This window comes from Pseudonaja textilis, chromosome 1 (genome assembly GCF_049901715.1).
Source record: "Pseudonaja textilis isolate UNSWEBS1 chromosome 1, rPseTex1.2, whole genome shotgun sequence".
Classification (NCBI taxonomy): domain Eukaryota; kingdom Metazoa; phylum Chordata; class Lepidosauria; order Squamata; family Elapidae; genus Pseudonaja; species Pseudonaja textilis.
In genome coordinates this window covers 159,885,849-160,007,744 of record NC_141990.1, presented here as the reverse complement: position 1 = coordinate 160,007,744, position 121,896 = coordinate 159,885,849, and the positions used below count along the sequence as shown (strand labels likewise).

The 121,896-nt window shown below is 38.5% G+C and overlaps 2 protein-coding genes and 1 long non-coding RNA gene across 12 annotated transcripts; 2 read left to right on the top strand and 1 right to left on the bottom strand.

Annotated features, from left to right (window-relative positions):
- The first annotated feature begins 15,901 nt into the window (after positions 1-15,901).
- On the top strand, positions 15,902-87,841 carry MLPH (melanophilin). 10 transcript variants are annotated; one of them, XM_087919537.1, is made up of 18 exons: positions 15,902-15,931; positions 16,033-16,206; positions 24,764-24,897; positions 37,125-37,346; positions 39,982-40,118; positions 43,620-43,658; positions 45,528-45,616; positions 46,174-46,290; positions 46,973-47,174; positions 50,109-50,147; positions 52,223-52,374; positions 58,434-58,517; positions 59,181-59,384; positions 72,940-73,083; positions 74,045-74,137; positions 80,952-81,009; positions 84,194-84,291; positions 86,027-87,841. In XM_087919537.1, the coding sequence occupies exons 3-18, from the start codon at positions 24,788-24,790 to the stop codon at positions 86,051-86,053; spliced, it is 1,815 nt and encodes a 604-aa protein (XP_087775663.1). In that variant the 5' UTR covers positions 15,902-15,931; positions 16,033-16,206; positions 24,764-24,787; the 3' UTR covers positions 86,054-87,841. The 10 variants fall into 10 exon arrangements, with proteins under 10 accessions (XP_087775663.1, XP_087775668.1, XP_087775667.1 ...); XM_087919542.1 differs by lacking the exon at positions 46,174-46,290; XM_087919541.1 differs by lacking the exon at positions 58,434-58,517 and having other exon boundaries at positions 59,181-59,372.
- Positions 87,842-88,418: 577 nt separating this feature from the next.
- Positions 88,419-98,984, top strand: PRLH (prolactin releasing hormone). Its single transcript, XM_026707711.2, has 3 exons — positions 88,419-92,594; positions 95,425-95,556; positions 98,616-98,984. Exons 2-3 carry the CDS (start codon positions 95,469-95,471, stop codon positions 98,777-98,779), a joined length of 252 nt encoding a protein of 83 aa, XP_026563496.1. The 5' UTR covers positions 88,419-92,594; positions 95,425-95,468; the 3' UTR covers positions 98,780-98,984.
- A 12,112-nt stretch (positions 98,985-111,096) lies between these two features.
- LOC148127892 (uncharacterized) lies at positions 111,097-115,204 on the bottom strand. The gene is made up of 2 exons (XR_015741187.1): positions 115,040-115,204; positions 111,097-113,416 (listed from the first exon to the last, which is right to left on the bottom strand). It is a non-coding gene; the product is annotated as an uncharacterized LOC148127892 (long non-coding RNA).
- Between the last annotated feature and the right edge of the window lie 6,692 nt (positions 115,205-121,896).

The window sequence follows — 121,896 nt, the reverse complement described above, 5'->3', positions numbered from 1 at the left end:
CTTCTTTTAATACTTTCTCTTCCTGGGGTACAATTCAATTACACAATTCCAAGGTAATTTTTGGAAGTTTTATTGCAATTTAATCTCTGATCTTATAAGCTCCAAGCAGTCTCCTTCAACAAATCTTGGTATAAATCATTTACCTCTCTTCCTTCCCACTTATAGCAAAAGATTTTAATTTTTAAATGCCAGTGTTTAGAAATCTAATGTCCCCTTGGCTTTAATTTTCAAAATTAGTACCTTCTACTGCCAAAGCGGGTATTTCCGATTTCCATCTGCTGTCTCCGTAGGGAAGGAAAGTGAGGAGAAAAAAAAAGCTTTCACTTTCACTTTCAACCGCAGCTTTGCAATCCTCTTGGGAACAATGTATCACTTAAAGAGCCAAAGTTCCAGGGTATTCAGATGCTGCTTGTCGTCCCGGTTCAGCCAAAAGCTTTCACTTTCTCAACTTCCTCCTGCACAAAACTTGTCCAGTTGAGAGGTTCTTTGTGGTAGCCATTGCTGACCGCCGCTCCACCACCTTTGGAAAAGGGAGTTAAGCCAGCTGGGGAAGGGGGTTGCGATGCCCCCAGACCCCTGCCCAGATCTCCCCTCTCTTCAGTTATCCCTACAGTATAACTATAGCCTCCCAATCCAACTGGATCGAAGGCACTCTGGCAGCGAGCGTGGCAGGGATCGCGCACAAGCATGAATTCCTGCGCCTCCGAAGCCTGACAAACCGGAACTCCCAATGAGGCACATTTTATTTTAAGTATTCAGGTGCTAAATATTCACTAGGGCATATTTAGATTTGGGGTAGTGGTAGGGATGGCATTGCTTTCAGTGGCAATAACATTTTTCCCCACATGCAGTCATCTTAACAGACCCACAATACTATCTTGATGACCATTTTGATAAATCTTCTATACTGATGCTGAAGAAAGCAGGTCAGATGTGACTTCAGGAAGAGTGAGCGTGAGAGCCTCAACAACAACATAGTTTTTGAAAGCTGTTAGACCAGCCTTCCATAAACCGTTGTTTCCTAGATGCCATTTACTGTCTCTCCCAGCATCTTTGACCTTAGATCACGCTGCCCAAAGCTGATGTAAATTGTATATATATACAATATGTGGGTTTCGTGCAGTAGTGGGATTCAAATTTTTTTACTACCGGTTCTGTGGGTGTGGTTTGGTGGGTGTGGCATTACTGCAAAATCCCTATTCCCACCCCACCTCACTAACCTGCTTTCCAGCTCCGTTCTCCTGTGCAGGGCAATGAAAGAAGACCCAGCCGATTAGCTGGGACTCGGGAGGCAGAAAATAGATGGGGGCAGGTTACCAAAAATGGGGAAAATTTAAATAAATTCTGTAGCACTCTTCATTATTCCATAGTTCTGAGAGGTGTGATTAGGAAATCAATCTTCAGGGCATATCACTTACAGAGGAAAAACAAAGGGAAAAAAAGAAATAGTAATACATATACTAATAACAATAGCAATGATGCAACAGAATAATTTTAACAAAATTTATCTTTATGTTAGCTTATTTGTAATTTGCCCTGACAATACACTGTATTCAAAATATTTATGAATAAAAATTAAAAAAAGGAAATCTACTTTCTATATTTTGGGAAATATAATAATTCCATAAGAGATTAAATAAAAGCCAATGTATTTTTTAAAGTCAATTAAGGATTTGAAAAATTCCTTTTGGGATGTAAGTATTTATAAGCAAGCACATATCTTCCAGCAAAGAAGATAAAACCTATAGGGTTTTTTTCATACCATGGGTTATCATTTAAAAGGACCTCTCCTACAAAAGAAAAAGAAAAACTTTAAAAAAAAACCATATACCTGCCTGTTACTAATATAGAAATTCTGTTGTAAAAACATTACCAGTTGCATAAAACATACAGTTACTTAGATTCTACACAGAACATAAATAGCAGAGGTAAATATTAAGAGTTTAAACACAAGTAGTCAAAATAAAAATAAATCTAAAAAAACATTATTTTGTCTTCACTTTCAAATACAGCTGTTTTCTTGAAAATATTTTCCTTTGCCTCAATTTTGGACTTCCTCTCCAGATCCCTAATGATTCCAACTAGTTAATTCTGGCAGTGCTGGGGAGATGGAGTAGATCTTGTTTCTCTTCTCAACTTTGGTTCTCAATTGTCAGCCCCATTAAATAGACAATTAAAAAAAACCATTTTTCTCCTGAGCAGTATTTTAAATCTCAGAGTACATGGTGATGTATACTCTATCTCAGTCAAAAGAGCATACACTGAAAGGCAAATACAGATAGACCTCAAATTATGACAAATGAGCCGAAACTTTCTGTTACTAAGCAAGGCAGTTGTTAAGGGAATTTTGCCCCATTTTACCATCTTTCTTGCCACAATTGTTAAGTGAATCACTGTAGGTGTTAGTAGCACAGTAGCAAGAGAATCTCGATTCCCCATTGATTTTACTTGTCAAAAGGTCACAAAAGGTGATCATATCATAATCTCGGGACAATGCAGCTGTCATAAATATAAGCCAATTGCCAAGTGTCTGCTTTTTGATCACATGACCAAGGGGATGCTACAACAGTTGCAACTTTTAAAAAATGGTCATAGTCACTTTTTTCAGTGCCACTGTAACTTGGAATAGTCTCTAAATGAATGGTTTTAAGTGGAGATCTTGTATTACTTATTTATGTTTATTTAGTTATTTTGTCAAAAGCTTTCAATAGAAATAAGAATAAACATAATTTTAAATATAAGAAATAGGAACTAATAATTGGGGACAATAGGACAGGGATGGTAGGCATGATTGTACACTTATGCACGTCCCTTACAGACCTCTTAGGAATGGGGTGCGGTCAATAGAGGGTTTGAGGGTAAAGGAGTGGGGGTTTGAGCAAGTAACAACAGAATCGGGTAGTGAGTTCCAGATATTGACCACTCTGTTGCTGAAATCGTACTTCCTGCAATCAAGTTTTGAGTGGTTTACATTAAGTTTATATCTGTTGTGTGCTCTTGTGTTGTTGTGGCTAAAGCTGAAATATTCATTAACTTGTAAGACGTAACATATGATTTTATGTACTATGCTTAAGTCCAATCTTAACCGGCATAGTTCAAGCCTAGAATCTCAAGTCTGGTGGTGTAGGGTATTCTGTTGTGAACAGAGGAACTCTTCTGGTAAAATACTTCTGGACTCGCTCAACTGTATTTATGTTAGTGCGGATTCCAGACAGCAGAGCTGAATTCAAGTATTGGTCTAGCAAAAGTTTTGAATGCCCTAGTTTGCAAATCAGTATTACCAGAGGAGAAGCTTCGTAAAATTAAATTTACAACTCTTAAAGCCTTTTTGGCAATACTTTTGCAGTGAACTTTGGCGCTTAGGTCATTCAATATGAGAACTCCAAGGTCCTTGACAGAGTGAGGGTCATCAACAAGATCATATCTGCCATGTATTGCTGTCTGTAAGTAAATATGAGGGGATGGCTTGGCTGCCCACTTATACCATACATTTTCATAATCTTAGAAGACTTTTATATGTTATATTTTCTTCCTTTTTTTAAAAAAAAAGAGCTTTATTTTTATTTATCTTTTAGGGGATTGGTCTAACTCCCAAAGAAGGGCTGAATCTCTTCTAGCCACACATCTGTACACTATGTAGGCAGGAAACGGTATTATTAAAATTACATTTTGTATTTCTGTATTTCACTTTTGGCATGTTCTACTTTTAATACAAACAGTAGAATGATACAGATGAAAAAAATGACAGAAATAATTTCATCATCATCATCATCATCATCATCATCTTAGCCATTGTCTATCCACTACAGGATGAAGGCCTTTTCTGCATGTTTCCAACCAATATAGTCCTGAGCTTTCTAGTTACTTACACTTTAATGAAAGGAATGATGCCAATGATGTGAGTTCGGAGATTAAAATGGTTAATCCTGAATCTTTCCTTTTGGCAAACATCATCTGTTACATAATTCCATACCAGCAGTAGTTAATCATCAAATCCAGGCTGGAAAAAATGAGGCATTACCTAATGCAATCAGAAAGTATTGAATTTGGAGTAGGATACAGTTTTCAATAACAGATTTGTATTGAGAAGTTGTTTTATCTAGTAATTCATGAACCTTTCAGTTTTGGTCATTCCCCATTTCCACCTCAAATCTTGTTTTTTCTACTTCCTTTACACGAAAATATTAGAAATGTGGAAAATACTTTTTAATGAACTTTTTACTCACCTCCCCTAGCCAAATTCAATAAGTAGGCTTACTCTCTCAAGTCTGGATAAGAGAATGAGTACTTCCTAGAAAGAGAGAGAGAGCTTGTCAGTGAATAGAGATGCCAATCCTAACTCTGTAGCATGTTATGACAAAACAGACTGAATTTTAAACTTTGAATTTAGTCAGAACCCTTTCTTTTGATACGTATGCCTCCGGTCTTTTTCCATAGTCATATTGTTTTTATCACAAAGTTTTAAAAAAATCTGAGTATCCCTTAAACAAATAAAACACTTAAATGTATTGATTTAACCATAATTTTTAACTCCCCCAATGTAAATACCATGGGATAAAATGAGGCAATGTCAAACAACCAGACACATATGTGAAGAATTCAAATTAGCTACTTTATATTACTCAATGCCTATTTCAGAAGAATCTTTCCAGACAGGCAGTTTGCACCTGGGCTAGATTAGATAAGGTTCAACAGCATTTGCAAGGACGGGGGGGAGAGGAGGGTCAGACCTTGCTCTCTTCTATATAAAGATTCTACACTAACTCCCTCCTTGACTCCTCCCCCTCCCCCCAGCTCTGCCTATTTCTCTCACAGAGAGAGCATTTTAAAACAGATTTTGAGCTAAAAAACAGTTCTCGTTCCCCCGGCAGTGATGGCTAACCTTTTGGTCATCACGTGCCAAAAGTGCGCACACACGCATACATGCCTGCACCCATAATGCAACGCACATGTGCCATAGGTTCGCCATCACAGTCCAAGGGAGAAGGGGCTAAGAATCATTGGGTTAAATCAGGCTGCCTTTGGATTTAGGAATGGTCAGTCAATGAAAATGAATGCTCGACTAGAACAATTGCTTATTCAACTCAACAATATACATTGAGATATCATTGGATTATGTGAAACACAACAAAAAAATAAAAATTTAGTTAAACTTGGTTGGACTAGGCATCTACTATACACTAGAGGTACCAAAGATGGACTATGTGGCAGAGTTGGGTTTTTTCATCAATTAAAAGCTGAAAGACTCTGTAGTAAAATTTGAAAGTATATCAGACAGAGTAGCCCAATGCATCATACAACTGAACAAACAATACATGCTTCAAATCATCCAAGGTTATGTACCAACAACAAGTTATAGTGATGAGGAGGTTGAAGAGTTTTACAATGGTGTGGACCATCTTCAAGACAAAGAAAAATGCCGATACAAAATACTAATGGGTGACTTTAATGCAAGAATAGGAAGAAAAATACCTGAAAAAAGTGACTGACCCATATGGAAGTGGTGAATGAAAGATAGAAACTTTATATCATGAACTATTTTACAAGGAATAAAACTAGTAGAAAATAGACATTGAATAATCCATCTGAGTACACAAGTGAAATTGACTATATCATGTCAAGTGATAAAACTATGTTCTGCAATTGTACAGTCATCAATCGTTTGAAAGTAATCATAGAATGGTATGAGCTGTTGAAAAGAGCATATAAAAATGATAAAGACCTAATAAAAAATAAAAATAGTGATAAGCTGTTAGAATTTTGAGTTAGGCCTAAAATGAATAAATAATATCCTTGAATCTGCTACATCTATAGCACTGCTGGAAAAACACTTTGTACAGTCAAAAATATCTGATGAAACTATTGCTCTAATGAAAAAATGATGGACAATGAAAAATGGTGGAGTTTCACTAATAATGTGGAATACATTGAACTTTGAAACACCATAAGAAAACATTATCTAAGAAGAAATACATCAGTTTAACATGAAGCTTGTAAAAAAGGCAATTGAAGAAAATAAAGGGATTAATAGAGCAAAATAGAAGCTTATTAAATGCAAAAAAGATTTCTGCATTAAAGCATGAAGATAGTTCTGTGGGTAGAACGAGATAGGAAATGTTTAACCTAATTGAAAAATTCTATTCAGAGCTACACATAGATCAAGATCACTCAAAAGTAACAACACCCAGGAAAGAGGAAATGCCACATATCTTAGTGGAGGAAGTATCAAGTACCATAAAATCAATGAAAAATAATAAAGCTTCAGGAAATGACCATGTTATGGGTGAAATGCTGAAATCTGGCAGTCATAGTTTATACAAGATATTAGCAAAACTATACTTGAGATAGCTCAGAAAAAAATCCTGATGCATGAAAAAAATGCTGAAGAGATTCTTATACATAAGAAAGGGGCCCAAGATGATTTAAAGAACTATCGCCCAATAAGCCCGTTTTCAGTCATCTACAAGTTTTTCACCAAGATAATAGCTAAAAGAATATTGAGAACATTAGATGATGTACAGCCAAAGGAGCAGGCAGGGTTCAGAAATGGCTTCAATACAATGGATCACATCCAGGTTGTTCAGTAAGTCATTGAAAGGCACAATGAGTACACCAATGTCTTTCATTTACAAAAATGTGTTTGACTCAGTATTCTAGCAAGCAATAATGTATTGCTCAACCAAGGCATAGACACTGCTTACACAAACTTATTACAATCAATAGATGAAAAAACAATGGCACAATTTGCTTTAATGATCTTAAAGTGGAAATCAACTAAATGAGGTTTACAACAAGGTGATACAATATTATCTATCCTTTTCTCAGCCTGCCTTGAAGAAGCATTTGGCAAACTATGCTAGGGAAAAAATGGAATAAAAATCAATTGTGCCTTTTTAAATCATTTACGTTTGCAAATTATGTTCTCCTCTCACAAGACCCTGAAGAACTACAAAGACACATAACAAGAACTGCCTTAAAATAAACCTGAAAAGGAGCCCAATACTATAAATCTAAGCAAGATTTGTTTTAATGTTCTTGTCTTAAGTAACAAGAACTCTTAAGGAGGTTTTTATTAATTGGATTAAATTTTGCATGAAAAGGAAAATTGAAGTCACAGATTGTTTCCTGCAGATGTATTGATAGAATTTTACATTTGTATTGGTTTTGTTAAATTGGTTGTTGTTGGGGAAGGTTGTTGTTTTTCTCATGCTCTGTTTTGTCTCATTTTTGCCACTTTTTTGTTGTTGTTAAGATAAATACATTTTATATTTACAAAGACATGCTCAGAGAGCAGAAATTAGCATGACCAGTCTCCTCCTTTTTTCAGAAGAGAGTTGATTTTGTTTTGAGTGTCTGAAAACAGTCCAAAACATAACTGACCTTCCTGCCCCTCCTGTCTTAGAATGTCCCAAACCAAGGGAACTCTCACCACCACCTCTGATTCCTGCAGAACCAGCAGAGCAACTCTGCATTCCACACGGACCTACCTATCTTTGACCTCCAGAACTCTAGAGATTTATTGCTATTTACTGCACCAAATAACTTAACCCTATGAATTATTAAGTCTACATCTCTTAAAGTCGTCAAGGTTGAGAAACACTGATATATATTAGATACTTATTATTATATCTAAATAAATATCTGAATTTATCAGATCCTGCAGTAAAGGGAAGAACTAGTGAAAAATATCTTTCTTTACTACTTTATTGTATTTGTTAGATTTATACCTTATTGCTAAGTAACCTTGCTCATCTTCAGCCAGTAGCATAGCAGTTCCAGCAAACTGAGCAACGGAAAAGCTGTAGTAGCCAAAAAAACAGCTTGTTTCCAGACACAGGCCAGATAAATGGAAACTTAATGGGCAGATCAATGATCAACTACCCACACATTTGGAAACAGAAATTGGATTCTCCTTATGTGACTTTGCTAGGAGCACTTGCATTATTGCATAATATATATTTCCCTACTAATTATTTTACATTTATGTTATAATATTTTATTGGGAATTCACAATGGCTGGTAAAACAGATTTAAACAACAAACCACCAGAGCAAAAAAAACAAATGCAAATACCAGTTTACTGGCAGGAGGATAAATAACCCTTGGTTCAGTCTTTTTTGAAGATTTCTTCAAAGTCCTGGGTAAAATAAAATGTAGGTATGCCTTAAGGAAGGTATTCCAGAGGGTTGATGCCATAAGTAAAAAGGATCTGTTCTCCTCTTATTTATCAAACCTCTTCCTGGAGTAATAGCTGTCAGGCCTGCCCCAGTTTGCTCTCTTAGGACTCATGACTCCATTTAGCTGAAGCAATGAAACTTTTAGTGAAAGAAACTGGTTGCAGCACAATCTGACGGGAATCTGATGTTCCCACACAAAACACAAAGCTATTCTTTCCAATTCCCAATACCTCCCCCCATGACCAGTCCCCTAGCCAGCCAATGTGATGCTGAGTCGACGTTTTGAGAAACTCTGAAGCGTGAAACTGGTAACATTCTATTCTCAGGGCAAATAATCTTGAAGATCCTAGTAGAAGCCAGTTTAGTGATGTGATCTTCTTCCATTTTTCTTCCTAAATGTAAAACTTTTATCCATATTTTCTCCCCAATTTACTTTAAAAGTTGACAATAAAAAAAATAATAGAAGAAAGGAGTATCAACAACCCCTAGTGTTAGTGGCTGAAGATTATTTCCACATTTAAAGCCAATTGCACCTTAAATGCTAGTAGGTACAAAGTAAATTGGGTGGTCGTTTTAAGAGTTCGGAACATCCAGTATTTTTAAGTATAGTCTAAAGCAGTGGTGTTAAATTAGCAGCCCATGGGCTGGATGCACTGGCCACGCCCACCCCCGATTTAGTGGAGGGCAAAAAGTCATGATATGTAATGTAACAATAATGTGATGATGCGAGTTTAACACTCCTGGTCTGAAGTTTAGAATAGAATAGAATAGAATAGAATAGAATAGAATAGAATAGAATAGAATAGAAAACTTTATTGGCCAAGTGTGATTGGACACACAAGGAATTTGTCTTGGTGTAAATACTCTCAATATACATAAAGAAAAGGTACATTCATTAAGAATCAAGAATCATAACGTACAACACTTAATGATAGTCATAGGGTACAATCAACAATCAAATCATACTAGGAAACAGTCAATATAAATCGTAAGGATACAAGCAACAAAGTTATAGTCCTACAATCACAAGTGGGAGGGGATGGGTGATAAGGAGTGGTGAGAAGATTAACAGTAATAGTAGTGTATACTTTGTAAATAGTTGAACAGTGTTGAGGGAATTATTTGTTTAGCAGAGTGATGGCTTTCGGAAAAAAACTGTTCTTGTGTCTAGTTGTTCTGGTGTGCAGTGCTCTAAAATTTGAAACAAACCAGGTGTTCCACATTGTCTTGAATGTTCCAGACTTCTATGCTGGGTTATTTCATTTTAAAATTCCTTCAAACCATAACAATTTGAGAAGCATTCCAATGATCAGCCTTTCTCACTCTTATGAACCCTATCGTCAACTTCAGAATGAACCTGGTCGCAGCCATCTTTCTTTTTCTCAGTTGCCACACAGATGGGAAGGAGAGAAGGAGGTTGGAATGCATTACTAGACACAACAAAGCGCTTTCTCATGAGAACCAGCAGGTCATCTCTACTGGCAACAGATAAGGTTGCAGAAGGAGTGCCTGAAGAGCCCACCAATTGGCCAATGGGACCTGTGACACTTGGGGATGGGGTTATTTCCTAGTTTAATTTAGATTTGGTTTTCCACTGAAACTGTGCTGATATGATGTACTCATTAAAAAAGACCTTTGAGAAAGAATCAAGTCTCAAGAGTTCTGGTTTGCTTGGGTTCATTAGTCAGAGCCTTGGCACCTATTTAATATGCAGATTGAGATTTATCTGGTCCATTCTTACTATTTTCAGATCAATTAAGACAATGTTTTTCAGACTTGTCAAATTTAAGATTGTGGACTTCAACTCCCAGCACGTTAAAAATTGTCAAGGTTGATAACATTGAATTTAGACTTCAGGATATGTTTATATGTTTTGAGTCTACAAAGAACCATCAATTAGTTGGCACCTGATTTTTCTGGTTAAAAAGCAGATAGTTATCAGAATGCCCTTGTCAGCCAGTAACTGAATACCTCACAGATATTTATGCCTAAACAACTATCATTGTCTAGGACAGTATATGTATATATACATATACCATACCTAGCATTTCCCAAAGTTTGCCACAGTAGAATCCCTATTGTGAAAATGCTCTAAAGCTGGGGGAGAAAAGAAAAAAAACAGAAATGTTTGGCATTCAGATAATAGATCTCTCGTGTCTTGTCTAATTTGGTTTTAGATCATGGGACTCTTTGCTAACTCAAATCATAACGGATTTGATTCAGTTTATGACTAACGATAAATTATTAAATACAAAGAGGATCTTGTTCAAATCACATGAACATCTAAATGCTTCCTATTCTATTAACTGAAGAGCACATATTTATCTTCTAAGTTACATGTATTTGTGAGCTGGCAAAAACAAGAAATGCCAGATTGTAAGAGCCAAAAAGAATTTTGGTTATCTTTTTTGCAGTTACTTTTCATTCTCCCAAAATGTTCTGCAACAGTTATTTAAAACACAAACAGGAAACTCCCTTCATTACATTAAACATTAAATTCTGGTGGGTGTATACTATATTTTATAGGTTGCTTAGATCCTATAATCTTCTCCAGATGTGTGAAACCTATCAGATATATCAATCAGACTACAACTCAACTAATACACACATTGTGGATATTTTAGAACTTAAAATGGCTCACTTACTTACTTAACTTACTTTCCACAATAAGAACATAGAAAAACAGAATACTTTCATAATCATACAGTACACAATGCAATTTTTTGTCTCTGTCAATGGTAAACATGTCAATGTTCTATACTGAGAAAAAAACCCAAAATGAATGCAAACTGAAGCAAGCTAAGAAAAGAACACATACAATACGCCATTAAAATAGTAAACCTGTGCCATCCCATTATCATCAAAAAGATTCTTATCCACAGAGAAGATGTGAATCTGAAAACAGTGTGTCAGAACAAATGTAGAAATACCAGTGTCCTTGTGGGAACAGTCAAAAAGTTAAGCATTATTGAAGCCACACCATTTTGATTTGTACATTAAAGAGCTTCTCTCTGATTGCCCTCTTGACATCCTCCCCACATAAACACAAAGTAGAACAACCAATTAATAAGCTTAGATAGTGAAGAAGATGCATTGAAACCAATATATCAGGAAGGCCTACTCAATGTTGGAGAGACCAAACTGACTACAGAAAAGACCAAATAAAAAACAGAAAAGAGACGTGGGAAGACAAAGTATTATTACATAGCCAGTACATTAAAAAAAAATAGCAGGCAAAGCAAATAACAACAAGATTTTGCAATGGCTAAGAGCAAGAAAATTGAAGAAAGAGGCAAAGGGGCTAATAGTGGGTGTACAAGGCCAAATCTTAAGAATAAATGAATACAACGCCAGAACTGAGAAGACAGCAACAAACAGCAAGTACTATCTCTGCAAAGAAGCTGAAGAAACAGTGGATCACTTGGTTAGCAGCTGCAAGATCACACAGACTGACTACAAACAATGGGGGTGATGAAGTAGCAAGAATAGCGCATTGGAAAATATGCAACAAATACCATTTTCCTACAAGCAAAAATTGTGCAACCATAAAATAGAAAGTCATAGCAAATGAAAACGCTAAAGTGCTGTGGAACTTTAAAATTCAAACAGACAGACACTTGCCACATAAACCCCAGACATAATAATTGTTGATAAAATTGATACATTGATAAAAATGCCAAATGCAGTCCAAACATCTGACTGACTATGCAACTGACCATAACAATAGAAATAGCACTTAAACTTATACACTGCTCCATAGTGCTTTATACCACTCTCTGGGCAGTTTATAATGTCACCAGATTTTCCCCAACATTCTGGCTCCTCATTTTACTGACCTTGCAGGGATGGAAGTCTGAGTCAACCTTGAGCCCTGTCAGGTTTGAACTTCAGACTGTGAATAGCTGTTTGCCTGCAATACTATATTCTAATCACTGTGGCACCAATTATTATTATTATTATTATTGTTGTTGTTATTTTCAAAATACATATCCAAGTAGTGATAATAAATCCTAAATTAAAGTAATCTGAATACTTCTTTCTTATCTCAGTGAAATATTATGTGCTTTCAGGAAAGCATTTTATAAGTTTGTAAAGTAGTAAAATTTAGGTCTGATAGATACTGAGTGATTTCTGTTTCCTAAGAGTGAAAAAATGGAATAGAAGTCAAATCTGCAAATGATTAAAAAAGAAAGTTATAGCGTAAATCTCAAATTATTGGAATATAATTGAATAGTAATGAAACCAGCCAAATCGAATTCCACACAACTAAATGCAGGAGCCTGGATTTAAAAATCCCATCCCACTTCATCTTCACACAATATAAAACACAGGAACAAGCAGCAGCCAGCACTAAATATGGAGAGAATTCTGAGATTGAAAATCTGTGCATCACCAATCTAACTGTAATCTGAATCAACAAGCCAATCTCTTTCCACACCTACAAAGTAACAAGCTTCTTCTTCATTTTTGTTAAGAAACCTACTTTCTCGCATGCCTTGTGTACAAGCCCTGCCTTTGATACTAGATATTGCCCTTTAAGGGACCAGACAGAGAGTCTCCACATGTCGAACTGTATGCCGTTACTTTACCAAGTCTTTATCAACGTATCTGCTGCTATGATTGGTACTTGGGTAGGATTACACAAGCACAAAGTATCAGAAGGCATAGGCCCATTCTGATTTCTATAGGCAGAAACCCCTCTTTTTGATCATATGAATAAGGCTACAACCACATTACTCTACACTACCTCGTAGAGATCTATGTTCAGTTCTAGGCACTGCATTTTCAGAAGTGGGGAGTTGAACTGGACAGTTTCAGAAGAAGGCAACGAATAGGAATATGGAAAAGAAAGGCTACAAGGAATATAAGAGTATTTTATATAATATAGTATTAGAATATTTTATTTCAGTAGTTTTATAAAGATTCAGATACCATGTCTCATTTTGTTTTCTTTGGGATTTCAATCAACCAGAATAGAGCTGCAAGGGACCTTGGAAGCCTTGTAGTCCAACCCCTGCTCAAGCAGGAGACCCTATGCCAGTGGTGTCTAACCTTTTTGGGCTCCTGTGCCAAAACTTGTGCGTGCGCTTGCACGCTTGCACTTGCATGCCAGCACCCAGAAGGCAGTGCACGCCCCCCACGCCTCCTATGCATGCATGCGTAATCCCCATCCCCGCCGCCCCTTACCAGCACTACACCTCACAGCTGATTTTCAGTGGGTTTGAGGCCTTTTTTGGCCTCCCAAAGGCTTGAGGAAGGCTTCTGTAGGCTTTGTAGGCTGAAAACTATCCCCGTTTCATCATTTCCAATATTTTTGGAAAAACAGGAAGTGGTGAAACGGGACTAGTTTTCAGCCTGCAAAGCCTGCAGAAGCCCTCCTCAAGTCTTTGGGAGGCCAAAAAAGGCCTCAAACCTGCCAAAAATCAGCTGTGAGGCACGCGCATGCCTAGTGAGGTAAGTTTGCCTGCAGCTTGCGTGCCAACACAAATGGCTCTGTGTGCCACCTGTAGCACGCGTGCCATAGGTTCGCCATCATGGCCCTATACTAATTGAGACAAGTGGCTGTCCAGTCTTTTCTTAAAAACCTCCAGTGGTGAAGCACTCACAAATTCTGAAGACAAGCCATTTGCACTGTTAGGAAGTTTTCCCCCAGTTCTCGGTTGTTCCCCTCTTCTCGATTAGTTTCCATCCATTGTTTCTTGTCCTGCCCCTCTGGTGCTTTGGAGAATAAGTTGTCCCCCTCTTCTTTGTGAACCTTCTCATGCTTCATTGTTCACAGATAGTTAAAATAGTTTACCCAGAAAACTGAGATGAGGTGTACATTCTAAGGACAGTTCTTCTTTTAGATAAGATTTAGAGGCCCTGGCAAGGAAGAAAGAAAGTTCCTTGTATGGAATGATGTGAGAAGGGAAACGAGTGACTGTTTAGTGGGCATTCAATAGCAGTGGCTGATCGTAATGTACTTAACCTCTGCTGAATGGAGGGAGTCCTCAGGGCTGCTCACCTAGTACCTTGCTACCATCTCTCTTAGGTGAAAATAAAGGCTTAATTTAAAAATAAGTACATGAAAATATTCTACTACTATATTATATAAAACACTGTTAAGAGGAAAGGGTGAAGGTACAGAGTAAGTTTAGCGTGGGGGAGAAAAGATTAAAATTCCAGCACTCTTTATATTTTCTGAAGAAGTACTACAGGGATGTATTCCCATTTGCCTTCTGTACCTAGAAGGCAAAAAACAAGGCTTACAGGCTCAGGTTATAGGCAGTTTAATTTTGCTGAACATTACAGAAAGCCTCTTGATACTGAGCCATTTGGCCAAACAAATGATGTTAAAACTGCTAAGCTCTTTCAATGGAGAGTTTCCAGCCAAAACTGGTCTCCGTAGGTGCTCATCTCTTAGATTTCTGTACTGGGCAGGGGATTAACTCAGTTGCCCCAAGGGGCCTCCTCCATGATATATTTATGTAGGCTGGCTAGGTGTTATTGTTTGGGACTGAAAAATTAAACTAAAAACCAACTGTGTTACAACACTCCATATGTTGCATATGTCTGGATTAATATGTTCCAAACAAGCTTTGCACAACAATGAATATGAGAGTGACACCAAAGAAATTCAGTGTACTACCTACACAGAACTTCCTCTTCTGAAGCCAAGTGCTACTAGCACGAAGGCATTCCAACAATGAAATCATTTTGTATATTTTTTATTTGTTCAAGGACGGAAATAGTTTGATGAATAAAGAAGAAACGCTATTGTCAAGGAAGCCCAGAGCATACAGACTCGGAATTCCACATTCTTTTGCTTACTATAACAAAAGTTAGTTCTTCTGTTGCCCAACCCCAAGCACATCTTTAAAGGAAAAAAAAAACTAATTTAAAGCTCCTCTGCTTCTCTTTCTTAACTCTTCAAAAAAATCTAAGGAATAGTCAGTTCAAAGTATTGTGAAATTCCTGTTCCCTCCCTCCCTCTTTAGAATGAAATCAGATCCTGCGCTTCAAATCAGACATATTTGAAGCGCAGGGTTTGATTTCATTCTAAAGATAAATCAATGCAATGTCTGTGTTAATGATCCTGATTACTTATTCAAAAGAAAGTTGCAGAATAATATTGGGGAAGGTAATTTCCCATACCTTTACATCCAAAGAAACCTGAGCAGTGTGTCACTTGTATGGGAACAATCTGGCAACTGGTTTTAGTTGCCTTGCTGTATGTATATTTTAAGGACAGAAGTTGGTGCAAAAAAAAGTCCAAGATTCATCTCACCCAGCATCCTGTTTTCAATGTGGGGCAACTGGATACTTCCAAAAACTGAAGCAAGGCATGAAGGACTGGTCTCCTCTGTTGCTTTGTTCCACCAATTTATATTCAGAACTGCAACGTCTCTGAATACAAGGTTTTAGTAACCATCATGACCCATGGCCTTTGGCAGGCTCAATCGTATTGCTTTTTCGAGTTGTAAAACAAGAAAATGCTCCTTGTTTCTTTTGCAAGGCACTAATTAAAAGTCCCATTTGGATCAGACATACAACCTCTGCAACGTTCACAATCGTTTTGTGCAAAACGACTTGCCACCTAGCTATGCCCACCGGCATTTGGGGGAGGGGGGGAGAAACGTACAATATCGGGCAGCTGATTAACCGCAGAGCCGGGCCCTCCTGCCGCCGTCTCTGCAAGAAAGAGGCAGCTCTGCAGGAAGTTCGCCCGGAGTCAAGTGCTAATCGGACCATGTGATCGCTGTGCCCGATTAGAGGTTAGTTCTGGGGAGCTCCAGGCTAGAAGAGAACATCGGAGAAATCTAGTGTGGAAAGCATGTGACAGAGACTTTTTGTGTGCGTGTGTGTGTTTTAACAGGCTTTGCAGCAGAAAAGAGGCAGAGGTCTGGGCAATACCTAGCCAACAGAGCTATCACCAGGCAAGAAAGAGAATCAGCCCATGCGAAGTTCAGGTGCTGTTTGTTAAAGACGTTTGCCCAGCAGAACTGACCGTCGAGCGGGCAAGAACCTAGACGCGGGGGATCGAACGAAGGTAAGGCTCTGTGACTGAAAATAGGTGACAGGCAAGGAACCTTTGTAGTAGAGGCCCTGCCTGCACCTTTCGGGTCTTTTTTCCTCGGGAACCGAGGCTAACTCTGAAATCCTCGCACCAATTGCAATTTGGCAACTAGCATTTTAGGATCAAAGAAAAAAGGATTACCCCCTTTTTGCATAGTAGATTTCAGCTAAAGAGAAGGGGGGGCGGAATTACAAAGGATATCCAGGAAATGAAAAGTGGCAGGTGAAAGAACACTAAGCCTTTCTGCTCTTTTTCTTTTCCAGAAATAAATAATAATAATAAATTAACTATTACTTTAAATGTTAATTGTATCAGCCATTTCTAATATCTCCTGATTAATCAGTGCAAAGGATGAAAACAAGTCATTCTCAAGTGCTTTGGAAAACTGGCCAGAGTGCTTGGAAAGGCCATGCCTATTTACGAATTAAACAAGAAAACTGGTCTTGCAAATACATTAGCCTGCCAGAAATACTTAATGGCAAACAGAAAACTGAGAGCTAATAAGTGTTTGCAAATCTGTCCAAATCCAATAAGTCTGAGCAAATGGCCTGCAGATCCAGTACTTTTTTACTCTCATAATAACACTGATTAAAAGTAAATTTTATTAGAATTCAATAACATTTTGTTTTGATTATGTGCTGCAAGTGGAACTCAGCTCTAGAGACACATACAAGTAGATTTCTTGGCAACAAGGTGGAAATGGTTTGTCTTTGCCTTCCTGTGTGTTGTGGATTTTGTTTTTCTTCATTGACTTGACTTGCGTGACTGAACTGCTAGATTTTCTCTTGGTCTCCCATCCTAGTACAACCAGGAACAGGCTACGTGTTACTACCTAACTGGGCAGAGGGAATCTTAAGCATTTTGGGTTGAAGTGTCAGTCGCATGAACTCATTTCTTCTATTCGCTTTTGACCAGCAGAGAAATCAACTAAGATAAAGGGTTTCTAAGACTCCGGCCTAGTTGGCACAGTCTCAATATGTGCCTGCTTTACTAAACATTGCAAACATTGTCCTGAACATGGTTTATGTGAGTGTAGAAACTGCCTCTGTATATAGCTTAGGACAAAAGAGATGCTCACTGCAAATAAAAGAAAGTTAAGTGGTTAAATGTACTTCACTTACACTACTGACTAGACTAAATAGAAGTGAATAACTACATCTTTTCGGCTGTAGTTATAGGGTGACTTGGCAATCCCTGGCAAGGGACAGTTTGCATGTTTCATTGCATTGAATTATGCACTTGAGCAAAGACGACTATGTTGCATCCATTTATAAATGGATATCTAAGCCATCTTTCTGTATGCAGATCCATTGAAAATAGACATTGAAGTTGAATATAAAGCTAAGCTAATCCTAAAACCAATTAGGTGTGTAAATTAACTTTGCATTGATCTTTTCCTTAAAAAGAATGGATAAAATGTCAGTTGATGGTCATGTCAATGTTTTTATTGGATATAAAATGATCTGTTAAAGCTCTAAAATGCCATTCTTGGGAATACTATGTGTTTATATTACAAGAATGGTATAGTACCCACATTTTAATATGCTGAATACTGCATGACAGATGTACAAACAAAAATCATATTTAATACATTTTGTGTGATTTGGACCCATGACCTAACTTCTCTTATCCATTATTAACTAATTTCTTAGGTTCTGTGATGGGAAGGCCCTACAGCACTGGTATCAAACACGATTTCATCAGGTGGTGTATTGCGATGTTTTATGCTTTTGTGGAGCTGGGGCAGGGGTGGGATGCTACCGGTTCTGCCCGGTTCTATAGAACCGGTAGCTCTGAAGAGCAGCAGACACTGAACCAGTTCTGTGTCTGCTGCTGTTTGGCCCACCTACCCGCCCCGGCTCTTACCTGTCCTTTATTTCCTGCTTTTCAACCTCAGCTGCTTTGCGCGGCACAGCTGAGGTTGAAAAAAGCAAGAAAAAAGAAGCTTTCCAAATGCCGTGTACCCACACACAGCATTTTTCAGCTATCCGGATGGCACAGCTTATTTTTTTTTTACACGTGCGCGCAGCACATGCGCCCGCAAAACATTACACCAAACTGGTAGTAACACCGGTTGAATCCCACCCCTGATCTGGGGTGCATGGCTTGCATGTGACGCATCTGGCCCGTGGGTCACCAGTTTTTGCCTGCCCTAGGGGACAAGGGTTTAGACACTGTACTGCTTTGTTGTCAGGGAGATTCCTAGTTTTTGCTAAAAATTCCTTCTAACTCTCCCCCCACCTCCACATACACTTCAAACAAGATCAAAATGTTAAATCTTCTGGCAAGTAGAATATCATTGTGGGACATTTGGAATTTGACAGGTGTTAAAAGATGCAAAGGGAAATCTGTAATGTATAAAATGAGGTTTCCTGCTTTGGGGAAAGTTCTGTTCTATGGCAAATAATTGCTATTTAGTTACTCCACACTAGGGGACCCTCCACACTGTTAGGGTCCAGAAATGCTCATCAAATTAGGAGCAAACTCCTGATATATTTATTTTATTTTATTTATTTATTTTGATTTGTCAATCGCTTACAAGATAATAGGTATAAGTATATACATAGTTATGAATACATGAAATGGGTACATATAAGAAAAATAAAAGAAACAACAGGACAGGGACAGTAGGCACGTTGGTGTGCTTATGCATGCCCCCTACAGACCTCTTAGGAAAGGGGTGAGGTCAATAGACAGTCTAAGATTAAAAGTTTTTGGGGTTTGGGGAAGAAACCACAGAGTCAGGTAGAGTATTCCAGACATTGACCACTCTGTTGCTGAAGTTGTATTTCCTGTAATCAAGTTTGGTGCGGTTAACCTTGAGTTTGTATCTATTGTATTGTTATGGTTGAAGCTGAAGTATTCATTGACAAGTAGTACATTACAATGTATGATTTTATATACTATACTTAGATCAGACCAAAGACGGTCTGTATATATAGTATATTGTCTGAGGACAATGGTATTACAAGTCATTATGGTTATTTGTTTGTTTGTTTGTATCCTTCCTTACTACTTTTACACATAATTCAAGGTGGTGAACATACCCAACACAACTTCCTTTTCCTGTTTTCCTTCCAACAACAACCCTGTGAGGTGGGTTGGGCTGAGAGAATGACTGGCCCCAAGTTATCCAGCTAGTTTTCATACCTAAGGGGGGAGGGACTTGAACTCATAATCTCTAGTGGTGTCTTAACCACTAGACCAAACTGCTTCACCTTTGCTGTGAGAATGTATTGATGTAATGCTGGCTGAGAAACTGACTGAGAGCTTTGGAGTTTGCCTGATTCACTTTGGACTGATCATTTTGATCTTCAGCATTGAGCAATGGCAAATGGCTGCATTTTCTATTTGGTTTTATTCAGAAAAAATGGCATTAACTTTGTACAGATAGTGCTCAAGTTGCAACAGTACTGGAGTCTACCAATCACTGCTATCACATGACTAACCTAATTTTAGGACCTTTTTGTAGCAGTTGTTAAGCTATGGACTAGTTTTCCTGAAAAACAGAAATGCCAGTTTTTTGCAAAACCATCATAAACTGCAGCAGTTAACTATGTATGATGGTAGAAACAGACATAAGTGCAGGTTGGTTGCTGAATGTCCAAAGTGCGGTCATGTGACTGTGGTGGGGTAACCATTGGAATTGTAAATTTGGGTTTTTAATACCCTCTGGATATATGTGTTGCAACTTCAAATGATAGCTAAGTGTCTGGAAAGATCCATTAATTGGGGGGGAGGTGTTTCTTCTGTGCTCTCACCTCAAAACTTTTTATTAATGTATCTTAATTCAGTTACTTTAGGAGAGAATTCAATAAAATGTGCAGTCATAGTATGATGTTTATTTAGCCCAAAGGTCTTCAGCTTTGGCAAATTTGAGCTAACATGACTGGAGGAGGAATTCTGGGAGTTGAAGTCCACAAGTCTTACAGCTGTCAGGTTTGAAGACCCCTGATTTAGCCATTTTTTGTTTGAAGACTCTTTGTGACAGGAGCCCCTTTTTGTGGGGAATACCCTTGCTATTGTTTTAGATATATTATGAAGACTTTGGCAAAAGAAATTACAGTTCATTTAGTGACTGTTTGAAGGTACAATGCAGTGATAGAATTCAATTTTTTTTACTACCGGTTCTTGGGCGTGGCAGGGGAAGGATACTGCAAAATCTCCAGTCAGAGGTGGTATTTGCCGGTTCTCCAAACACCCCAAAATTTCTGCTAGTCCCGGGGTCATGTGATCACCTTTTGTGACCTTCTGACAAGCATAGTCAATGGGGAAGCCAGATTCACTGAACAACCATATTACTAACTTAACAATTGATTCACTTAACAACTATGGCAAGGAAAATCATAAAACGAGGCAAAACTCACTTAACAAATGTCTCACTTAGCAAGAGAAAATTTGTACTAAACTGGAATGATACCTTATCCTGGTTGTAATAAGTTGTGTATGTACAGGACACACCATAAAAAGAATATTTGCACTATCCAAAATCTGGATCACCAATGAATACACATAGCACAACAGAACATTAAAAATGAAAATATAATGGAAACACACAAACTTTAATGATTTAAAGGGCCTGCATAGATGAGAAGCATTTGCTGGAGGCTAGTAAAATCATTGAGATAAACTTTTTGGTCAGTGGCCATCTTTCTCCTTCATTTCTGGGACTTTTATGGTTCCATTATTTAATATAATCTGACCTAAAACAATAAGGTTTTTAAAACATCATTGCTTTATTGGGCCTGGTTAAGCAGAGAGCGTACTTAATAAATGGCAGAAATTGAAGAAGCATAAAAGATTGGTTTGATATATTTCTCTCTTCATATCTAAATATGGCTGTTTGGGAGTTGAGATGCAAACATTCAATTTTAAGTTACTCGCCAGCCATTTCTCATCAGAAGATCCATTATGCTCTTTATTATATGCTATCTAATGAGCAAAAACATAACGCGTGGAACTGCCAGCAATATCTGGCTTCCTGTTGATCAATTAAGCAAATAGCTGTGTTCCTAATCATATCCAAGTAAACCGGTAAATTGATCCGCAAATCTAAAAATCAAATTTCATGTGGCAATATTTGCTCATTCAAGCAGAATGTCACATTTGTGTAGGGGCAGCTCCGTATTAATATGGGAGGAATACATGAGTGGCAACAATTATTTCATAGATATGGTCTCCAAATCAAATATAAATATAGATACAATTGTTTAGACAGACTTTTCTCCTAGTACAGTTGGTCCTCAAGTTACAACAACTCACTTAGCGATGGTTTAAAGTTATGACATCCCCAGAAGTACTTACGACATAGTCCCAAAGTTACAAATGTTCCAGCACCATGGCAGTCATTCACCCTTATGACCAACTGCAGAGACACTGCAACATTCTCCCTGCCTATGATAAAGTAGACCATAACCTGCTACTTGATAAGATAGAAAATGTGGTATAGACAGCATCACTACCAGATGGATTTTTAACTGGTTAACCAACCACACTCAACATGTAGTCCTCAATGGAACTGCATCTACACGGAGGGAAGTATGGAGTGGGTTTCCACGAGGCTCTGTTTTAGGCCCAGTGCTCTTCAACATTTTCATCAATGATTTGGACAAGATAGATAGGGAACTCATCAAATCTGCCAGTGACACCAAGCTGGCAGGAATAGCCAACACTCCAGAAGTTAGGCTTAAGATACAGAAGAAATAGCCAGCACTCCAGAAGATGGGCTTAAGGTACAGAAGAAATAGCCAACACTCCAGAAAATGGGCTTAAGATACAAAAGGATCTTGACAGACTTGAACATTGGGAGCTATCTAACAAAATGAAATGCAATGATGAAAAAGTAAGGTTGTACATTTAGGCAGGAAAAAAAATGCACAGGTACAGTATATGTGGTACCTCGCTCAATAGTAGTAACTGTGAGAAGGATTTCGAAGTCCTAGTGGACAATCATTTAAATATGAGCCAACAGTGTGCTGCAGCTGCCAAAAAAAGCCAACACAATTCTAGGCTGCATAAACACAGGGATAGAATCAAGATCACGTGAAGTGTTAATACTTGGTAAGGCCACACTTGGAATACTGCATCCAGTTTTGGTCACCACAATGTAACAAAGATGTTTGAGACACTAGAACAGGGTTGTCAAACTCACGGCGTCACAGCAGCATCACGTGACGTATCATGACTTTTTCCCCCTTCATTAAACTGGGCGTGTGCATGGCCAGCGCATGATGCCTCAAGTTTGACAGTCCTTCTCTAGAAAGAATGCAACATATAAAGAACAGTTGCTGGAATTGGGTGTGTCTAGTTTAATGAAAAGAAGGACTAGGGGTGACATGATAGCAGTGTTCCAATATCTCAAGGGTTACCACAAAGAAGAGGGAGTCAAGCTATTCTTCAAAGCATCTGAGGGTAGGACAAGAAGCAATGGGTAGAAATTAATCAAGGAGAGAAGCAATCTAGAACTAGGGAGAAATTTCCTGACAGAACAATTAATCAGTGGAACAACTTGCCTCCAGAGGTTGTGAATGTTCCAACACTGGAAGTTTTTTAGAAGAGTTTGGATAACCATTTGTCTGAGGTGGTGTAGGATTTCCTGCCTAAGCAGGGGGTTGGACTAGAAGACCTCCAAGGTCCCTTCCAACTCTGTTATTCTGTTACTGACCATCAAAATTTTTGTCACCCCAACTCTGGAATGTAACACCAACTCATCTTATTTCACATTCAGTAGGGCTCTAGTTATTCCCCTTGTTTCTTCTTTAAATAAAAGCTTTCCTTGAGTTCCAGTTGGTAAACCTTCTTCTGAATCTGTTTCTCATTCTTATTTATTGAGACCATACGTCTGTTTTGCTCTTTTTTGTCACCTCATACACAGGTAGTTCTTGACTTACGACCACAATTGAGCCCAAAATTTCTATTGCTAGCTAAGACATTTGTTAATTTACGACCTTTCTTAACAGTCATTAAGTGAATCACTGCAGTCGTTAGTAACATGATTGTTAAGTGAATCTGGCTTCCGCATTGACTTTGTTTATCAGAAGATCACAAAAGGTGACCACATAAACCTGGGATACTGCAAACGTCATAAATATGAGCCATTTGCCAAGTATCTGAATTTTGGTCGCATGGTCACGGGTTGCTGCAACGGTCGTAAATGTGGAAAATAGTCGTAATTTACTTTTTTTAGTGCTGTTGTAACTTGGAATTGTCACTAAATGAATTGTTATAAGCCGAGGACTATTTGTATCACAATCTTAAAGGCTTCTATCCTCATTTATAGCTCAGGTATATTTACTGTATTCATTTTTTTGAATACTATAATGTGTTTATATTTACTGAATATGCATTCTTTATTCTTTCAAGATAAGAAGAAAAATGTTCCATAGGTTTTGTACCTCATATCTGCACAGTGTCCTCCAGTTATTTTCTCTTCTGTCTTTTGTGCTGTTACCTTAAATGGAAATTTCTTAGATATCTCATACTTGAGTTTCCATGCTGAATTTTATTGTCAAAACCCTGTTAGCTCTCCATTTGCTGAGTGAATTTGTTCCCTAGAAATTGGCTTCCTTATATTTCTTCCATAGTGTCTGCTTGCTCTGCTAGAAGTAGCCACTCAGAGCAGGCAAATGGCAGCTCTTATTATATATACACCTTAAAAAAATAGCTATTCAGGAGATTACCTTCTCCATCCAAAGTTCCCTGGAATATACATCTTTTTTGTTCATTCCCTTTGCTTTACCTTTGTAGTCCTGCCAGTTATTTCTGATTAACTGAATTATATTACAGACAAAATTACGGCAAAGCTTATTTAAATGCCCAGTGACAACTAAAATTTATTTTTGGAAAATGTCACCAACTTCTTTTTGGAAGGACAGATTCTATATATTGCTGGAACTAAACATTTTCAATCTTTTTCCATTTGTCCATCCATTTTTACTACAAGTGATTATTCATACATAGATTTTGGCAGCTCTAAAAGAAGATAGTTCTCTCTTTAATTCATCCTAAATAGAAACTAGTTTCTACATTATTCAGAGAAAGCACTATATTTACCTTTATAGAATGAACGCTTCCTGTAAATCTAAACAGTTTTAAACAAAAACTAAATGTCAGACCTGCCCCAATCTGATCCCTTAGGAAAGAAAGACCCTTGGCTCCATTCGATTAAAGCAAAGGGTTCTTTTACTGAAGGTGTTGGTTGCATGTTTTGAGAATGCTGAGGCGTTTGGGGGTAATCCACATATTTTCTCAAGGTACCTGGCCTTGGGATGCTGGTACAAACTGGATCTGGATGCTTTGGTCTTTATCACCTGTCATTCCCCCTTCCCAATTTCCCATCATATACACACACAACTTTATTGCTCTTCCATCCTCCTCCCTCCCTTCTAGCCTTAGATGGTAGGATGCCTGTGAGGCGCCAAGCTGAACCAAGCAGAGCTGACATTAAATGTGCCTTGGAAAAAACCCAAATATCTCAAAATAAATTGTAGGCATGTCCAATTTGATTACATTTATCTTACTTTTATTTCAGTTTTAGGGGTTTTACTTTCTAAAAATGGGAAAGAAGCTTGACCTTTCCAGGTTAACAGATGAAGAGGCCAAACATGTTTGGGAAGTAGTTCAGCGGGACTTGGATCTTCGCAAAAAAGAAGAAGAGCGTTTAGTGTGAGTATTTAAAACCATAGAAATGCTTGGTGACTTGTCAAATGAAAATGCAAACTGCATTTTAATATGCGTTTCAAGCTGTTTTTTATTTATATTGAACCATATAAAAATATTATGGAATATAATCCAAATTATACCATCACAAATTATTTATTCATATTTATAATGTTGCTCATTTAATAAGCCCCCCCCCTCCCTCTCTCTCTCTCTCTCTTTATATATATATATATATATATATATATATATATATATGTGTGTGTATGTATGTATGTATGTATATATATTTGTTGGAAATTGGAAATATTTCCCATTGAAAAGTTGATAAGAACTTTTAGCGAAATATGATACTCAACACATTTGAATGCTGGAAAAATCTATAGCAGCCATTGCTTTGTTTCTGTACCCATGAGGGAGAGTGGAGAAAAATTTGAATGACTTATAGTAAGGTTTGATGTGTAAAAGCTTTGTTAGGTTTGATAGAGGCTTTGACTAGACTGGACACATTGCCATACAACAAAATATATGCTTTTCAGTGCTGGGTTTTCTCTTGAAAAGCTAACATCAGTATGGGAAATAAGAGGGGCGAATATTAAGAAAACAGGAAAGCCCCATTCAGCCTTGTTAAAGGTTTTATTTATTTTGTGGGAAGAGTCTGTAAGTGATTCATCAAAATGGGAGGCTCCTTAAAGTATACATTTATATTAATAACTCTATCCATAATCAGAAAAAATAAATATTTTCCTATGTCCATGGTGAGCAGACTGTACTCTTGAGTGGTTCAGGAAGAGGAACATTTTGGCCAAAATAAATGAGGGAATCATTATCGTCTAATCATTCTAAATCTCCCCAGAGGCAATTTGGACTTTGTATGTTCATATGGCAGAATAATTCAGAATGGATTCTTGTAACTGGCCCTCATAGGCCTTTCTCAAAAAACAGATGGATTATTCTTGCTATCTAGGCCTCTTTGGGCCTCTGGAAAGCTTCCCCTTTGGCTTCTACTGCCCACTGACTTCCACCTTTAAGATGGGCTTATGCTCTTCCTCACCCCCCCGCCTTTTTTTTTTTTTGAGAAAAGCAGCAACCTGAATTATAGACCCTAGGTGCTATATAGAATGCAGCTTGCTTATTTATTTATTTATTTATTTTTGTTTCACGTACCAGAGCCATCAAAATAGCTCACTGTATAGAATAAACATATGCAATAAAATCATAACCACAATAATGTCATAGTTTAGTATTAAAGATCCAAGAGTTAATGCCAGTGCAACATGTAGAGTACAAAATTAAAAAAAGTCAAGTCTGCTGAAATAAGAATCCTTTTATCTGTTGGCCAAATGTCTTGGCATGGCTCCTGCACACAGGGTCTGCCTTGCTACTAAAAACAAACTCTGGTAATGATGACTTTTTTGAGAGAAGATATTGTTTTCAACAGTCTCACCGAAATGATTAGGTTTTAGGACAGGGGTCCCCAATTTATAGGCCATGGCCCACCGCCAGGCCATGGCCTATTCACAACTGGGCTGTGTGAGTAGCAGCTGGCGCACATGCAGCCCCAATCACATGAGTGATGGGTGCCAGCACTCGCAGCCCTACTCGCAGTCCCGCCCGCACAAGCGTTGACGCGGCCCCACTTGTGCAAGCGGCATCCCAAAGGCTTCTCTTTTGTGTGAGTAGAGGTGTGCGTGTGTGCCAGCCTGCCGCTTTCGCAGGCTGGTTCCCCTCCACCCCAGCTGGGCCGCCAAGTCGCCTGCTCCCGATGCTTCAAAAGCGGAGTAGTGAGAGCAGAGGCTGGGTGTGACGAGCATATCCTGCTCAGCTTTGCTGACTCACTGAGGCTGCCTACGCAGGACACCCAATTTGCTTTTGGAATGTCAGGCAGCCTTGGTGAGTCTGAAGGAGCACGAAGCCACAGCCCCAAAGACTTCTCCTCATCAAAAACTGTTGCAAACAGACGAAAGGCTTTGGGGGAATGGTCTCTCACTGCTTCAGGCCTTCCGTCTTTTGCAAAAACTTTTGCCAGGAAGAAACCTGGAGCAATTGAGACTGCACTCCAAAGGCTTCTCTTCTATCTTGTGTGAATGGAGCTGTGTGCATATGCGCCAGCCTGCTGCTCATACAGCCCAGTTTTCCTCTCCTCCCCAGCCAGGCCGCCAAGTCACAAAGGTTGGGACCCGCTGTTTTAGGAAATAAGTATCACTTCAGCTGTGTCAAAAAATAGACTAGATTTCAGGAACCTTGGAAGTCTTTTAGTCCAACCTCTGCTCAAGATAGGAGATCTTATACCATCCCAGACAAATGGTTGTACAATCTTTTCTTGAAAACTTCCAGCAATGGAGCGCGTACAACGCTGGGAGACAAGGGGGCCTGCATAAGCGCACCGACGTGCCTACCATCCCTGTCCTATTTTTTTCTTTTTCTTATATGTATCCATTTCATGTATTCATAACTATGTTTATACTTATACCTGTTATCTTATAATGGCTTGACAAAATAAAATAAAATAATAAAATAAAATAATACATAAAATAATAAAATAAAATAAAATAAATAAAATAATAAAATAAAATAAAGTTGGCTAATTCCTGTCAGGAAATGTCTTCTTATATCCAGGTTTGAATTCCCTCTGATGAGCTTCTACCCTTTGCTTCTCTTCTGCCCTCAGTGCTTTGGAGAATAAGTCAACCCCGTCATCTCTGTGACAGACCCTCATGTACTTGAAGATAGTTAATCATGTCATCTCTTCATTAGACAAGATGTACTTAGTTGCCTTAACCTTAATTTAACTTAATCTGAATTTGAGAACAGTTCTCAATTGTGCTGAAATATCAAGAGACTATTGAGTAATAATAATTTATTAAACTTGTATGACATCTCGCAACAATCAAACAAAAAATTACAGTAAAAGCAATAAAAGATTAAAAGATGGCTAATGGGTTGAAGCTAGGGGTCTGTCTCCCTTATCCTTGCCAAAGGCAGCGAAGTGAGGAGCTATCCAAATCTCAGGGGGAAATCTCTCACAGGGTAAGTGCTGTTTACAGAGAAGGTGTGCTTTCAGGGCCCCAATAGATGACATAGGATGCCAAGTTTGCAGGATCAAATTGGCTGGTTAGATTGTTATCTACAGGCGGTCCTTCAGTTGACCACATCCTAGGCCATGTACTTTTTCCATCCTAATTGTAGCTATAAGCTTGATAAAATGAGGCCGAAATAGTGATGAAATGTAAGGTGTGAAGTGCCAGATTCCCCTACATAGAAGCAAGATTTTCTTGCAGCTTTTAAGCCAGACCCCTCCATTCATGCCCTGATCTACCAGAATTGGGTAGATGTAATGAATAAACAAATGTAGTGGTTCCCATCACATTTACTTAAGATGCAGAAGGTCTTTTCCATCTAATTATGGAGCCACTTAAATCAGTAGGATGAAATGAACTGGGTTTCATGAGTAGATAGATAATAGGAGCTTTCTTGAGTTACTCAAATAAATTATTTTCTATACTATAATAAAACTGAATAACCTCTTCATAGCAGAGCCTCCTTTTTTCATTAGGTTCTTTTATGCTGTAAAAAGTAGGTGCAAATGATTTGATAGATGTTATCTTACTACACAGAAAACCTACATTTTAAAAACAAACTGGTAATCAAATTGAAATTCAGCATTTATGAAATTATTCACATGTAACTCTTGCATACTTACTCTCCAAGGCTGCTCATTATGTAAACAAATGTTCTGTACAAACCTAGAATTACTTTATTGTGCTGATATCCATGGTCAAAACAGAGTTTCAAAATGCCACTTATTTAGGCATTGATACTTTTCATATGTATAAATGCTTAACTTCTATAGTTGCCTTGTTGAGCCCCTAAGTTAATCTCCTTTTTTGTCTGTGTACACAATGTATTTACTTATTTATTTGGTCATACTTCCAGACATTTGCAAAAACAGAAAAAGCAAACATCTCTGTGCAGTGTTGCTAGTTAATATACCACAGGAGCAACATTAATATCTATAGGAAAATTTTCCAGTTATATTTTCCAGTCCTACCCACCTGGAAATAAGCCATCAAGGACCTGTCCTACAGTACAAATACTACATTTCTTAATCATCACCTCAAAGACAAACAAAAGATGTTGTGTATTTCTAGCTGTGCTGAAAGCAAGCAGAAGTCTATCAGACAATCTGGCAGATCTGTGCTGGTAAAATCCAGCTTAAAAGTGTTCATTTATGTGAGATGTTGATTGGAATATATTTTTAGTTCCTACAAACTGAGATTACTATTCCATATTCCTTTACAGGGCAAAGATTTTGACTTCAGCACAGGCCAGGAAAGGAAGATTTAAAGCCCCCCTCCTCGCTTAAGTGCTGTTGACCCCTATCTAACTCTAAGCAGATGCTGATTATTTGTTGAGTATATTACTGTACATAGGCTTTTAACAATAAATCAGTTGAACCTTCATATGTGGACCTGCTCTTTCATGCCTGACAGCCACTGTGCAAATCCATTCTTCTGGATTTATGCTGAAAATACTCTACAGATGCCTAAACCACTATAAGAAAGAAATAGAGCTAACCACATTATTCTTAGTGAGTCTAAGTAGAATCCAGATTTTGTGACTCAGGCATATTCTCATTCAGCAATTAAGAACCATGAAGAGAAAGCCCCTAATTTGAATCTGACTTCTGCTAATATAGTCTAAGATGCTGTATTTTTTTACCCTTGGCCACCCACCATCTCAATAAACAAGACAAAGTTGATGATGACAATGATTGATGATGATGATGATAGTTTATCGCATAGGGCAATGATGACATCAGTAAAGTTTATGAACTTTTAAGTATTTGTTTTGCAGGGAAAGGTCACAAAAGACAGATTTACCAGATTTCTTCAGAGGGTGTTTGATTCATACTTTGAGATCTGTGGTTTTAGTGTAGGATGTAGATAATAATCATTCCATGGGAAACCCAATTTTTTCTCTCCTCAAGTCTAGATGACTAAGCTAAATAATGAATACAATTTCAAATGATACCCAAATGCAGTCTCTAGTTCCCACACATTCTTTAATGTGCTAAGCCACAGAGTTGGCACCAAACGAGTTAAAAAGCAAACGTAAATATCAGACCCAAGTGGAGGGATTGTTCCAGTGGCTTCATCTGTCTAAGTGTTTCTCACTCTTAGCAATTTTAGGAAGCCTGGACTTCAACTCTCAGAATTCCCCAGCCAGCAGGAATTAAAATCCACATATTTTAATATTGCCAAGATTGAGAAACACTCATGTGGAAATTGGGTGGAAATTGGAGCAGGAAAAGTTAACCCAGGGAGTATCTTCTGGAGCTGGATTTTTATTTTTATTTTTTGGTAAATTTTATTTGAGTTTTCACAGAAAAAAAATACAAATAAAACATCTTTTTTGAAAGTAGCGTAATCCCGGGTTACATTTCTTCGTATAGACACAAATTCAATTTCATGCTCATTTTTATGTTCTATTCCATATCTTATACTGTTTTGCGTTTTCTACATAGCTTCTCCCTTCTTTTAATTTTCTCAATTTTATTTTAATTATCTCATCTCAATTCAAATCATTATATTTGTACTTTTTGTCTGTCCTGTTTCAATTTCATATTATCTTTTCTCATTAAACGAAGTTTCTCCTGTAGTTACTGATTGGAGTATGACACCTTTGTATCTTTTAAGTTTATCCATTTAACTCTTATTTAGGCTTCAATATATACCTTAAAGTTTTAACATTCAATATAATACATAACTTCCATTCGGATTCTGCTTGGTACATTCTTAAAATACACACTATATTCTTTTTAAAAAGATTATAAATATATGTAATTAAAACAACACATTCCATTCCAATTCAATTCTATCATTAATGTTAATATTCATTAAAATCTTAACTTCTTTAACATTTCAATTAAATATCATACTTCTATGGGAACAGTTATAAACTTACCATGATTAATTCCCCCCTCTTTTCACTTATATTTTATAAAGCATTAACTAATTAAAATGTTCCTGTCCCTTCCTAATTCAATTTTCTCATTTATTTTATTTCATTTATTTTATTAACAAACATTTCACTAAATTACACAATTTTATCCCTCATTTTAATCATACATTGTTTCCAATTTTCTAAAGTTATTTCTATTACTACCATGTTTCTCCAACAATATGGCCTCCACCAATAGGAAGGCCCAGCATGTTTTATTGGCATAAAATCAAATTAATCCCCTCCCCCAAATTAAGGCCTATATTAAACATGTGAAATGGGGGGGAATGGCGGGGGGGCTTGCCGTTAGGAAGTACTTTTGTTGCATACCCTGATATGGTGCTGCCTGCATTGGTGGGGCATTTCGGATCGGGAGACCTTCCGCCACCATTGCTTTCCCTTCTCCCTTGCCGCCGCAGTATTTAGAGCAATGCCGCGGCATTTGGCGCCAGCCAGGGCTCCTCCCTGCAACCGGAGCCCTGTGGAGACACTCGGCTTCAGGCGCTCCTGCCACCGCCTTCCCTTTGCCTTCGAAGGTAAAGCCAATTCTTTTAAAAACGACACCCTACTACAACAAAGCCTCCCCTGCCCGAGAGGGCAGCCCAACCCCACGTGGGGAGGCAAATCTCCCAGGGCCGCAGTGCAGGATTGGCCCACCCTGGGAGAAGCACCCAGCCACCATCCCTGCCTGGCGCCAGGTAGAGCACGAAGAGCTTCACCTGGGGTGCCCAGCACAGCTGACAGGCGAGCCCTCCTTCCCAGCGGCAGAGCTCTTGCCAAGGCAGCGAGCGCCTCCCTGCCGGGCCCTCCGCTCATCCCACCAGGACCGCGCCGGAGCTGTGCGGGCTGAGCAGAGCTGGGAAAGCGAGCCGCGGGTGCGCGCCCGCCTGCCAAGCGAAAGAGCCAGGCCGACCCAAGCTTGGCTTCCTTCCCAAGTCCCTTCAGCCTGAACCCGAAGGGGCCACCAGCAGAGGCTGCCCGTGGCAGTGATAGCGCCCACCCATCTGTGGACAGGGAGGCAAGGCGACGGCCTGCACCGCATCCTCCTCTGAGCTGAGCCCCACCGAGCCAGCGCCTCTGCCTGATGCCCGTTCCGCTGCAGCGTTTGGAGTTGCCAGCGCATTTGGTGATGCATGGGGATGGGGACGGGCTGGGCGAGGGGTGGAAAGGATGGGGGGCTTCGGGCTCTCCGACGGCCAGGAAAGCAGTGCTGCCATTACCTTGCCTCCCTGTCCGCGGACGGGTGGGTGCTGTCACTGCCTCAGGCAGCCTCTCCCAGTGGCACCTTCAGGTTCACGCTGGAGAGACTTGGGAAGGAAGCCAAGCTCAGGTCAGCCCGGCTCTTTTGCTTGGCAGGTGGGCGTGCACCCACGGCTCGCTTTCCTGGCTCTGCCCAGCCTGCACGGCTCTGGAGTGGCCCTGGCGGGATGAGCGGAATGTCCGGTGGGGAGGCACTCGCTGCCTTGGTGAGAGCTCTGCTGCTGGGAAGGAGGGCCAGCCTGTCAGCTGCGCTGGGCGCCCCAGGCGAAGCTCTTCACGCTCTGCCTGGTGCCAGGCATGGATGGCGGCTGGGCGCTTCGCCTGAGGTGGGCTGATCCTGCGCTGCGGCCCTGGGAGATTCGCCTCCACACGTGGGGTTGGGCTGCCCTCTCGGGCAGGGGAGGCTTTGTTGTAGTAGGGCGTCGTTTTTAAAATAATTGGCTTTACCTTCAAAGGCAAAGGGAAGGCAGCGACAGGAGCGCCTAAAGCCAAGTGTCTCTGCTGGGCTCTGGTTGCAGGGAGGAGCCCTGGCTGGCCACACGTGGCTGCGCCAAACACGGCAGCGTTGCTTTAAATGCCATGGCAGCAAGGGAGAAGGAAAAGCAACGGTGACGGAAGGTGTCCTGATACGAAGTGCCCCACCAACGCCAAGGTCAACATCCAAGCTGTTGCTGCCTGCCCACCCGAGGATGCCAGGGGGAGGGAATTAAGTCACCCCCGAAAAGTCGGCCTAGCCATTTTTTCGGGGGTCAAAAAAAAATAAGGCCCGGCCTTATTTTGTGAGAAACACGGTAATATAACAATACAATCTGATGTACCTTTACATTATCCCTTTTTCAGTTAAGTTTTCACCCATTATCTCTAAATAGGCTCTGTTTCTCTATACCTTGTTTCGGTCCTTTGTAACTTCTTTTCCTTTCCTTCTTCCCTCTCTTCTTCTCTCTCCCCTTTTTACCCCCTTGTCTCTCTACCTCTATTTCCCTATTCTGTGTTCCCCTCTTCTATTGCTTTCCAGTATTATACTTATTTTTTGAATTATTTTTCTTTTCTTTGGTTGTTTTTTTAAGTCTTAAATTCTTCTCTTTCCCCCCTTTCCTTTTTCTTCCCTACATAGAATGACTTGTTCATTAAAGAGGGCTTCTTCTTTGTCCCAGTCTTCTTGTTTTGCAGACGTTTCTTGTTGTTTTTCATAGTTCCAAATCTCAATTTCTAAGAATTGAAAAACAAAGCCAAAAGAACCCCTCCCTTCTTGTGCATCTTCTTTATACTTTTTAAGTTCCATTTTCAATTCATCCAAAAGTAGTGCCATTGTATACATTTTTAAACAACCACCCGATCAATTTTAGTCCTTCAAATGTAATAACCAAGAATCCAAAGATCACCAAGTAATCCAAATACACACAAGCTGTTTCTTTTTGCTTTTTTTTCACTTTCTCTTCCTGAGGTTCTACTATTTAGTTGCCAAGTTTCAGTTAAAATGTATCTTTTAGAAGTCTTGTTGAAGTTTTACTGTAGATTCCTTTCAATTCCAGGCAGTCTCCTCCCTCTTTCCAGATCCTGCCCTTTTATTCCTTTTCTCTCCTTTCCTGCTTATAAAAAGTTTTTTAGTGTCCAGAAATCTTAATTATCCCTTTGACATTTTCTTTTATTTTCAGCTTAATTGCCTGTTGATGTCAAAGCGGATTTTTCCAATTTCCTATTTAAGTCTCTTAGTTGTTAGTATAGGGAAAGGGAGAGAAAAAAAAAAAAACCAAACCTTTCCCTTTTCACTTTCCCTCGCTGCTTCAGACTTCTTTGGGAACGATGTTATTTTTTTGTAACTTTAAATTCCAGGGTACCTTAGTTGTTGCTTTTGCAATTTAACCCGGTCAGCCAAAACTTTCACTTCTTATCTTCCTCTTGCACATTCTTTTCCGGTCAAGTTCTTTGAGGTGGCCATTTCTGACCACCGCTGCAACTGCCTTCGGGAGAGGGAGTAATGGCCAGCTGAGGAGGAGAGATGCAGCTCTCCTCAACCCTGCTGGCAGTCTCCCCCCCTCTTCACCACCTCTACTGGGTGGCTTAGCCCCAAAACCAGCTGGCTTGGGGCGCTCCAGCGGCAAGCCCAGACCGAAACCGCGCAATCGCAGATTTCTGTCTGTCACCAAAGAAGCTCAAACCAGATGTTCCGGAGCTGGAATTTTTATGGTCCCTTCTCTGCTTGCTATCTCTTCAAGAGGTGACAAATTTCTGGACATCTGGCTCCAATCCTCCAGTTGTATATCATGTGTAGGCTATACAGATTCAATATAAGATTTAATATATTCAGGTTATATCAAAAAGGATTACTTGTACCGATTTCCCCTCCCTTCTTCTTCCATTGAAGAATGGCAGATACACGGATTCCCTTTCCCTTTTAGTGTACTGAAGCCAGAGCTTAAAAGTAATTCAAAATCTATGCAGAATTACATATATGCAGATTCTTTGTGATTTTGAGAGTTCAGCTTTACATGCACAGCTTGATGGTACCTGCCCAACCTTTGCAAACCTTGAAAAGTTAAATTGAACCTGGATACAACTTAGGAGATGACTAGGAAATGCCAGGTTTGTACACTATCTTAAAAAAAAAAAAAAACCAGAAAGCCGAAGCAAACCATTCTCATTTTCTTACAGAAAAAAACTAGATAGATGTAACCATTAAGTCATTAGAAGTATAGTATTTGGAGAAACAATATGAAAATGTTAGAGTGTTCTTGCTATAAGAAATGTGGAGTGTGTGCTTGGAATGAATTATGTTGTTGTAGGATTCTGTGGAAATTTTTTTTACAGGAAATCTCTTTATTCAGTTGATACCATAGAATAACAATAACACAGTGTAATGTAATCCCTGTATCCAAGAAATCAGATTCAGTCAGTAGCTTTGTTTAAAGGTTACAGCATGAATATAGAAGTTCAACTGTCATGAAGGCAAGAAAGGATGATTCTGTCTTCTGAAAATGGCTCATAGGTGGGAGGGTAACCACTGCATTCCTGTGTTGTGACTCCAAATGACAAAGCCATTCCAAAATGTTATTGTAGGGTCTAGAACAACTTGCCTCACTGCCATCATTTGCCACCGCCAACAGATCATTAAGTGTTTTTGATAGTACTGATTACAATCAGACAACTCGGCGCAGTCAGCTCGCTGCAGCCAGCTTGCCATCACCAAGTCACCTCTGCCTATTCACTGCCACCAAATCGGCGTAGGACAACTCCACATTGTCAGCTCACTGCGGCCTGCTGGAGGGAGAGCCGGGCAAGCGAGCGAGTGATGGACAGAGCATTGGCCAGCCTTTTTTTCCCCCACCCCTGCTGCCTCTCTGTGCTCTTCCCTTCTGCTCCCTCAGTCTCTTGCCCAGCTTTGCCTCCAGCTGTCCACGGCGAGCCTCTATGGTGAGTTAGCTGTGTGAGTTGTCCTGCAGCGACTTGGTGATGGCTAGGTGGCTGCGATAAGCTGGCCCTGCCAAGCTGTCCACGCTGAGTTGACCCATTGTAGTCAGTACTATCAAAAAGAGTTAGAGATCCAGCAGGATCCATGTATTAGTATTTTGGAAGAGAGAAATAAGGAAAGTATTAGATCACAGGTATCAAACTTGATTGTATCAAACTCGATCGCGTCACATGACGTATCGTGATTTTTTTTTTACCTTTGCCAGGGTGGGCATGGCCTGCATAGGCCCGCAGGCCGCCAATTTGAAACCCCTGTACTAGATTATCCCATCCCATTATCTTCCTTAAATGCATCTTGGATCAGTTTCATCCAGAATCATAGAAGACTTTAGAGCTTTTTAAGAGCATTCCCCCAAGTTGATAAATTGACTTTTTTTGCACCAGATTCTAACGCTGGTAACTATGGCCTCCCATCCATATCATTTCAAATAATTTTTCTATAATTGTGATTAGGAAAGAACAGATATCTCTCTCCAATCTAATCTCCCCCCTCCCCAGCAAAAGCGTGAAACAAAAACAATGGATATTTGCTGAGTATCGTTTCATGGTTTCTTTTCATTACCAAGTATATGGACATGCTCCAGTAAATGCTGTTGCATCCTTCCTATTCAGCATTGCAAAAATGAAGATACAGCTAACAGAGCAGGCTATGTCATGTGGCAGTCAAAGGCCGAGGTAGAGAAGCGTGAAAAAGTGCCTGAATCGTAACATGGAAATGCTAATGTTAGAGGCAGGGAGTGCGCTTGGATGGTAGGTTGGAGATGGTCCTTGAAGTCATGAGTTCTCAGTGTCATCTCCCTTGTGCTCTCCTGGAGCTTTTAGTTGGACTAATAGTTTCTACTATTTGCCCCTTTCCTCTCCCCAGACAAAGAGAAGGCAACAGGAAGTGGGTATAGAGCAGGGGCTCAGTCAGAAGATCAATATAAAAGAATGTATTTGGCAAATAAATAAATGAAGCAGTTTGGGAGGAAGTAAATTTAAGAGGGGATGGTATGAAATAGATTTTCAGTAGGACCCAAGGAAAAAGAGAGGCAACGTTTTAATTCTTTTCTTAAAAGCCTTCAGAGGTAGATACAATATGTACACCATACCTTCATATGCAGAGGTTGGGAAATCCTGGTACTATCAATCTATGAAAATTATGATCCTCTCTGTTTAAGGGGAAAAAATGAACAAAATTTAAACTGTAGGTTGCAGAAAGCTGCCCACTGCTGCTCTGTTTCATATAGGGAATTTGAATTTTAAGTGCCCCATTAAGAATGAATAATTCACCTTCTCATATTTTTATCTGATTAAATATCAGAAGCTTTTGTGATACCATTTACTTAAATATACAATATTGACATTATTAATTTTATTATTACTGATTCATTTATTATGGCCACTCACACTAGAAGACTCTGGAAGGCTTGCAGTATTGAGAAATGCATGCCTGTATGTGAGTGTGAGTGTGTGTGCTGAGTGATAAGCAGATGACAGTGTTTATTTATTTTTCCCCAAAGGGATCTGAAATGCAAAATTGAAAAAGAAAGCACTAAGCGGGAGCTATTGTCCGATCAATCTCACCTCAACGAAACATTTTGTATCCATTGCCTGCAACCCTTTAAGTTTCTACTGAACAGCAAACGCCAATGCTTGCACTGTCACTTGTACATATGCAAAGGTTGTAGCCAGTACAACAAAAAGGAGCAAAGTTGGATGTGTGATCCATGCCGCCTAGTGAGGTAAGTAGGCTAGACATGAGTTTTGTTATCTCCTTTCTTTATTACAATTCTGACTAGACATTAAGCAGTAACTTTCTTAAACTTGTTAATTTCTCACGTGAAGCATAGTTTTCATGACTTAGCAAGTCTTACAAAGAAAACTGTGTTTCGTTTAGTTAGTTTTTGTTCATTTGAATTTACCTCCTATTAGTAATATCTATACCTAGAACTGAGAACTAATTATGATGAGAGAAAAATTATGAAAAAAATTATGGTGATGGATTACAAACCGTACCCTTTTATCCTTGTGGTCCAATGCTGAATGCAGCTACATAAAATTTGTGTCATGTTACAAAGTATGTTTCATCACTTGTTATCCCTTTTCTCTGTGGACATCCATGAGAGTAGAAATTAGAGGAAGGAATGGATTGTGGGGAGCAGGGGAGAGACTTATCTCATTATTAAAAGAAGGAGACTCTAAAACTATAATTATTCAGAAGACACAACACATAGGTTTATTTCTTGGATATTTATTGTAATAGCCTTGTAAATACCATATTTTTCGGTGTATAAGACGCACTGCACCCCTCCCCTCCGAAGTGGGTGGAAATATCTGTGCGTCTTATACAGGTAATGTTGCTGAAGCCCCGCCCATCTGCCAGCCCCCACCCTTCGGCCTCTGCCTCCCAGCAATTTGTCTCCTTGCAGCAAACAGTCTGGTCAGCTTTAGCACAACCTGATGAGCACAAGCAGCTGGTTATCTGTTGGATCGGCCTCCAGATGATCAGCTGTTTCAGGCTGCAGGGATCACCTATTGCTGCCTCTGCACGCCCCATTTTTGGCCCATTCTGGGCGGCAGGGATCGGAATGGGTGGAAAACGGGGTGCCCTGAGGCCAAAAACAGGGTGCGCGGAGGCAAAAAATGGGATGCAGAGGCATGGGTCAAGCGGAGGTGGCAATAGGCTATGGCAATCCCTGCAGCCTGAAACAGCTGATCATCAGGAGGCTGATCCAACTGACAATCAGCTACTTGTGCTCAATCAGGCTGTGCTGAAGCTGACCAGGCTGTTTGCTGTTTGCTGCCTGGAGTCAAATTGCTCAGAGGCAGAGGCAAAGGCAGATTTTTTTTTTCTTGTTTTCCTCCCCAAAAGCTAGGTGCATCCTATATTTCGGAGCATCTTATAATCTGAAAAATACCATAAATTATGCTGAAAGATAGTGATTCCTGCAAAGATAACAGTAAATTGAGACACCATTTTCTTTCTTTTGTTTTAGCTCCATGTACTCATCTAAAAGCAAATTAGCTTGAAGCTGCTTTCTTTCCCATTCTTATGAGAGTTTGATCCACTTTCTAGATTGGCAATTATTTAACATTATGTTAAAAATGTTTAAAAATATATGTGTAATGCAGTATTTTTAAAAGTTAAATGTGCAAAGATAAGAGCTGTGCTTTATCTTGTCCTTGTTTGGTCTTTTAAAATTCTAAAACAAAAGTAAAAACCTTTAAAATCTTATTTTCATGGATTTTCCACTGTTTATGGCCATTACTTCTGTTTTATCTGCCTCTTCTGCTATACTTTAGCAACCATTTTCTTGTTGTTTCTTACTTCCTTGACCGTCAAAAACTAGCAATACCAAGTAACTAATCAGATTTACCCTAATTCCTATAGCAATATCATTGCCATGATAGTCCTTAATGAGTATTATTCATATGATGATCTATATAGAATCACCCAGATCATATGAATAATCCTTATTAGTTAAGGACCATTCCTTATCTAAAGAATGCCAAATCTGGCACATTCTTTAGAATTTTTCTGAACAATGGCTTCTCCTTTCTGACTCAATACCACATTATCCTATTTCAAAACTAAAGAAATTCTCTTTAGCTAGAATAATTTTGAGAAAATATAGCCTTATGCTTGCATTATTCATACATAGATAACTAATGCATTGTATCAAAAAACCTTAAGCTTGATACATGTAACTTGAGCCAAAAGTGTGAAGAAAAATGAGAGTAACTTGGTTGTTTAAAGAGGGTCCTCTTAAAATGAGAACAGTCAACATGTGAATTGTATTTATTTATTTAATTAATTTTTATGTTACCATATTCCCTTTAAGGCAACTTTCGGTGGCTTACAGGTTATGTTGGTGTTGGAACAAATTCAAGAACAGCAGGATCCTGTTTTTTCTAAATATATATATTGACGGTGCTTGGGTTTATTAGTTATATTTAAAAGCATTATCATTTTCTAGAATAAGAAAAAAAGAAAGAATAGGACAGGGACGGTAGGCACGTTGGTGCGCTTATGCACGCCCCCTACAGACCTCTTAGGAAAGGGGGTGAGGTCAATAGTAGACAGTCTAAGGTTAAAGTTTTTGGGGTTTGGGGAAGAAACCACAGAGTCAGGTAGAGTATTCCAGACACTGACCACTCTGTTGCTGAAGTTGTATTTAATGCAATCAAGTTTGGTGCGGTTAACCTTGAGTTTGTATCTATTGTGTGCTCTTGTGTTATTATGGTTGAAGCTGAAGTATTCATTGACAGGTATTTTCAGTCTTCTTCACTAAAACCAATTGGAATATTTTAACTGATAGAAGATGTGGAAGAATCGATCCTGGCTAACATGTCTATTGTCTCTCATCTCTTGGGCAGGATTGTCAAAACTGGATCACTGGAATGGTATTATGAACATGTCAGAACTCGTTTCAAGCATTTTGGAAGTGCTAAGGTGATGCGATCTCTCTATGGAAGGATGTCGCATGGACAGAAAACAAACTTTACTTTACTTGGTATGAGCAATGGTCTCACTGAGATCTTCTCAGTAAATTTCTTAAGAGAACTTGGAAGATTCAATAAACCACTGGATTCCGAGTTAAATAGCACATCACTATAATTATCTCTGAATAATTGCAGTCTATTTCCATATATTACATTACTCTCAGGCCAAAGAATGTGGTTTTCCAGCTGGTTTGATCCCCATCAACTTTGTTTTAGAAAGTTAATCACCACTAGGAAATGGTTTGGAAATAGTGAGTTGGAATGAGGTATTTGATAGTTATTTCATTCTAAAATTAGGGATATTCATTTGAAAGTAAAAAAGACCCACTATTCTAAAGATAGTAATATGAAAAAATGGAAAGAATAAGTTGTTTGTAACAGTGAAAATACCAACTAAGTGTTTGATGGTCTTTCATATTTTCCAGCATCCAGACTGGTTATTACGTGCCAGGAGAGATACTGTTAATATATGGAGAGATAATGTAATAATGATTATATAATGTCCCTTTCTTGATTGCTCCAAATAAAGCTTTGTGACACTGTCATACTACCTCCAATATAGTAATTGAGAGAGTAGTTATGAGTGCCATAATTATCTTTTACCTATCCTTTTGATTAGTAAAACTAGGAACATTCTGTTCTAAAGAATCATTGATTTCTACCGTCTATTTTTCGCAATGACCACAGAATAATCACCAGAAATAATGCAACAGACAATTGTATCAAAAATATACTTGATTGATAAGCAGGAGTTTCTAATCAAACCATAAGGAGTTATCATTATTATGCTATGCTTTTTTTATTGAAGGGAAGCATGCTTCTGTTGTTAATATAGCAGTCCTCTATATCAGGGGTCTCCAATCTTGGTAACTTTAAGACTTGTGGACCAAAGCTGGCTGAGGAATTCTGGGAGTTTGAAGTCCATAAGTCTTAAAGTTGCCAAGGTTGGAGACCCCTGCCCTATATGGTGCTTCAGTTCCCAAGGGAAGTAAATGCTTCAGAGAATGTGACAGTGCATATATAGCTCCATCATAGAAGCTGCACAATCCAGGGAAATGCATTTTAATTTAAGAAATTTAAAACAGATCTGTGCACTTGAAAGCATGTTTTCCCTTGAATCCAAAGAATTGCACAGCCCAATTGATAATATGTTTTTAGAACCCTGGTATGGTTTTAGAACTGAAAATGTCACAGATAATCAGGGCTTAAATTGGGTGAGAGGGTAGTAGGGATATAACACTGCTAGTAAACAACCTAGTATTATGGAATTGGATTAGAGTAAATTTATTCTTCATATGATGTACTTCATACTATATATTTAAAAAATTTGCTTCTGTAAAAGCCTTAAGGATTTGTATCCTTTTTGTTTAAATAGCCACAAAAGAATTGTCATATGTCTGTGTACAAACATTTCTGGAACTTTACTTGTGGTTATTTTCTTTCCAGTTATGGCTCTTTGGATCCAATTCAGAATTTCATTATCTTAGTCAGAACGCACTGACTTTCTGCTGCTTTCTTGGGACACATTAACTCCCAATGTCTTTCCTTTAACACATTCTTCAGTATGGTCAGAGTTTTCTCAAAGCTATGTATTTTTGTTTAGTGAACATCCTATTTCTTGTTTGACACTTGCTTGTTGTATTCATCATCTCTCATGTCATAGATAAGCTTCATGAACATTCTGATAGTTTTATATATTTAAGCTTCTTAGAAATTCTAAAATGAATTAGAATTAAAAAAAATGTAAGAGTCTAAATTCATGATTTGGCAATACCAGTTCTAAGGAAATAAAAATGTCACAAAAAATAAACATTTTTTTTTTTAGAATTCATCAGTATGGGACTATAGAAAAAAAAGTACGATCTGGAAATAGCAGATGTGAAATATTGCATCTTTTGACGAGAGGGCATACATATTTTACTAAATGAACAACAAATCAATAACTAAATATTACTAAATGAAATAAATGAGAGCTGGTTTGGAGTAGTAGTTAAGGTAGCAGGATAGAAACTGAGAGGCCCTGAGTTTTAGATCCACCTTAGGCATAAAGCCAGCTGGGTGACCTTGGGCAAGTCATATTCTCTTTGCCCTCGGATGCAGACTCTGGCAAACAACTACCCTTGCCAAGGGACTTCACCAGGCAGTCTCTGGCAGTTGGATACAATTGAACAGAAGGAAGTGGCGGGGGGAAAGCCTACTGACTCAGCCAGGTCTGAAGCTCAGACAGAAAATGAAAACCCATATATAGGCATAAACCAGCTTAAACTGGCCCTCTTCCACTGTCCTTTATCTTCTCCCTCTTTTAGTCTGTGTATTAACAAGTATCAGCATTTAGGTCTTATAAATGCTGTAATTCTCATTCACTTGAATGCAGGTTGAAACTCTTTTATGGTCAAGGACATAGTCACCCCCTTTCTATATGGTTGAAATTTGTTGGGGGGGAAATCTATCATAGCCATAAGATAGAAAATTTTATTATGGTCTGAATGAAAATTTAGCTGCATTGTGCCTGAGAACTAACATTTGGAAACCTTGAGGAAATTCAGCTAAAATTCAAGAGAGTATTCTGATTTGGATTGGATTTACAGTTGTATCCTTCATGATGTACTTCTTTAAAATGACTTCACAATAATTGTATATAACAATTCTGAAACATTGTAATAATTTTCAATACATACTTCCTGGGAAGTTCTGCAAATCCCCACATCTTAAATTTGCCAAATCATGCTTTTATATTGTTGTTTATAAAGTTGCCTATCTCACCAGAAGTGACTGCGACATCCAAAAATCAAATAAAATCACAATATAAAAGCATTCATTATAATATAGAAAATATAAATATAAAATATAAACAATAATGATTAAAAATAGAAAATCATCCAAAAGTGAAGTATACAAACCACAAACAGAAAAAAAATATAACAACCACATTTCACCCATTATAAGGAAACTACCTTAAAATGTCACTGGTTCTCTAGGACCCCCAAACCCTTGTCATAGCCAACCTTAAGGGCCCTTCTTGAATATTAACAGTGATGAAGGAAACCAAAATTTGAAGGGAAAATATTCCATAAGGTGGGTGATCCCTACTCTGCCTCCTGGCACCATCAGATGTAGGTCCCTCATAGATTCAAGTTTGAAAAAGTCAGATAATCTGTCCTTTTGTCATTCTGATAATTTATTTTGCTAAATCAACAGGCTTTGAGAAAGGCTGGCACAATTAATTATATGAGTGTGTTTAGGGGGTGTCTCTCTTATTCTTGCACATATTTCATGGTGCAGGAGCAATCAGTGGAATGCAGCAATGTCCCTATCACATTCCAAGTTTGCATAATTATTAACTGTTTAGCACATTCTTTTAATGGTTTGTACGCCATTTCACAGATACATAAAAGGCTGCTATTTTCTATTGCTTTTTGTTGATTAGCTATGAACTCTGATAAATGTAATTGACCCTACATCATGTTTACTTTAAAGTCTGATTTAAAATAGCTTAATTTCTTTTATTCTAGGTCTGAGTGGCAGAATACATAGCTTGCCAGATGTCACCAGTAAGTTGCTTTTTTCATGGCCATGTACAAATTCTTTAGACCTTAAAATAGTGTTGTCCTTTTGAAAAAATCTTGAAAATTGAGTCTCTTACTATTCCAGATTTCAGACATTGAGTCTGTACTGTAGGCAGGAATTCATCCATTCAAAACAAACAAACAAAAAACCCCAAAACCCTAGAAATGGGCATGAGATGTTGATGTCCTGAGTAGAAATGGGACAAAAACTGTAACATTGCCTTTGAGTTGATGATTTATACAGACACATCAGTTCAATTTTTGGGGGCATGATACAGAAGTGATTTGCCCTTAGTCACTTCCAAGATGTAGCTTGCTAATGCAAAACAGGACTTTAAGGAAACAGTGCTCTTTTAAGAAAATAGCTTTGGCGGGGAGGGGGGAACCATTTGAGAATTGGACCAAAAGGCCATTCCATTCGCAGCAATTGAAGTGTGAAGTATTGATTCCTTGATTGAGATTGTTCCATGTCTTTGTTCCTAATTTCTTAAGTGTGTCATCATAAACATATTGTTTAAGCTGTTATTGTATCATTACCTGTTGGTTCCGAGATCTGATCTTTGTTTTAAGTTTTCTTGTTTTATTTTAAATTGCTTCATCTTCCTTGCAGTTTAGTTCAGTTTTGTTCAGCAAATGATTCATTTCATTTTTCTCCTTTTTTTCCATTCAGAGTTTTCATTAAATTTCTTCCTTTCTCTTAATTTCTCATTCCTCTCTACCCACCCCAAAGCAACCCAACATATTATTTGGAAATCAGTTCTCTTTCTGGAGTTCCTTCCATTTAACCAGAAATCTTTTACTTATCAACTGGCTACAATGGTTTTCCAGAGAACACTGGTTTAACATGTCTTCAAATTATGTCCTCAAACAACCTAGGTACAGGCACTTTCTGGTTAAACAATCAAAAGTCACAGAAGTATAGCTTAAAATTCCTAAACATATTTCAATGAATCTTGGCAGGATGCATTCCCTCATGCACTTTAATGTGTCTGAAAAAATCCAAGTCTATTATAAGATAAAATTTAGAGCTGTTTATGTTGTTCCATACTTGCCAAGGGAACAAAAAATAGCTCAATTTCTGAATCTCATTTTGGATTTGTCTCAAAGTAGATAGACTGACTCCAGTTGAGCCCTGGTCAAACTGAGACAAATCTCAATGGAATCCTGTGGTCTGTTGTGGATCACTATAAGTGGTCAGAAAACTATACAGTATATACAATCACCTTGAGGAATGTCCTGTTTTTTTTCTGATAAAATTTCAACATTTAACATCATTAATTTTAGATGATAATGTGCAACATTAAATTTTAACATTAATTACAATCCATAAAGAGTCACCCTATAATATAACCAGTCGCTGTGAATATCATGTGTCAATACTATCATGAGATGTAAGGGCCTCTTTATGGGTAGAGTTTAATGAATACTAATAAGTGGTACCACCAAGAAGACCTCATGTGGTTATTACAGTGGTCTGACTAATCTACAGTGGGAGAAAATGATATCCCAGGTATGCTGCCTTCCAAATTGCTTTCATTTGTCAGCCTAACTAGCCAACAGCACAAGGACAAGTGCTTTCAACAGTGTCTTTATATGAGAATACTTTTCACTAGCTGTTGCTTGCAGGACAATTGTAAGAAGGGCATTCAATGGAGCAGATGACAGTAAATGAGAAGTCAAATTATTATTAGGAATGCATATACAGCAATATCAGTTTCTAAATCAGTGAAATGAGGATGGCAGCAATTGAACCTGACATCTTCTGGAATGTAAAATGTGGTCTGTAACTGAGCTGATAGCCCCTCTGATCAACATATGTTTGTTTGCATATATGTATGTGTCTTTCTTATCCAGGTGATTATCACTTGTACAGAAATAATGAGAGTGAGGAAGGGGAAACAAGTGATGATGTGGATGGAGCAGAATCTGAGTCTTACGCCAGGGTAAGGATAATTCATGCAATTTTTTTTTCCATGCATGTTTTACACAATGTGTAACTTCATTGTTAAATCATATCACCCTTTCTTTTCCTCACTGCGCCCCCTCCCCCCATGAGATTATCTGGGAAAAGGTGCTTCTTTTTACTGTAGCTTTCTGACAAATCTCTCTTGGTTTTGAACAGTCCAAACAAGAGTCCTAGTAACTCCGATACATTTCCAGAAATGTGCTCGTGCATGTCTGGATTCTCAAGGAAGGAATCTTTCCTAATGTCTTCTTTCAAGATATTTATTTTTATTACTCACCTACAGCCCTGATATTCCCAGGTTTAAGCAATGCTTCTTGCAGTTTAATCTCCTGAGTTAAGATCAACCAGGTGTAACCACCTGCAGAGGCCTGGTGAAAACGAGGAATATCTTGGCTGAAGCCTTTCTAGTTGAGAGTGCTACTATCACACAGTAAATAACAGGAGGGATGTTATCCTTTATTGAAGATCATGTGAAATGTAATACCTTGTATTTGTGGTGAAATTTTAAATCTTTCACTTTTTATGCTTCCTAAGATGCGCAAGAAAAAGCGCCTACTTTCTGTACATTCCTTTGATTTTGAAACCGACTCAGAATATTCTTCCCAATCTCGCCGTCAATCTGTCCAGCTTTCTGGGAAAGAAGACTTTCAGGTATTAGGGATCTGGTGGTGGTCTGAATCTATGGTCCTTTCCTCTTCTTTCAGTTTATTTTCTATTCATTGTATTTCATTAGTCCAATGTGTAGCCTAAGAGTTTTTAATGTGAGAAATGTATTGAAACTAAGACTGTTGAAAATCTATTGAGATGCTTGGGGCTCTGGGCTTTCTTCAGAAAAAATCAAAATGTTCAATGTAGTCAGCAGCATGAGTCTCTCAACAGAAAATATTTCTTTGCAGCACCTCCTGGAATGAGCATCTGATCTCATTAACTGATTCTTTCATGATGAGAGAACATAACTTGGGTTTGTAGCTTCTTAGGGAAGAGTTTGCTACCTTTGGCATCTTGGATGAGTTCAGTTTTGCTACATTTTCAGAATGTAGGTAGACGTGGGTTGAATTTCTGTCAAATATGAAAAAATTTGGCTTGAGAGCCAACTTTCACTTTTAAGGTAGTCTTTACCCATTTCATTCACTTTGACCAGGTTCTACCATGTCTATGCCCCATGAAAATGCGTTTGCATGTTTTTGACACACAAGGAGTATTACACCACAACTGATTAAAGCTAGATGGTAATGCTCTTGGATTAAGAAGTTGTTGGAAAAGAACAATTGTAAGTGTGCAAATGAGAGAATATGTAGCCTGCTTATTAATACCAACAGATGATTCTTCTTAGAGCATTGAAGATTTTCCAAATGGTGAGGAAGCCTCCATGCAGAAGGACTCCATGGTAGCAGAAGCAGACTTGGCTGCAGTTTTCCATCATATCTTGCAAGAGCAAGGGAAGCACACGGCTCTTCCAGAACAAGAATTCAGCACAGAAGTCCAGTTTGTAGGCAACTCGCATAACAAAAACCTGGAAACAATCCCCAAGGCTGGTAGGTACTTCCAGCATTAGAGGGAATTTTAAATTGCTAGTGTTAAAGGCAGAATCCTATATTTTCTGGACAGTTCAAACTTTGAGAAATATATCTTTTGTTTACATGCAGACATTTTGTATTTCTTTCATAATTCACAGAAAGATGTTCCATCTTTAACAGTTTTCTTAGAGTCTTTCCAGCATAATAAAAATGGGCATACAAATGACTAATTGAAGTTTTAAAACTCCAGGTATTTTTACATTGCAACTTATTCTCTGTTATGGTAGAACAGTTGGCCAAAACCATAGAGAGAAAGCATTTCTTCAATACTCAAAAGTGGTTGATGTGATGGAATTCAGCAATAGCAAATAGAAAGATGCAAAAAGGGCAAAATAAACAGAGGAAAAATATAAATGTATCTATTCATATATATATATATATACAAGAAAACATTTGGTTTCAAAATTACAATTATAAGTGATCCATTTAGTTGCCAAGTTAATTTGACTGGGAGTAATTTATGGAATGAAAATAAATGAACTATCTACAGCCATCAAATGCAGTTCTCCATGTCACAACAAATATTATAACTCATTCTTTTTTAGCTCAGCCTATTGTCCAGGGTTGTGGTTACAGGGACAGATTGGAAGATGGAATGTTATATATGCCAGATTGAATTCCTGATTATTATTTTTTTAAAAATAGTATGATCCAATTAAAAAAATGTGGGTGTTCTGCTTGCAGAGAAGAAATAGAAATCCTTCCCAGGCTGAGAAGCATTTGGTTTTTGCACTTCTAGCTTTATTCATATACTGCAGATTTTCAAAAGTAATGAGCTTGTTACTACTACTTTTTCCTTATCAGCTATTCTGCAATATTGTTGGGAAAATTCTGTTCAGATACGGTTTTCCATATCTGTAGCAGGCTTTCCTACTGAAGACAGTCTCAGTTGGCCCATTGTGTTTTTAACTGGACATGGGTAATGGATGCCTAAATCTGAATGCATCGTGATTCATGACAAAGGCAGATGGTAAAATATAATTGTTTTGATGTACCTCTCCATATCATAGAACAGGACAGAAATATTTTCTTATTTTCACACTGATGACTACATTGTAGAGTTTTAGGGGATTAAATTTCCTATATAATAGGTACAATCTAGTTATGTTCCAAGTCTTTGCTCTGTCAGAGGCTTTAAATATCTAGGAAATGAAATTATCAGAAACCAAGTTATCCCTAATGTTATTTTTAACAAGGTGACAAACATGGGAAAGTGCATGAGCAGTGATCAGCCATCTGCTTTTCCTTGGGTTGCAAATAATGTCTTTTTAATTTGCTATAGGTTTTTTTTTAACCTACGGGTGGTTTGGATGACTGAGATGGTGAAAACTAGCTACAAACCTAGATTAGGAAATAAAGAGGCAAAGTTCCAGAACCTCCAACTTTCTAACAAAAACTTTCCAATTTAGCTTCAGAGATTGAAAAAACATATGAGATAACTCATATTGAGTTCAAGTATTTGGAGACACTGGCACAAACAGATTGCTTGGACAGTTCATGTCAGTCTGCTGTAAATTCCTGTCTCATCATAGGATATTTGAGAAGTAAACTAGGGAAGGAAAAAGCTACAGCTCAAAGAATAAGTTTTGCATGCTGAATAAAATAGATTCTAGATTTTGTATCTTCTGTACCTTGCTTAGCTGGATAGTATCATATATTCAAAGTATCCTTAAGACTGGAACTCAAAATTGATATGCCCTTATTTGCATGATACTTCATGGTGCATGTTTTCAAACATGCAAATGAATCACTACAGAGCTCCACACAAAGAGAGCTAAGCAGAAATGGCCATTCAAAATTCTCCATCAAGTTTATGGGCATAGAAATTAAGTGAGGGATTACTGCTATTTTCTTCCAGAAAAGATATTGAATGCAAGATTCTGATAGTGGTAAAAATATTGCTGCTGTTGAAACTTACAATTTCTTCCATTTGAATTTAATTTAAGCATGGGAATCTGGGGAGCAAATAAGAGATGATAAGCATGGGAATCTGCAGGCAAATAAGAGATGATTGTATAGTAAAAGATAATATATTCACATCCACAAACACACATACACATCCTGACCACTCTATAATTAAACAACCCCAGATTCCACCTTGGAACATTTATCTAAAACTATTTTTTTTCCTCAGAGTATTTCTGAAGCAAATTCTCTTTCATCATACAAACCATAAGAACTGTAGGAAGAAAATGCAGATTTGTTTTTCTATTCCAGAGTACAGTCCCTTCTCCCCCACTTTTTCATATTCTTTGTGATATCCATAATAACTTAAATATTTTTGTTTATTACATTTGCTTGGGGTCCATCTCATTGCAAGATTACTCTGGGTGGTTTACAAGGTTAAAAACAATAAAAATATATACATACATATACATACGTATATACATACATAGTAGCTATACTGATATAAATTATGATTAAAATTATGGTAAAAAGAGGGGGAGGGAAGAAACAGGTTGCGCATGGGGTGAGGCGAGATCTGCTATTGGTCCATAAACAAGCTTCACATAATATTCCCTCATGCAGGCCTCAAGCCTTTACTCAGCCAACACACACAATACCTGTCAATTGGTTCTGCCTTCTTGGAATCCCCATCCTAAGTATTGTTCTTTTACTGTGGGCTTGCCAACCAGCTCTGAGTTCAGGGAACATCTTCCCATACATAATTACTTTAACCTCTGAGTAAATATAATTCATTGGGCTACCTTTGTTTACCACCAATGTCTATCACTGGGCCACGCTCTGAAATTGCACTTTTGAATTATCCCAGTTAGCAGTTGGACTTATCAGTCACTTCTTCTTTCCATGAATATCTCCTGCGAACTACCAGTACCCTGCATTTATTTGATTTACATTTCTTGTTTTTTTTTTTTAAATTATCTCAAACAGCACCAGACTACAAGCTCATAGAGCGCACCTCTTTGAACTGTAAGCATAAAGTTTAAGAATCACAAATTTAACTCTTGTTTCTTAACTTAGATGATTAACAAATAATATTGAGTATTTGAAGTTTGGGAAATAATTACAAAGCTCAGTGTCTTATGGGAAGAAAAAGGGAAAAAGAAAGGAGAGAGGAAAGAAGGGGATGAGGAAAAGTCTTAAAGAGATTTTTCTGAAAGGAAGGAGCTTCTGCATTTTGATGTTGGGTTCCCACTACTGGTAATGATTCAGTCTCTCAGAGGTTGGGTCAGGTGGAAAAGAGATGTGGCGAAAATGGGAAACAACAAGGACAGCTTGTTTCAGGAAACCAGGTATTTTCTTGCTGTCCCTTTCCAAGCTTTTGTTCCTTTCTATTTTAACTGCCCCCAATGCTCCACTTCATATTGGTTTCTCTATCCTTTACCCATGGAGTAATCTTTTGCCTTTCTCTTTCACAACTCATCCTTCTCTTGGCTTCACAAGTCGTATTTTTCTGCATTTTTCATGTAGCTGTTTCTTGCTTTAGTTAATTAGTATTTGGTTGTAGATCTGTAAAAACTAAAGAAATCAGGAGGGGCAAGAAAATCTATCGATCCCATGTAAAGTTATACCAAAGCAAAAAAAAAAAAAAACAACCCCCCAAAGTGCTTTTGATATCAGTTCTTCCATTGTATATATCATTATCTGCTCTTTTCAATCTGATTTCATCGCTGACTTTTCCACTGCATTTATATAATATTTCCTTTGATTTGACTCTAAGAGAAATTACATGAGTAACAGAATCATTTGGATTAACCTGTCCCAATATATAACATACTATTCTGCTCCAGTCCCCAAGTTTATTAATTTGGAAGAATTGTGTCTGCTTGACTTGAAAATAATCTAATCACCATGTGCCCTTGTAAAAATTCGAATTGAAAGCTCATATCAAGAAAGTAGATCTTACTCTGCCTCTCAAATTCATTTCCATTGCCCAGTGTTGCCATCAATCTGTGAATCAATGCTTAATTTATAATTTGCAGGATGGATACCAAACAATGGGAACATAGCAGAAATTGCCAAGAGGTTAATATATATTAAAAAAAGATTCATTAAGGAATTGTCCCTGCATCAAAGACCATTAGAGCATCAGATGAATACAGCCCTAAACAGCCAGTAAGCCTAAAGGGCATGAACACAACTAACAAGGAAGCTGGAAAAAAAGAAGTAAATCTTACAGCTCTTCCCCCTGTCCCCCTGCTCTTTGGAATCCTGACTTTAGTTCTAGAGTAACTAGCAAGGGGAAATTGTGTAGTTTCACCCATTGGGGAGAGGAGATTACAAGAAAGATAGCAAACATAACAATAGGGAACACACATTGAAAGGAAAACCTTAGCATCATTTGTTGGCTTAGCTTATTAGCAAGTTTGACCCTTGAGCAACTAGGAAGCAAAAGAAAATCTTTAGAATGAAACGGATTAGGGTCTTGCCAGGTTCAGATAACAGGGCCAGCTAAGAGAGGATGCTAATCAAATAAGGTCACAAATAAGGTTTACAACACTGCCTTTATTAATGGTACTCCAATTAAAATGTATAGCTAAAACATTTATCTCAATCTTAGCATCTGTAATGGGTAAAAAGCATTTCTTCTAAATTGCTTAAGGTTTACAGAGATTTTTTTTCCCCTTATGGTGCCTAAAAGCCACTGTTGACTCCTGGCAGTTGCCCAGGCTAAGTGCTTGCAGTTTTCTTGGCAAAATTTTTGGAAGTGGTTTGACCTTGCCTCCTTTCTTAAGGTTTAGGGAAACAGACTGGCCTGAATTCACTCAACTGTTTTTCTGTTTCATGTGCTTATATTTTTTTTCTCAATTTGCATCAGGGTTTGAGTTGGTAAAAAAAAAACCTGAATCTTACAATACCAGTTCAAGAATATTTTAAATCTCGCGTGAGCCTATAATACCATAAAGTGCTTTTGCTGATTTTTCTCTATTGTCTTCATTCCCCTCTTTTGCCTCAAATTCTTGTGAAAACACAAAATGTTACTAGTGAATCAGGTAATTATGGATCTGATCACCAAATTGTCCAATCCTCTTCTGTTCCCAAAGGCAGCCCATGGAATATGCAGCCCCAACTCCAGTACTCAGCTAAGGTGGATACTTCTGATGAAGATGAAAAAGAGGCTCAAGAAACGTTCATCTATCAGCCACGGTACACAAAACACAGGAGCACAGCATCTTCACAAGGAAATGGAAATCAGGTAAATTAGATATTGGATAGCTTCTGTGCTTAGTTATATCCTATATTTTTCTCTTTTGGAGAATTTGTTTTGGGAACTCTAATAAAACTCAAACCAAAATAAAAGGACGCCAAAGTGAAGAAAATAGGGAATAGTATAATGAAACAATTACAGATAGAAGTATACAGGTAGTCCTCAAGTTAAAACCACAATTGCGACCAGTATGTCCATTGTTAAGCAAAGTGGTTGTTAAGTGAATTGTGCCCAGTTTTATTACCTTTTTTGCAACACTTGTTAAAGCTGATGAATATTACTTTAGTGACTGGAAATGGGAAAGATTTAAGGAACCCTAGTTGAAGGTGAGAGACAAGGCACAAAAATCAATCTGATGGTCAGTATTACATAATAAACCCAATTTTATCAACTCAGTTCAATGCAAATACAAGTACTCCTTGACTTATGATGGGTTCTTTAGCAACTGTTCAAAGTTACAAAGGCCACACAGACAGGCCATGGTCATTTGATCAAGTTTTTAGGTCCTTGGTAACTGTCTCACTTTTATGGCCATTTGCAACTTTCCATATATATATATTTTGTCAGTTTCTGGCATTTACTTCCAGTTTCTGACCAAAAATACCCAATGGGAAATATTAATTTGTTTAACAGGCCCTGCAAAAATTGTCAAAAAATTACACGTGATACCTCGACATGAAGCCACAATGGCTTACAGAACATAATTCTGGGCTCAGTTATGGTTGTAAGATGAAGAATATCTGTACAATAATTGTAAAAGTAGTGGAATTAGTAACAAATTTTATCGAACTGAGCTCAAAAATTGAAAGGGAAGTGAACCATAGGCATGAAATAAAGTGACATTTATTTCTTGGAGAAATATAGACAAAATTTATGTGCACAGATATTACATTGCCAACAAAGATATTTATTACCAAGGCCATGATTGTTTTCTCAGCATACTTATTCAATATTATTTTATAATATTTTTCATGTATGGAAAAATGTTGAAATACTGTTAGCTCTTGATTTATAGCAGACTTGTGACCTTCCCTGCTGGCTTTCTTATTGATTTTCTGAAGAAACCGACAGGGAAGACTGCAAATGGCAATCATGTGCATCTGTTCTGATGCTGCAACTGATCATAAGTATGAACTGGTTGCCAAGAACCCAGACTATGGTCACATGACCATGAAGTTGCTGGGATGGACAGAACTCCAAGGACTAGTCATAACCGTCAATTGTCTGGTGGTGTAACTTTGAGCTGTCGCCAAACATAGCTCAAGGACTATCTATATAAAAATTCATTGGTTGAGACCAAGCCATTGTTTTATGGACAATGCTAACAGAAAGTATGTTTCCCAGCCACATAAAGAATTAAATAATTTCTGTTGCTTCTATTCACCACTCAGATGACAAAACTTTTATATGTTCAGAGACAAAGAATACAGTTCATAGATTGAAATGGGTACAAGCTATAAAATATTCAATATAAAATTGATCAATAAAACCACAAGGTACAAAATAAATCTAGTATTTTATTGAAACTACAGGAAATCATCTACTTTCATTCTGAATACAATCCAAATTATAAATGTGTATATGTTTTTCTTTTTAATCTTTAATAAAGTTTATTTTTAATATTTTTTAAAAAAAGACATGAGATATAGAGTATGTTTGTAAACTAACTTTTGGAGTCAGTATACATTTAAGTCAATACTATCACAATGTTTTGGAACCAATGCAACTCATATTTTCCATTGTTATTTTCCATTGTTAAATTAAATTTACAAGTTCTGTAATGAATAGTGCCTTGTGTAATATTATGCAATGTTCATTCATTTGCCCCCTCATGAATCGTAGCTTGCATATGTTAAGATTTCAGAAGTTACAGCTGGTCCAGAATGTGACTGCATAAGCAGTTTAGGGGTACACATCATTATTCTAGAGTAATACTTACATGTCCAAGGCTACACTTATTACTATTTTTTCCAGGATCAGTTCAATGTGCTGGTTATCATATATGAAGCTCTAGATCACGGGTGTCAAACTGGCGGCCCATCGGCCAGATGCGTCACGTGCAGGCCACACCACATCCCAGTTCTGCAAATAGGGAAAACGTTGCAAAATGTCATGTGATGGCAACATGATGCTGCAAGTTTGAAACCCCATTTCTAGATTGTTCAGAGCTTGGTTATCTATGGGATCATCTTTCTTCTACTGCCAATGCCTATAAGCCTATAAGTCCTGGCAGGGTAATCAGTGCCATCTTGTGGGATCCTGGAGTCCTTCTGGAATACCTTTCCCTCTGAGGTCCATTCAACCCTATCCTGCTTTGCTTTAGAAAGTCATTGAAAATTTGACTTTTCAAAAATGGTACGAGTTGAGGTATTTTGTAATTCTGCCAAATCATGACTGGTGAGGTATGGCTGAAATTATTTTTATGTGCTTTTCCATAGTGATTTTTCTTTTCATTTCTGTATGTTTTATGTGCTTTTTCATTTCATTTCTATGTGTTTTTTTTTCATTTATGAATGTTTTATTGAGTTTAAAATATAAGTTGCCTTGTCTCTTTCTGATTTGAAACCCTATCAGTCAAACAAATAAATCAATAAAAAGAGGTCAGTAAAATGAGAACTCTATTTCTAACTCTTAATCTAGCACTACTGGCAAATTCTATTCTGGAACTAACAGGTTTACCAAATTCCACCTTTGTTCTTTTCTAGTCATAAAAATACACCATATTTCATTTTATTTTCCTCCTTTTTTCCCACAAGTCCATGAATTTTTATAGAAATGCTCATTCGATAGAAGCCATTAATTTTAAAGTGTGTGTAGTTTTCTCCATGTGGCCTACTATGGAGAGAGCATCTTAAATAGGAGCATGATTTTGGACTAGAAAAGGGGACCCTCTTAAAAAAAAATCTTTCCTCCCCCAGTAATAATACAGTAGCTCATAAAGATTGGTTATTAAGTAGCTCATAAAGATTGGTTATTAAGCATTCACATGTTTTATTTAATCAGATTAGGAAATTCATTTCTCCTAGGAAGGGAAAAGAAAAAAAATTCTCTACACAGAGCTATGAAACAACTTTGAGGGAAATCTTATTTTAATAAATACTGAGCAAAAAAAATCATAATTCAATTTTTTTATTCTGTGGCTTGAAAATCTCCTGAGATTAGTTGTCATATATTTTAAGCATTATTTGGTTTAAGTAGCCGACTGAATGAGAACATGTTTTTGACATGAACATCATTGCACTGAAATATGAAAAGTTCTAAGATGGAACTTACAAAGTATGACCTTTTCATAAATTTATTTGAGCAGGCTAGCTTTGATAGAGATGACTGGGGAAAATGCTTCAGTCAGAATCAAGCTTCTATTACATACTTAATGTACCTCATAATTTAGATTTATGAGGAAAAAAACAACTTTGTTTTTAGCTGCAGAGATATAGATGCTACGATATAATGAATTGGGTTGAGATACAGCTATAATTCTATTGTTCCTGCTCTTTATAATGTTATTAGTCCTCATAATGTGTTTAGTGTTTAGGTGTATGTAACCGTATTATTCACCATGTTCATCATTTAGCTAAAAGCACCACAGGCAATTTTGCACTCCAGATGTTCATCAAGGCCCCTCAACCTATTCAAAACATTCCAGATTGAAGTGAAAGAAGAACCTAAGAACTAATGTTCATGGTTTCAGTTAGAGATGCATAACAAACATTAGTCTGATTTTTCTCCAGCCTAACAGAATCCGTCAGTTGGGTAAGTGGTAGACTTCCAGGGAATTGGTATTTGCAGGTACTCATAGCCCACCCATTGTGGGAGACTTGTTATTGAGTATCTCATCCTTAAGGAAGAAATAATAACTTCTTGTGTTATTGGCAATCTTTATGACATTCAGTCATTCTGAGCACGTTCCCCTTACCACAGCAGAATAGTTCCATTTCTCCAACTATCAGTGTCTGAGTTCTCCCAACCAGAAAAGAGGAAAAGCAGTCCCTGTCATGAAAGACAAACCTCTTTCCTAATTCACGTTTGATTTTAAAATTAAATCTTTAAATCTTTAATTAAATTTTTGGTTTTTGCATCTGGATGACTAAAATTAACCGGGTGGTTGTTTAAAAGTCTTTAAAATGGTATCACTCTTAGAAGAACTGAAAATGGAACTTAAAAAATGGAAAGAAGATGCACAAGAAGGGTGAGGTTCTTTTGGCTTCATATTTCAATTCTTAGAAATGGAGATCTGGAACTATGAGAAACAACAAGAAACGCTTGCAGAACTAGAAGATTGGGACAAAGAAGAAGCCATCTTTAATGATCAAATAATTTTAAGTTGTGGGGGGAGAAAAGGGGGGAAAGAGAGTGAAAGGTTTAAGACTAGAAAAAACAACCAAAAAGAAGAAGAAGAATTTGAAAAATAAGTATAATATTAGAAAGCAACAGAAGAGGGGATTAAAGATGAGAGAGTTAGAAGTAGAGAGACGAGGGGGTAAAAAGGGGAGGGAGAAGAAGAGGGCGAAGAAGGCAAGGAAAAGAAGTTGTAAAAGACAGAAACAAGAAATGGAGAAACAGGGAAAAGATATAAGGATTGTAACCATAAGCTTGTTTAGAGATAATGGGTGAAAATTTAATTACAAAAGGGATTCTGCAAAGGTACATAAGATAGCATTGTTATATTATAAACAGAAATAATTTTAGAAAATATGATTAAAATGATGGATAAAATATTTACTGTAATGTAGTTGAATGTTTGGTAATAAATAAATGAATTAAAATGATTGAGAGAATTAAATGGGAACATTTTTAATTATTAGTAATGATTTATAAAAATATAAGTGAGAAATATGGAAAAAAAGAATTTACTATGGAAAGTTTATAAGTGTTCCCAAGGAAGTATGATATTTAATTGAAAATAAATGTTAAAGATGTTAAGATTTTAATGAATGTTAATGATAGAATTGAATTGGAATGGAATGTGTGCTTTATTTACACACACACACACACACATATTTTTTTTTCTTTTTAAGAATATAGTGTGTATTTTAAGAATGTACCAAGCAGAATTCGATTGGAAGTTATGTATTATATTGAATGCTATAATCTTAAAGATATACATTGAAGCTTAAATAAGAGTTTGAATGGATAAAATTAAAAGATATAAAGGTGCCATACTCCAATTGGTAACTACAGGGAAAAAATTGTTTAATAAGAAAAGATAATATGAAATTGAAACAGGACAGACAAAAGTATAACTATAATGATTTGATTGAGGTGAGATAATTAAAATAAAGTTGAGAAAATTAAAAGAGGGGAAAAACTACGTAGAAAATATAAAACGGTAATAAGATATGGAATAGAATATAAAAATGAGCATGAAATTGAGTTTTGTGTCTGTATGAAGAAGTGATAACCTGGGACCATGCTATTTTCAAAAAAGATGTTTTATTTGTATTTTGGTTTTGTGAAAACCCAAATAAAACTTTCAAAATAAATAAATAAATAAATCTGTTAACCTTCCATTTTATAAGTCTGTGTGAAGACCTGAGATCATGGTGTAAGATTAGCTTGACCTGATGTAAAACATCAGCTCTATAAACAATAATTTGATATTAAAGTGTAAATATAGCATGGATTTTGCCAGTAGTGTCAGCTAAATATCAAAAGTTGTTCATTGGAGTTTGTAGAGCAAGTCACAAGATACAAGCTGCCTTATTACTTGACAAGTGAGGATGTTATTTCCTTCAAAGGAGAGATCTTAATTCAGAGGTCATGTACAAAAAACAAAATGGGAGACACATTTAAATGTGTATTTTAAGTATATACAGCCTTCCTCCTTGACAGTTATTTAATTGTTACATTCTGTTATTGTTAATTATTATTATAATGTTCCAGCATTTTCTAAAATGTTTTTTTTCTATTCAGTGAAATCATGATCTTTAGTCCATCAAGGTTATGAGAACTAGTATTGCTCTGTATTTGTTTATTTCTCCTTTAACTGCTAAGAAAAATTGTGGTGGTGGGCACTGTCCTTTGCTATCTTCTTTCTTCTCTCTTAGATACTTGAACTGAACAAACGCATCTCTGTTATTGAAAGTATGCTCAGCTGTCTTGAGGAAAAGATTCTAGTTCACTCTGAGAAGGTAAAATCAAGAACAGTGTTATACATACGCCCAGGTTGCCATTTACTCAGCTATGCTCATTCAGCCTGATCTATCTGCAGGGTTATTCAGGCATTCTGGGTTGCTCTTTAATAGATGCCAAACTGCTCTTTATTCCTAGCAGTGCTTCAGCACCTTGCCCGCTTACTTAGTGCAGAAGCCTCAGGACAATTGTCTAGTTCTATCTTTCTCTGAAGAGCCCAGGACCAATATTCCTCAGTGCTGCTCACAGGCTTAACTAATTCTTTCAGTTTTTAAACTGGGAAAGTAAGATGTTTTTATAGTATAAATAGAGCATATCACCAGGGGCGGAGACAAGAGGTTCCAAATGTAAATAGGTGCTTAACCCACTAAGATTTTCTGCCTCATTATGGGTCTTTCATTTAAAGTAGATGAGAAAGAAATACTGTACATTACTAGACTTCATTGTACCATTTCTGCTGTTCATAGGAATGGATGTCTCGGTATCTTGTGTAGTTAAGACAGTAATCCAAACATTCATGGAGGGAAATTGATTAGTTAATTCCTACCGCATGATGAGATTTAGGTTTCCTTAATCCCATGTTAAAAAGATGCACATTTTATAGACTTGGAATAAGCCAGCTAGAACATATGATTGAGAATGACTTACTTTTATTTCACTAGCCTCTAGGTATTGATTCCTGCATTGATCGTAGCACAGAAGAGAAAGAACTGAGGAGAAAATCAGAAGAATTGACAAGTAGCATAACTGAAAAAGTTGTTTCTATTGATGAAGAAAATGCAGGAAAGAAGACTGAAGAATCCAAACCAGAAATGGACTCATCCACTGATGACCTTCCTCCTAATGCGAAGAAGGTATTGTCCTCTGTTTCTTTATCCTCCTTTCAAAAAACTCTGTTCAGGCAACCACTTTGTAATGTGACCTATTTTCCTGTATTCTTTGTCACCTCATCAACAAAGGTATCTATATGTTCAGTGAGGATGTGTGGACCAAAAAAGCATGAAGACTTCCATTTAAACTTTAAAAAGATAACATTAGGATTTGAAAAGACATATAGCTGTATTACGGTGAAGGGTTTTTTGATGCAGATATTCTTGCTGAACATGGGGCTCTCTTTGTATATTAGATCTCACAAGCTTAACTTTGAGGAATAGGGCTCAGCCCTATTGTGTCTATGGTTGATATTAAGCCTTCTTGTAATGTGTTCGAGTTTATGTGTTTTGCTTGAAGAATAACCAGCTTGCTTTGATTGTATAATTCAGCTAACTGTGGCAATCTCAGTGTGGACTACATATAATGTTACTAACAACAATTGAAACATTTCATTTAATTTTTTCGTTATAATAAATTTTATTAAAAGTTTTAAAAAACATAAAAATTAACACAAACTAATGCAAAATAGAACAAAGAAAGAAAAGAGAAAGAAGAAAAACAAGAAAACAAAAATGCAGTGAGAAAGAATAAAAAGAAACAGAACTAAGCTTCCAAGTTCCTCTGCTGCAACTATATGTTTGATTACAAAATTATATCTTAGTCTATGATTACCAAAAAGACCCTCTTTTTTCTTTTTCACTTTTTCCAGTCATTAAACCCACAAGTCATAAGTGCATCTTTTCTGCAAATAGTCTATAAGGGATTTTAATTCAATCCTAGATGTAGAGAATGCTGTTTTTCTATCAAAAGAAGTTAATTTAACCATCTTTCCATCAACTTAACCAACCGTTCCTCCATTGCAGATAGACCTTTCCACTTTTGAACATATAATCATCTTGTAGCTGACATATATAGAAACAAAGTTTCATGACTTTTTAGTTGCCTGTCCATTAGTCTCAAAAGCAAAGTCTCTGTTTTCAGTGGAACTTTAATTTTTAAACCTGAATTTTTGGAAATATTTGTATCAAAAAACATTTGGCTTTTTTACATATCCATCAAACATAATAAAATTTCCCTTCATGTTGTTCACATTTTCAGCAAAGATTCAAAGCACCTTCAAAGGTTAGAACACAATGTACATTTCAAACCTTTCAGTCATATGTTTCCCATTGTTCCATTTATATATTTTAACTAAAGTTTTCAGCCCATATATCAGCCCATATATATATTCTTTCATTTATTCTTCTTTGTATTTATTCCATACTCTGAGAATGGCCTGCTTGACATACTGATTTTTATCTACATTCACCTTAGCTTTGTCATATAATAAATGTCCTTGCCACCCAAATCTTAAATCATGTCCTTCTTACTTCAATAACCTTCTATTCCTTAATACACATTCCTTTATCCAAACTAAATATCAGATAGCAAAATATAATTTCAAATCTCTTAGACCAACTTTCCTTTTTATCTGTATGCATGTACTTTACATTTAATTTGGGTTTTCCCACCTTCCATACAAATTTCCCCAACAATGACAATTGTAATTGGTCCTATCTTAACATATGTTTTTAAACTTTATTCAGTGCTTAATGTTCAAATAACAAATAACATACAATTTATATTTGTCATAGTTATATTCAGATATTTTATCTTCTTCTAAATCTTAAAAATCCATTTTATTCTATTTAATCTTTTCTCTTCATATTTTTGTTAACTTCTTTGGCTTTGGTTTATTAATATTGAAATCAACCAATGCCCCAAATTCTTCTAGCTTTCTCATTAGAAGTTCAATTCCTTATAAAGAGTTCTCCAAAATTCATCCACAAAAGTTCTGGTATGACTCTTTATGCCTATAATGCACTCATTTGTGTGTCTATTCAATATTTCAAGAACTAAAATATCATTTTAAAAACTTTCTTGTATCTATTCTTAATTGTTTGCATATAGTTCTTAAGTCTAAATCTACCCTTGTTGGGTTGTTGGTTTTCTTGTAATCTCATAAGAAGATTTAACTCACTGCAAAACTTGATCTTCGCTACAGAAGAAATATTTCTTCATCTGTAATTGATTACTTCCTGAAATGATTAAGAACTGGGGAAAAGGAAGATTTTAATGTCAGTTTCTGCTCTAATGCAGTTATAGGTTTCCCAGCATCTCAGCTCCTGGAATGATTGCAATTTTCCCCCCATTTCTTCAATTAGGTCCATAGCACACTTAGTTTATCTCATCCTCTTTGATTCAGGAAGGTTGTGCTGTGTAGAATAGGCATCCTAGTGAGAGTTCTCAGCTGTGGTTGCTATCCTTGCACCAGCCCGCTATTATTCCCCATCAGAAACTTCAAAAATTCATTTTATTTGAATCACCATGTATACAATATCTATTTTTTGTGTTCCATTGATACATAACAAACAAAATTTAACATTGAGAAATCCATGATAAATTATCCTGCTCTTTACTTTGTAAAATTTAATAGCAGCCAAGAATGCTCAGGGGATGTATTTTAAGTTGTTCCCCTTTGTTTCTTTAGCTGTGAAATTGTTCATTCATTGCAGTCTAAGAGTGGAACTTCAAAACACACTTCTTTCAACCCAATTAACTTTCTTCGGAATCAAAATGAACAGGATTGTGTAAAACCAAAGCAATAATGAATACATAGTAACCCTCCTGCAGCATAATTTTTAAAATGCTAGTCAGTTGCCTTGCCTTACCCATTAGTCAAGATTTGCCAGATAAACTTTATTTACTATTTATTACTACTTCGAGCAACAATTATTGAGGTATTTCCATCTGATTCCAGGAATCTGTGGACATGCCTTGGCACACTTTGGCAAGATCTGTTTCTGATTATAGTAGAATCAAATTTAATTGTAGAATGGAAGAATCTCTGCATCTTTATTACCTCCTAGCCTCTCAGTATACACTTATCTTTTTGAAGTAATTTATTAACAAAAGAAAGATAACTCTGTATGCTTTTGAGTTCTAATGGTTTTCCTCCCTGTTGCTGATATTTCTAATGAACAGCTTTAGCATGTAGAAATTGGTCTTGATTTAGGCTATCTGCCTCCATTTAGGAAAGGCTATTGTCTACCCTGCTATTAGGTAGAAGAAACATTTTTCTTCTATGGGATATTTTACATTGCACCTCTGTCTTATGGAAAGATGGTAAGAAATTTGGTGTTGTTTTTAATGCATAAATCCTTAGAAAATGAAGCAAGTCCTACTGTACAGCACTCACATCATTACTGCATTCCAGCTCTTTAGTATTCTTGAAGTAGAGGAAAAGCGGGTGGGGGGTGGGGGATATGTCAGGCAATCCAAAATGTTAATCTGAATTTAGTTCAGAGTCTTTGGTAACTTCTTCAGCTCATCCGACTTATTTCTGAATTACAGAGATGATTAACAAGTCTGTCTGTACTAGCAGTTCATTAATACTCTCTTTAACTTCTCTCTGATTTGTCTTACGCTCAAGATTAGTCTTGTCAAGTCTTGTCAAGCATGTGACTTTCATTCATTCAGACATCTTACATTTGTGACCTAACATTGCTCCACAGTAACTTAAAGGAATTCTAAAAACTTTTGTGTGATTATTGTATTGTGACTTTTGCATCTTCCCTTAATCATGCTTTATTCCTGTTGCAGTTGTAAACTGATGTGAATATGGACAGTGAAAGAAAAAAGGCAATCATTTTTGGAGCATTGAACAAAAAGCCAACAACTATGCTGGCAGTTAAGGCTTTCAGCAGCAACTGTTAACAGACTATATAGTCTTCTCAGTAATTACAGTCCTACAATAGACATAGATTTCAACCATTTATTAACTTTGATCATTCATCCCAATAGAGGCTCTGCACATTGCAAAAGCAAGATGGACTTCATTATCTTTATCTTTGTTTCTATCTCCTTCAAAGGACTTTGTTTGTGAACAGGTGGGCTGCATCCCTGAAACATGCGTTCTATGAGAACTAGATATGAAAAGGTTCTGAAGAATGGCTATAAACCGGTCTGGCCTTCCTGAATTCACTCAGAATCTCAAGATGTGGAAAGAAGGCAAAGCAGCTAGAAAACAGTGATTAAGCCAGGCTCATCAATCTATTCATGATGATACTGAATGCATTGTTAAATTACTGCTGACTGACTATATTACAAAATAATACATAGAAGCCTAGTGGAGATACATAAAGCAAAGCAAATTCTAAAACATTTTTAAAAAACCAGCAGACTAAATGAACATAAAAATGAAAGTAGTATGCTTCAAATAAGACACTCTGACTTGAATTCCCTTGTTTGAAGATACCTTAAATTGTACTTTATTGGCAATGATGAAGTAAATGCTTAGACTCCATTTCCTGTAGTTTGGTTTTCATTGCTTTCTGGACGCATCAATTTGTTCATTTTTCAGCATGTCCTTGTGAACTTTAGCTCTTCCACTTGCCTCATCAGCACAGAGACTACAGCCAGAAGGAAAATCATTGAGAGTATCAGAAAGGCTCACACATCCTTTGGACAACAGTAACAAATGCTAAACTTTCCCATTTTTAGACAGAAAAACCTATGATCTTCACAGTCTAACATATTAGAATGTAAGTTTGTATGCATGTACACAGACATAGTATTTCCTTTCTAGTTCCAGGGGTATATTAATCCCATGACCTTCATATGGTTCTATTATGTGCTGACATAACTATATTTGTGCATTTTATTTATTTATTTCCCAATCTTCTGCCTTGGACTAGTGACCAGCTGGCTTCGTGATCATTTTCTTGTTCTTGCACTGGGAAACTACTTGAGGACAGGAAAAGAGCTGATGTGGTTTCCATCTTCAAAAAAAAGAAAAAAAAAACAGATGCAAGAAACTACAGACCTGTCAGCCTGACATAAATATTTGGAAAGATCCTGGAAAAGATCATCAAGAAACAGATTTCCAAATATCTAGAAGCAAGGAAAGTTATAACCAGAAGCCAACATGGGCTTGTCAAAAACAGAGCATACCAAACAAATCTTATTTCATTCTTCGACAAAGTGACTAAATTGTGGGCCAGTGAAATGAAATTGAATTTTTAGCAAGGCATTCAACAAAATAGACTACAACCTACTTCTTGGTAAGCTAGAAAAATGTGGGATAGACAGCATTACCACCAGATGGATTTGTAACTGGCGGAGAAACCGTACTCAACGAGCAGTCCTTAACATCTACAGGGAGGGAAGTAAGCAGTGAGACACCACAAAGTTCTGTCTTAGATCCAGTACTTTTCATTATCTTCATAAAAGACTTAGATGAGGGAATAGAAGGGGAACTCATCAAATTTGCAGATGACACTAGACAGGACTAGAAGATCTCCAAGATTTCTTCCAACTCTATTCTATATTCTTACCATCTTTCCATTCCAATAGAAAGTCCCAAGAACAGGAGGTTAGCAGCACTGCCATTTTCCACATGTTTTTTTTTCATTCCAAACTAACTATTAAAAACCTAAATTTCCTAATATTGGCTAGTATTATTCTACAAAATACCAATAAATAGTATCTTCCAAGATGTAAGACAATTACTTTAAAATGTTACAGAGTAGCAGATGATGCTTTTGAGTAATTATCATTATTTGCAATTGATCTTTCATAACCTCCATTGGCTATGTAAAGACCATAATAACATTTAAATCCTTTTCGCCAAAGTTAAAGTCACATTAAGAGTTATCTTGTAGTGTAGATGCAAAAGCATCTGTCAGTTCAGAGTTCATATTGATCATTGGAGGAACGCATGTCCTAATCCAAATTGACAACACTTCTTAAAAAGCTATCTGGACCAGAGACAAGTTACCTTCAGCTGAATGAGCAGCCACAAGTTAAAAGCACAGTGAACCCCATCAGAAATCACACCAAGACTGAAGAGCATAAGTTTATGCTGGACCCAAGAATCCATCCTTGCCATAAATTGTAGCACACCTCAAACCCTCAGATATAAACCTCAAATTAAAAAAAAGGGGGGGTGTCAATCTGATCACAGTTCACATTTCCGACACATGATTTCCTAAAAGAAGAACAAGTCATATCATGCAGATTTGCATACTGGTAGCACTGAAACTGGAATGATGAATGCTTCTGTACTGCTTTTGGACGGATGGAAGAGTTTGCCTCTGACATAAGCTGGTGTGATGCCCCTTTGAGAATGGTGTCCGCATTCATTCAAATGACTGTTTTCTGGGTTATACAAGAAGGAAGTGGGCAGTTAAGACACCCTAAGTTTTAGCAAAGTACCACACACACACCCAGGTAAAGTTAGGCCTGTTCTGTGTCCATGGTGGTCACTTTTTGCAAACACTGTCCATAATCAGAAAAGTACCCACCCAAAGTTGGGTGGAGCCTGTAAATCCCATAGATAAATGAATCTGCATTCTCTATGAAGGACAGTCCATACATCTAAAATACTGTATTGCTATGAGGATTTAAATGTGTTGCAGAACAGGTGACGAATAACTACTTCAGGCTTATTTTAAAATAATAATAATAAAGGTAAGGTTTTTTTAGAAATATTCCAAACAAATCATTACCTATTGGCTCTTCTTTTCAGAGATAATTACCTGCCACTCACGCATCCTTCTAATCCTCACTGGTTTTTAAGATTATCGCATACCCTCCCCAATCCATGCTGCAACCCCACATGCCCATGTTGGCACATTCATTCACGTTCCTGTGTGCTCTTCCCAATCCACACTGCATTGCTTAGCAACCTCCCAAATCCACGCAGCACCTGCCATACAGTCTTCTTGGACCCTATGCAACCTTCCTGACCCAATGTAGCATCTCTTCCCCCCCCGCCCCCCCCAAAAATTACTCTCCCCAACCTAAGTGGCACCTCTTGTACAACCAACCCATGTGCCACCTCCCACATAACCCTTTCCTCCCCCCACTTGCAGCCATTTACCTGCTTGCCACCCTGGGGCTTTTGACTTCCTACCAACTTCCCCGTTGACGTTCATTATAAGAAGCTGACAAGGAGCATTGGAAATGATAATCACACGCCTGGGGCAGCATGGCAGCACTGAAATGAACACAAATTCACAATTTTGTCAAACATCAATTCCATGGAGTCATGGATCTTGGATTTTAGACTCATTCTTTAATTTGGCAGATTCGAGCCAACTTGATGCCCCACTTTGCTGAATTGAAGGTCACAACAAGAAGACACAAAAGTTTTAGTAGCATATGCATTTACTGTGTGTTACTATATCACGCTGCATAATATGAATGCTATATTTAGCAATGTGTATCTTAGGATGGTTTTTGATTTCAGCAAACCCCTTGATGTTATATTTATTCTGCTAACTTGCCAGCATTTGTTAAATAAAAATGTAGCATTCCAGTTTCTTGATTCCTGTTGGCAATTGCCCATTAATCTGTGAACTAGGAACTTGATGTATGTTTCAAATCTGAAAATGGATGCATTTTTCGCCTGAGAAATTATGGACCTTGTATCTTTGACATTCTAACAATCACAATCATAAAATATAAAATAGATGGAGAAGATAAGCAAGTATTTTGATAGTCCCTTTTCAAAGGCAGTCAGTCTCCTGAACCAGTGTGTTCCCCTGGAGCTTTGGTAGTAGTGTGCATTGACCAAAGAAGAATCCTTAGTATCTCAGTCTTCAGTCCTTAATATCTTAGGCAACGGAATTGATAAAAACCTCTGTGTGATAGCTTTAAGGACTACTGTCATCGGGTGGGATTCTACCAGTTCGCACCTATTCGGTAGAATCGGTTGTTAACATTCTAAGCAGTTCGGGGAACTGGTTGTTAGAAGAAATTACTGGCCTAATCCTGTAAGGAAGGCAGGAAGGAAACATTCTGGTGCTGCTTGCAGAAACTGCCTCTCCGTTAACCCTTATTACATTCTTGGCAGGACTAGACTTCCTGTCTCGAGAACTTCTCTGGAGTTTTTTTTCCTCCTTTGCTGGTACTTTGCTTGGATGGAGTGACCATTCAAAGTTACAATGGCAATGAAAAAAATGACTTATGACCATTTTTCACACTTACGACTGTTGCATCATCCCCACTGTCACGAGAGGCCAGGTGAGGAGATGCGTGCCTTGATATGAGTGATATTGAGTTGGCCACGCCTAGCCAATAACATGACCACCAAGCCACGTCCACCAACTAAGCCACGCCCACAGAACTGGTTGTTAAAAAATTTGAATCCCACCCCTGACTGTCATGTATGACTACTCTCAACACACGGAGTCCTGAAGAAGCAACAATATAATATAACAAGGCAACCACCATATGTCCCATTTTTTAATGAAAATTCTATTCCTGATAGAACAAGTTTTGATGTAAACCTTTTATCTGTTTTATAACTAACTGCAGAAGCTAGATTTGGAGCAAATACAAGACTATACAAAAGATTTTTGTATTGAAGTTGAGAATGTTTTACATTGATTTACATTACATATGGTCAAATTGGGGCAAATGTGGTTTCTCTATTACCGTCTCTACAGGTAGTCCTCAATCTAAACTGTAGTTGGGACTGGATTTATGGTCATAAGTTCTCATAGTCATAAGTTGAGATACCCATGTGATTGGACACAGTTTTATGACATTTTTTGCAGCAGTTGTTAAGCAAATTACTTCAGTCTTTAAGTGAATCTGTGGTTGTAAGTGCAAACCCATTCTTTTGAATGGGAAGATTTTGCCAGAAACTGGCAAAAAACTTCATAAATTGCAGTCCTATGACCACTACAGCCAGTTGTGAAGGCAAGCCAATTGCCAAACCAGAGAAATGCAGTAATATGATCACAGGGAAGGTATGGCGTGACATTTTACAATGGCTAGAAGTGCTTCACACACATGTTCTGGGCCCGTCTTAATTTTGAATTGTTGTTAAGCAACCAATCATCAGTTTTAGGTAGTTCACCTATAGCACTACATTTACTTTTGCTGTCCAACCTGAAATGTACTGATGGATCATAATGTCCTCTACTTAAGTGTCCTCCCCAATGATCCTTTCCTCTCTTGTTTTGATTGCTTACTTTCAATATCTAGTTGCCAAGTGGTGAGAGGATGTTCCTACTTATTTAAACAGACTTTGGCTATCAAGGGCACCAGATGATCTATGATTTCACCTCCCTTAAAAATAAATTGCACATACAAAACCAGATAAAAGCAAGTTCTGCTGCCCAGTCTTAATTCTGATGGGGTCACAAGCTATAGGCAAGATCATTCCTCTTAATTGTCTTCTTTAACAAGGCTTACTTTTCCTGTCAAGTTGGCATATAGGTTTAATATGAAATGCCCTCTGGGCAGAAAGCTTTTCATGTAATGAGTCATCACATGGTGCATTAAAGTGAGTTGTTCTGAAAAGCATTTTCACAAAACTATGGTGATTTTGTTGGTCCAGAAATATTTATTTCCTTATTCCAAAGATTAATCTGCAGGGACTGTTCCAGCCCAGTTCAAAAGAAAGGCAGTGTAAGACCTTATGAAATAAAGTCTCATATTTTATACCAATACTTACACAAATACAATACTTCAATGTTGAGTTTAAAGTCTAAATGTGTTACATGTGGAATGTGTGTATTCTCATATACTTTCCCAATTCCATTTCCTGCCCCCGGACATTTCTTTCCTAAGACCATCTGGCTTTATCAAGAGCAGACTGACCCAAATAAAATGTACCGTACAAAATACAGTGGTCACCATGAACAATCCCTTCATATCTTCTGCTTCTGAGGCAAAAAGTGCTTCTCACACATAAGCCATTACGCTAATGGGAGCTTTTCACTTGCGCTTTGAGGTAGTGCCTTTGTCCCTGCTGTATTCTGTAAAAGCATTATCCAGGATCAATGTATTATCTGGCTGTTACTCTTCCTCAGGTTAAGAGTCCTCCATGGATAACAAACCCTTTTAATTAAAGCAACCACACACCTTCCTGCTTCCCATTTTCTCTTAATCCCCCATTTCCCTTCTGCTGCAGACAAAGTACCTAGTTGAGCATAAAACCTAGAGGTCACCAGCCAGGGCTTTTTGTGGCATCACAGCCAAAGCACTTGAGACCAATCAACACAATATAGAAATCCTTGAGAGTCTTCTTGAAAGGATGAAGATGTTGGATGATGATTCTAATGGCCCTTGAGAAATAGGAAGCAGGTGCCTCTAACCTAGGAAGTATTAGAAAGAAATGTATGAAAGCACAACTTAGAGTTGTCCAATCTGTGTCTCCCTCATCCCACAAGTCACTGAAGTATAAGTTACAGCTGATACAACTAATAACGAATAAGTTGGGAGTTTTAGACCAGCACATTTGGAGAACTGGAGGGAAAAATACTGGCCACCTCAGAATAGATACATCAACAATAAGAACAGTTGACCTGTTTAAACTACTTTCACCTTAAAAGTTTGAAAGTTTATCATGAGAAAACATCATTCAGGAATTGTGATGTTATATAATATATGTATGTGTATCCCAAATCAATATACTGTAGAATGAAGATCTCTTCATTGAAAGTATGAACTGTTTAACATTGGTCAATTACAGTTCAGCCAACAGATATTTTTTTTTACTTCATAGTCTAAGACAGAGTGGTTCAAAATCATCCAATTGACTTCCATGCCTAAGGGAGGACTGGAATCTAGGTTTCTCCACTCCTAGTTCAATACCTTATCTGTTGCATCACAGTGTTCACTCATATATGTATCAAATCCATAAAATTAAGCATGTGGAAAAAGAGGAAGCCAGTTAATTTATGGTGGCCAATTTGTCAGGAAATCTCAAGTTTTAATCTCAAGTCAGTCTAGAATTTACTCGTTTGCCTTATTCAAACAATTCTTAACGTTATCCCATCCTCTGTAACTTAGATATAATAAAGTTGTCTATCACATACTGTAGGTTTCTTACCAGATTTTCTGGGATCTGTAAATTGTTGCAGTGTAGGATGAGTTGGGATTCACAGTTGCCACAAGATTCAATTCAGTTCCTAATACAGCAACTTGAAAAACACCCTGCTTCACTTCAAAGCAAATTAGTAGCCACCCAACTCTTTGTTGGAAATCAAAAATTCTGCTAACTAGAAATGATTTTAAGCTTTCTTTCTTCTGTTTGATAGAATTAGATCATATTCAAATTTCAAAGGCATATTTGCTCCTTAAAAAAGTAATGTTTCTGAGATACCAGAGAAATTAATAGTATACTGAAATATAAATCTTTACATTTTTATTTGTTTTGAAAAGAGAACTATTGATGGCTGTTCTTCGTGAGTACTTAGGCACATACTTATAGGGGATGACATTTTAAAGTTTCAGATGATAAAAGTGCAGATCATTTAATGCAAATACTGTGGTTACACTGTGAGAGTGTCTCCCAAACCAATGTGCATAATCACATGATGTAAATGAATGGAATAATATTTAGAGCTCAACTGGACTTCACCCAGTTTGATCTGGCTCTGCTGATTTTTCAGGTGCTACTTCCAATATGACACTCAAATGAGAAGCGTGAGCCCCAGATTGGAAAACATGTTGCCCCTTTTATTTTACACTTCTGTATAATACAAAAAAGACAGTTGCATAGGGGAGGCTTTGTTTTTTAAAATGTGAACTTTCTAAAATCCAATTGGCAGTAGAGTTATAAGTGCAATAGAACAGTGAATGTACATAAAGTGCAATGACAGGCAGGAATTTGAACATTTGAATTCTGAACAAAATCTTATCAAGATGTCACAAATTCTATTACAGCTCTCAATATTCCTGCTCTGAACTAGCAAAGAGCACTTAATCTCAAACAAATAACATCAATATCTTTGTATCATAGTACTTGATTGGGCAATTCTCATGAAACTATTCACTATCATTTAGTCACATAGACACAAACACTCCTTTCTAAAAAATATAACAAGTTGATGAGGAAACCCTCTACATAATCTGGAGGGGTGGCTCAGATTGCCTATGGTTTAACAAAACAAAGTGCAATTCAAACAAAGACAAGTTCTTTGATCAAAAGTGAAGCACTGTCACGATTGGGGGAACAGCCTGTTCTGAATAGGATTTGGTTCCTTCTGAAAGCTGAGGACTATAGTTTGGAACTACCTTCTGAATAGTTCATGGATGTTCAAATGGGTACTGCAGCTAAGGAATATTTTTATAGCTTTGGTTAAAATGCCTGGTGTATTTCTTTCTGAAGAAAATGACCTGGTCAAATTCTTAATCAACTTCCACCATTTCTTTGCCCTGATGGGTAGGTTTAGAATTCTGAGAACGTTCTGCAGAATGCATTTAAGGAGAGTAGAATCTGCTTAAAGCACTTCTGTCATAGTAGAAAACCTGTTATATATTTCTAAACAAAATACCCATCCATCAAACTAATAGACCCCATCTGCAGTTCAAAAATACTTACCTCCCTATTTGTTTAAATGTTTTAATGCAAATGCCACTATTCCCAAAATAGATATGGGAAAGGCAGGCACAGTGTTGCAGCCTGACATTAAAACTTTTGTTTTGTTTTGCCTGCTTTTCTCAGATTCCCAACTTTTTAAATGTTTCATAACACTATGAAGACCCTGATTGTTGGGGGCAATATGCTGACTCTGTAAACTGCTTAGAGGAGGCTGTGCTGTGAAGTGGTATATAAGTCTAAATGCTATTGCTATATTTTACCGGAATGTGATAGTGTTCTGCCTGAAGGCCAAACTTGGTACAGCAGAGATAATATGCCTCAGATTAATGCTTGAGGGCAGAGACATGATGCTCTGCCATATGAAGCATCTGGTGAGGCTAATATGTTTTGACCAGGTGCCTTACTTAAAGGATGGGTCTTTGGGCTGCAAATGCAGAGAAGTCATTATTTTGGAACCTATTAGTGGGTTTGGTTGAAATTTGTGTTCAACCCAGAGCTTTTCTTAATCACCCAGTAAAGCAAGGCAATCTTTACAAAGTATTGCACCCCTCAGCTGTCAACTTTTTGTAATACTTCTAGCTTAGTAAATGTGATGAGAAGTCCGATTGGGTCTAGTTGTTTCTATCTGAAATTGGAAAATGGGATGAGAGAAAACACAAGTTAATTGCCACAAACTCATGTTTATATGTGATGTTGGAGTGGTATCTGGGTTAACTTGTCATTTCTGTTCAACTTTTGAATTACCGTCAAACACAGTTCACTGCCATCACTTTTTTCTAACTAAAAAGCTTTCTTACATCCTTGAAACTAGCCTACTCCATATTATTTCAAATGTAAATATAGACTTGATTTTGGGAACAGTGATATGGTGCTGACAATTTTATTGTCATTTCCTTTCCTAATAATCTCTAGAAGGAAAAATACCATTTTTATTACTGCTGAACTGAGATCATGTTGCTCTAGAGCAGGGCTGTCAAACTCCTGGCCCTTGGGCTGGATGCGTCATGTGCTAGCTGCGCCCATACCCAGTTTAGCGAAGGGGGAAAAAGTCTGGATATGTCACATGACGCTGCCAAGATGACGTGAGTTTGACACCCCTGGTCTAGAGTTTAGAGAGATTATTGACAATAATCTAGCTGGAAAGTAATTAGTATTGCTGATTGTAGGTGCCTTCAATCTATGGATTGCAGAAAAGACGAAGAGAATTGGAGGACCAAACCCATCACAGTGCAACAACAGATTCAGAACTGTCAGAGTTGGAAGACAAAGTGGCTTTTTCTGTGGCTGAATTACAACACAGAGAGACTAAGGTAAATCCCTGTTGTCTTTTCTTAAAAGGCAGCTTGGATTGATTTCTAAGCAAGAATTCCCCAGAAAATTATCTCTACGTTTACCTCTACCTCTGTCTGTCTGTCTGTCTGTCTGTCTATCTGTATTTTCCTGGGCAAGATAGCCTTATATTTTCATACAAATTGACTGAAGTTTTTATACAGTGACTCTGTAAAAAATAGAATAGAAAATAAAAATAAAATACAGTTTCTTAAATCAAGAAAAGTATAATCAATTTTGTTTCTTAATATCTTTCTCTTAATTAAGAGAGAAGATAAGTCACAATGGGAATTGATCTTGCCTAAACCTTATTCTGCAGGCTAGCTCAGCACAGCTGAGGCAACGCAATTTTGCCTCAGAAATCTGGGAACTCATAATGAAGGCAGAAAATAATTGGTTCTGAGAAAAGTACATTTTTTTTCACTGCTAGCACCTGACTTGTACATTGTAATGAAATTAGGGTGTAGTCTGTTTTTTAAAAAAGCCTGAGAAAGTCTGGAAAGCAGAAGTATTCAGCAGGTTCTGACCAGTTCTGGAGAACCGGTAGCGGAAATTTTGAGTAGTTCAGAGAACCGGCAAATACCCACTCTGACTGGAGATTTTACAGTATCCTTCCCCTGCCAGGCCCACCAAGCCACGTGTACAGAACCGGTAGTAAAAATGTTTGAATCCCACCACTGCTGGAAAGCTATAGTCACATAAAACATGGCATGCTTGTTCCATTTATTATTATTTTTAGTACTTAAATAATTGAAGACAATTATCCCCAGATTCCAGTTCATTGGCATGTCAAGTGCCAAATGAAATAGCTGCACTGACTTAAATTAGGGATAGATGTTTGCCTCTGTGTGTATGCATATACAGTACAACCATGTATTGGTTTTATGCTAGGAAAAAGTCTAATTGCCTTTATGATGGAAAAATGTGCTACTTCCTATAAAGGTGTCTGATATAGAATCTCGGATCGCTGCACTGAGTGCTGCTGGGTTGACAGTTAAACCAGTGGAAAGGTCTAAGAAGAAAAGAGGCATCCAGGTGAGCATACCTAAATTTTACAAAAAAAAACCCAATGATGTGCCTTAATGAAATTGTATGGTCTCTGAATTCAGGTTTATAATTATAAAAAGTTGAGGAGATATGAATCCTGCCTTCTAAGCAAAGCAAGAAATCTAAGTACTCTTAATAGGCAGCAAATCTCATTTGTTGACTGTATTATTTTATTATTTCTGTGTTTGTTATCTGGCATCTATAACTTGAGGATATAATAAAGGAAGAATGCCCCAAACTCTGGTCTTTCTTGGGACTTAGTTTGCTTTTTTAAATAGTTTGTTAACTAGATTTTTTTTCTGTGTATCTGATCTGTTAGGATGCCAGGCCTCTAGGAACTCTCTTATATTTTTGGATTTCACTTGATCTAAAATGGCTATAGTCGACTTGGCGATTAAATTGGTCCGTATATCCAGTAAAACTTTCCAGCATGTCTTCTGGCTGCCAACTAAGTGTGTTCTCTAATCCTTTGCCTGTTTGTCCTACACAGTAGCTTTCACAGTCATTCTACAGTATGTTGTAAATAATTTCATTTCACATTTGTTTAAGATATTTTGGAATGATTTTGTTAGTTTGTGGGCTACTTCGATACTTTGCAGTTGATGTAATTACTGGTGGTTTTTTAGATATTTTTAATGTATGGAAGATTTATTCTTTTTATGGGTTGGGTTGGTTGTGTTCCAGTTGGTTGCACTGAAAAGCACTTTTAATAATGTGAGTACCCAATGTAATGGGTACCATTTCATTGAAGGATACTATAAATACTGTCTATTCCCTCTCTTTGGAGTTCTTGGAATATACAGACAAGCCTGGGTATTCAAGCTTGTCTGAAAGCCCTCTTATGTTGGGCAGTTGGATTGTTGCTTTGGTAATGCAGCACTTGGTTTGTTTATACTGGTTTTCAATATATCTGAATATGAAGTCTGCCATTAATACTTTGGTTGTTGATAATATCTAGGAATGGTAGTCTGTTATTCTTTTCTTCCCTTATACATTTGATTCTGTTAAAGACTGATTTTGTTGTAAGTATTTGGTTATGACAAAAACATAATGTCCACATAATAGATTCACATTTGGAGTTATTTATGGAGGAGGACTATTATTTCCAGACGCTGCTTAATTGTTTCTGATTTGAATCCTGAAATAGGTGATTCCATAGATGTTCCTTTGATTTCTTCGTAGATCTGCCTATCAAACTGAAAATAAATAGTGAGGCACTAGTCTATAAGTTCCATATTTCTAAGTAATTTCCATTTTTGGTTCCTTCACTTCATGTGGAGCTTTGTATAGAGTAAGGATTAAGTGGTTTTTGCCAGTTTTGGATCTATGGATGTGAAGAATGCTGTGTTATCGATGAGTTCATGAATTCACCTTCTTCAGCTATTAAATATTTTCTTTTATTTTCTAAAAGCACTGTAATAATGAATTGATAGCATGTGTGCTCCTATCAAAATAGCCACATTTTTAATGAGTTCTTTGGCAAAATTGTATGTTGGGGTGCCCAATAATTACACAATTAGGTAGAGCAGTATATCTGGTCTGTGTATTTTTGTGTGTCCATAAAAGCATGGGAAATGGATCCATAGCTTTTTGAACACGTTTGTTGTTTTGTAATTTGTCTTACTTTGAATAGATCATTAAGGCTTTCTTCATTTGATTGTCTACTTTCTATACTGAGCTTGTATTTAGAAATTAACAGAGTTGGAAGGGACCTTGTAGGTCATCTAGTCCACACACACCCCGCCCAAGCAGAAGACTCATTTCTGACAAATGGCAGTCCAGTCTCTTCTTGAAAGCCTCCAGTGATGAAATTCCCACAACTTCTGAAGGCAAGTTGTTCCATTGGTTGATTGTTCTCTGTCAGAAAATTCTTCCTTATTTCTAGGTTGAATCTCATCAGTCAGTTTCCATTCATTATTCCTTGTCTGGCCTTCAGATGCTTTGGAAAACAGATTAACCCGCTCCTCTCTGTAATAGCCCTCAAATATTAGAACACTGCTAATGTCTTCCCTGGTCATTCTCATCACTAGACTAGCCATGCCAAGTACTTGCACCCATTCTTCTTATGTTTTAGCCTCCAGTTCTTTAATCATCTTTGTTGCTCTTCTCTGAACTATTTCTAGAGTCTCTAAATCTTTTTTAAAGTGTGGTAGTGAAAACTGGATGCAGTATTCTAGGTGTGATCTTACTAAGGCTTTATAGAGTGGTATTAGTACCTCACTTGATCTTGATTGTATCCCTCTGTTAATGCAATTTAGGATTGTGTTGGCTTTTTTGGCTACCGTCACACACTGTTGGCACATATTTAATTAGTTGTCCATTAAGACTCTTAAGATCCCTCTCACAGTTACTGCTATTAAGCCCAGTATTACACAGTATATATGTGTAGTTGTGGTTTTGCTTGCCTAAATGCAAGACTTTACTTTTCTCTACATTGCATTTCATCTTTTTAGATAGAGCCTAGTGTTTAAATTGTCAAGATCCATCTGGATCTTGAATTTATTATCTAGGATGTTGGCTATACCTGCCAGCTTAGTAACATCTGCAAATTTGGTAAGTTCCCCTTCTATTCCCTCATCTAAGTCGTTTATGAAAATATTGAAGAGTATTGGGCCTAAGATGGAACTTTGTGTACCCCACAGCTTAACTCCATCCATATAGACATAGTACCGTGAAGGACTAATTGTTGAGTATGGTTTGTCAGCCAGTTGTAGATGGTGATGCTATCTATCCTATTTTTTTCTAACTTAACGGTACTGAGAAGTAGATTGTGGTCTACTTTGTTGAATGCCTTGCTGAAGTCTTAAGTATACTATGTCCACAATATTTCGCTGGTCCACTAATTCAGTCACCATGTTGAAGAAAGAAATAAGAATGGTTTGGTATGTATGGTACGTTTCGTCTTTGCAGATTCTGGCTATCTGCTAATATTCTGCCATACTTATATGTCCCTCTTTCCGTTTTTTGTACTTGTCCTTTTTGTCTTTCAATATATCAGAGAGATCTTTGGGCAGCCATGCTGGTTTCTTCTTGGATTTCTTGGTTGTTTTTTTCAGTGGTACTATCCTGGACTGGGATTTTATGATCATATTTTTCAGAGTTCCCAACTTTCTTGAGTTGTTTTCCCCTTTAGGATTTTCATCCAAGGAATCTTTCCCAAGTTTGTTAAAATTAACTCGTTTAAAATCTAAGATTCTGATATCATTATGTTTTATTGTTTGTGTTTGCATTATGCTGAATTCCAGTTTGACATGGACACTCTCACTCAAGGTTCCTGCAGTTTCAGCTTCCTCAATCGGTTCTTCTCTACCTTCCTCTACTTTTTGGATAACAAAATTGTCAGCTAGGTTGGTCAGGAACCTATTCGATTTCTCACTTGGTGCAGAATTAGTCTTCCAGTTGATGTCAGGGTAATTGAAGTTCCCCATTACTATTATAGTGTGTTTCCTACATATATTTGTTAATTGGTTAGCAAAAAGTACCTCTATTTTTTTCTGCTTGGCCTGTAGTATACACCTATGGCAATGTCATTCTTTTTTTCTTTCATATTGATACATATGCATTCTAGGAGGTTTTCGTCTTTGATTTCGTATATTTCTGTATCAATGTAGTGATCCTTTATATACATGCAACTCCACCTCCTCTTTTATGGGGTCTGGGGTTTTTTTTAACAGTTTGTATCCTTCTATCAGTATGTTCTAGTCATGGGCTTTATCCCATCAAGTTTCTGTGATTGCAACTATATCGTATCTACCTTCATGTATTAATAATTTGAGTTCACCCCGTTTGTTCCCCAAGTGTATATAGACACTTGAGATGTTTTTGTCTGACTTTCAGTATCCTTCCTATGACTCCTATTTGGTGGTTCGAGTGTCTTCCTTCCCATCCCTCCCAACTTCTTTATTTGACTTATTTTCTAGGGATTTTTGCTTGGAATTAGGTCCTGGAGATTCTAAAGATTGGTCACTCTCCCTCTTCAATTTTAGTTTAAAGTCCTTGTGATAAGTTGAGCTAGTTGTCTTCCAAAAACGTTATTCCCAGTCTTTGTGAGATGCAGCCCATCCTTTGCCAAAAGCCCATCATGAATGTAGTGCAGACCACAATCCAGGAATCCAAAGGTTTTTTGGCAATACCAACTCTTTAGCCAGTGGTTCTCTCCTAGAATCTTTTATTCTCTTACTGGATTTATTTTACCTCTTACCTTTCGTTGGTAGTACAGATGAAAAAACTACTTGTGCACCTAACTCCTTAACTTTCTTGCTGAGTTGCTCATAATCACTCAATATTGTCCTTTTTTGTATCATTTGTCCCTAGATGTAGTAGTAGAAAAGGGTAATAATCTAGTATTTTTCTATGTATCACAGAAGCACTTGATGGTGCTACTTTTTAGGGACATTTCATGATGCTTCTTTTCTAGGTGTTTGCATGTTTTCTTCCAGAGAGATGTAAGCAAATTTATTGTTCAACACCTCATTAGGTTTTTTTTAGTGTTGTCCTCTATCCATAAAAACTGTCATTCACCTTTGCCTGCTGGTTTTTGGTCCTTCTATAATATTTTTTATGGCTAGAGAAGGGCAGTTTGTTTTAAGACCATTCTGTTTTTGTGTTACTTTAGTCAGAGGTAGGATTTTGAATACATTTTTTTGGATCTCATTTGAGAGTTTAGGTATTCTGAATGCTGTTTCTGATACTGTAAAGAATTATAACAATGTCCTATATGCTACTTTACAAAGTGACAAAACAAACTTACATATACTGTAGGGCCGTGATGGCAAACCTATGGCACGCGCCATAGGTGGCACGCAGAGCCATTTGTGTCGGCACATGAGCTGCAGGCAAACTTACTTCACTGTGCGTGTGCGTGTCTCACAGTTGATTTTCAGCCAGTTTGAGGCCTTTTTCAGCCTCCCAGAGGCTCCAGGAAGGCCTCTGCAGGCTTTTCAGGCCGAAAACAAGGCCTGTTTCATCTCTTCCAGTTTTTCCAGAAATACCGGAAGTGACAAAACAGGCCTAGTTTTGGCCTGAAAAGCCTGAAGAAGCCTTCCTGAAGCCTCTGGGAGGGCAAAAAAGCCTCAAACTGGCCAAAATTCAACTGTGGGGCACAGTACAGGTAAGGGGGCAGTGAGGGTGAGGGGGATTGCACGCACTTGTGTAGAGGATGTGGGGGGCGCACATTGCCTTCTGGGTGCTGGCACACGAGTGCAAGTGTGCAAGCGCGCACACAATTTTTGGCACGGGAGCCCAAAAAGGTTAGCCACCACTGCCATAGGGGAATGACAACACTATGAATTCAGGAAATATTGGAGAAGAAGGAAATGGAAAAAAAGAAGGAATGCAAACCACTGAGTAATGTGTACTTAAAGAGAGCAAAGGCAATGCAGAAGAGTCCTGGCAGATGGAAGGTTTCATGGGTAAAAATAAAATCAGCATAAATTGATCTGAACCATTTTTTAAAGAGCACTACAACTAACAACTCCATAATGGATCATTTCTGAGCCACGAATCTTAAAGCACTGCATATAATGTACTATATAGGAATTAGTAAATAAAGTCCACTAGTAAATATTTGTCACTGAACTGAACATCAGAGAAAATTGGAAGGTAAAATTCAGTTGTATGTTACATGTAGTCTTTCTAAATGGCTGTTTTGCCACTTTTGAATAAATTATCCCTAGAGCAGGTAAAGATATGCAAACCAGGTGCATACTCAACCAACTATTTTCCTATCATTTGATTATCATAAATCATATCAATGTTTTTCACATCCTTCATTCCAAAGCATTTAGTCTTCAGCCTCCCAGGAATGCATATAATTCTATAGAGGACTCAAACTTTCCTGGTACAGTATCACCAGGTGATTTGAAAGTATGTGCAAGTACAATGATGCTTTTCTTGTGAAAGTGGAAACTATCATTTGCCTACTCATTGACATTTAGCCAAAGAAGATTTTCCCCAATTTTAAAATCTTGGATGACATAAGGGCAAGAGAAAAGCACATTTCCTCCTCGGTTCATTTTTTGGAACAAACGCCACTTGCTCTGAAATCTACAAGGATTGCCTAGTTAATTTTGAAGGTATCATCATAAAAGTTTAAACTCAGATAACCATAGCTTTTAAAATTCCATTGCATGATTTTTCCAACATCACCAGCAGCCAATAATAGTCGTGAAAATGCTGATCATGTATGCCAATAGACAATGCTTAATTAAGATGACATATTTAAAATTTAGATGGAAAAATAACATTTACCAAGTAAAATTCATAAAAGATCAAAACATAAATCTTGACATACTTCTACATGATATTAAAGCAGAAGCTGGAGAAGCAGCTGAAACTGGGATCCACAGATCCAACTCTGTTCTAGAAATTTAAAAAGTACTTTTCAAAACCTCTCTTTCAATATTTATTGATGGTGTTTAGTGGTAGACATAATCCTGTAGTCCTAAGAGATATTTCTCTTGGCCTTTCTGATGTGACATTAATAACTGCATATTGCAAGTGACATTTTGATGAAAACAATTGGGGCTAAATGATGTACAGTTGGAGAGTTGTGGGGAGAAACAGGATATTCAGCTTCTTTTAAAAAGTCTAATCCAAATAGAAGAAATATTTTACTGAATTTCATTTACTTAATGGATAAATCCAGGCAAACAAAGTACAAATAGATAAATTACCCACATAATAAATGAGCAGACTGACATTTATTTGTGGGCCAAAATGCTGTCCTGCTGAAGGAAGTTGCATTGGGGGGAAAATACATCCAACCCTTATTTACTTGTTAACAAGATTTTATTCTTTTTAGATCATGTCTGTGTCCCATGTGTTGAGGAAGAAATTCAGTATTTCCCATGAAACTCCAAGTAAGTCTTTGCTCATTTATGCAAGGAGGAAAATGCTCAGTTGATTGGCAGCTTCTGCCTAATAATAGTTGCCTTGGTTAAAAGCAGAGTTAAATTACTTTCTGCATGTGTGCATATCTGGAATGTATGAATCAATTTCACAATGTGGTTTTCATACATATTCAGCTATTACTCTCCCAGACTTTCTGCATCATGCTGAAAGGGCCTCGAAGACAATTCTTTTGTTTTGGTCACCCTGTGTTCTGCTGCCTCTCACCCCTGTCTCGATCTGCTTCCCCCAACTGATGCCTGTGTTTTCTTCCTCCCGCTGCTGAGACCCAACTGGCAAAAAAAAAGCTGTTAACCTTTGCATGGCCTCCTCGGCAGTGGGAGAAAGGACAGTTAACAGATACTCAGAGATGGAAGGGACCTTATAGATCATCTAGTCCAACCCCCCGCCCAAGTGGGAGACCCTACACCATTTCTGACAAATGGCAGTCCAATCTCTCCTTGAAAGTTTCAAGTGATGGCGCTCCCAGAACTTCTGAGGGCAGGCTGTTCCATTGGTTGATTGTTCTCACTGTCAGAAAGTTTCTCCTTAACTTGGGAGCTGGTGCAGGAGGCAGCAGAGGGTAGACAGCAGTGTTAGAATGCAGGGCAGCTGAAAGGGTAGCATTGGTTGGGGGGAGTCAAGCAACTCCTGTGATCATAAACGTGGGCAAGCTGCCAAGTATCCAAATGTTAATCATGCGACTACAGGGACTCTTGCAACAACCATAATTTCATTCAGTGCTGTTGTAACTTTGGTCATTGATCAAATGGTCCTTAAGTGAGGATCTCTTGTTCTTCCAGGTGTATTTTCAACATATTAATATTTAAGCAGAAAGTTATACAGATTATCTTTCAGCAACATTTGCCGTAATGACGGCGATGAAAAAGTAAACTTTGCGGTCAATGCTCACATTTACAATCTTTTCAGGTCTGTAAAGGAAAGGAAAGCTGAATAAGATTATACGCACAGTTGCAGTTTCACTTAGCCACTGCTTCACTTGATGACCATATTGCCAACCTCAACTGTGGTGCTAAATGAGGACTACCTGTATATAAAAAAAACCCAGCTTCAAATATTATTATATGTAATTGTAAGGACCTGCCTCATTTAGCCCCCTCAGGCAAACAGGAATCTTGAATTCATCCAGTTGAATCAAAATAATTTTTATTGAGGGAAAATGATTGCAGGAGAGCAGGGCAAAATCTGAAAAAATTTCCAAGCAGTTAAAGCAGTCAAAGTAAAAGCATGCAAAAATGCTAGCCAACCTCTTTCCCTTCCTTCCAACAGAAGTGCAGGACCCAATGGTGGACCAGTCCAGTAGCCACTCTAAAAGGGCTAAATCATGTATGGAGTTGTTGTATGCCCCTTCAGCAAAGGGCAACAAATCCGTCCAGTTATCTTGCTGATAATTGATATAACAACTGAGATATTGTTCCCGCACTGAGTTTGTACGTTCACACTTTCCATTATTTTGAGGGTGGTGACTTGAACTCAAGGTGAAATATGAAAAAGCCCAGGTGAAGCAAACAGCATTCTTTCATTTCCCCAAACCAACTTTCCTGACCAGTCCACCAGCAGCCAATGTGATGCTGCAAGGTTGTTATGGAAACTCCAAGGTGCTAGGCAGATAACAGTTTACCCTCAGGTCAGGACAGCCTTGAAGTCAGGCTGGAACTGGCTGGGAGGGAATCCGCTCCATCTCTGAAGACAGTCCCCCTTCCTAATTCCCAAGCAGTTACGGTCAAAGCAAAAGCATGCAAAAATGCCAGTGAGCCTCCCCTCCCCTCTTTCAACAGAATGGCAGGACACAATGGTAGACCTGACAGTAATAAACTTGGGATGACTGATACTTGCGGAAAGTGGAATTAACATTAAATAGTTAAAGCAATATCTGCTTAATCAAATTTCAAGTAGTCCGCAGTTTTTCTTTCCATACAGTTATTTATAGCGGCCCCAAATGCCCCCATTTGGTTAGCATACTCTCATTACTAGGTGTAATTTACTAGGGTAAATTTTAGAATTGTGATGCCTCTGAAAATAACAGGGAAGAATTGATTCTACTAGTTGCTGAAGTAGCAGCACACTTCTGCAGAGCTCTCCCATTTTGTTTAAATTTAACATGTCTCTTAGAGTAAGCCACATCTTTTACTCAGATCCACATGGAAGCAGAAAGCAGGAATAATGTGTGCCAGAAGCACTTCTGAATCTTGTTGAAGAATTCACACTTGTATAGATAGGAGGACTAATGGCCAAACACTTAAATCTGAGCCACTGTGTGCTGCAGCTTATATGGGGGGCAGGAGTGGGGAGTGGGGAGTTGAAGCAGAGAATAGAAGTATGAGGTCCTCGCCTAGTGAAAGTGCATTCTTTGACTAATGACCACTGGACTGCTGGAACTGCCTGCATTGTTAAGCAATATGGTCACCTGATGTTTTGTCTAGCAATTGCTTCACTTAGCAATAGAAATTCCAGTCCAATTTAGGATCGTTAAGTGAGGATTACCTGTACTGGGTTCAGATTTTGCTTCTATGAATTGAGAGGGAAGGAGGACTTAGAAAATATTATTGATCACTCACTCAGCTGCTACAGTATGGAGGCAGTAATTCTTACTTAACATTGTAATTGCAAAGTTCACAAAATAATTTTAAAAGTGCAGTGTACTACATTTTCTCATGTTAAAACATAGTGCAACACACTGAACATGGAGATTTAAAACAAAAAGAAAAACAATGAATAGAAATCAAGAGTCAACAATGTAATTCTTACATTAATACAATTTCTAATAACAAGCATTGGTCACTAAAACAAAAAGGTTGTCATTAAATTGTTTAGGTATAATATTGTGCCCAAACTTGGAGTAAATGGGAATAAATGATATTATGGGGAATGCCAAGTAATTCATAGAGATAAATAAATTCTCTTAAATATAGAAAAAGATCTTTGTCTAACTTGTACATTAAAAGAAACTTACTTTTTACACGCTGGTTGGATTATTAACCTAGAAGAGGTTTTCAACTTACAAATTCTTCCTCCATTTAAACATTGCATGTGTACTTTGGTTCTTTCCCCATTCTTACCTTTTAAGACCAGCTAAACACAAACAATTTTATTGCAGCATCTTGTCGTCTATATTATTTTCTTTAACTTTTCAAGGCAATGCTGAATCCTTTGCTCGGAACTCCTATTACAGAGGATCATTGACCCAACGAAATCCAAATGGAAGAAACAGAAAAATAGATCACATCTTCACGGCAAGTATTCAGAATTTACTTCATGGCTTTCATCCCGACTGAGAATAGATGGTAGAAAAAGGGTAACAGAGACGAATAGAGGAGTTCTTTACCATGAAATGCCAAATTCCAATAGAAGGCTACTGGTTTTTGTAGGAGAAAGATATGTGGCCATTTATCAAGAAGAGGCTGTTATTAATATGAAAACATGTAAATTAGACAGAATCCAGAATCAGATAAGTGGAAATAACAGCTAATAGCTGTATAGCATGCTTTTGTATCAGGGAAATCAATCTTATGATCTTACTATAATATATGCTGTAACAGTGGTGGCTAACCTTTTTCGGCTCACGTGCCAAAAATTGAGTGCACGCACTCACATGCCAGCACCCAGAAGTAATGCATGCTGGCACGACCCTGCGCATGCACGCACGACCCCCCTGCATGCACTGTGCATTTCTGAATGCACGTGAGACCCCCTGCACGCGCTGTGCATCTCTGCGCATGCACACACATCTGCACACGCCGTGCATGCGCACCAGATACCCTACAATCAGCTGTTGTGCAGCAGCGTGCGTATACGCAGTGGGGTTCTTCCGAGCAACCTCTCACGTGTCGGCAGATGTAGCTCTGTATGCCACTTCCGGCAGGCGTGCCATAGGTTCACCATCATGGTGCTATAATAATCATATACAATTAAATAATCATATAATCCCAAGTAATTCATGCAACCATCAACAATAACTTTATCGATTGGCTGATTTCTTATTTTAAAAATTGAAATAAAAAAGTAGCTAGCTATGGTAGAGCTAGCTTACTTGTTTGGCAATTTCACATCTCTCTCTCCCTCCCTCCCTCCCTCTCGCTCCAAGAGTCACAAAAATATTCCTGTTCCTACTTTTTCTGTTGCTGTTTTTCTACGGCAGTATATTTGGACCAGGGAGCACTCTTTATTTTTTAAAAGATGGGAACCTTTCAGGAGGCGTACATAATTCCAATTTGAAAGTGGAAACGTGACAAATGATAACAAAACTAGTTGACTGTGGATTCTGTGAATTTGGGGAGAGTGCACTGGGGAAGGGGCACGACAGCTGACCTTTGGGGAATAAATGAGTGAGTTAATCTTGAGAAATAGTCTGGGTTGGAAATACTCCTGAATTATAATTCAAAATAATGACCCCAAATTTTTCTATTATCTTTTATTATTGATTCATATTTTTAAAAAGTTACAGATAAGGCAACTATTAATTTCTACAGATATATTCTTTTGTCTTATCCTAACATATTTTTCTTGCAACATAATACATATACTGTACGTAACAATCTCAGAAATCTTATCCTCTTTTTTTTCCCTGTCATTACTCTGGCAGTTCTTTGGAATATCTTAGGGGCGAGCAGCAATCACCTCCTTTTTCAACGAGACATCTGCAGCTAGAAAATGTTGACCCTCTCTTTGGTTTCATGACAACATTTTGCGTTGTTCTGAAGCCAGTCAAAAGGAAAACAGTGATTGCTATGAGCTATAGGAGCATCTAGCAGCATTTGTGCTCAATCTGCACTGAAACTCCTAAACTTTTAACTCTTTAAATGGCATGGGGAAAATGTATGCACAATATCAGTCCAGCAATTTTTATGAGTGATGTTAATTGATTTTTATTGGGATCCACTCAGAGCTGAATGGAAGATGAGCAACTATGTAAATGTTTTAAGTAAGTAAAACTCCAAAGCCTCATATTGATGTTTTGATACTTTACAGAAACCTGTGATGACCCATCGTTCCTGAAAACAGTGGACTCTTCTAAGATCAATATTGCAAAATCCTGGCTCAAGTTTTTATTTTTGTTGCTTTTTTCTCTCTTACCAGTCTATTTGTTCTATGAAAGAAGGAAAACAAACAAATTACTTCTGAACAGAAATCTCTGAGGAAGAATCCTATGACATTTGAGCTCTAACTTCTCTAGCAGAGCAGCAGGTCTCAATGTATGTTATGGAATCCCTTCCTCAGCTTCTTCACTTATCTTAAATATATATATCCAGGTGGATTAAAGACACATTTTCTAGGCCACTAAGCTTGTAGTTTAGCTGTATGGGACCCATATATACATTTTGTATTTTCAGTGCTTGGAACTGCTCAAGATTCATGTCCTACTGCTATTACTAAATCATTGGGTGGTAAGGAGAAGGGTTTGATTTACTTTACAATGTAGAAAAATCAATAATTCCTGAAGGTAGCTTGAACTTTTTGAATTAAATCATCATGATCTGTTTATAAAAAAAAAAGATTCAGAAAGACTTTGTAAGACTAATTCATTAGCATAATAAATAGAGGGAAACAATTTTGTCTTGTACAAACTTAATTCTGTTGACCACTGAATTATAACCCCTGGAAATTTATGCTATGGTAACTATAGACTTCCCACATTTTATGCTAGGATTATGTGTCCCCAAAACTTTGCATAAAGAATGAGACACTGAACCAGTGGGAAAGGGGGATTGTTGAGTATGGTATCAAATTTTATAACGCAAATGAATGAGTAAGGAAGATGACCTTGTCAAAGATTTGCAGGATCTGTTGCCTAGGAAAAAGGGCTAAAGCATTTTTAAAGTCCAGAAAAAGATAGCATTAGAAAATGACCCAGGCAGACATCTTCATAATTCAAAGAGGAGGAGGCACAATGCAATCAGACTTGCAAGATTCTGTTACTACAGCCAATTTCAATAAAAAATAGTTCTAGCCTTTCAGTGAACTTGATTTCCTGGTTTGGCTTACCTAGTAGGGCTGACATGCACTGACAAATATTCTCATAAATATTTAAAGCCTTCTTCTTAAGTATCACATTTCTTAAAAGTGTTTTATTTCTATGTGCAATGGAAGCATAATCTCCATTTTTCTTATAGCTGGATTTCATGGTGAACCAAAGGGTTGAATGCATTACAATTTTTGCTAGCATTTTTCATCATTTTATACACAGTAGATTTTCCCAGGTTAAAAGCTTGTCCTGGGACTTCACCCATTTCAGGGCAACATAATACAGATAGTCCTTGAGATACGACAGGCCACAGTGAACGTTCGAAGTTACAACAACCACCTCAAAACCAGTGGTGGGATTAAATTTTTTTTACTACCAGTTCTGTGGGCATGGCTTGGTGGGCGTGGCAGGAGAAGGATACTATAAAATCTCCAATCAGAGGTGGTATTTGCCGGTTCTCCAAACTACTCACAATTTCTGCTACCTGTTCTCCAGAATTCGTCAGAACCTGCTGAATACCACTTCTGCCCAAAACTATATATGACCCTTTGTCAAAGTTACAGTGGCTGCAGTAATCCCATAATCATTCATCCTTATGGAAACATAATGGAGATGCTTCAGTGCCTTTCTTCATATTTAAATCTAGAACTATGTTTTCAAACTCTAAAATTTGAATTTCTATGCAAGTTGTCTGTACCATCATGATGGCTTTCACATATAACTTCAAACTTTGTGTCATGTAAGAGCACAGACCTTCAGAAAATTAAGATATTACTGATTTCTCTGAAATTAAAAATAAATAAATAAACTTTTGTTGGCAACAGTGACTGTATATCAAGCAGGCATTGAAACTGTGAAGTCATTACGGTTTGGTATTCTTAGAATTTGTTTCATGATAGAAATGCAAAGTTCAGGCATCTCCTACCACAAGTGGTTGAGCGTCTTTATTCCAGTGTGACCAAGTGTCATCATTTTGACCCTAATATAATTGTATCCAAAATGTACCTGCAACATGTTTATTTAGGGCTGTGCAGTGCTTCAAATATGATTCCCAATGTGTTTTGGAGCACATGGGAATGCAAATACAGCAACTTTCTGCAACTAAAAGCCATAGTTTTTTCTTGGATCATATGGCTGCTTAAAACAGTTGCAGAGAGATGCTAGTTACTTCTTTGGCCATGTTGCCTTTTGAAATCAAATCTAAAATGTTGATGGCCCTAATATTTATGTCTTTGGCAATTAGTTACAATACATATCCATTTTATTCACATAGCTAAAGATGCACAAAGAAACTGAAAATGTGAGTTCCTATATCTGTTTATCTGATTAGTGTTTTTCCAAGCTGAGAATGAATCTTGAGTTCAGACCAAAATTCTTAGTTTTAATGCTAATAAATCGTTGCAGTAAATAACCAAATTAGAAGGCATTTTCCTGTTACAGCTGTGACTTTTCAGTACCCTGAACTTTTCATACCTCCTGTAAGCTATCTTTCATGACGATGTTCTCATCAACCGTTATGTGTCCAGATCTCTTCCAGTTAATGTAAATTGATGTCATTGATGCAATCAGGAAGAGAAGCCTGTGTTACATGCAGTTTTCTTCTTCTTCTTTAAGGGCTGTATTTTCTCAAATAAAGCAATTGTGGGGCAAGGGATTCTGAAGGAAAAGATATCCACACCCCTCATCCATGCATATTGGCAGGACTTCTTTCCAAAACAATCAAAGCTACTTGGACCCCTTAACAAAAAGGATTGGGTAACCCCACCTAATGTGTCCCTTTTGCCCTAAAGCAGACATTATCCTCACTCTGTACATCTTACGCATCAGCTTTTATCTTGACTCAGAAATATAGCCAGGTAGGCTGCATTATAAATGGATAGTTTGTATTCCCCACAGCAAAATGCCAATTTCCTTCCTCGCTTGCAAAGAGATGGGCTTTTCTACCACTCTGATTGTCTGATTAACTAGCTGAAGCCTTGAGATCACTGCTGCCTCAGGTCCATTTCTTTGGGATGTGGAAAGCAGAGCCAATTAGCTCACCGCTCACTTCTTGATGAGGGTCAGTGTGAGGGAGCTTTTCCAGCATTTTCTCTGAAACTGCAGGGTAGATTTCTTGGATGGGGGTGGGGGAATTCCTACCTCCACGTTCCTGGCACTTCTTCTTCCCTCCTGCCGTGTGGACCTTGCCACCATCACCCCATCCCCCAAGGGATAGGGGTTTGCTGCTTTCCTACATAATGTGAATGTGGGCAGCTAAACACTGGGAAATCTTATGCTTGGGGAGCATTAAAGAGAGAAAATAAGGCAAGATTGTAACACCAAAGGCAAATGTTTAAAAATATAGAAATATGGCATTTATTAAATGTTTATCTATTTCATAACAGGCTAAATGAGAACAGTGAAGGGGAGACCATTTCAAAGAGATTTAGATCATTTCCAAAATGAAGTGGCTCTGCCTAGAAGCCCCACAACGTGAAGATGGAATTTCTGGAGTTTTTCAATTTGCTTTGGAGAGTGGTTGCTGTCATTATCAGTTGTACTTAATATTGTTGTGAACCTCTTGTTATATTTTTTTTTTTCATAGAAAGAAAACACCAGGTAGTAGGGATAAGATGATGTTTTGTGATTAATAGCTCTAGCTTCCTACAAGAACTGACATTAAAACCACTGTCCTGCATCTTCCAAATCTAGTGATTAATAGAGATGTAGGAATGCAGAAAGAGAGAAGATTATGTAATGAATTCTCACCTGTAAAGTTCTGGACTGCTTTTTATCTTACATCCTGATCACAGTACTTGTCCTTCCAAAAATCTTCTGGACCTAAAGTTATGTTCCTCCACTGCTTTATTAATGCTAATTGCTCAAAAACTTCACCAAAAGAATAGGATATCTTCTCTTTTTGCTCAATTCTAAATGTTCAAAGCTGCAAGCCTATGCTTTAATTGCTTTGCCTTACTGGGCAGTGCCATATCCTGATGTGGATGCTGAATTATTTTTGAATCCCCAAGACCGAATAATGGCATTTCCAAATGCATATAATTGTTCCTATTGTTTACACTAGTAAATGGAATAGAATCAAAGGTGGTGAACGATTCCTGAATGCCAAAAGGCGGTGCTTAGATCAAGTGAATCTGAATGGATTCAGAAGTGACATTGGTCACTTCCTTTCAACTCTGTTTCCAGCATCCAGAAAGACTAAAATGTTTTTTGCTTGAGTGCTTATGGAATCCTTACACATTCAGTACTTTTGATATCACAGTTCTGCTTGCATGCTACCTTTCCCATTCAACAAGGCTGGGCTCAGCAAGGCTCAAAACACAACGGGGCAGAATCATTTTTCATGGTGGTGTGCCCCTTATCCACTTTCATGATACTTAGTTGGAGCAGTGAAAGACCTGATAACCCCAATATTTATTTGATTGTTTACACTTATAGCCACACCTACGGCAATAGCAATAGCACTTAGACTTCTATACCATTCCATGGTGCTTTACAGAATTCTGGGCAGTTTACAATATTAGCATATTGCCTCCAACAAACAGCGTCCTCATTATACCAATCTCAGAAGGGTGGAAGGCTAAGTCAACCTTGAACCTCATCAGGATCCAACTCCGGACCGTGGACACAGCCTGCAATATTGCATTCTAACCACTGTGCAACCAAGGCTCTTCTTAATAAGCCACTATGTGATCTGTCACTAGTGTTATCAGAAGCATAACACATTCCCTAACCCAAAGAGAGAAACCTTCTAAATCAATAGTCTTATTTTTTAATGAGAGGTTATTGTAGATGCAGTTTAAGCTTCTTCCAGATAGTGATGTTATGTAAGAAATTGATCGTTTTCTTACATGGTACATAATATATACATATGTATTAATTGAATTGCAAATCAGGAAACATTAAAAGTTTTCTACATTACAACAATTCCTCCTATTCTCCAGTGTTTTTATTTAGAGTGGTCCTATGTTATATACTGTATACTATGAGATTTATAAGCTAGCTTGTCCAAGGCAAATCAGTGAGCCATAAAACTGAACAGGAATTTCATTGAAAGATCCAACCTGCAGCTATATTACCTCATCACAGAAAGTCTTCTGTAAAGGAATCCATAAGATAATGGGCAGCTGGCCATTTTCTTGATATTTTCTATTTTTCTGGATATTTACACATAATTGACTGCAAAGGTAATGGGATCCCATGTTAGTACAGATGAATAGACATCATTTTCACTTAATTGTAAACACTGTATGCTGTTATTTTAGGGTAGAACAGAAATGTAAATTTCACTATTCCACACTTGCCCAATCACTGACACACTAGCCTTTTACTTTTTAAAAAAATGAGGTGTTTTTTTTCATACTATATGCTAATATAAAAGGCAAACACTGGAGACCGAGGAGAAATATTTATGTCTTTTATGATGAGGGAAATTTGGAATACCCATATATTTAGTTATGCATATATACAATCCACCATCACAACAAACAGGAAGAGGGAGGCCTATGGTCCCTTCATATAACCCACCATACTGGATGAAGAGGAATGATATTGACTTTTCACCATTTGAAGAACAAAAGAAGTTTCTCAGGTTGAAGATAAGGCAGCCATTCTGAGAAGTCATATGTGAAATCCAGAAACCAGAGTGTGTGTCTTTCTGTTATTGTGTTTAGTGAAAGTGGAACCATAATAAAATTTCAATTTCTAGGATATGAACTGTTCCCACTACAGTTGGAGGATGCACATTGCACATCTACCTCCCAGACTGAAACCCCTAGGAGGAAAAGTGACCCTGGGCTATATGGTAGGTCCTCCATCCAAAAGAACAGCTCTGAGGTCCACATAGGCAGAGCTGAAAGTCAAAGCTATCCATAATCCCACCATGCATCCTGTACCTGTTAGGATCAATGTCACTGAATGCTTTTCTATGTGCCTCTGGCACAGCTGTGACCAGCTGTCCAAGGAACCACAGCTAAATCAGAGTGAGAAATTTTGAAATCCAGAGCAAAATGTACCATTTTATTTTACGTATTTTATTTATTCAGTGTAACTTGACCTAAAGTACAAATAGATCAACATTAGAGGCTCACAGATTAAGTCAGAAGAAAGGGAGGGAGATTGAAAATTTGAGATTTAAATTTTAAATATTTTAATTGTTTTAGAATCGTACATCCCTCAGAGGCATTGGATTGAATTAGGTGGCTATAGAAATAAAATAAATGCCAATATTATCTTTTGCTAATCAAAATGATCTTTCAGAATGTCTCAAACTTGTAAAATCTCAGTGAAGGCATACAGCCAATCTAGTTTCCCAGTTCTTTACCTCATTTGCTTAAAGGGAGAAAGTACTTCAAATAAGAAAACCTCCTTCCTTGACTTGAGGGAAAAGAACTGAAGTTGTAAAGGGGGGGAGGGGAGAGCCTGTTGAGATGCCCTGTCCCAATGCTGATGTCAGAGGCTGCCATGCATATACAAAAGGAAGGCATAAAAGGGGGGAAAGGACCACCAGCTTGCACTGAGCCTGGCCACTGAAGGCATAACCTGGATGTGCCACTCTCCAGTCCCCTTGACAGAGAAGTGAGTATTGCCTCCAGTGCAGTCTGTTAGCTCTATGAATGTCTGCTTTTCAGAAAGGTGGGAATAAGGAAAGCAAAACAAGGCATGGAATGCATGTTCTCAGTAGCCCATTCAAGTTATTGGGGGAAATGCTAAATAAAATCATCTTCCAGATCCATTTTTCCCATGGCATTGTTTCATATTTTAGGGTTTGTGTATATTTGTATTATTGTGTGCTTTATAAGCAAGTTCATTTGACTATTACTAATTGTTTGCTATTGTATTCTACTAATGTAGTAATTTCCTGTTTTGCAATTTCATTGGTTTTTAAACAAAATAGTGGCATTCCTTATAAAGAACAGTGCAGATGAAACGATTTCCAGTGTGCTTATTTCAGACATATTGATTTCTTATTTTAAAATTGTGTCTGTGTCTGTGTCTGTGTTCAAAAGACAACTTATTCAATAAATAATAAGTGTAGATCATGTTATCCCAGCTTTCCACTTTGGAAACTAAAATTTAAATAAACCAGCTTACCTCCAGCTTGCCAGTGGACTCCACCATGAAACTGAGACTGGAGCTCAACTTGTGCCTCCTCTTAAAGGAGATAATGATTTACCTGCAGCCACCATAGGGGCTATTTATTTAATTAATTTAGATAATGATACTCCAAAAAGATTTAAATAATTGTTGAGATAATTTTATAAGTTTTTCTTGACAATAAAAATGTATTTTATTTTATACTATGCATTTATTTCATTTTTATTTGTTTTATTATAAGCCATGTATGTGAGATGTAATACACATATAACAAATTTGCAGTCATTTCTTCCTATTTGGAAAACAGTTACCTTTGATTCTGAATGGGATTAATTAGTTCAAACAATAGGGAAATGTTTGCTTAATAAATATTTACATTTATGAATGGTGGGTGGTGATTAGCTCAGGCAAATATTAAACATGTACATAATGTTTTCTTGTGCGAGCAAAGAGAACATGAGAAACAGTCAAATTACAAAAGATAAAATGTTCAGTCTAGATCTAGATGCCTTAGTGATTGGTCAAATATACTTTGATGTTTGATATAATAAAGACAGCAAGGGGTAGAGGGAGAGACACAGTCAAAGATGGCACTTGGGAAACAGAAGATGGGTGGCTATAGAATCCTATAGAATAGAATTTTGAAATATTACCCCTTTACCTGTTTTAAAGCAGGAATAAAAAAAGAACCAATCACAACAAAAGGATAAACTCTGACTTGTTTCTTGGTTACGCCAAGCTTGACATGATAGATGCTGAAAAATGTGGAGTTATCCTGGGATGTGAGAATGTCTTGTACTCTATCATCCTGAGGATGGATTCTAAGGCAGACAGCATAGCTGGTTGGTATGCTTGGTGTCTTGTCATCATGAGATGCTTTGTACTGGGAGGAAAGCATGGCAGCCAGGAAAAGAGGACTCTTGAGGTTTCCAAAACTAAGAAATGAAGCCATGTGTTAAACCTCTGATCATTTGCTCTATTGGCTTCCAGGCTGACATGGTTCCTTTATGCAGAACAAATATATTCCCTTATGGATATAGCCCAGAAGGATGTCCAGTGGTCTCATTCCCAAGATGGCAGGTAAATTCCTATGGGTGTTCATGTTGGTCTTTGTGAGAGAACCACAGAAAAACCTCAAGGCGAAAAGGTGCGAGGGCATCCATCAGAACCCTGACACTAGTGTTGCTCACAGATTGATTAGCTTTGGGGAAGGTAGGCAGTGGACACAAGTCAAATTCAAGAAACTGCCTGGTAGCACAGCTGATAGAAAGATGGGTAGCCTGACTATGGAAATGGCAACAATGGGCCACTGGTACAGCAGATGTGGAGACCTCTGGTGTGCTGGACCAGACAGGCTGCTATAAGATTTCAAAGGTAAGCCCTGGGAACTGATAAAAGGAGAGTTAGAAGAACACCTCTCTTTAAATTCAAAAGCATCAGTGAATCTTTGTCCCTATTCAATGAGATTGCTTGTAATAAGTAAAAACCCAATTGGAAGAAGTCTGAACTTTCAAAGAGCAAGTATTCCTCAACCTAATTTTTGCTCCTTTTTCCTCAGTTCCTGGCTGTGGTTTGACAGAGGTGAAAGTGAATTTGCCAAAAGCTAATTCTGATGAAAAAAGGACAGGGCCAAGGAACTTTCTGATGCTGGCCAAAATAAACATGATATGAATTGTATGTTTCTAAAAGTGTAACTTGGAATGCTAAAGGAGACTCACACAGCAGTGGAATATAGGGTGGAGTGGAATAAAGTGTGCTTTGATAGTTTTCCATGAAAATCATCATCAAAACTGACTTTTGTATTTCAGGTTTGTGGGTCAACAAAATCTTATGTCCATAAGCTCATTTTCAGCAGAAAAGGGAGTGGAAGTTGAAAATCCACCCCCGTTTTATTTCTAAAAATTCCACACATGAGTGTGAAGGTTAGCTTGGCTCGAAACCACAAAGCAAATTCAGATGGAAATCCAATAATTAAAGAATGATATTTAGAATATGAATCCAAAAATGAAAAAACCCAAAGCAGAGTAAGCAACTTACTTAAGCAATCAAAACAATAGACCATGCTTCTTATATCAGTTTGATGGCAATTTTAGTGGCAAACACCTTTGAGTCCCAAGATGTAATTTTTCAGGAAGTAATTTTTACCTGAAATTCAACATTCAAACTTGTTTTGCTGTTGTAGAATTTTGCAATGACTCTGTACTTTACTAAGGCTGTCTTTTGAGGAGTGCTTTTCTTGTATGAGTCCAGTAACATACTTTTTGTTTCCTGTTGCTACAGGTCACCTATTTTTTTCTTTGTTTACCATCAGATATCAAAGTACTTTGAAGAGTGGGGGGAAAAAAACCTAAAGGAATGAGACTGCTAGTTGTCTGCCTTCTGCTGCTGGCCTTTATACCTGAGACTAAATGCCGAATCCTTGAACGATTCATGGAGATCAGGAGTAAGTTCCCACAGCCAGGTGATTGCGTGGATAGAGATATTTTTCATGAGCAAAATGTCCAGCATATATACCGTACAAACCTGAACACTGGCTGAAGGTAGAATCTGGGGTAGTACCCAATGGTTGTTGGCTTTGTCTCATTTCCCTCTCAAGACCTTCTAAACGGAATGTATTGCAAACTGCATTTGACAGCAAAAATCTAGAAGACCACTAGATAGCATGAACAGTTAGATTTGATCTGGATCGAGTGGTTGTCCAGATTTTTGCCACCTAGATATATGCCTGATATGTGTTACTCTGGACATCTTGCTATGCAACACCTGCAAATAAATTTTTTTCACTTAATCTAGACTAATCTGTTCCAGACTCTGGGAATCAACCACAGATGTTCCCTACAGTTTCTTTTGCAGCTCTCAAAAATCTTATTGCTGAAATCTAACAGCAAACCCCTTAAATATGTTGAAGACACTTTTCAGGCACTTTAAAAACATCTCTCTCCCTCCCCCTCCCTCTTTCCCCCTCTCATTGATTTTTACTTCTGTTATTAATTCAAAAGCCTGAAAAATTCTACTGCCACCATTGTCTTTGTAAAGTTGCTGCCACCAGAAGATCTCAAGTGCTGGGAAACAAAATAGAAAAAAGGTATTTTCCCTGGTGGAAAAAGAACTCCCTTGCCCTACACCACAGTGTTTTTAAACTTTATCAAACCAAAACAACCAAACATAATATTATAAACATATGTCTCCCATGTGTCTTTTCATCATTCACCTCCATTCTGCAATAGCAGTTGTCCATACATATAATACCGTGTTTCTCATATAATAAGGCCGGGTCTTTTTTTTTTTTTTTTTGAGCCCCCCCAAAATGGCTAGGCTGTCTTTTCGGGGGTGACTTAATTCCCCCCGCTTGCATCTTTGGGTGGGCGGGTGGTGATGGCTTGGATGTTGACCTCGGCGTTGGTGGGGCACTTCGTATCGGGGTCAACGCAGGCAGCACCATATCCGGGTGTGCAACAAAAGTACTTCCTAATGGCAAGCCCGCCCCACCATTCCCCCCCCATTTCGCATGTTTTAATATAGGCCTTAATTGGGGGAGGGGCTTAATTTCATTTCATGCCTACAAAACATGCTGGGACTTCCTATTGGGGGAGGCCATATTGTTGGAGAAACAGGGTATTATTTTCTCCAGAATTACATTCAGTCATCCAATGATCTCAAGATGGAAAGCATATGCTATGATCCATTGATTAGTCCAAAACTCCTCTCTTAATTCACATACTTTGATGTTCCAAATACAGCAACACTAGCTAGCAAATGCAACTTTGGAAAGAAATATAATCTCTTCCTTATCAAATTGTTGCTTAGTGTCCAAACTGACCAGTGTACAAAGATAGTTTCCTGAGCAGACGATCCCAGTGGCATTCATTTCCAGACAGGCAAAAGACAGGCTAGAGATTAGAAAGAGAACATGCAGAAGATGTTGAGCCTTGGCTTTCAAAAGTCAATCTGCACTCTCTGACATAAGTGAAAATTCAGCCCTTGCTCCTCCCCATTTCATCTATTCTTCTATTGTCCTTATTTATTTGACACATGCTGACCTGAGCTTCCTCAGACTGTTTTCTTTCTTCGTGCTCTCTTTCATTTTTGAGGAACAAATTGTGCAACTTGACCTAAGGATGTTAGAGCAGGGGTCCCCAACCCCTGGACCGTGGCACAATGCTGGGCTGCAGCCTGTTGGGAACTTTGTGAGCACACAAAGCTGCATTTGCACAAGTGGTGCACAAGTGCATGATACCATCCACTCTCCCTTCCGCCACTGGTAGCGGTCCACAGAGCCAGAAAGGTTGGGGACCACTGCATTAGAGTACAATACCTAGATGTGAATATGGACACATTTTTAAAGCTTCTGCTCTTTCCATCCCTGAAATCTAATGGCGAATCGCCTTCTTCACAGACAATTAGGACCAGTGTTCACCCCAAGCGGTTTGTATTGACTCCCAAGAGTTGATGGAACTACCCATTAGAGGTGGTTCTCAACTTACAACCATTCATTAATGACATCTCAAAGTTACAAAAAAGTGGCTTCAGAAAAGTTATTTATAGCCTGTCTTTACAACTTGCAATTTACAACAGACTATCACACAGCCTGCGATCGCAATTCAGGTGCTTGGCAATCAGCTCACCATTACAACTGATTGCCGTGTCCTGCAACCGTGTGATCATGATATTGACTTCCCAGCTGGTTTCTAACAAAAAATATCATTTGGGGAAGCTGAATTCATTTAATGACCATGTGATTTACTTAACAAAAATGGTAAAAATTGTTATAAAATCAGGTCCAGTCACAGGTTAACTTGTTACAAGAGAAATTCTCGTCCCAACTAGTACTATTAGATGAAGTAGTACTTATTACACTTATTTCATGCAATAAAGGTTGGGGGATTGATGAACAATCTAAAATGTCCCGGGAGAATCAGTGAGCTTAAGAGTTTGGGAACTCCTGGTGTAGACAATTTTTTTTTTAATCAAAGTTCTGAAGTCTAGTGGCTAATATTATTTCTAGTGAGTGTTTAAAATACAGTTCATAACATACTAGTAAAATTGTGCAAATGATATACACTTGAAAAAACATGCATATCTTTGAACAAGTGTGAAGAGCACCTGGCATCAAAAAAGAAAATGAGAAATGGTTTCTCCTGATTTTTTTTTTCTCCAGACATGACAATGGCTGCATTTTAATACTGTATAACAATCGCAGAAGAATACGGTTTACACTCATGGATAACAGATGCCCATATTTTTAATATGGCTTTTGTCAATGATGAATACTATTAGCATTATTATGTACAATAACCATCTTTATACAGGTTATTTTATGAGACTGACCTGATAGAAAGAGTCCCATTCACCTACCAAAACTGAAAAGTTTTTCAGAAGACTGTAACACTAATACCATCTCCTCTAATGAGCGCCTCCATGTTTTATAATATACTTGGAACAATGCAGCTGGTTCCCTTTCCACTGAGTTCTCACTAACTTCTTCTGGGTTTTGCCTTGCAGATCCTGATATTGATCCTTCCTGGTACACAGGGCGAGGGATCCGGCCCGTGGGGCGGTTTGGCAGACGAAGAGCAGCTGCAGAAAATGCCCAGAAGTCTGACAACAGACACCTGCATGCTTGTTTCCCTGTAGAAGAAAGCAGTGAATTTCTGCAAGATGAATGAAGCTACATAAATGTTTTAATACAACGGTGACCCAAAATATAATGCACATGTGCACAGACATAATCCATCTTCATCTTCTATCCTTTCTAAACCTTAATAAATGTTGGATCTTGCTTCAGTCTTTATTATTGTTATTGTACAAATCAAATAGAATGTCTTTTGGCTAAATAATTTCATTAGATCATATTTCTCACCAATACATTTATATTACCGGTATCACTAGGCATACAATTCATTTTTGGATTACTGTACTTATACCAAGTAGTGCAATTCCTCAATGAACAGATATTGTTGTAAATAGTTTTGATTTATTTACTTTGCGTAGCCACATCTTACGTTTTTACCCTTCCTTTTCCATTCCAATATGTCAACTTATCTATTAAAATATGTGTAAAATACATTTTTCTTCCATTACACACAATTATACAACTTTAATTCTTGAAGTGGACATGGCAGTACCTGGAGACATCAGAACAGAAGAGAAAGAATTAGAGAAAATCACAAAACACAAAGACCTGCAAGGTAAAGTAGAGCAACTATGGCAAAAGAAACCAAAGATAATACCAATGGTAATAGGTGCCTTGGGGGCAATTCCAAAAGATCTGGAATACCACGTGAACACCACTAGCACTGAGAAAATTACAATTAGTCAATTGCAAAAGGCAGCTGTATCTGGAATAGCTTACTTCTTGCAACAATACCTTTTTATTAGACCATCAGACAACCTCTTCCTATCCAAGGTCCTTGGAAAGGATTCAACAGGTGGATATAAATGCTAAATTCAATCTAAACATCTGTGCAACCAACCATGATAATAATTCATTCTAGTACTAAAAATGAGTAGTATAATTATCAGAACTGAACAACACTAGTAGTAAAAATGTTAACATTCTTAAAAGACAACATAACCACTACGTTGAAATGCCAGTGTCAGTTAATGTAAGATATTATACAAAATTAGGTGTCACATATTCAAAGCACATGGAAATAGTTTTGAATCAAAGAAAAAAGAAAGGCGGCCAAACTGATTTAAGAAGAAGAATGAAATTGTGCTATCCCAAAAAAGATAGTGCATACTCAGTTAATGTCAGCCAGCCTGCTGCTTGCTGCCATGGAAAATGGGAGGAGGAGTCACTGGAGAAATTCTCATTGCAGCTTTGCAACTATGGTCTGGGCTTTGCTTATCTCTCCAAGGACATTTCTTCTAGTTTTGGTATGCAACAGCCAGAGACAATGCACTTGAATCAAACTCTCTCAAAACATTTCCAGGCTTTCCCTCTGGTTGCCTGGCTAACCGGTGGTGGTGGGGGAATGTTGGGCTCTATGGTTTGTTTCAATTTGCGGCTTCGCACGCTTTTGCCTCAGACCTTGGCTGAAACTTGTTGCATTCAGTTCTCTTCTAATAAAAGTAACTTTTCTCTGAATCTACGGAGCCAAAGGTTTTCCTTTCCTAGGAATTGGATGGAGGCAGCCCTGACATTTAAGCTCCTGGGTACTTGGTATAGGGTGGCAAATGCTTCCGTTCGTGACTAAATTGGGTGGCGAACAAAAGTTCTTACCTCTGATTACGAACGGGTGCTTGGGAAGTGACCAAAGGGCAGCGATTTGCCCATCCACACTGATTTCCCCTTCCACGCTGCGCCATTTTTGTTTTTATGTGCATGCATTTCTGATGACAAGCAAATCGGGTGATGACCGAATTCTCAGAACGGATTACGGTCATCACCAGAGGTTCCACTATACCATACTCAGAGCAGGCCTCTCCTGATGGTCAAGCAGATCTATGTGGAAAATAATTCGTTTGTCAGAAATTGAACCTAGGCATACAAACTGGATACAAGCATTCCTGTCAAACAGACAACAAATGGTCAAAATTGGGAGTGTCCTATCAAATTCTGTACCTGTCAATAGTGGTGTCCCCCAAGGCAGTGTTCTAGGACCAACTCTCTTCATACTCTACATAAATGACCTATGTGATCATATTAAGAGCAACTGCGTTCTCTTCACTAATGATGTAAAGCTGTTCAATACCACAGATAATACTGCTACCCTTCAAAAAGATCTTGACTATGTATCAGAATGGTCAAACAAATGGCAACTTCAAATTTCAACAAATAAATGCTCTGTCTTACATATTGACAAAAAAAATCAGAAAACAAAATACAAGCTGAATAGTCAAGACCTTGTTGATGAGCCAAGCTCTGTAAAGGACCTTGGAATACTCATCTCTAATGATCTAAGTGCTAGAGCCCACTGTAACTACATAGCCAAAAAGGCATTAAAAGTTGTTAACCTAATCCTACATAGCTTTTTCTCTGGTAATATCACACTACTAACTAGAGCATACAAAACATTTGCTAGACCAATACTCAAATGCAGCTCATCAGTCTGGAACCCACATTACGTATCTGATATTAGCACAGTTGAGAAAGTCCAGAAATATTTCACAAGAAGAGTTCTCCACTCCTCTACTCGTTGTAGAATACCTTATGCCACCAAACTTAAAATTCTAGAGCTAGAAAACCTTGAATTATGCCATCTTCGGTCTGATCTAAGTATGGTTTATAAAATCATACATTGCAATGACTTACTGTCAATGAATACTTCAGCTTCAACCATAACAACACAAGAGCACACAATAGATACAAACTCAAGGTTAACTGCACCAAACTTGATTGCAGGAAATACGACTTCAGCAACAGAGTGGTCAATGTCTGGAATATTCTACATGACTCTGTGGTTTCTTCCCCAAACCCCAAAAACTTTAACCTTAGACTGTCTACTATTGACCTCACCCCTTTCCTAAGAGGTCTGTAGGGGGCGTGCATAAGCGCACCAACGTGCCTACTGTCGCTGTCCTATTGTTTCTTTTATTTTTCTTATACCCATTTCATGTATTCATGTATTAATGTATTTTCTGTACCCATTTCATGTATTCATAACTATGTATATACTTATACCTATTATCTTGTAAGCGATTGACAAATCAAATCAAATCAATCAATCAATAAATAAATTGATAGAGTTGAGTCTGGAAGCAAACTGGAAACCAAGGAAACTGAAATAAAATGTACATTATATACTCTGATTCACAAATGCCAAACAAAATCCTGGTTGCCACATTTTTAACTACAGAATCTTCTAGATTCATTTCAAACGCTGTGCTATGAATTCTATTAGTCCATTCTAGAAGTGAGAAATTTGATAGATAAATGAAACAAATTCTACCGAAAGTGAAAGATCAAGGAAATTTCCAAGATGAATCTGCTTGTTAAGGAACTAAACCTTCATCATTATTCAGTCAGATTGTAAATTTTGTCTAGATTTGGTTTTTGCCTGTTAACTTCCATGAGGATGTGAACAAACTTCAAATGATATTTTAACTCTTCCTCTAGTACCAAATTATAAAAGTGAAATTTAGAGCCTTGTAATTATCATGTTTGTAACATCTCAGCTTATGTCATCAAAGATCTCCTGGACATTCAAACTGACATTCAAACTCTTGAGAGACAAAATTGAAAAGTCTTCTATATATCACTATCTTCAGCGCCACTTTCTGAGTGCAGCTTTCCAGACAGAAATAATACAACTTTAGAGCAATAGCATACGCCTCTCACCAATAGTGGGGATTAGAAACTGATGAGTGTCTAGAAAAAAGAACAGAGTACTCTTTCCCTTGTCACATCCTGTTGCTGGACATATAGCAAAGTATTTTTAGGCAGCTTTTTTCCAGAATCATTGCTAATAAGAGGATGATTCATGCAGATAATTATTTTCCCACAGAAAACACAGAAACCAAAGCATAACCATGCACTAGAAAATTATGAAGAGTTGAACAAAGGAGAATTTTGGGAATTTTTTTAAAAAAATTAAACTTTCATTGTAATGTCTTTCAAAATTATGAGAACCTTTCTAAGGAGGCAGTGAAAGATGTCTAAACAGAAAATCAGTCAAGATAGTTTCATTTATCCAATAAATCAATCCCTATGTCATGGTTCCAAACCAAACCAGCAAAAGAAGAATGCACATTGTGAGCAGAACAGGTCTCTTTACTGGAGTCTCAGTTTGCCACTGGTGAACAATACAAGTAAAAGGGTTTCTAGCCAGCATTACTGGCTTCTTCTAGCTAGCTGGCTATACAGACTCAGCATACCCTGCCCTCCTGTCTCCGGTTGCTCCCAGCTGGCTCCAGCAAGTACTCTTCAGGCTTGGATGGCTTCTGAACAGACAGCAGCTGGCTGGCCTTCCTGGATCCTCTCCTAGCGTGAGTCCCATCACCCAACTCCCATCTGTGCCCTATGCACACACACCCCAGGGTGTGTATGGCAACTCCAAAATGGCACGTTGTGGCAACTTTGAACAGCATCCTGTCTCGGACATTGACAGGCGGCCCCCTCTACTGAGGTGAATGTATCTGGAAGAGAGCAAGCATGTGCACAGATCAATGGACCACCCCGGGTGTCCTGTCTGGGCTTCAAGGAATTTTCCTTATGAAACTTGTTGATCAGTTTTTCCGCCCATACATCTTGGCTCCTCACCCATAAGGCCTCTGCCCTAGGGTACCCTTTCCAACGTACTGCAGGGTCCCCCTATGCACCTGAGAATCTAATATTTGGCCTATTCATAGTGGGTGTCCCCATCCACCATTATGGGTCCGGGCGGGTGTGGAGTCAAGAGTCTACTGCTTCAGGGGTGGGATTCTACCACTTCATACCTAATCGCTAGAACCGGTTGTTATCATCCTAAGCAGTTCAGAGAACCGGTTGTTAGAAGAAATTACTGGCCTAATCCTGTAAGGAAGGCAGGAAGGAAACACTCTGGTGTTGCTTACAGAAACTGCCTCTCCATTAACTGTTATTACGCCCCAAAGTTGTCAACTACGAAGATCCCGCTTTATGCTGACGATGCAGCCCTCCTTTCATTGTCAAGGCCAGGTCTGAAAAGTTTACTTTCTGCATTCGGGTCCTACTGTGCTGAGAACCACTTGTCTATTAATTACAACAAATCCAAAGTATTGGTGTTCTTTAGAGCCCGGAAATTGTATAACTGGGCTATCAATGGTAATGCTGTTAAGCAGGTTTTCCATTTTAAGTATTTAGGTATTCAATTTCAGAACACCGGTGCTTGGACTAGACATCGAACCCAGGTGCTGAATTCAACCTCCTGTAGTCACCAGCAGATTTTAAGATTTTTTTCTACCCAAGGAGGCCAGTTTATTCCTTCTGCTCTGCGTATTTACAAAGCCAAAACTTTGGCTCAAACTCTTTACAGAATTCCCATATGGATGCGGGGCTTCAAGGATTGTATTGAAAGAACCCAGGCTGTCTTTTTTAGAAAACTTCTGAGTCTTCCTCCTTGTGTTGGTTTTGCTCCGATGTACCTGGAAATTGGCACTCGATCAGTTGAATGTATGGCATGGGTTAACACCTTTAAATGGTGGTTTCGGGTGCTCTTTCTGGCAGTTCCTGGTAGCTACCTCTCCCTGGCGTTTGCTGACTCTCATATTTCTCGTTGGGAGAGGGAGCTGATGAAGAAATTACAGCTGCTAGGTTTTACAGGGGATGCCCTGGGAGATTATGGCCTTAAGGACGCCCAATTTAGGGTAGTCCAACAGCTTGTGGACATTGACTTGCAATATCTACAAGCCAGAGCTAACAAAACTTGCTCCCCTCTGATCTTCAGCCAATTTAATAATTACGGACTGAGGATGGTTTCCCATTTTTACACTCTAACCATTCCCAAGTATAGAAGAGCTTTCTCCCTAGCTCGCTTTAATGTCTTGCCCTCAGCCCTACTGGATGGGCGATTTAAGAGGCTTCCGATTAACAAGCGGCTATGCCCCTGTGACAGAGCTGAGGTTGAAACTGTGGAGCATGTCCTTTTATATTGCCCTGTGTATAACTCAGGCAGATCTAAGTTACTGTCTCTCCTTGAAACAGACCCTTCTAGACCCAATGTTAGTAATTTGTTCTTATATTGTCTAGGGGATGGCTCTTCATACATCACTTCTCAGATTTCCAAATTTTTTTAAAGAGCTGTAACCATCAGAGGAGAATGCTGTAATTCCCCTTAGTCAAGTTTTTGGTGACCAATTGTTCATGATTCATTTTCCCATGTTCTTTTGTTGTACTTGTGTTTTGGTCTGTGACCACAAATAAAGTATTATTATAACTCTTATTACGTTCTTGGCAGGACTAGACTTACTGTCTCAGGAACTTCTCTGGAATTATTTTTCCCTCCTTTGTTGGTACTTTGCTTGTGTGGAGTGACCATTCAAAGTTACAGTGGCACTGAAAAAAATGACTTATGACCATTTTTCACACTTACGACTGTTGTAGCATCCCCACAGTCATGAGAGGCCAGGCGAGAAGATGCACACCTCAATGTGAGTGATATTGAGTTGGCCACACCCAGCCAATAACATGACCATCAAGCCACATCTACCCAGTCACATGACCACCAAGCCGCGCCCACCAACTAAGCCACTCCCACAGAACCGGTTGTTAAAAAATTTGAATCCCACCCCTGTACAGCTTGATGCCATCACCGGCTTCAGCAGACTGCTGTGGAAGACCAGATGGACCTTCCCAGTAGGCATGGGAGTTTTAACTGCACTTTCATGGGGGTTGATTATTCTTTTTTTTTAACAAAAAGGTTTTATTCGTTTTATTAGTATAATATATAAAAATTCCATTTCAGTCAAACAGTGTGTTGTCTGGGTACAATTATTTTTAGGCAATCATAATCAAAGTGTTTACAATAATATTTATCACAATAACATTGTACAATAATATTTTGTACAATAACATGGTAACAATAATGTTTTGTTTGTCCATTTTAACAAATTTCCATTTTAATATTTATCCTTTTTATGTCCCTTTCTTTCTAACTTTTGTTTTTATTGTCTAGCCATCGATAAAACAAGTCCCATGTCAAAAAGTATTTAGTTTCTTCTTTGTCCTTAATAGTAAGTTTTAGTCCCGTAATGGTGAACCTATGGCACGCAGAGCCATTACTGCTGGCATGCAAGCCCTTGCCCAGAGCAGGTCTACTGCGCATGCGCGTGCTGCCCACCCAACAGCTGATTGTCGGGTATCTGGTGCGCATGCGCAGGGTGCATGGGAGACACACACGCATACACAGAGATGCTCGGCATGCATGGGGATCTCTGCATGCGCAGAGATGTTCGGCATGAATGGGGATCTCACCTGCATACACAGAGATGCACGGCGTGTGCAGGGGGTCGCACACACATGGGGTGGGGGGGCTGCATGCGTTGCCTTCTGGGTGCTGGCGTGCGAGCGAGCATGCAATTTTTGGTACAGGAGCCCCAAAAGGTTAGCTACCACTGACTTAGTCTATCCATTTCTGCCTATTCTAATATTTTCTTCATGACCTTCTCATCTGTCGGGATCTCATCATGCTTCCATTGTTGAGTATATACAATTCTACAGGGGTTGATGTCTTCAGGAAACTTAAATGACCGGCTTGCTTGACATTATGGCAGCATTGCAGCACCTATGTCCTTAGTACACTGGGAACATATAGTTTAGTGCCCTTCCATGCCAACCCTCCAATATGGGTTAACCATTGTCGGTTCCCTAGGAACAAGGGGTCAGTCAATGAGGCAGTTTTCGGGGTTTGGGTCAGGTCAGTCATGACAGGGCCCCCCTTGGTTAGTTGTCGCTCTGCCTCAATCTCCACCACTGGCTGGAACGATGATTCTGCCCTGGACAAATTGAAAAGATAAACGGAGTAAAATCCACTAGAGCCTAAATCCTTAAAACGAACACATATTTCTCTCTTGCTGTTTCCACATTCTACTCCGTTCAGCCAAGATACTCTCTGGCAAATGCTTCCCAGTGTTTCAAAATGCAACACTGCATTTTAATGGGCTGCCTTTGTGGGTTCTTTGTCACTATCATTTGACTTTTGTCTGCAGGCATTGTCTGCAACATATACTAAAGTACATTGAGCGTATGAATATCCTCTCCAAATAAAATGTATGTATGTATGTATATCAAATTTTCAAAATACCAGGATTCTCTGCCATTCTAAATACTGTGCAATGTAACCAACACATAAAGAGGATAAGGAGAGCCAGGGCAAAGTAGAACATTGTGCTGGAGAAGGTGGAACAGAATGAATTTCTGTCCCAAGGCAAAGTGCACAGGACTCAAACCTCAGCAAACTATTTTGGCACTTGAAGGGAAAGGCCTCACCTCTCCCATCCCAGAATCTAAATATGTAGTAATAACAAATTCAGTAACAAACAACTTGTTGTCCTTCCATAACCCTGCCAAGAAAAAAACTTCCTGCTTTACTTTCGGCTTGGAGCCTTCCCAGCCTTCTGTAGAGTTAAGGCCTGGCCCATGTATGCTGGCAAGGAGATATTTCTAGTATGACTTAGGAGAACACTCCTTGCATTCCTATAACACTGCTCAATATTTTTTTTTCTTCTTATTTACTTTGATAATCTATGCTGCATCTTGATAAAAGAGCCATTGGATAGATTTGCCAGTTGTTTTGGAAATAATGCTACAAACAGGAGCATATAATAAGCAGAAAAAGTTCAATAAAACATATGAAGAAATGTTTTCCTAAAGTGCAAGAAGAGAAGGACTAGGGATGACATGATAATGGACTTCCAATATTTGAAGGGCTGTCACAGTGAAGGGGGCGGTGGGGTTTCAACCTATTCTCCAAAGCAGGGGTCGCCAACATTTTGGACCTCCGGGACTCATAATTTTAAATCCCAGGGACCACTAACTGGTTCTGTGGGTGTGGACTAATTTGTGGGTGTGGCTTGGTGGTCATGTGACTGGCTGGGCATGGCTTGTACGTAAATATTATAAATATTTATATAAATATTGAATTTTTTTTATTAAAAAAGAGCAACTTTTACCCAAAAATCAGGAAAAGCAGGCAGGCAGATTGAGTTGCTCACAGAATCATTCAGTGATCTATCTATCTGTCATCGGCTAGCTCAGTCTGTCACATAAAATTTGCTTGCTTTGAGTCTGCACTGAATAATAGAACCTTCAGTCCTAAGGGAAGTTCAACTGCAGAGCCGAAGATCTAAAGATTAGCCAAAAGCAAGAAATCCAATCACTTCCTGCTTCCTAGCTAATCTAAATCTCCCAGCACAGCAGAACAGCTAATGGTCGTGGGGGGGGAGGAAAAATACCAATTTAGCAGGCAAGTTTGCTGGGTAAGGAGTGAGTGGGAGGAGAAGGTTCCTACGGGCCATGTGGGTGGCACAGCCTTGTGTTTCTGCACAGCCTGGATTAATTGGTTTGGGGGGGATGCTCTGGGCTTGAGATTTCTCTGCGGCCCACCAAAATTTTCTCACAGCCCATCAGTGGGCCGCAGCCCACTGGTTGGCGACCATTGCTCCAAAGCACCTGAGGGCAGGACAAGAAGTAACAGATGGAAACTTATCAAGGGGAGATCCAACCTACTTGGACGGCCATTTGTCTGAAATGGTATAGGGCCTCCTGCTTGAGCATGGTTGGACTAGAAGGCTTCCAAGGTCCCTCCCAACCCTGTTATTCTGTTATTATTCTGAAGAAGGTCTTATCACCATCATTAAACACTGCAATCCCAGAAACTTCCAATAATTGCAGCTTTGGCAGATTTTCTGACAGCATTTAATGTGATGAAAAGTTGCTTTTTACAGCTCTTCCAGTTTGGAGACTGTTTTATCACTTTCTCTTGCCGTTCATGAACTTGTGGAGAAGAGAAACAGAATTTTTCTTGGGGATTTTTTTTAAAAAAAACATGTTTTATGGATAAGATATATGTTTTAATTAAAACCACATTACCATGTCTTTGTTTCCCTTTGCACTGATTGCAAATTGATAATTGCTTCTGGTAAATCTCACAATTTTCTGGTAACATCTCACCATTTTCAGAACATGAATATTTACAGAATTCAAAAGATTGTTGGAATAAGAAAAAGTTCAGAAACTTTATTCTTCAAACCCTGGAAGACACAGTAAGAAAGACCATGTAGTTATGGGGCAGCCTATCTTCTAACTTTTAGTTTCACAAGTGCTTATATCACAGAGAAGAATGACTTCAATTTATTGTTTGTTAAATAAACACTCTCTGCAGACACTTTGAAGCCAAGCAAACAAAGATGACAGCTGGAAATAAGTCCTGCAAAAAAATGGAAGTTCTCTCATTCTGGTATTTTGATATATACAATAACATTTGACTATTAAAAGTAAGTGGTATGCTTATTTAATGCATAACTCTAACCTCAATGAAGCTATGAGGTTTACCCATGCAGGCAGGAGGTTTATACAAATCATGTCTGGTTTCAAGGGGTCATGGGATGGGATTATTGGAGGTCCCAAGCTTCTTCCCCACCAGCTTCACTTCCACTGCTGCTTTTGGTGTTGCCTTCCCTTATCCAAATGCTCTGAGAATGGCAGAGATGGGAGGGTGGGTATTTAATATGCCAGGGCAAAGACCATCTGGCAAGCCAAAGGGACTGCCAATAGAGACCCTCCAGTGGGCTAGAGGTTGTATCATTCTATTACAGTCAAAAGCTAACAAGAATCTAGAATCATAGCATCATACGGTTGGAAAGGACCTGGGAGTTCTTCTAGTCCAGGAGTCTCCAAACATGGCAACTTTAAGACTTGTGGACTTCAACTCCAAGAATTGCCCAGCCAGCATGACTAACTGAGGAATTCTGGGAGTTGAAGTCCACAAATCTTAAAGTTGCCAAGTTTGGAGAGCCCTGTTCTAGTCCAAGCCCAGGACTCTGTATACAATTTCTGACATGGCTGTCCAAACTCTTCTTGAAAACCTCCAGCAATGGGGCACTCAACTTCAGGAGGCATGCTGTTCTACTGATTAATTGTTCTTCCTGTAAGGAAATTTGTCCTTAGTTCTAGGTTGGATCTTCTTGAATGAGCTTAAGTAGACCACCACTTAAGATTGAGCCAGCAGTGTGTTGCAGCTACCAAAAAAAGCCAACACAGTCATAGGCTGCATCAATACAGGGATAGCATCCTGATCATGAGGAGTGATAATACCACTTTATACTGCACCAGTGAGGCTACATTTGGAACACTGCATCCAGTACTGGTCACCATGATACAAAAAGATGCTGAGGTCGTAGAAAAGAGTGCAGAGAAGAACAACAAAGATGATAAGGGGTCTGGAGGGTAAATCATACGATGAATGGCTAAGGAAACTAGCCATGTTTAGTCTAATGAAGAGAAGGCTCAGGGGAGACATGACAGCAGTCTTTCAATATTTGAAGGGCTATCACAGGGAAGAGGTGCATCAATTTATTCTCCATAACACTTGAGGGCAGGACAAGAAGCAATGGGTGGAAGCTTGTCAGAGGGTGATTCAACTAGGAACTGAGGAAATTTCCTGACAGTGAGAACTATTAGTCAATGGAACAGCTTGCCTCCCAGAATTGGGTGATGGGATCTCCATTACTGGGGGGGTTTTAAGACAAGATTGGACTGTCATTTGTTTGGGATGGTATAAGGACTCCTGGCTTGGGCAGAGGGCTGGATTAGAAGACCTCTAAGATCCCTTTCATCCCTATGATTCTATGCATCCTTGATTACACATGTAAAGACTGCCTGCTCAACCTGTGCCCTTGGACACCCCTGAAATCTTTGGTGATATCAGCAATAAAATTTAGAGACAGAGGAATTGTTCCAGTGGTGGGATTCAATTTTTTTTTTTACTACCAGTTCTGTGGGTGTGGTTTGGTGGGTATGGCAGGGGAAGGACACTGTAAAATCTTCAGTCAGAGGTGGCATTTGCCAGTTTTCTGAACTACTCAAAATTTCCGCTACCAGTTCTCCAGAACTGGTCAGAACCTGCTGAATACCACCTCCATCCCTTAAATTAACAATATTACCTGAATGGGAGTCAACTGTTCTAAGGAAGCAAAGTTCTATATTACATTGTGTGCATAGTAAAGAAGCCTAAAGAAGGAAGGCAGACTCTTTTTTATCTATCTATCTATCTATCTATCTATCTATCTATCTATCTATCTATCTATCTATCATCGATCATCTATCTATCATGCCAATTGCTTTGCTTATTCTTTGCCTGAAAACTTCAATTCAGCTTAACCTTTATGGAGATTTTTGAGGTTCTTAACTGCTATTGTGACCGTTCCAACATGTCCTCAGAATGTCCTGTTTCACTGTGTCAATGGAGGCATTTTCCCGAAGTCAAAAGCATGGAATTACCTCGTTCATCAAACCAAAACCATGGTTAAAGCAAATATACATACACGCCCAAACAAAAATAGACAGACACGGGTCCCTTTATCATATATTGCAAAAAGTGTTTTACTTTTTTACTTCCTCAGTAATGTAGATGGAGAAACAATACTAATTTGTATCGCAGATTTCAAATTTAATTGCAGCAAGATTTCCTTTGAATCAATCCCAAGCAAAGTATCCCCCTCTTTCCCTTGAAGCACTAAAATCTCTCTCCTTATGATTTAACGGGGACAAGACACATCAGTTAGTATCATAAATATTAAGATGAGTTTAATAGTTTAATTTTGATTTAAATCTCAATTCATATAGTTTCATTGTTAATTCATTTAATTAGTCTGAGGTTTTCTTTTGCAGTTTTCTTTTGTAGGTTTCATTAATAATCCGCTGAGTATAGGGAACAAGGAATGACAATATAAGTTTACTTATTATCACTGGCACTGCTTTCTCTCCCTACTTATAGGCCATATCAAAGGGTCTTCCTGCTAGTTTCCATCAATTTCTTCCACCTGTGATTTTACTCTTCATTTCCACAGACTTTATTGGCACTTTGAAATGTTTTTATTTTCATTATTCTAAGCACTTGGTTGTTAAGGCCATCTCTTTACATAGGAGATAAGAAAGCCTCCTCCAGGTACCTCCTTTCATTTTCCCACTCCCAGCAGGTGTAGGGAAGGGCACATGGAGATAAGCCATACACTGGCTCACTGTGTACTGTGTTGATTATATCACTGGGTGTCACTCTGCTTCCACAATTTTAACAAGAGACAGTGTTTCATCTTGTGAGCTGGACTTGCATATGGTTGTTATGGAAACATCCAGGTAAAATACAGATAGGTATGAGTGCTGGAATAATTTTTAAACTATATTTGTTCGTTCTTGCATCAATCTCTGCTTGGGGTTGACATTTTATAGTACAGATTCGGTCAGGTCAGCTTCAGAGTTGACACAGAGGTCAACCTTCCCTAACCAAGTGTCTTATATTGATTGTATGCCACGCTGTGTCAACTCTGATATATTTTCTCCATGACAATCTATCCCAAATCTGGTCTTTCCAATCTTCCAGTGGTGCACCCATCAATAGTGGAACTGAACGCAATTGCTTTACTGCTGATCCTTCTCTTTCCTTCCCTTTCCCAGCATCAGAGCCTTCTCCAGAGAATTGCCTTTGCATAAGGTGTCTGAAGTAGATAATTTGAACCTGATCATTTGTGCCTTGGGTGACATCTCTGCATTGATTTTCTTCATTGATCCCTTTGTTTGTTTTCTTGGCTGTCTACGCATTCTCAGGAATTTCAATGCCAAAAATGGAAATTATCACTATTCTTTCTAGTCTGCTTCTTCAAAGTCCAACTTTTGCTTTCATAGAGTGTCACAGGGAATGCCATGGCTTGTACACTTCTGATCTTTGTAGGTATAAACACAGTAAGAGATTAGAATGGCTTTTCCAGGCCTTCATGGCTATTCTATCAAGTGCTACTTTGTGATATATTTCTTGACTGGTGGTTCCTTTATGTGTATGTGTGTTCCATAAATGTATAAGGCCCCATCTAACAAAATTAAATTCAATGTAGAAAAAAGTAAGGTTTTACACTGAGAGCAAGAAAAATCAAATGTGTAAGTACAGATTAGGTGAAATGTAGCTCAATAGCATTAACCGTGAGAGGGATCATGGAGTCCTAGTGGACAATCACATAAATGAGTGCCAGCAACGTATGGCTACAACCCAAAAACTCAATGCAATCCTAGGCTGCATTAACAAAGGCATAGAATCAAGGTCACCTGATGTATTAGTACCACTTTATAAAGCCTTAGTAAGACCACATTTTGAATACTGCATCCAATTTTGCTCACCATATTATAAAAAGATGTTGAGAGTCTGGAAAGAATCCAGAGAAGAGCAACAAAGTTGATTAGGAGGCTAAAACTTATGAATAATAGTTGCAAGTATTGGGTATGCCTAGTCTAGTGAAAAGAAGGACTAAGAGTGATATGATAGCAGTGTTTCAATATTTGAGGGACTACCACAAAGAATATGGGATCAATCTATTTCCCAAAGCACCAGAAGGCAAGATAAGAAACAATGGATGAAAACCTATCAAGGAGAGAAGCAACCCAGAGCTAAGGAGAAATTTCATAACAGTGAAAACAATTAACTAGGTACAGCTTGCCTCCAGAAAGTATGTGTACTCCATCACAGGAGGTTTTTAAGAAGAGACTGGACAGCCACTTGTCTGTAATGATAAAGGGTCTTCTGCTTGAGCCAGGGGTTTAGATTAGAAGATCTTCAAGGTTTCCTCCAACTCTGTTATTCTCTCTGTGTGTATATCCAGTGATCTTCAACAGTTCGTATGACTAGAAGACTGCATGACTGGAGAGGAAAAAATATATAAAAATCTTGATGTGAGCCTATTCCAGAGAAAACAGTTCCTTACCATCCACTATATACCACCCACTTCATGCCTTAATGGAGATAGTTGTGTCCATCTCCAAACAAACACAGAAAAGGGAAAACTAAAGTTTGATATAACTGAGTCCTGATTTTTCCAAAAGTTACAAACCCTAATAATCACTGCTTACCAGAGTATATTTCAAATACATGTTAATTGCAATAACTGCAACAAGATTGTAAACAGGAAGCTAAGAAATAGCTGCTACCTAAAGCCACACTATGTGGTTTCAGGAAAGGTTTCAGCCAGAAATTTTCAAAACTGTAGTTTAGTGTCAGACAGCCCAATTCTACTGATGTTTTGTCAGAAGTGAATCCTGCTGATTTTCAAAAACATACTTATAAAAACATGAGCTGTTTTTAAAGGGCAGAGGTGACTATCAGTAGTTGAGAGACCCTAATAATGTATACGTGGCTTTCCCCAAAGCATTCAGATGGCTGAGATTAGTGATAGGTAGTCAGGTAAAAAGAATGATCAAAGATTGAGCCCCTGACAATATGCAAGAAACAGACAACACACAACTAATTTATATCTTATCAGTTTCATATGCTGTATGTAAAAGTATCCCCACAGGATAGAAAAGGCAGGGGGGTTTCTTGTCCTGAAAACAGCAAGTCTACATGTCTTGCAGTATTTTCCACCCTGTTGCCTTTTACTTTTTTTGTGATGGTTTGTACACATAAACCTCTACTCTCTTCCTTGATAACCTTATTGGTGGCTAGTCTGCTGAGAGGATGCTTAAGAAACTCTATGTGACTTTGCCTTGATTTGCTAATATAAGAGGGTCAGAGATAAATTCTGGCAGGCTTTTGAGATTGTTATTACACCGTGGCTTATATCAAAGGCTGGAATCTGCGTAGTTGGATTGCAAAACACAGCTTGAATATTTGCAATCATAACAAGGTTATAACACCCGATTATTGACTTTTCTATTGTGTTTACATCTAGCATTAGCCTCCTGTTGCATGAACGGGAAAATAAAAACCCTTGTTACATCATTCAGAGTCGCTTTTATGAGGATTGGTGGCTATATAAATCTGATTAATAAAAATTCTTATATCTATTTTGATAATCCTTATTTCAAGTAAAACAGGAATTTTCATAAACATGTCAATTGATTTTCTTAAAAACATAGCTCATATACAATGGAGAACATATAAAGACAATACATACGAGCCAAAACAGCCGTATTTGAGTGTGTATTGTTCCTTGTACATGCAAAAGCAGAACCATCCCTATCAGCTGTTTTATAAAGCAGATGAACACAGCTTGTTTTAAAGGCAGAGAGACTAGATAAATGCTTTGGAATTGTACAGAGAAAAAAAAAACATTTCCTGTTCCATCCTCTGTCTGACCCATCCTTCAGTCATGCTTTTTCCCAATGCATCTTCATTTTTATTTTGCTTTTCGTATGTTGAGCATTTCTGCTCTAGCTGATGAGTGTATCCTTCTACAGAAAAGAAACTGAAGGTTATTGGCAAGGAGGATGTTTTCTGGGATGGTTCTTTTGTCTAAGAGCTTTGTTTTGCAGTTGTGATACATACCGGTACTTCTACTAGGAGTTGCAACCTCAGTGCTGACTGCATAATGGAAGAAGGCTGATCTGTTTTTGGAATAGACTTGATAGCAGGTCTGAATATGAAATCCCAGGAGGTTGCAGAAATGACAGTGAGCAATGTTACAAGACTGCCTGGCATGTCTGGGTGAAGCGGCTGTTGTTTCCCAGTTATGCCACAACTGCCCTCACTACTTCCCTTCCCCCAAAGGCCTGACCTACATTTGATGCTCTGAATTTCTTTCTTTTTTTTCAGGACCAACTAAAGCCTCAATACAGGCTTTCAAATAAAATAGAACCTCTGGAAAATGATGCTTTCCTCACTCTCTTCTATAAAAGGCCTCATTTGACAAAAAACATAATAAACCAATGTCTAATTACAGAAGCTGTGGTGTCCCAGCATTATCTTTTCAGATCGACCAGTGTTACAATGTCTTTATTTCTGTCAGGATTTGCAGTAAATTTGGGGCAATTCCTGAGATGGGATGGTGGGGGGAGGGGAATCAGTCACCATTAGCCTGCTTGGCCCTTGCTCACGTGCTTTAGCACTATGCGCCCTGTTCTGAAGCCAACAAAAGGAATGTAAGTACATGACCGCACAGAACTCACTACTGTTAATTTAAAATGGAGTATTGAAAGGCGTAGTGGCAGGGCTGGCAGGGAGGTGTCCACTACCGGGGCTGGGGTGGGTGGGTGGCTCTTAAATTTTGATCTTCAAGCACAACTTGGACTGTCTAATCGGCATGGGATGGGCTCTAAGGCTACCTCTCCAGTGGCACTGGAATACCAGTAATATGCTGATCGTCTGGAAGCCTTCCAGCTGCATTTGTTAGGAATTGGAGTGCGCTTGGGAGGGAGAGAGGGAGAGGAAGCCAAAATGGGAACTGTCTCAACCCTCTTTTGTTTTGAGCTAAGACCTCTGTGCCACATAGCACCTTTCCAAGATACCAGAGGTTACAGGACTCTCCCAAGCAGATGTAGCCAGATATCACCCAGTGGTCATCTCTCTATGATGTCCAGATGTTTCTTATGTAGCACATGATTGAGTGCGAGCTCCTCCTTCTTCAAAGGTCCTCTGAATTTTAAACTAAAGGCAAGGCTGAAATTATGTAGCCAAATCCTTTCCCCATATTGTGTCTTCAGAGTGGAAAGAAACAGGATATTTTGACTATTAGGTAACTTCTACCAACATTAAAAAAAATTAACTGAAAAAAAATCAGGGCAATGTTATACACACAAACACATCAATATTGGAGATGGGGTCTCCCTCTCCCAAGCACACATACAGCATGCACATGCACTAACTCAAGAAACTTGGGAAACTCTGAAAAGTATAGTCATAAAAGCCCAGACCAGCACAATACCACTGAGAAAGAAAAGCAAGAAATCCAATAAGAAACCAGCATGGTTCCACAAAGATCTGTCTGACAAATTGAAAGATGTAAAGGACAAGTACAAAATGTGGAAAGAGGGACACACAACTAAGGCAGAATATCAGCAGATCACCAGAATCTGCAAAAATGAACTCAGGAAAGCAAAGGCTCAGAATAAACAAAGGTTTGCAACAAAAGTCAAAAGTAATTAAAAAAAAAGTTTCTTCCAACATATAAACAACAAGAAAAAAATAAAGGAAACAGCTGTTCCACAAAAGAGAGAAAACGGTAAGGAAGTAACAGGCAACAGAAAGAAAGCAGAGATGCTTAACTCATTCTTTGCATCAGTCTTCACACAAAAAGAAACTATAGCCCAACCAAAAACATAACTGTAAAAGACAGACTAGAAATAAAAGTTAAAATAAGCAAAAAAAAAAATAGTAAGAGAACACCTGTCAGATCTTGATGAATACAAATCACCTGGGCCTGACGGATTACATCCCAGAGTTCTAAAGAAGTTGGCAGATGTCATCTCAGAACCACTGCACCACATCTTTCAAAAATCCTGGAGCACCGGGGAACTACCAGAGGATTGGAAAAGAGCTGATGTGGTTCCCAACTTCAAAAAGGGGGGAAAAAACAGACCTAGGAAAGTACAGACCAATCAGCCTAACATCAATGCCAGTGGTGGGATTCAAAAAATTTACTACCAGTTCTGTAGGTGTGGATTGGTGGGTGTGGCAGGGGAAGGATACTGCAAAATCCTCATTCCCACCCCACTCCAGGGGAAGGTCACTGCAAAATCCCATTCCCTCCCCACCCCACTAACCTGCTTTCCAGCTCTGTTCTCCCGTGCAGGGCAACAAAAGACCAGCCAATCAGCTGGGACTAGGGAGACAGAGAATAGAGGGGGGCAGGGCCAGACAGAGGTGATATTTGCTGGTTCTCCAAACTATTCAAAATTTCCACTACTGGTTCTCCAGAACTGGTCAGAACCTGCTGAACACCACCTCTGAACAATAGCCGGGAAGATACTGGAATAGATAATAAAAAAACAGATTTACCAACATCTAGAAACAAGTAAAGTAATAATTAGCAGTCAGCACAGGTTTCTTAAAAACAGATCATGCCAAACCAATCTTATTTCATTCTTCAACATAGTGACTAAATTAGTAGACCAGAGAAATGGTGTAGGGTCTCCTGCTTGGGTGGGGTGGGGAGGTTGGACTAGATGGTCTACAAGGTCCCTTTCAACTCTGTTAATCTATCTAGAATAATTTGGTAGCAGAGTGGAAGATATATAAAATGCATACCTGCTGTGAATTTAATTTAAATGTTTAGAGTATGATGTAAAATGTTTTATAAATCATATAGAAAATATTTGTTCTGAAGGATAGAATATGAGTTTTTAAAATAAAAATAATTGAAAGGATCCTAGTTGTTGTAGAGCGGCGGAGGAACGAGGCTGAGCCAGAGTGAACGTTAAAGGCTTTATTCTAAGAATAAAGGGTTGCCGCGTCTGCCTCCTAACTAGGCAGGTTAGCTGGCGGCAACGGGGCTGACACTGCTTGACAGCCGCCTTTTATAGCCGGCTGTCAAACGGTGTCAGCCAATGGGAGCGGCTGGTGCTCCCGCTCAAACAGCGGACCTGGTTGGGGACTCCAACCAGTCCCAAAGACATAACACTCCTTTCCCCTAGCCGGGAGCATGCATAGTCCTTCAAGTAGGTTGGTCGTCTGCACTGGCAGCAGGATCGTCGTAGTCTGGGCAAGCCGCTGGCTGGAGTCAAGTCCTCGCCCCCAGGCAGCGTCTCGGAGGTTGCTGATGAGCGGGCTCGGTAGGTGGGGGCACTCTGTGAATTAGGTAAGTCCCCCTGTTCGGGCTGACCTTGGTGAGTCGCTCGGTCCGGACGGCAGACAGGTTCGCTTGGTTGTTGGTTCGGGGTCCCTTGTCGGTAGACCGGGTCCTCCAGTAAACTCTCTTGGTCGACGGGGTAGATCGGGTCCTGCAGGGAGCTTTCGTCTGGGTAGACCGGTTCTGGCAGGGAGCCCTCGGTGCCGGGAGATCGGGCTGGGCAGACTGGTTCCTTGGTGGCTGCTGGGTAGGCATCAGCTGTGCTTCTCCATTGCCTTCTGAGTTGGTCCACGTGTCTGTGCCACAGGCGTCCGTCTTCCAAGAGGACTCTGTAGGATCTTGGACCTGTGACGGACACAACTTGACCAGGTACCCACAGAGGGTCCCCTGCATAATTTCTGGCGTACACCAGGTCGTGCAAAGCAAAGTCCCTGACCAAACTGTCAGATCCTATAGGGTTGTCTGGGCAGTAGTGGGGGTGCAACCTGTCCAGGGTGGTCCTAAGGCATCTCCCCATCAAGAGCTCTGCTGGGGATTTATTTGTAGTGGTGCATGGTGTCGTATGTTGGCTCAGGAGGTAACGGGACAGTTTGGAGTGCCAGTTTTCCTGGCCAAACCTGGCAAGTGCCTCTTTTGCTGACCTGACTGCCCTTTCAGCCATCCCATTGCTAGCTGGGTGAAAAGGGGCTGTAAGGATGTGTCTGATGCCCAAGTTGGCAACGAACATACTAAACTCACAAGACGTGAACTGGGGGCCATTGTCAGACACCAGCGTATCAGGGAGCCCATGGGTCACAAAGAAACGGGTCAGAGCCTTAACAATTGCTTGAGTGGTTGTTGAAGGTAGTAGGGCCAAGTCTATCCATTTGGAATAAGAGTCTACTACAACTAAGAAGGTCCTTCCATGTACTGGTCCAGCTAGGTCGATGTGCAGGCGAGACCAAGGACCACTAGCACTTTCCCACTTGGTAGGCGTGGCTGCTGGTGGGGCAGCCCTGGTTTCTTGGCAAGGCTGGCATGAGCTTACCCAGCTGGAGATTTGGGCGTCCATGCCAGGCCATCAAACGTAGCTGCGGGCCAGAGCCTTCATCCTTACGATGCCCGGGTGGCCCTCGTGAAGTACCTTTAGGATGGGTACACGAAGAGTGGCTGGGATGACTACCCTTGTCCCCCACAACAGACATCCCTGTAGTTTCGACAATTCCTGCTTACGGATTTTGAAAGGAGCAAAGTCAGAAGTGTATTGTGTTTCAGGCCACCCCCTTCCCACCCAGTCCATAACTTGGGCAATTATTCTGTCTTTTTTTGAGTGTGCAGCAATGTCTTCGGCTGTAACCAGCAATTTAAGTTCATTTACTTCAAAGATGGCATGAACGGGTGCTGGGTCTTCGACTGGGACTGGCAGGGGGCAGCGACTAAGGGCATCAGCGTAACTCAAGTTTTTTCCAGGGCGATGCACCAATTTGAATGAGTAAGCGGCCAGGAACAAAGTCCACCTGGTCATTCTAGGTGATAGTACCTGTGGGGTTTGCTTATCCCCTGATAAAAGCCCCAGGAGTGGTTTATGGTCAGTTATAAGTTCAAAATGGTGCCCAAACAAAAATTCATGAAACTTTTTCACTGCAGCTACTGCAGCCAAGGCCTCCTTATCTATTTGGCTGTAGTTCCTTTCTGCAGTAGAGAAGGTCCTAGAGAAGAAGGCAATTGGTGCCTCAGAACCGTTGGGAAGCCTGTGGCTCAGAACAGCCCCAATCCCAAAGGGGGATACATCAGCAGCTAGGACCAGGGGGAGTTGTTGATTATATTGGATTAAAACTGCATCAGATGTGAGTAAGGATTTGACTGACTTGAAAGCATGGGCTTCTTTGGGTCCCCAATGCCAGGGGGATTCTTTGTCTAACAGTCTGTGTAAGGGTTCAGCAATAGATGCTTTGTGCGGAAGAAATGAAGCGTAAAAGTTTAGTAGCCCCAGAAAGGCTTGGAGCTCCGTCTTGTTAGTTGGAGTGGGTGCCTCATGGATAGCCTTTACTTTGGATTCGACTGGGTGAATGCCAGAGGCATCTATCCTATACCCCAGAAAGTCCACTTGCCTAGTGGTGATGGCGCACTTCTCCCTTTTAAGTTTGAGGCCATGCTGCCTAAACTTCTCTAGGACTGCTCTGACCCTTTGTATGAGCTGAGGTCTGTCAATTGCTGAGACTAAAATGTCATTGAAGTAAGGGACAACCCCTGGGAGACCTTGGAGAATCCTTTCCATGAGGGATTGGAATATACCCGGGGCTACACTTACCCCGAATTGGAGGCGTTTGCACTTGAATGCCCCTCTATGTGTGACTATGGTTTGTAATTCCGCTGTCTGATCATCGACAGGGAGCTGTTGGTATGCCTGGGACATATCTAATTTGGCGAAGATGGTGCCGGGTTCGAAGGTGTGTAACAGGTGTTGAATAACAGGGACAGGGTAGGCGCTGACCTGCAGATAACGATTGAGGGTGGTTTTATAGTCTGCGCAGATTCTTATGCTGCCATCTTTCTTGAGTGGGGTAACTATGGGGGTCTCCCATTTGGCAAAGTCAGTTGGCTCTAACACCCCTTGCTTCAGTAACTTATCTAATTCTAAATCTAACTTAGGACGGATGGCAAAGGGCACTCTGCGTGGCTTAAGGCGAAGGGGAATTGCCTGGGGGTCCACAGTGAAGGAGATGGGGGTGCCAGAATATCAGCCCAGCTCGCTGCTAAAAACATCAGAGTAGTCTGAGAATAGGGCGTCTACGTCAGAGGTTGAGACAGCATGGATCCCCGTTACACTAAGGCCGAGAGAAGGGAACCAATCTAGTCCCAACAGACTGGGGAGGGCACCATTAACGACCACCAAAGGCAAATGGCCTTTAAACCCTTGGAACTGAACTAAAAACTTGCCTTTCCCGATGACAGGGATGTTCTTGCCTTGGTAGTCCCACAGTGTCAGGTGGCATTTCTGCAGCTTCTTCTTTGAGAATCTGGGATGAATCTTCTTTAGGGTTTCCCAGGAGATGATCGAAAGTGCAGATCCCGTGTCTACCTCCATTCTGCAAGGCTTACCTTCTAAAGAAACAGAAATACTGATTTTATTAGGAGTCTTGGAAGTATGGTTCGCGTGGTAGCAAGTATAGCAGTCCTCCACTCGCCTTTGGAAATTAGCAGGCGGTGGGGGTTTCTGAGGAAAGGTTCGCCCTGCTTGGCAGATTCTGGCTAGGTGACAATTTAGACAGATGGCATTCCTAAACCTGCAGGATGCCCTAGAGTGGGAACCCCCGCAGGCTAGGCAAATGGGAGGTTGCTTGGGGGTGAAGTTGTTTCTCTGCCCAGCTCCTTCCTGTGAGGGCTTTTGTTGCCTCAGGCGGTTAATGTCTGTTGAGTCTATGGGGTCTTCTACAAGGGAAACTTCCTCTGAATGAATAGTGGAGCTGCTGGGTCTTAAAGGAGTTCCTTGAATCTCAGCTGCTGATTGGGCAGAGAGCTCAGCAGCTTGGGCTTCTTCTACGGCTAAAGCTAGGGTTAAATCCTTTTTGGCTAGCAAGCGTCTTTGAAGCCTAAGGTCTCTAACCCCACAGACGATCTGGTCTAATAACATGTCCTC

Excerpts from the sequence above, each read along its gene's own strand:
- MLPH (XM_087919537.1), top strand. The coding sequence starts at position 24,788 with ATGGGAAAGAAGCTTGACCTTTCCAGGTTAACAGATGAAGAGGCCAAA. Across the intron at positions 74,138-80,951 it reads AGAAGAAAAGAGGCATCCAG|ATCATGTCTGTGTCCCATGT; the intron begins GTGAGCATACCT and ends TATTCTTTTTAG. Across the intron at positions 81,010-84,193 it reads TATTTCCCATGAAACTCCAA|GCAATGCTGAATCCTTTGCT; the intron begins GTAAGTCTTTGC and ends TAACTTTTCAAG.
- PRLH (XM_026707711.2), top strand. The coding sequence starts at position 95,469 with ATGAGACTGCTAGTTGTCTGCCTTCTGCTGCTGGCCTTTATACCTGAG. Across the intron at positions 95,557-98,615 it reads ACGATTCATGGAGATCAGGA|ATCCTGATATTGATCCTTCC; the intron begins GTAAGTTCCCAC and ends TTTGCCTTGCAG.